The 133597-nt window shown below is 44.1% G+C and overlaps 2 protein-coding genes across 11 annotated transcripts in view; one reads left to right on the forward strand and one right to left on the reverse strand.

Annotated features, from left to right (window-relative positions):
• The window catches only part of HRAS (HRas proto-oncogene, GTPase), a 10622-nt gene extending 4952 nt beyond the window's left edge, over positions 1–5670 (reverse strand). The window contains exons 1-2 of the mRNA XM_017809036.1: positions 5517–5670; positions 704–882 (exon numbers count right to left, since the gene is read on the reverse strand). Of these exons, the coding sequence (XP_017664525.1) occupies positions 704–882; positions 5517–5627 (290 nt within the window). The 5' untranslated portion in view covers positions 5628–5670. The remainder of the gene's footprint in view (positions 1–703; positions 883–5516) is intronic.
• Positions 5671–43820: 38150 nt separating this feature from the next.
• Positions 43821–120549, forward strand: LRRC56 (leucine rich repeat containing 56). Of its 10 annotated transcripts, none has more exons than XM_017809076.1 (17): positions 43821–43895; positions 50180–50292; positions 52032–52091; positions 64092–64240; positions 69209–69377; positions 71227–71391; positions 79304–79391; positions 86165–86225; positions 105013–105109; positions 105503–105700; positions 110419–110596; positions 112703–112903; positions 113939–114003; positions 115172–115302; positions 116046–116239; positions 118988–119354; positions 120096–120549. In XM_017809076.1, exons 6-17 carry the CDS (start codon positions 71236–71238, stop codon positions 120286–120288), a joined length of 1929 nt encoding a protein of 642 aa, XP_017664565.1. In that variant the 5' UTR covers positions 43821–43895; positions 50180–50292; positions 52032–52091; positions 64092–64240; positions 69209–69377; positions 71227–71235; the 3' UTR covers positions 120289–120549. The 10 variants fall into 10 exon arrangements, with proteins under 10 accessions (XP_017664565.1, XP_017664560.1, XP_017664580.1 ...); XM_017809071.1 differs by having other exon boundaries at positions 64095–64240; XM_017809091.1 differs by lacking the exon at positions 52032–52091.
• Positions 120550–133597: the final 13048 nt, after the last annotated feature.

Below are 133597 nucleotides of genomic sequence, written 5' to 3' on the forward strand. Positions count from 1 at the left end.
GCTGTGTTTGTATCACCTCCTTACCTCTCCAGCTCTACAGGGGTGATGTCAGCAAGGAGAAGAAGTGGGATGAGTTACTCAGGTGCTGCCAAAGCAGGACCATGTCGGGATGAGGTCCCTGCTTTGTCGCCGCTTCCCCATACATTGTCTTGGGCAAATTACCTCGTTGGGGTCCTGATTCCCCTCCTGCTCAGTCTTTGCCCTGGTTGAAACCAAGCTCCAAAGGGGCAGGACTGCTTTTCCCTGCATGTGTGCAGCTGGCAGACTACAGCCTCATCACAACGGCAGACAGCAGAGCAAGCAGCCCTCCCTGCCCGTCTCAGCCTCCTCTCCCAGCTCCAGGGCCCAGCAGAAGTCCCTGAGATTGATTGCGCTAACAAAGCAATTCCACTAATTAGGGAGGGAAGGGAGGGGGTCATACAGGATCAGCTCTCTCTTTAGTCACCATAAACACTTAAACATTACATTACCGAGTCCCCAAAGGCCACAAGGAATCCCTTCAGATGGGCTTTATTGGAGTCACTGACATTAGCCGTCTGCTCCGTCTCTTCCCTGGGGAATGGCCACTTGAGCTAATTGTCTTTGCTGGCAGCCAGTGCTTCCACCACTGGGCCTGATCTAAAAGGGTGGGCAGGAGGGTGCAGAGGCAAGGCCTCCCCTTTGCACAGGGCAAGAGGGAAAGGGCCGTTCCCAGGATACTGACCTGTACTGGTGAATATCTTCAAAGGACTTGGTGTTGTTGATGGCAAAGACACACAGGAATCCTTCCCCTGTTCTCATGTACTGGTCTCTCATGGCACTGTACTCCTCTTGCCCTGCGGTGTCCAAGATGTCTAACAAGCAGGTCTCTCCATCAATGACTACTTGCTTTCTGTAGGAATCCTGAAGGCCACAAGAGGGAGAAAAGGGAGGAGGATGCATTAAGAGAGGGCTTGGGTCTGGCTAAACAAAGGGATGCAGCAAGTGCATCCCTGGGAAGATGCCAGGTCACGCTCGGCCTGCGTTTAGTTTCCATTAAAGAGACAACTCAATCTGTTTCAAAAACGAGAGGAAAAGGAAAAATAATAATTAAAAAAAAAAAAAAAAAAAAAAAAAAAAAAAAAAAAAAAAACAACCAAAAAAAACCCACAAAAAAACCCAAACCAAACCAAACCAAAAAAAACACAAAGGAAAAAGGGAGTAGCTAAGCAGGTTTCTCCTGGTCTGTTTGAGCCACAGAGAAGACAGCTCCTGGCTTGCTCTCCACATTCCCAGCCCTGCCTCTGCCAGACCAGGCGCAGCTTCATCTCTACCACACTGCACAACCCTCGGCAACTATTTCCTAAGCATTATTTAGTCCCAGTTCTAATCCCTTCTGCTGCCACCCTGCTTGGGTGCTGGAAGGGGACACTCAGGAGAGGAGGCTCCAGCCAGCCAGGGCTTCCAGTCACCATCTGTAATCTGCAGGACTAGAAGGTGTTTAAAATGACCTGGAAATCCAGTGCCTCCAATGCATCTTAGATCAGGCACTGGAGGCAATATGCCACCAGTAAGGTTGCAGACTGGGTTTGATGGTAAACCTCTTCCTTAAACATGAGAAAAAAAATAAAATAAAATCATGCTGTGAGCCGGGTGTTTCCCACAACCAGTCTGTGCCCAGAGGGCTCCAGGAGAGGCAAGAACTATCCAGGCAGGTCCTTTCAAGTTGGGAGTTTTCCCTGCAGCAGAGGCAATCACAACTTATCACAGATGAGGAGGCCTGGAAATCACCTAGGGCATCCCTCAAAAGGTTTCATTTTGAAGGCAGGCTTCTCAAAGCACTGCTCCTTCCCACCATGCCTCTCCCCGTGCTCAGTCCCATCGGCAGGGATGCTGCTGGGGCAGCCCCTGCATGGAGGACAGCCTCCTCCCTCTCTAACAGCCATCCCCTGTGGACAGTGCAGCATCCTCAACCCCCAGCAAGAGAAAGAAGCCAAAATGAAAGATACGAAAAAGGTGCAAGTCAGCGGTATGACCACAACAGTGCTTTGCAACCACTCGCAGAGGCTACGGCTGCAGTTTAAAATTAATTCAAATGTCGGCTGCTCTTCCAGTGACCACAACAATGTTATCAGATGAGCTTTGCAGGTCTGCAGACAAACAGCCGACACAGCAAAGGTCACAACAGGACCAACAGCAGCACAGGAATGGAATGGGGCCAACACAGCCTCCATCCTTTGGTTCATTACTAAACAACATCATTTGCTGGGACTAATTAAAGTCTTTCCTCACCTTGTAGAGAGGGCTGTGAAATCAGAGATGAGATCTGCTCTGCCACGACCTTCTCAGCTGTGCCTTCCCAAAAAGTGGACTGCTGACCCATCGAGAATAAGCACCAAGTGATGGGCTGGCTTCCAGCCAACCACTCTGAAGGCAACTGGCAGGCTGCCCTGCAGGAATGTGCTCCCGTTTCTAATCAATAATGTATCTGGAGCCTCCTTGGTGCAAGGGGACCCTAGTGCCTGCTCTGCCCAGCAAAGCATCCTCCCACCCCTGCACCTTGGCTTGCATACAGAGGACCAGCCTCTTGGCACATGTGTTCACAATTAATTGCCAAGTCCCCAGTTACAGGAGGTCTCTCAAGCATACAGCATGCAGATGGAGGAGAGATCCCACACTTCAGCTCAGGTCATCAACAGGCTGCCCGTGAGGCCAGCTAGCTTGTTTACAAGGCAAAAGCATTAACTGCCTTGCAGAGGATGCTTTGCTTCCTGCAAAGGAAGGGGACAAGCTCTCCCCATCATTGCTTTGTGTGCAGCTTCATCCAAACCCTGTCTCAGGATGGCAGTTCAGCCACACTGCCAGGTGACCTGGCTGCCACTGCAGGGGTAGCTGCCACCAGCCCACATCAGCACCCTGCCTCAATGCTCCTCTGCAGCCCCTCATATCCTACCCTACCATCATGCAGAGGGGAAAGCAGCCAGATGCAGCTGTGAAGTGCCAGGCAGCAGAAACAACATCTGTCTGGCGTTCAGACTCAGGATCCCAGGCAGATGCTGGGAGCATCCCGGATGTGCTGGGGGTCCAGGCCAAGACGTCCACTTGTCAAACGCTACAGTCAGGATATGATCAGAGGCTTGGGAAGCCCACTACTAGCCAGCTGCTAGAAGCTGGAAGACGAACCAAAGAATTTCTCAACACAGTGAAATTCTTTACTCCATCCCTGCTTATTCACCATGGGACAATGCCAGTAGCATACATTTCCTTGGAGCCCCGGCCCTCCTGTTCCCAAAATCAAGGTCTTAAGGTTTCTCAGCAGTAAAAGAGTAGGCATGAGAGCATGTGCTGTCGTGGGTTGGACAGTGTTGAGTTACAGGGCCAAACGTTTGCAATAGTGAGTCAGGAGGGCAGGAGGGGAGCAGGCATCCAGTCAGGGTCTCTGCCCCAGACAGGGGACAAAACACTCCTGCCCTGGGGAGCATCTTCTCGGTGCACCTTGACCCACTCACAACCGCCCTTTGCAGCACAGCCTGAGCTCAGTCCATTTGGGTGACAGGCAATGCCTTTGCTCCATGCACATATACTCTTTTTTGCCCCCTTTTATCCTGCTCATTTCAGCATTGCTGTGCTGCTTGTTAGCTGGCTGAACAGTCATAGTCAGCTCCTGGGCACGATCCAAAGCAGCTTAGTCACAGGAGGGTGGTTTGTTGGTCACATTTGGATGGCTGGCAGGTAGCTTTCTGTGTGTCCTAAATCCCCATAAAATGAAGCATAATTAAAAGAACTCTCCTAAAATGTATGAGAAGATGGCTAGAGTAGCAGGGGAAGGGAGGTATAACCAAGGGAGCTGCAAAGGCATCAGGGTTGGTGGGACCTGCAGGTGGAAAAGTACCAGGGGCAAGAGGGCTAAAGAGCTTTTGGAAGAGGAGAAGAACAGAATGAGGCTGGAGGGAACAGGGGAGGAGAGAGTAGGCATCTCCCGGGGCACTGCAGGAGTGGGTAGGGTGAGGAGGGTGTGCTGGGAAATGCCATGCAAGGTTTACATTCCCCACTGCCTGTTTACATGGAGAAAATTCCCTGCAGGGTACATACAAGGGGCAGGCAGCTGGAGACAAAAAACACAGGATGCCAAAACCCAACACATCACAGGGTGAAAGCTGCCTCTGCCCACCTAAGGTCCAAGAGAGGACTCATCCATGCACATGTCTCCCCAGGGAGGCTGCTCTCCATCAGCAGCTCTTGCCGAAAACAACCTGGAATGGGTTTCTAAGAAAAGTATACAGTGCTACTGGGGATGAGCACATGAGGAGAAAGGAGCTGGAGAACAAGGCAACTGCATCCATAAGCAAGGAGACTCAGGAGCCCTTAAATTAAATTTGGACTAAATTTGCCATGGACTTTCTAGGTGACCTTGGCCAAATGACATAATAGCATGTGCTTTTCAAGTGCTTTCTCTCCTTCCTGTCTGTAGGATTGTAAGACTATTTCAACCTTTCTACCAAGCCTTGTCTTGCTTGTTTATTTAAGTTGTAAGCTCTTCAGGGTGGGGACTACACATACAACACCTACCAGAATAGATTTCTGGTCCCAGCTGGGGCCTTTAGCCATTATGATAATAATAACTGCAGCAACCACAGAATTCTTTAGGACTGCAGACAGGGAGGTCATTGTCCAAGAGACATGACAGAGCTGCAATTTGCCTTCCCAGGATGGACTTACTCCTCGTGCAGAGCAGCAGCTGCTACCCACATCTCCCCCAGCAAAGGTGCAAGTCACATAGAGGCTAATTAACATGCCACTAGCTGCAGTGATAGCAGACAGAGAATGGAATATGTTTTTAAAAAGTAAAAAAAAAAATAGTGTAATGGATATTGAAGACCAGATCCCCCTCTACCCCCATACAGCCTGTGAAGACCACAGGGTCCCTGCTTGCTTCCTCAGGAAGTTTGCTGAGCTAGACAGGTCAGTGCTACCATCCACATTGACTGCAAAACCCACACATCAACCTCTAACTCCTGGTGATGAAGCAGAGGCAGAACTCTGTGAACCACAACAGTTCAGCTGCTTGGCACATCTTAAACTGCAGGACATACATAATACAACCAAGCTCTGGTAAAATCCATTTCATCAGTAAATCTCAAAATATCCTGCAGAAAAAGTCAATATATTTACTCTGATTTGACAGGAGAAATGGAACCACAGGCACAAAATGGCTCTTCAATCCCAAACCTTTAATCCCTCCCTATGCTGTCATCTCATCAGAAAAGAGGACTTTTTTGCTGCCTCTCAGCACCTGCCCAGCTCTGCCTGCTTCTGCTGCCTCCTGTGTCATCTCTCTTCAGCAGACATCACTGTCCTTCTGCAGGAGACACAAGTCGGTCACTGTGACCTCTCAACACACATGTAGTGACTCAGAATAGCTCTGCAAAGCAGACGAACATTCCTAATCAAGTTCAGACTTGAGACCAAACTGAGTATGCTCTGGGTTGGAGACAAGGTGGAAAACAGCAAGAGGAAAACATGCAGACAAGACAGACCCTGTGCCCAGAGCCACTTACCTCTATCGTGGGGTCATACTCATCAACAAAATGGTTCTGAATGAGCTGTATCGTCAAAGCACTTTTCCCAACACCACCTGCTCCCACCACCACCAGCTTGTATTCAGTCATCTTCCAGCTGACCCCAGCTCAGGACTTCCAGGAGCACCACCACCTGCAAGGAGAAACACAGTCACCATGTTAGGAGAAGTTACTTTAACATGGGCAAAATAATCCACCAAACTGAATAAAAAACTGTGTTTATCTTGTGGCATGTTGCAATCCTTCAGCCTGACAGTCTGAATGCAAACTTCACAGATTCCTTGAGCAAACTTCAAGAGGTGTTCCTGATGAGAAGACAGAGGTACATGCTGTGTAAATCAATTCCTAAAGTAATCAATTTAAGAGGTCTGGTTTTGCAGAAGTGTTCAGTGTTGTCCCTGATTTATCTTACCTCAAGATGACAATCATTTGATAGATTTGAAACCCTTGGACAATGAGGTTGGGATGTCAATTCCCACAGGAGCAGGGAAAAACATCCAGCCCCACCCAAATATGCTGTTACTGCCATGTCTTACACCCTCAAGGCTGCATTAAACCTCAAACCACATGGCAGGTTTGAGACAGTGGCACATCCACACCCTCTGCCCATCCTCCAGCTAACGGTGCCTCCCACTGTGCTGGCCATCAGAGATGGAGGCCGGCAGAAGGGGCACCCCTGCTCCCGAGAGATGAAGTTGGCATGCCCAACAGGGAATAAAGAGCTGCTGCCATGAAAAGCTCTAACTGAGAAATGATGACTAGGGCCATGATGAGCAAACTACACTTCTGCAGTACTGTGTACTGGCCACAGCCCGTCAGCAGGAGAAAATTCACATCCCCCCAGCTCCTCCCTTAAACTTCTGCTCCAAGCCCACTGAGAAAGAGGAACTATTGCAGGAAGATTACAAAACCTCAAAGGTTTAAATAGAAATCCATCCTCATTGGACTGCAGGCCCTGCCCTCTGAAAGTCACTCCAGGGTCCAACACTCATTCTCAGCTGCCATCTGCAAGCTCTGGGGAAAGCACCCAAAATGCAGCAGGTAGCAGAAAGACAAGCTCTCAGTTCCCCATGACAGTCAGCCTTCAATGCTGCCTGCAACGCTACTGCACATGGATTAGAACATGCTCCTTGCCCCCACCCCAGACAGTTAAATCACTCAATCCTCCTCCCAAGGCTTGCCAGCCCTGCTCCCAAAACTCTGGAAGCTGGTACGAACTGTGCCAGCAACGGCCACTCTAGACCCAGACTGAATTTAATGCATTTGCTAACACAGCAGAAATCTAATGGCAAGGAGGCCAGAACCTTTTGCCTTCAATCCCCACCTGACTGCAACTCTAAACGACTCTGACAGCTCCATCACCCACTCGAGCTGGGAGCAGTCGGACACAAACACCTCTTCCCGAAGCCCATTTCTGAGCTGCTGTCTCAGTAGTTGGAAGGCAAACAAAGTTCATGCCCTTCTCAGCACCCAGGATACTAAAGAGAGACAAAGGAGGGGGTGCCAAGGAGCAACCAAATAACAAACATGATGCCACCCTAACCCTAACCAGGACCTCTGGTTGCTGTGCTGCTCTTCACTGCTGGAGAAGCAGTAAAACACCATGGAAAAGTGGTGATGGGAGGGGGAAAATGAAGTGTAAATAATGTCATACTCTAAGTGCCTACCCAAATGTGCCACTTTTTCCTGGAAAAGTCTGATCTGCCTCTGTTCTGGCAGCCAAGGAAGAGATGCAGACTGAAAACAAGACTACAGGAAAGAACCTAAGCGCATACATTGCTCTGCTCCATTAATGCACACCCTCACATCTGTGACCTCACATACTCTGCTTCTCAGGGACAAGAGAGATGCCCACCCCAGGCTTCTTATCTCTCTGGGCAGAGACAATTATCATGAGGGACGGTGACAGGATAAAACGGGGACTGAGGAACAAATGCTGACTGACCATCTCCACCAACACTGCTGGCCAGGAGGGGACAGCTCCTGCAGCAAACAGCTTCACTGCTGAACACAGAGGGGTCTTGAAGGTCTGAAGAAACTCTGCAACCAGCTCCCATCTTTCATTACAGAGCAGGGAGATCTGCAACCCCCAGCAAAACACATGGTGGCTGTAAATAAAGGCCTGCAGTGGTCTGCAATGGACCTTGCTCTGTATCTCTGATGCTGATGATGAAGCAGTTGCCACTATGATGCTCAAGAAGGACTACACAACTGCCCAGGCCTATAGGACTTGCTATAAGGCAGTGAGAAAAGCCTTGACTCAATATAGGGAGGAGAAGACATGAGTTCTCAAGGAGAAGGTCCTCCCTCAAGACCAGCACAGCAGAAGGCATTGCCTATCCCTTCAGAAGACCCCTAGCCCATGCAGCCACACCAGCCTTCTGGTCCACACTGCAGCAGGAGGTGGGGGCCACGTGGTCACCCATGTCAGCTTAAGGGTCTTACTCTGCTCAGGACCACAGGTGAGCTCCACTGCACAGCAGAGGGGCAGCCGCACACCAGCAAGCCCTGCACATCACCACCATAGCCCAGAGCTTTGAGATCTGGCTCCTCCAGAGAAACACAGACCCACATCTTCCTGCTCCACACCCACCCAAGAGGCAGGGGAAATGAGAGGGGCAAAGGATCTATTGCTAATGCATTACTCATGGCCAGCAGACAGACAATTTACATACAAGAACTCTGCAACAGTTGGTGTTTGCTCATGCCATACCTAGAAGGTGCCAGTCTCAGCTAACTCTTCACTGCTCTGCATGCCATCCCTGCCCCAACAATGGCAGAAGAGATTCTGCAGCTTGCAGAGGATAGCAAGTCCAGCCTACCCACCCATTTCCTACCATTGCTGCAAAACATGTCCTAATGCAGAGCGAGAGCGTGGGGAATGATGGACAGCTCTGGGCATGAGAGCTGCCCGAATTAACATGTGTTAAAATCAATGTTCAGATGAGCTTGCTTCCTTTCCCAAAGGATCCACAATGCAAACTCCTCACAAGCAGCACGCACACCCAACTGCACATCAGAACATGTGCAAATGCCACAAAAGAAGCAACCTGACCAAAGGCTGTAAGGAAAGCAGGAATTTCCATATGGCCAAACTCTGCTAAGATTGGGCAGCCAATCTTATCCTTAAGCTGACCTTACCAACACCATCTCACAGCTCCCCATCACACTTTTTATTCCTCAACATGGGAAGAACAAGGCTTCTCATCAATGCACACATGGTTTCAACAAAGGCGTGGTTGTACCTCAATGCCACATGAACATCACCACCCCCACCACAGGGGGGGTGGAACAGCCATCCCAAAGACAATGTTTCTGGCTTCCTAAAAACCAGAAGCAGAGAAGAGAGCATGGGGCTCCTGTCAGAGCAACTGTAACAGACACCCCAAATTCTCATGCTGGGGACACACCAGATGGACATTTACAGACTGTTGGTGGTTGTGAAAGCTTCTCCTCATGTGAGGATTTCTAGTTTCTATTACTCAGCAGCTAAGACAGAGCCCACATAGAGCTGACCACAAAATAACAGAGGGAAACACAAAAGCACAGCCTCCCAGTTCCACACAGAGCAGGAACAGAGCTTCTTCCATCTTCTGCAGCTTCTTCCATTCTTCGGCAGATCTGAAAGGTCTGATCCAGGTCACCACTTAGTGTTTCCCCTGCCTATCCAAATTTATCACCTCTGCAGTCAGTACTCAGCTACTGCACACCCCAAAAGCCACAAAGGGCTGTCAAGCAACAGCTGAGTGAGATGGCAAGGAGGAGAGCCACTCAGGAGCATCATCTGGAAAGAGGAGAGCTGGAATTCACATGCCAAGCCAACAGCCCCAGCATGGAGCCGGAGCTGCTGCTGCTGTATTTCCTGACCTCGTGGATTTTCTCCTGTAGTGAGAGGGCTCCTGGCTCCCATTCAAAGCTGTCTAGGAAAGACTCGCCGAGTGCTTCCGCCTGGCAGCAGCAGCTGCTCCCAGCCCAGTAGCCAGAGCCACACAGCTCCAGCAAACAAGAAACATCTGCCAGCCTTGTGCAGGAAGCGGGGAGAGCAAGCAGCCAGCCCTGGTGGACACCAGCATCCTACCTTTGTCTTGCAGGGAAGGGATGAAGATGTGGGTGAGGGCAGAAGGCACATCATCTCCCCTGCCTGCGCATGCTGGGAAGCAGCATGGAGGCCTTGCCCACAGAAACAAGGACCAAGATTCTCGGCACAAGCTTTCACTGAGCTAAGACCTAAAGCAGGTCTAGGCATCAAGGCTACAGGTGTTACCCAGAGATGCAGCTGTGTCCTGCAGAAAACAATCTGATCTTCATGGTTCCTATGCTCCAGTACAGAGAGGTGGTTTGGGGGACCTGACTGTGAAGCCTTCAGAAACTTACCAGAGGTGAGGAACTCGAGGGGCTTGACCCCATCAGTACATCACATCACACCACCACAGTTTCAACAAAAGCTCAGGCGTCAAGTGAAAGGGATATGCAGTGGTTTTCCAGCACGTTCACCACGAGGGAGGCTCTGACACTCCTTCCACAGAATAACTGAAGGAGCTTTCTCTGTGTCCTCTGCTTCCTCCCATCACCTTGTATCTCTCCCAGGATGGACACCAAGCCAACTAAACAAGTCAACAGACAGATTTCTGTGCAGCACTGCCATACTGAGGCCAGTCATGGCAGAAGTTTTACAGCTGTTCATTATTGAACATTTACCCTCTACCTGTCCACTGGGAGTCTCTGCATTTAAAGGCACTGAAAGTCAGTTTCAATTCTGCAAATCTCTTTGGGCACATCCCAGACCAGGCACCCTCTTACAAATCTGCCTAGCCAATGCTTCGTTTTAATTTACTTGTTGCTTTTTAAGTTAACAAGTGGGCTGTAAATCTAATCCACTGTGCTGCTTGTTGGCTTGCTGGCTGTGTACCCGCAAAATCAGACATTGCACCTCACAGATGAGAAAAGAGCAAGGGATGCCAAAGAGGGAATAAAAGTTGCAAATGCTGGCCCTGCTTTGCAGAAATGACTTGGAGATAATAAATGTCTTCTACTATGGGAAAAAAAGAAAAAAAAAAGCCAGAAAGGAACAGAATGGCTTCTTCTATCCTCTGCTAGCTCTTCAAGATCTGAAGAAGAAGACAGCCTGTCCCAAGAGACTGAGCACAAAAATATTGCTGCAGAGGAAAAAAAAAANTATGCATCTGGCAGAGAATTCTTTAGGACTGCAGACAGGGAGGTCATTGTCCAAGAGACATGACAGAGCTGCAATTTGCCTTCCCAGGATGGACTTACTCCTCGTGCAGAGCAGCAGCTGCTACCCACATCTCCCCCAGCAAAGGTGCAAGTCACATAGAGGCTAATTAACATGCCACTAGCTGCAGTGATAGCAGACAGAGAATGGAATATGTTTTTAAAAAGTAAAAAAAAAAATAGTGTAATGGATATTGAAGACCAGATCCCCCTCTACCCCCATACAGCCTGTGAAGACCACAGGGTCCCTGCTTGCTTCCTCAGGAAGTTTGCTGAGCTAGACAGGTCAGTGCTACCATCCACATTGACTGCAAAACCCACACATCAACCTCTAACTCCTGGTGATGAAGCAGAGGCAGAACTCTGTGAACCACAACAGTTCAGCTGCTTGGCACATCTTAAACTGCAGGACATACATAATACAACCAAGCTCTGGTAAAATCCATTTCATCAGTAAATCTCAAAATATCCTGCAGAAAAAGTCAATATATTTACTCTGATTTGACAGGAGAAATGGAACCACAGGCACAAAATGGCTCTTCAATCCCAAACCTTTAATCCCTCCCTATGCTGTCATCTCATCAGAAAAGAGGACTTTTTTGCTGCCTCTCAGCACCTGCCCAGCTCTGCCTGCTTCTGCTGCCTCCTGTGTCATCTCTCTTCAGCAGACATCACTGTCCTTCTGCAGGAGACACAAGTCGGTCACTGTGACCTCTCAACACACATGTAGTGACTCAGAATAGCTCTGCAAAGCAGACGAACATTCCTAATCAAGTTCAGACTTGAGACCAAACTGAGTATGCTCTGGGTTGGAGACAAGGTGGAAAACAGCAAGAGGAAAACATGCAGACAAGACAGACCCTGTGCCCAGAGCCACTTACCTCTATCGTGGGGTCATACTCATCAACAAAATGGTTCTGAATGAGCTGTATCGTCAAAGCACTTTTCCCAACACCACCTGCTCCCACCACCACCAGCTTGTATTCAGTCATCTTCCAGCTGACCCCAGCTCAGGACTTCCAGGAGCACCACCACCTGCAAGGAGAAACACAGTCACCATGTTAGGAGAAGTTACTTTAACATGGGCAAAATAATCCACCAAACTGAATAAAAAACTGTGTTTATCTTGTGGCATGTTGCAATCCTTCAGCCTGACAGTCTGAATGCAAACTTCACAGATTCCTTGAGCAAACTTCAAGAGGTGTTCCTGATGAGAAGACAGAGGTACATGCTGTGTAAATCAATTCCTAAAGTAATCAATTTAAGAGGTCTGGTTTTGCAGAAGTGTTCAGTGTTGTCCCTGATTTATCTTACCTCAAGATGACAATCATTTGATAGATTTGAAACCCTTGGACAATGAGGTTGGGATGTCAATTCCCACAGGAGCAGGGAAAAACATCCAGCCCCACCCAAATATGCTGTTACTGCCATGTCTTACACCCTCAAGGCTGCATTAAACCTCAAACCACATGGCAGGTTTGAGACAGTGGCACATCCACACCCTCTGCCCATCCTCCAGCTAACGGTGCCTCCCACTGTGCTGGCCATCAGAGATGGAGGCCGGCAGAAGGGGCACCCCTGCTCCCGAGAGATGAAGTTGGCATGCCCAACAGGGAATAAAGAGCTGCTGCCATGAAAAGCTCTAACTGAGAAATGATGACTAGGGCCATGATGAGCAAACTACACTTCTGCAGTACTGTGTACTGGCCACAGCCCGTCAGCAGGAGAAAATTCACATCCCCCCAGCTCCTCCCTTAAACTTCTGCTCCAAGCCCACTGAGAAAGAGGAACTATTGCAGGAAGATTACAAAACCTCAAAGGTTTAAATAGAAATCCATCCTCATTGGACTGCAGGCCCTGCCCTCTGAAAGTCACTCCAGGGTCCAACACTCATTCTCAGCTGCCATCTGCAAGCTCTGGGGAAAGCACCCAAAATGCAGCAGGTAGCAGAAAGACAAGCTCTCAGTTCCCCATGACAGTCAGCCTTCAATGCTGCCTGCAACGCTACTGCACATGGATTAGAACATGCTCCTTGCCCCCACCCCAGACAGTTAAATCACTCAATCCTCCTCCCAAGGCTTGCCAGCCCTGCTCCCAAAACTCTGGAAGCTGGTACGAACTGTGCCAGCAACGGCCACTCTAGACCCAGACTGAATTTAATGCATTTGCTAACACAGCAGAAATCTAATGGCAAGGAGGCCAGAACCTTTTGCCTTCAATCCCCACCTGACTGCAACTCTAAACGACTCTGACAGCTCCATCACCCACTCGAGCTGGGAGCAGTCGGACACAAACACCTCTTCCCGAAGCCCATTTCTGAGCTGCTGTCTCAGTAGTTGGAAGGCAAACAAAGTTCATGCCCTTCTCAGCACCCAGGATACTAAAGAGAGACAAAGGAGGGGGTGCCAAGGAGCAACCAAATAACAAACATGATGCCACCCTAACCCTAACCAGGACCTCTGGTTGCTGTGCTGCTCTTCACTGCTGGAGAAGCAGTAAAACACCATGGAAAAGTGGTGATGGGAGGGGGAAAATGAAGTGTAAATAATGTCATACTCTAAGTGCCTACCCAAATGTGCCACTTTTTCCTGGAAAAGTCTGATCTGCCTCTGTTCTGGCAGCCAAGGAAGAGATGCAGACTGAAAACAAGACTACAGGAAAGAACCTAAGCGCATACATTGCTCTGCTCCATTAATGCACACCCTCACATCTGTGACCTCACATACTCTGCTTCTCAGGGACAAGAGAGATGCCCACCCCAGGCTTCTTATCTCTCTGGGCAGAGACAATTATCATGAGGGACGGTGACAGGATAAAACGGGGACTGAGGAACAAATGCTGACTGACCATCTCCACCAACACTGCTGGCCAGGAGGGGACAGCTCCTGCAGCAAACAGCTTCACTGCTGAACACAGAGGGGTCTTGAAGGTCTGAAGAAACTCTGCAACCAGCTCCCATCTTTCATTACAGAGCAGGGAGATCTGCAACCCCCAGCAAAACACATGGTGGCTGTAAATAAAGGCCTGCAGTGGTCTGCAATGGACCTTGCTCTGTATCTCTGATGCTGATGATGAAGCAGTTGCCACTATGATGCTCAAGAAGGACTACACAACTGCCCAGGCCTATAGGACTTGCTATAAGGCAGTGAGAAAAGCCTTGACTCAATATAGGGAGGAGAAGACATGAGTTCTCAAGGAGAAGGTCCTCCCTCAAGACCAGCACAGCAGAAGGCATTGCCTATCCCTTCAGAAGACCCCTAGCCCATGCAGCCACACCAGCCTTCTGGTCCACACTGCAGCAGGAGGTGGGGGCCACGTGGTCACCCATGTCAGCTTAAGGGTCTTACTCTGCTCAGGACCACAGGTGAGCTCCACTGCACAGCAGAGGGGCAGCCGCACACCAGCAAGCCCTGCACATCACCACCATAGCCCAGAGCTTTGAGATCTGGCTCCTCCAGAGAAACACAGACCCACATCTTCCTGCTCCACACCCACCCAAGAGGCAGGGGAAATGAGAGGGGCAAAGGATCTATTGCTAATGCATTACTCATGGCCAGCAGACAGACAATTTACATACAAGAACTCTGCAACAGTTGGTGTTTGCTCATGCCATACCTAGAAGGTGCCAGTCTCAGCTAACTCTTCACTGCTCTGCATGCCATCCCTGCCCCAACAATGGCAGAAGAGATTCTGCAGCTTGCAGAGGATAGCAAGTCCAGCCTACCCACCCATTTCCTACCATTGCTGCAAAACATGTCCTAATGCAGAGCGAGAGCGTGGGGAATGATGGACAGCTCTGGGCATGAGAGCTGCCCGAATTAACATGTGTTAAAATCAATGTTCAGATGAGCTTGCTTCCTTTCCCAAAGGATCCACAATGCAAACTCCTCACAAGCAGCACGCACACCCAACTGCACATCAGAACATGTGCAAATGCCACAAAAGAAGCAACCTGACCAAAGGCTGTAAGGAAAGCAGGAATTTCCATATGGCCAAACTCTGCTAAGATTGGGCAGCCAATCTTATCCTTAAGCTGACCTTACCAACACCATCTCACAGCTCCCCATCACACTTTTTATTCCTCAACATGGGAAGAACAAGGCTTCTCATCAATGCACACATGGTTTCAACAAAGGCGTGGTTGTACCTCAATGCCACATGAACATCACCACCCCCACCACAGGGGGGGTGGAACAGCCATCCCAAAGACAATGTTTCTGGCTTCCTAAAAACCAGAAGCAGAGAAGAGAGCATGGGGCTCCTGTCAGAGCAACTGTAACAGACACCCCAAATTCTCATGCTGGGGACACACCAGATGGACATTTACAGACTGTTGGTGGTTGTGAAAGCTTCTCCTCATGTGAGGATTTCTAGTTTCTATTACTCAGCAGCTAAGACAGAGCCCACATAGAGCTGACCACAAAATAACAGAGGGAAACACAAAAGCACAGCCTCCCAGTTCCACACAGAGCAGGAACAGAGCTTCTTCCATCTTCTGCAGCTTCTTCCATTCTTCGGCAGATCTGAAAGGTCTGATCCAGGTCACCACTTAGTGTTTCCCCTGCCTATCCAAATTTATCACCTCTGCAGTCAGTACTCAGCTACTGCACACCCCAAAAGCCACAAAGGGCTGTCAAGCAACAGCTGAGTGAGATGGCAAGGAGGAGAGCCACTCAGGAGCATCATCTGGAAAGAGGAGAGCTGGAATTCACATGCCAAGCCAACAGCCCCAGCATGGAGCCGGAGCTGCTGCTGCTGTATTTCCTGACCTCGTGGATTTTCTCCTGTAGTGAGAGGGCTCCTGGCTCCCATTCAAAGCTGTCTAGGAAAGACTCGCCGAGTGCTTCCGCCTGGCAGCAGCAGCTGCTCCCAGCCCAGTAGCCAGAGCCACACAGCTCCAGCAAACAAGAAACATCTGCCAGCCTTGTGCAGGAAGCGGGGAGAGCAAGCAGCCAGCCCTGGTGGACACCAGCATCCTACCTTTGTCTTGCAGGGAAGGGATGAAGATGTGGGTGAGGGCAGAAGGCACATCATCTCCCCTGCCTGCGCATGCTGGGAAGCAGCATGGAGGCCTTGCCCACAGAAACAAGGACCAAGATTCTCGGCACAAGCTTTCACTGAGCTAAGACCTAAAGCAGGTCTAGGCATCAAGGCTACAGGTGTTACCCAGAGATGCAGCTGTGTCCTGCAGAAAACAATCTGATCTTCATGGTTCCTATGCTCCAGTACAGAGAGGTGGTTTGGGGGACCTGACTGTGAAGCCTTCAGAAACTTACCAGAGGTGAGGAACTCGAGGGGCTTGACCCCATCAGTACATCACATCACACCACCACAGTTTCAACAAAAGCTCAGGCGTCAAGTGAAAGGGATATGCAGTGGTTTTCCAGCACGTTCACCACGAGGGAGGCTCTGACACTCCTTCCACAGAATAACTGAAGGAGCTTTCTCTGTGTCCTCTGCTTCCTCCCATCACCTTGTATCTCTCCCAGGATGGACACCAAGCCAACTAAACAAGTCAACAGACAGATTTCTGTGCAGCACTGCCATACTGAGGCCAGTCATGGCAGAAGTTTTACAGCTGTTCATTATTGAACATTTACCCTCTACCTGTCCACTGGGAGTCTCTGCATTTAAAGGCACTGAAAGTCAGTTTCAATTCTGCAAATCTCTTTGGGCACATCCCAGACCAGGCACCCTCTTACAAATCTGCCTAGCCAATGCTTCGTTTTAATTTACTTGTTGCTTTTTAAGTTAACAAGTGGGCTGTAAATCTAATCCACTGTGCTGCTTGTTGGCTTGCTGGCTGTGTACCCGCAAAATCAGACATTGCACCTCACAGATGAGAAAAGAGCAAGGGATGCCAAAGAGGGAATAAAAGTTGCAAATGCTGGCCCTGCTTTGCAGAAATGACTTGGAGATAATAAATGTCTTCTACTATGGGAAAAAAAGAAAAAAAAAAGCCAGAAAGGAACAGAATGGCTTCTTCTATCCTCTGCTAGCTCTTCAAGATCTGAAGAAGAAGACAGCCTGTCCCAAGAGACTGAGCACAAAAATATTGCTGCAGAGGAAAAAAAAAAGAAAAGAGGTAAGGAATGACATAATGTAGGAGGCTCAAAATACAGATGCACATTCAAGGAGAAATCTGTGAGAAAGAACAGCAGAAAGCTGCAGGCAGGTTCAAGGCATAGGCAGGTCTGGAAGAGAGGGATTGCTGCTCTGTAGCAGCCATAAACATGTCCCAGCAGCAAGGTATAAGCCACGGCTTTGCACAAGGTCTTGAACAGGCATAGACTGGTCACTGCACCAGGCCCAGCCCTTGCAGTTTTCAGCTGAAGCACCTGTGGCAACACAACCCCTCTGCCAGAGACTACACAACCGCAAAGAGCTTGTGAAGATACAGGACAAAAGAAAACAAGATAGTACCATCCTCACCAGAGCTGCTACCTCTTCTCTGTTCCCTGGCTCCTGCTTCAGCTGTCAGACAGTTGACTAGAAGACAAAGCTGTGCAGTCACTGCTTGTTGGCAGTTAGTGAGTGCAACTACACTGTTCTTGCTTTCCCTTTCAAACAATAAATATTCTTAATTAAGTTCTGTGTTGCCAGCTTATTCCAAGAAAAACAACCGGTAGAGGTAGCTATACCTAAACTACTCAAACCAGCAAACAACCTAAACAAGTCAGTAATGCAAGAAGTTCATAGAACAAACCAGTTACCCAAGAGCCTCCTTCTGGATAAAGGAATTGCCCGCCCACCCCACTCCCTCCAGCCAATAGAGGCCAGCAAAATCATTACACTCCAAAGAAAGATGAGCAGGCCCCTTATCTCAGGAGCTTATAAATCAGGACTGCTCATGCCCACATCTCCGGCATCATGCATGTGCCATGAGGAGCAGCATGTGAAGTTAGGAAACTCTGGCAAGTACTGGGCTATGCTTGGAAATCATAGTGGAATCTTCACCTCCCACCACCACCTCCCATCTCCCTGATAACAAGTTGCTCATCTCACCATACTCTCTGCAGAAGAACCAATCTTCCAAGCTAACTTCCACAGGGAGAAAGCTGTTAATCACTGCCAGTCCATGAAAAGGGTGAAAGAAACATGATACATCCCACACCACTACTGAATGCAGACCCTTCAAAAAAATCACAAGCAGATGGGAGAGACCACCTGTGCTAGCACCCAAGTCACTTGCCGAAAACACCAGTTATCTGCATCTGGCAGGGCCAGTGATGTGAAAAAAAAACAACAACTAAAATCGAAGATGGTTTCTAAATTATGCCTGTGATTTATGATCTAATACTTAAGTGCTCTTTGAGACTCCAGATGAGCAAGAGTAGCCTGCTTAAGGAAAGAAGAGACTGGAGCTGTGCCTGAAAGTTGGTAAAGATGGACGCACAAAGGTGTGAACATGCCACAATGCAGGCCAGGACAACAGAGGACAATTAAATAAAAAATGAACTCTTATCTTGCAGTCAGGACTTAGGACCTTGTGTTGAATCTACTAACACATGCGGGAAAGCAGTGTTGGTGAGGAAAAGCTCTCACTGTGGAGATGCAGAAGGCTGCAAACTGCCAGGGCTCCTCTGCTTTCATCTCCTCTCCAGCCTCCTCGGGCCAAGCAGGTCGTTCAGAGGCAGACGCTTCCCTGCCTTGGCTGGCAGCCCTCCACCTTGCCCTGGAAAGAAGACTTCTCCCAGGCCTCTCAGCCTTTTTCAGAAAAACAAATGATAAAACAGAGGCCAAGGTGCAGCTTAAGAGAATAGGTAGCTTTTAACTTTCCTTTACATTAAAATCCCACCTATAAACATTAATGGGATAGGTGAAAGGTAGCATGATGTATCTTGAGTATATAAAGAGATGGACAGGAAATTTTTAAACACGACCCACAATATAGATGACAGTAACTGTTAACTGTTAAAACACGTGGTACACAACCACAAACCCAAGCTCTGAGCAATCTCTTGGCTTGCTAGTCTCAGTACCAAATTGTATCGATTTTCCCACAAGATATAAGGTGCAATGACTAGAAACTTGGACCAGATGAACATGCAGTGCCAGTGTAAGTGGATCTATGTAACTACAAGGACAGAGAATATCAGGCTTTGGGGAAACTGCTGCCTGGTAATGGCAGGGAATTGCAAGAGATGCTGTCTTCAGGCTGGTTTCCTAAGGTACCTGGTATCTTCTGCCTGGTCCTCTTGGTGATGAAAGGAGCAGCTGCAGGCAAACTTCCAGGGAAAGGTACAGCCTCTCCCATGACCTACCGGTCCTGTCACCATGCAGGTTGCAGCCGTCTGGCTCTCTGTTGCAACAGCATAAGAAGGGACAAATTCAGATCTCACCACTAAGCAGCAAGAGATGGAGCACCCACTGCTAGAGCTGGGATGGTGGCCATGCATGAACAGAAACACCATCCTCTTTATTTTAGAGACAGGCAAGGGGATGCAAATAAGTCAAGAGACTAGCCCAAAGCTATCAGTGAGTGGTAAAGCTGGGAACTAAATTCAGGCAATGTGACTTCCCATCTGGGGTCTTCACCTGAGACGAAAAGCTCCCAGTAAAGGTTTTGGATGGCAAAGCCATTGGTCTCCTGCTGGGTCTTTGTGTTGGGCTGCCAGCTCAGCTCCAGCCCAGCTTTCCTAGGCAGAGAGAGCTGGGGAAGCAGGGTTCATCAAACAGGAAAGCCCAGAGTGCTGAAAAAGGGGCCCTGCTCTCCAATTATCCTGATGAAATCACAACTGGGTCATGGGCACAGGCAGCCAGTGGAGAGGCAGATGTTCTGAATACACAGATAAGCAATGGAAAATGCAGGTAGGGCTGGGAGCAGAGGGGCAGGCTGGAGCATTGCTCCTGTTTCCCCTCACTCAAAGCCAACTGCAAGAAAGGGGGAAGTCACTGATTTAAGATGGCCTTTACATCACTTAAGGAAAGGGCCAATCCCAACCTGAACATCACTGACGTATATCAGACCAAAAGAAGTACCCCGTAGTCAGGAAAGGCACTCCCAGTAGGAGATTTCTGTTCTCTTCTCCTTTCCCATCCTCCCTTATTTCTCCCAAACAACTGCTGACAAGGAAAAATTAGGAAACTAGTTTCAGGAAATGCATCCAAGCCATTTTTGCTGAGAAGAATTTGCAATGGAAATAGGTATGGCTGTTCAGCTTCCTGCTTGCTTTAAATCCTAACACATGTATCTTCACAGCAAATACGTGGATAAGAAAACAGCATGGTTGCAGCTGGAAAGTTTCAAGAATGATTTTGATAATGTTTTTAGGGGGTTGTTTGTTTGTTTTTTTAATGTAAATATTTAATGGATAAGAGACTTTTTAGAAAGCAAGGTTTTGGAGCAAAATAACATTACAAGAGTAGGGGTGAGCTCCAGTCTCCAGGAATGGAATGGTGCATACAGCACATATCACATTACAGCTGTTGCAGCAGAAGGGTCTGGACAATGAGCCAGCAGCATCAAATTTGGGTGAAAAAAAGGTGGAAGCTGTTGGCCAGCAGCAGAAAAGCAGACAAATGAGTATCTTGGGACAGTAGGTGCCCAGTCTGCTCCTGCCCACACGACACACACGCCCTGGATGGCTAACCAGTTTCCACAGAGAAATAGGATCCTCTGAGAACAGCTCAAGTCTCCCTAGTAGAAACACAGAGTAGGAGTGAGAGGGATCCCTCTCTGAAGGGACAGCCAGCCCTGGCTGTGCTGAACTCAACTGTCTCTTGGGGTATGCTTTGGTTAGTCCTCAAGTTGGCTCCCCCAGTTTCCCTGGACAGCACTTAGGATCTTGGAAGGGGAAAAGCAGAGTCAACACCCATCTGTCCTCTCTCACATGTGGTATATCACAGGCTGTTAAACATATTTTTTTCAAAGTTTTTTCTCTTCCAGGGAAAGAACTTTTCTTCTTCCTCGTTTTTCAAAATAGAGGGTAAAGCAGGACAGGTGCAACAGCATCATCTCCCCAGGCTAGTTGTGGGCGAGGGACAGTCCATCTTGGGATGAGGGACAAAGACTGAGTTTCCTTATTGCACTTCCATTCCCAATGGGACATCAATAAAAAGCTGTTCAAAACAGTTCATTCAAAAACAGAGCTCAAAGGAACAGCCAAGATCAGATAGTTTCAGAATGTCTTTTATTAGTAACCCTTTTAATTTACATGATCAAATATAACGATCATCCTCTCGCACTCATTTAGCCCTTGCAGAGCCTTTGCAGGCACACCCCCTTATTTATTAGCAGAGCAGGGATGAAGAGGAAGAAGGCACCACAGCAAAAATAAAACCTGCAGTGCTCACTTTAGCAAATCCAGAAGCAGCTGGGGAAAACGCATTAGAAAAGCAAGTGAGGGGGCATCTTGGAGCCAAAGACAAGGTGGCAGCAGAAAGAGGAGATAAAATGAAGTGAGCAGGCACCTGCTGCTGGGAGCCTGTCCCTGCTCTCCTTCCCACCACGATACATTATTTGCAGGGTGACACAATGCTGTAACAAACATGAATATGCATCGGTAATTATGCAGCAGATATTCAGGGGCATGTTGCTGATTTATGGACCTGGCAGCTGCAACCTAGAGCAATGGGGCAGCAAGTGCAGCTGGCACAGAGGTTCACAGAAGACCTTCAAACCAGCCCTTCAACAAGCATGGCAAATGAATTCATCATGACCAAGTCTGTAGCCATGCAGAGCCAACCAACACGTTGTGTGTGCAATACTGAGCAACACTGAGAGAAACAGAGAGGTCCAAAAGTAAAGGTGCAAGAATTAAGTTTGGATCAGCAGATTTTATTTAAAGTTAGGGTCCTGGATTACCCGAGCCTCACTTTGCTGCTTGTGGTAAATCTCAGCCACAATACCCTTAATAATGTGATTCTCATATCCTTGCCCTCTGCAGCAGTCTGGATTTAAAAAAAAAAAAATCCAAGCAATGCTGCTGTAGGTGAGTTATTTAAACACATCACTGTCACAGCACAGGCCTGCTACAAAAAAAGACTGAAGATGTACAGATTGCTCTCCATGCTGAAAAGGAAAGGTTCACATATCCCACCCCCCAGCAACACACAGAGCTGCAGATCAAGGAAATAGTAACTCCATCCTGCAATGAAGAATCCACAACAATTAAGTGACTTGCTGACAGTCACACAGGAAACCTATGATAAAGCTGGGGATTTCTGCTGCCCCACATTCAAGCTTCTGTCCCAAGACTGTCCTTATCAATGGCTGCAGTTGAGTGTGCAGGGGACAGGAACACAACACCTATGCCACCACCTCTGTCACAGCCTCCAGCATCTGCTGGCAGACCTGCACAATCAGCAGAAGCTGGGTGGGTTTCCTTCCAGAGCTTCCTTGGAAGTCCACAGTGACGACAACATGCAGGATTTGAGTGGGCTCACAGCCAGCATCCGCAGAGTAACTAAGGCTGAAAAGAAACCACAGAAATGCAAGACACCAAGCCTGTGTGAGATGCGGCCCTACCTCAACACTGAAGCCCAACAAGCTGATTAACAAATAAGCAAAGCCTCTGAAAGCAGAAGAGTGATTGAGCTCCCTTTGATAATGCCTAAAGGTTAGGTATAACCACATCATCTTAAAATCCCCTCAGTTGAATCCCAGTCCCTCAGACATCCTGGTAGAGGCAATGAGTAGATCCAGATATGGCTTTGGCACTGCACTTGAGATGACCATAAAGCTTCAGAGACCCTGCCCTACCTCTTTGACTCAATTTAGGTGTTTCTCTACACAGATCAACAATTGACAGAGAAAAGAGCTACACAGGGCTCTGATCCTCACTCGGACCAGCACAACAGCATGGGCAAACGCTCCCTCCAGCCACATGAACCAGAGTCGCTTGTTTGAAAGAAGTACAGACAGGAAGCACACCATGTCCTGAGCTTGAGATGACATCTAGCTGTGAAAAACAGTCAGAAAGTCCATGAAGTGAATGGACAAAGAGATGCAAGGGAGCTTCGACACAACATCCTAGCTGCAAACGGGAAGAAAACCTTGAAATCTTTAGAGAGAGAATGTCTTTAGTAGGAAAAGTCAAGAGATCAGCACTTGCCCACAGTTGGTACTAGCATGGCAAGCACCTGGTGACCAGACACAGCTAGCACACACAACACCCTGTTCTTAGCACCTGGTTTCTCCTGAGAGCACAGAAAGTAAGAGATCACGCAAAGTACAACCCAAAACATCCACAGCATGAGCTGGAAGAGTCACTGCTTGGGAAAAGTAAAACAGGGCAACACAATCCTGCAGGTGTCCTTCTAGCTGAAGCATCCTTTTGTCAGGCATGACAATGGACCTTCATCACAGATCAACTTCTGCTCAGCAAAGTCCCCAGGTAAATACCACACAGCAGCAAGAAAAGGTCATGGGAAGGAAGGAGAGAAGAAGAGCAGGAGATGCCCAAACTACAAACATCACTTCTTTTTATATCTGTATATATGGCTTCCCTTTTTCTTTCCTGGTGTCTAGACATCTCCCAACTAGCCTCTCAGACCTTCTGATCCTGCTGCCCAAGCACAACCCTGCATTGCTGGGGAAGCACATGTTGCAGAGACATTTAAAAAAGAAACACAGCGGCATTCATTGGATTTATTCTTGGACTTTATGAGGCTCATGCAAACAGTTCTGTATTTGACCTGAAAAAAATAACCACAAAAGGCAAACCTAGAACTTCAAAGGTGACTTTTCCTGACAGCCCTAAGACATTATCTGTGTGTAATATGGATAAGGTGCAAGCTTTTATAGCTTACCAAAGGAAGCAAGAGGACAGAACAAGACAAGGAGTAAGAACCAAACACGAGTCCCAAAACTGAGATCTCACCTTGAAGGTTCACCTTCAGGAAAAGGTAAAAAGTAATGTCCTTGCATTGAATCCACTAAAGACAAGACAGTCAACACTGGCTAAGGACCTCACTTGGTCTATTTTAATTTTCAACCTTAGCCAATCTGGAACATTTACCCCTGCCTGCATCTTGAGACAGTAGCAAGGTAGACTGACATTACCTGTGAAAGCTACAAATATACCTTCATTAAGCCAGGGAGGCAAAGAGAGTGCCTACGGAGCAGCTATAAAACTGAGCCATCATAAAGCAGAACAAGGAAGAAGGTGGTAGTTTTCTCCTCCTTGGAGGTCTGGCTGCCATGAGGAATTGCATATGGTGCTGGTGAGTGCTGGCACAGAGAACTTGCTCCTGGGATCACCAGCTGAGTGTCTTCCCAGAACCCTCTACTAAGATACACAGAACCTTCCTAAGGAGTTTCTGCAACAGGAGTGACAAAAATAAGCCTCCAGTCTCTGGTTCATCCAGCCTTGTGGAGGTACAGGCATCTGTTAGACAATGCATTGGGACCACAGTGGAGGAACTGCAGCAGCAAAGATCAAGCTGACTCAGTTCTTTGGCTTTGGTTTAAAATATAATAAATAAAGAAAACAAAACCTGAACCTCCCTTCAGCCCACTGAAAAATCCAAGCATCTGCCTTCAATTCCGCAGTGTATAGTAACACAACTTTATTATTATAAGTAAAATTATTATATTTTCTGTATGCTACTACAGTGTGTGTGTAGGAACACTTCCTACATGTAGTAGGAAGATCTGTTATATGACCTACATCACTTTGCAAATCACTGATTGCGGGGCGTATTTCATGCTATCACCCTTTGCCATCAGCCCCCAGCAAATGAATCCTGACCTTTTTTTCTATTAGTCACCCCTGTGTTCAGCATCTGCCCTCATAAGTACCAGCAAAGACACAAGAACTGAAGCTCTGACACTTAAGCCATGATGTTTGGAAAGGGGGTTGAAAGCTGGACCTCAGGACACCAAAAAGCTCACACAACTACCTCTTGGGCTACAGCAAATACCACGAAAAGCAGCTCCAGGCAGGGCTGGTGGGACATAGAGATGGACTGTGCACCAAAAGACCACAGCTTGCTCATACTGGTGGCTGCATCTCTTTTCACACCTTGAGGTTTTTTTTGGTATGCTACTATAAATACAAATTATAACAGCTATGAAGTCACTGTTCAAGTGGTAGGAGCCTGGTCCTACACATGGTCTGAGGTTCCTCTCCAATTCTGCTCACCCACACGCCATAGAATTTGCCCACGGTGCCTTTGCTGACCATTCAAGACAGCAAGAATGAGTAATGCTGAATGTCACAAGGTTGTTAGGGGTTTTATTTCTTCCCCCAGTAGTCTGGAAAAAGCAAGCAAGAAAATGGACAGGTGATGTGAACCAGCACTGTTAAAGATGATCCAGTCTAATAAGATGATGCAAACTTCCTGGCTCTTGTCACAACCCCATCTGTCTTGTGGGCTTTAACTTGGATTAAAAAATTGCGCATAAGTTATGGAAATTATCCCTCTGAGGAAACAGTCACTAGGAATAACTACAGAAAATCGTCACTTTTGGACAGGAACCTCTTTCAGAGTTATGGTACTTTGGTGGTTTTTTTTCCTTCAGGGAGCAGAGAACCACCACAGTATCTGCAGTCAGAGGCTCTACTTCATGAGTCCATAGCTCCTCAAATCCTCAGAACAATAAAATTCTCTCTCCTTAGAATACATTCAGAGATTAAGCTTAAACTCTGAATTTTTACAGTCTTGCCAATATTGTGAGATCTCAAACATGATCATGTGCTCTCACAGGAGCCTGGCAGAGCAACAAGCCACCAGTGACATTTTGGGAAGGGGTGACGTGCTGATAAAGCCTCCCTCTTTGTCTGAGGGCAGTAGAGCTCACCAGTGCTGTTTCTCAGGGCTCCTAAGGCACATACAACAGTTTCTCACTCTCTCATTCGCACCTACCTAGAAATAAAATGCTTTTTGATCTCCCCCTTAAAATCCTCTTATTTTCAGAAAGCAGCTCCCTGAGGACCATGTGTGTCTCTACAATGAACCTTCAAGGCCACAGCACGGTGTAGTGGGTATGATTCCTACATAGCTCTCATTGTTCCCACACAGAAACTTCAACTAAAAAGGTAAAATTAAATTAAAAAAATGAATCAAGTGTTTGCAAAAAGCTGTTTTTAAAAAGAGAAAAATCCCACAGAAAACCACCATCTCACATGCCAAACCAGCCAACTTTAACCTGAAACACTACTTAAGCAAAACGATGCTGCAGTGTTCTGTAGCAAGAGTGTGAGTGTATTAACACAAGAGGAAAATTTATATTTTAACAGCAATGAAAGCAAAGAGCTCTGAGAGATGGAATTTGTCAACAAGCTGGAATTTGTCAACTTACCCTCATAATCCATTCTTAAAAACTTGTGGTGAAGGTTGCCCCATTCTAAATTAATTCCTTCCATCCAAGGTTGATTATAGTCTAGGATCTACTAATCACAAATATTTTATCACCCCACATAAAAATTATTGCCTTTCACCTGTACATCTAAGACAGGACAGAGAGGCTGCAAGACCTGCACTGATGAAAAGTATATTTAAGGTTAGTATTTCTTACTCAAATGGAGATCTTCCACAAAGAAGCTGTTCCAAGTGGTGGCTGCCATTCCACAGGTTTCATTTCCCCTTACTTCCATATAGTTTTGATTAAACTCAGGACATATTATGTCAACTCAGATAGGAAATCTGACTTAATTTAGCAGTCAAAAACCCTGATCAGATACAAAAATTCATGTATTTGGCCTTTTTCCCCCCAAAAGACTTCAAAGTGGCTGCAAGGTCTGAAAACTCCACCAGTATGACTGGCCAACAGCATGACTGTGAAACACAGCTGATGGCCAGTCTGAGTTTTATAGGCCAACAACTCTTCCATGCCACTTTAAGCAAGTGCTTCCTTTATTCTACAGCACTAAAGGAATTGTTGCTTTTGAAGAGCACAAAACATAAAAATGCAAGTTCAGAGAGTATTCTGGAAAACACAATGAACACAGACTTCATGAGGTTTATTCCAGGTTTTGCCACTGTACCTAAAGATGATGTGTGCTCTCTAGGTCTCAACTAGATCCCTTTTTTTGAACGTGTACTAATATGGAGGTAATTTACCCTCTGAAGTAGCCAATTTTCATCTAGTAGCTCAGGAGAGAACGTGCAAGATATTTCCATGAGCTGTGTAGGTGCCTTGTCGGTGGCAAGCACACTTCATACAGCCCTCTTAAGATAACGCTGCTGTAGCTAAATAAGGTGGAGAAAAGATATTTACTTGCAACACACCAGGTTCTGGTTCCTTTGACAACATCCCATGGTGTGAACTGGGCTGCTCTTGCACACCCCGGAGGAAGGCAGGACTAGCATGTCCCAGCCACCGCCAAGCGAGTGTGGGAATTCAGCGGGAAAGAAGGATCATGCCACTCAGCTGGGCTGGCATCCACTTCAGCCAGACCCAGCTTGCAGGCTGGGCAGCCGCAGGACTACGTATTGTCTGTGCCTTGCCCGCAGCAGCTGCAATGCCAGCGGACAAAACCTCCCACAACCTCTCCAAAGCTGAATTTGCAGCGACACGTTGTTGCTTAAGGAAAAAAAAAAAAAAAAAAACCACAACAGGCTCATTTCAAAGTAGCCAGCTGGTGAGGAACAACAAGGAGAGGGGAAAAAAAAACCCAAACAAACAAAACCACCTAGCAAGACTTCCCTTTCTTTCTCTCATATGAAGTTGAGAAGCTTAAATTAATTGCAAACTCATATTAATTGCAAAGCATGAGAATCTGAGCAAACACCCTCCTTGGGCAACCAGGGCCAACCTCAGGAAAATATTTACATCTATGGGATGTGCAAATTGTGTAACCAACAAAATATCAAGACACATAAGGCAAGGACCTTTCCCTAGGCTCTACAGAAACACACTCGCAACTCTGCAGTGCTGACTCAGGCTAAGACAAGCTGCTTCAGTTTTCTCTCCCTCGCTTTAGCTTTCACAGGGGAAATAATACCAGCTGACTTCATACCCAGTCTGAAGCCACTAGACAGTATTTGCAGAGCTGAATTAGAAACCAAAGCAGCCTTTGGTGGACTACTGGAGAACTGGGCTCCCTGCGATGGGAGTTGTCTTCCCACTCTAAAGGTAAAATGTTAAGGAAGTTGTTGGTACAATACGGTTGGCTCTGCCCTGGACACAATATGCAACCTGATCGTATTACACAACTTCCCATGCCTAAGGCTCAATATAGCCCTGGCTTCCTAGATTTAGTTACATACACGTGTTATTAGGGAGTTAGGAAAATTAGTTAGGAAGGTTATATTGTTACAAAACCTTTGTGAAAGGGATCCACGGATGGATCCTGGTTTCTCCCACCAGCTTTGAAAGACCCGTATGTGTGCCTGTTCAACTAGGACAGCAAACAGCCAAGTGACACTGCTGTAAATCTTCCAGAGACCTACAAACCACCTCTTGTTGACAAGACAACCAGCGTACTGTTGGTGGCAAAAATTAACAAGTAAAAAGCACTGTTTTGCCAGGGTGCATCCAACCAGCAGCAGGTTGATTGCAGCAAAAAGCCGGTCCTAGGCACAATACCCCTGTTGCAGATGGGGCTCAGAGTTTTGCACCTGAATAACAGAGAACAGCAAGGCACTTTGCAACCTGTTTTGCCACACAGAAGGAGTAGCAGAAGGAATTACCTTGGGTGAGCAGGCAAAAGGGACAGGCACACGTTCGCCATTCGGTGCCACTGACGATGCACTTTTGACCAGGCAAGAGGCCACGTGCAGCAGAAATGCAGAGAAGCTGCCAGGACCAGATGCTGTGCCAGGTGCCTCTCTGTTGGGACGCTCTTCAAACATAGACACCGTTTATTGTACCAAAGTTCAGAGGGAAAGGACAACAAGTAAAGAAAGTATCAGAGCAAAACATACGTTGTGGGTCCTAACTACAAGGCCCTGATATACCTTCCTTACTGAATCAAAAGACTCCTGATGGTTTTCATACTTGCCCTCTCTGTTTCCTAGAAGCACAAGATGAAAAGTACAAAAGCTTGTCATGGACACGTGTAGCCAGAAAAGATAGCAGGGAGAGATTAAGATGCATTGTGAAGTGAGGAAAATACACTATCTAATGGAATATAAGGTACTTTTTTGTCTTTTTCTGTAGCACAGTATGTGGGTTTCCCAGCTAGAAATTTCCCCCTGATAAACTCTCTGCTATTTTAAGTTTGAAATGTCTATAGTGCACACAGAAGACTTCCAGGGACTCTTCAGAGCTAACCATCATTTAATGGGTGTTTGAACTGATGGGAATTATAGCATGAGTATCAATAACAAACAACATCAACTGACTCTTTTTTTCTTCAGGGTTCTAGCATTAAATCATGCTGACGACAAAGGCATAAGAATGAGGGTAAAGACGCTGGCACAGCACCATCCCATACTGAGCAGTCTTGCAATCAGCTGCCAGCACAGGGACTCAAAGGCTGAGTTCAAGATCTGTGGTCTCTTGCTGTGGACAGATTTTTGCTCCCAAAACGCCCAATGTATTGCATTTCTGCCATCAGGTTAATTCTTCCCCAGCAAAAGGCATGATGGAACAAGTGCTCCAAATCAAAGGAGAAACTCAGCCAGTCAAGAAAATCCTCCCCAGGCTACCAGGCTTTATTCCTTCCAGTTGGCTCAGCTTTGTTTTTTCAGTTCTTTCAAGAACAGCTCTGGGGCTCCTCCAACCTGCTCCCTGCAGACAATGACAGGGTCTTCAGAGCAATCATGAAGGTTCCGGCCAAGTGGGATAGAAATCCAGAGAAACCAGCTCAATCATCCCCAAAGCCCAACTACGACATTTAACAGTGCTTTGGTGTTAGGAAAAAAGCTCTTTTTCCCCTAACAGAAAGGGGTTTTACCCACCAAGCCTGGAATACCCAGGTGTGCAGCCCTTGTTGAGGCACTGCAGGGCTCCTGCTGATATCATCTGTTACTCTGCAATCTGAAGTCCCATGCCATTGTCTCAGCTCCAGATTTAGAGGTCTCATGTCTTTCCCCACAGCAATACAATACCTGTTTGGGCACATTCAGGAGGTCAGGAGCTCCTGAGAAGTAGCCGAATAACCCCTGACCTATGCTAGCAGCTGCTTGGCCTCAGTAAGAAAGGATGAAACAGGGATAAAAAAACCGTCCCATTCCTACCTACACTTTCTGCCTTCACTTGGCGAAAATGCTGCTTGGTCCAGAGCTGGGACAGGCTTGCAGCTCTGTCCTAGGAGCACCTCTGAGAGCACCTAGGAACAACTCTGTCTTCCAGTTGCTGTCTAGATGACATCCCTCCAGCTCTTGGCCAGCAAGGAATGAAAATGAAGGAAGACACACATGTTTACCAAATGAGACAGCACACAGCTAAGACAAGGACTGACTACATTCAACACTGTCTTGCCACTTCTGTGTGCTACCCCAACCTGCTCAGTGCAGCTAATCAAGGTGGGATTCACTTTACCTACAACATGAGAGCCCATTGTCCAGAGCTGCTTTATCATCAATGAACAGAGACAGGCACAATCTGTCTGACCTGTTTCAGATCTCTACCTGCACTACGATGAGATGAAAGTGCTCATTTCCTCCACTGCCTATACAGCGGGACTGACAGTATGCAGCTGGGATGTTAGATGTCAGTATCTGGACAGCTGAATTGCACTCTGATGTTCCCCATCTTGCACTTCACTTGTAAGCTTTCAGAGAGGGACTATCTCACTCTGCACCTAACATGAAAGCACTTCCAGTCCCTAAGGCCCAAAGGTAATGCTACACTTCAAGTGGTAGATGAGAGGCTCATGCCCTGAAGTATCTACCTGAAGCAAGAAAGCTTCACAATATTTTCCCTGTAAAGATACTCCAAGTGGATCCAAATAATTTAGGGGGATGGGTGAAGAGAAGGCACAGCTGCAGGTTTCAACCTGCCTCTGTGTTAGCAGGTGAAGAAAGGAAAACATCCCAGGCACCAAACAGTTTGTGCCATAAAAACAGCATTGCCCAGAGAGCCTGCAAGGCTCACCTCATGCCCATGAAAACATGCACCATATCAGGCAGGGAGGGATACACTTATGCAGCAGAGCTGGGGCAAGGACAAGGGAAAGAAAAGGACAGAGCAGCAAGACTGCAATTTCTTCTAGCAGAGAGACTTGGGATTTACAGAGCAACCTTAAGGACTCCTCTCTTTTTCATGACTTCTGATATACAATCCTTTGGGGCAGGCAACACTGGAGTTCGATGCAGACAACTGCAAAATAATGAGTCTAGGGGCACACAGCCAAAGCAGACAGCACACATTAAATGGAGCTGTCATGCTGCTAGGCTGGCCAGGGGAGAGATGGAGGAGTTATTCTAAGATTTGTGAAGCCATCAGCCCTGGTGCTACAGAAAATAAGAAAATTAAGCTCAGACAAGGATTGCAGGCAGAATAACTTCCCTGACAACAGGATGCATGAGGAATAAGTTGTTAAGAAGGGCCCTCAAATCAAATAGGGGCAAAAAAGCAAGCACGGAAGAGACTGCACAACATTCACCCACAGTGGGACTGAACTGAAGAGTTCAGAAGAAAACAAGTACAACTTAGCTCCCTGAAAGGGTGACTTACTGGTGGCAGAGCTTTTTCTTCCACCCCAGCATTCAGCTGTCACTGAGTCTGCAGGCTTGTACCTCAGATTTTAAACACCATCTCTTTGCATCCTAATCCCAACAGGTACTTGCTCCTATTGCCCCAGCAGAGGAAGCCATGCTGAGAAAGTGTGACTGGTGGTTGTCCACCTCCACACAGCGCCTGCCAGTCACATCTCAGTTCCACAGCACCACCCATTTGATTATTTTGATTTCTTATGCTGGTAGTGTTCTTTTCCTTTTTCTCTTCCTCTGAGATTTATTCTTAAATTGCTCTAAGCTGCAAATTGAATAAACTCATTCCAGGTGCAGACTTTGAAATAAAGGAGATACAAACCTGAACTGACCTGAGAGATGCTGTACTGCCCACCATCCCATGATCACTGCAGTCAACGTAGTTCAACCAACTTCAGCAGAATTTGAACAAGACCTCATAACCCTGTTGCAATGCAATTGTAGGGCTTGCCAAAAAAGCATGTGCTTAGCAGCATGCTCTGAAAAAGCCCAGCCCTCTCCTAGGCACTCAGCTTCCCACTCTTCACAAGGAGCACACTTCAGATAAGCAACTCCATACATCTTTCTTTATAAATTGTACATCTTCCGCTAAAACTCAGGAAGGCTTTCCTTTGCCTTCTCAAGAGCACCCCGCAATTGCCTTCTTCTCTCTTTAAAAGAGTAAAATTTCAGGCCAGCTTTACAATAACACAGCTCAATTTGCATCTGTGGATTGGTGACTACAATATCCAGCTAGATGCCCTGGGCTTTTACAAGTTCCCAGTCAGGGACCTGTACCTTATGTGCTGTAATCATCCACCTTTCTTTCTGTATCCATTTCATCCCTAAAGCTGGCTAATACCAGAGGCTCTTCCCTACCACCTTCCTGGGGAAATCACCACAAAAACCTCCCTTGCTGTCACATTAAGGACTCAGCAACAACTGCCCTGTTCAGAATATGCGAACAGGCTACAGCTCTGTTAGTCAAAGGAGGAAGACAAACCTAAATTCCAGGAATTATACCTCTGCATGGGCACTCTCCATTGGTGGTTTCATCTCAGCTACCTCTACTCATCTCCCATCCTGAACAGTTTTATCATCCACTCTGTGGTTGCTCTGAATTATCCCAGAGGTGACCATATTTCAGCAACAAATTAAACTGTCACTATACATTTCTTTCTACACCATTTTTTAAAATATGTGAGCCCTGGCAGTCAGAGAATTGTTTTGGAAAGATTAGATTAGGTGCTTCAGAAACTGCTTTGAAAAAAAGTAAAGGGTTTTTGCTTCCTGAAGAAATCTACTTTTTTTTTCCCCCCGGGAAGTTTGTTTTATTTTTTAACCTCAAAGATCTCGTCAATTAACTGTATCTTGTTTTTTTAAATCTTTCCACAAAAAGTGTCTTGATGCAGGTGACCAATAGGGAGATGGCTCATTTTGCAATCATCTGCCACCAACAGAAATTAAGATCCTAAAGCCCTCTGATTTTAAATCAATCCCCATACAGAGGGCTCCAACATCTCTTTTCAACTACCCAAATCTTCTTACCATTTTTCCAACCCACAATGCAACACTCAGCTTTACCATGGGGTATCTATCAATTTCTACAGACACAAGCCCCACTTACAGCCTGGGAGAGGGACATGCAAATTACTGCTATCCCAGTCCTCCACTCACATCACTTCTGAGACCAGACACCTAAAATATTAAAGTAACAGTCAAGACAGCCTTGCTTGAAATGGTAAAAAGAAACAACCCCTCACCTTCTCAGGGTTCATTGTGATAAGTAAACACTGCTGTCATCAGAAAATCAGATTAGCAACACATCAATAGTTGGGTGCTGAATCTTTTGACACTCATCAGTTACCCAAGGAAGCGGGAAACTGACCTTGCAGTCGAAGTGCTAGACTAGGACAACAATTTCTGTTGTCAGCCCTGTTCTAGGCTCCTCCTGTTAAAGTGAATTTCCATTCCTCAGTTCCCCAGCTGTAAAACAAGAGGTTATAAGAATGTGTCTCTTCTCCCTGCCCAGTGTATGCCCTGGCTTTAGGCACTGGTAGATACTCGGCAGTTTTTCACTTTCTAGCAGATATGAGGGGCAGGCAGGCCTGGACACTTCATAGATTGGAAAAGGCTGGGTGCCTGGGATATACACCGCAGAAGAAGAGGAACAGCAGAGGTGTAAGCTGATGTTTACTGAATACAGATCAATGTGTTCAGCACAGAAGGAATATGAAGCAGAGGACATCTTGCAGTAGTTGTGGGGATCAGATGACTATTAGTTGAGAGCAAATGGGGTCTGAAAGTCCTAGCTTTCCTCCTTGCAGGACAACTGCCCAAACTCTTGCCAGGGATGGCAAATAGGAAGTGATCTCAGGAACAAAACCTTGAAAGTCACTGCTGCAATCAGTCAAGGAAGGCCATTTTCCTCCTATTTGTATCCTTGTGCCTGCCACAAGGAGAGGAGTGCTCTCACGCCACCAAGGTTCCGCCTTGTTAGACCCGCGCTGAAGGGATTGGGATGAGGTGGGCATATGACAACAACTCCACACAGGATCAGCCCTAAGATCCTGTGGTTTGTGATGGAGTGGTAGTAAACCAATCTCTTGGAAGTCAAAGTCAAGCTGCAGTGGTAGGCCCACAAAAAACACTTTGTTGCAGCTCTAAATAACCACTGCCAGTGGTTTAAAAACCTTGTGTGTTCCAAAGCACCCTCCATCCTCAGTCACCTATTGCTTCTGGTGGACCTCCCAGTCTGATGCCAATGGATTCTGTCTATCCTTGCATTCGCTCAACAACCCCATGCAGATCATGATCTGCACACTGAATCCAGGTTGTGCTCCTCACAGCCCCACCTCTGTGCTCCATCTTCTTGTTCTCCTCAAGTCTTGGTCAATGTTACCACAGTTTGTGGAAACACTGGTCTCTGAATGACCAACAATGATACATAAAAGGATAGTATTTTCAGAAAACTATGCTTCTCACACTTGAAAACCTCTCTAAAGCCACTGATTCTTCAGTATCAGGTGTATTACAGGAATGGGAACACAGAACTGATCTGCACTGGACAACACATCTGTGTCGACTTTGCCGGCCACTCTCAGAAATAGTTCTGATGTTGCCTCTGTGGTGACTTTCTGGGATGAATATTGTGGCTTTCGTTCCTTCTGCACAAGGAACCATGATACAATTCTACTGGATGCATCCTGCTTGTGAATCAACTACAAGATTCCACCCTCATCCATCTACCTCTCTACTCTGCCACAGACCTGGTGAGACCCTGCACATGCCTCTGTGACTATGAGCCCACCAGCACACAGCCTTCTTGTTTCTGTGGAAAAGCAGGAGTAGAAGCACTTTTCCAGGTCTAGGTCTGACTGTATCACACCTCTGTTTCCCATCTTCACCACGGTAATGGTGGTCATTTCTTTCCAGTGCATATGTTTTGAGAATCAACATGTTGATATTTGGTAATCCATGGGCGACACCACAATAGCTACAGAGCCATCAGCTGCAACTAAGTACAGCACAATGGAGGACATGCAGTTGTACTCAGAGGAGTAGAGAGAGCAGCTCTGACCTTCACAGACTTCAGTACAGCTCTCAGTCTCCACACCCCTCAGGAGAACGATGAGGCAGAAAGCAAAGCAGGGATTTCTGTGTATCTCCTCATCCATCAGCAGCTAAGCTGACTGCCAGATGGGAGGTGACACCAACAGGCACAGCAATGTCCTCCCCCTGCCTAGCCCCCCAGCACTTGTACTCCCTCCCACACCAGCGGAGCAAGAAGCCAGCACACGCCTGTCAAAGAAGGTCAGGGAGCAGACCACTTACCCAAGGCTGCCTTGTGTAGAAAGTGGGACAAACCCTCCAGAAAAAGCTGGCTGGCCTCATACAGTATCATGCAAATCAGGAAAAGGCTGAGAGAAACAAGACTGGGAGAAACCTTGCATGATCAAGGTTATATTGTAAAGTTATATACTCAGCCTTTTCACCCTCGAGGAGAAAAGGCAACACAGAAAGAACCATGTATTGCAGAATACACCATCTAAGGAGTCTTTCTGCTGTGCCTTTTGCAATCGGATATGTCTGTCTCGTATTGGCCTCATAAGCCACCAGCGTGCCTGTAACAAATGTGGATAGAGCCTTCCCAAATCTTCATTTGTGAAGCCTAGCCATGACTGCACACAAGGGGAGAGGCAAGGAGTGTGCATAAACACACACAGGGAGGAGGTACCTCCTGCTTTCACCAGCATTTGCTGGGTCTGTATTCTACAACAGAGAGAGTTGTGCTGTTCACAGCAGGAGCCTAGCACGGTGGGACTCAAAAGGAGCCATTGCATCTACAGACATAGATCCAAGGGGAGACAGCGAAAAAAGTTAATCACAAGATTAGCACACATACAAGTCGGGGGCTGGTCCCATATTTACCTCCAAGAAGTGGTGATGCTTTATTTACTTAACATAGTCAACAACTGTTTTATCTATTTATCATACCAACCAAAGCCTGGTTTCTCAAGCCCAGCCTTCTCCTTTTCCTGAAGGACGAATTCCAGCCCCCCACATAAGATTAAGCTCCTTGGTAACTCATGCAAAGCCAGCAGCAGGGAACGAGCACAGATGCTAGAATCACTACAGAAACAGACAACCTAGTACCACACCAGGAATACTGCTCTGGCTGCTGCAGTGGTTAGCTGGGTTAGGACAAAATCCATCATTTGCAGGCTCCAATTGCATACATTCAAGCTTATTCTATACACACATTTTGGAGCAGGCTGAATAGGGCTGGATGTAAGCCACAGAACTGCTGAAGATAGCACAGAGCATCAGAGCACTCAACACAACACTGGAGCAGGCCTACACGATGGCTGCCTATTACACCAACAAGCCACTGATGAACAGAACTCGCTTCTCAGCAAGCCACTGAACAAGATCCCAACTTGCCTCAGGCACAAGCACTTGCTAGCCAGACTCTCCTTTGGAGAGTGGTCTGCCTTTCTCAGGGAAGACGACCTTGTGCACTTCCACTGCCAGCCATCCATGCCTCTGTTCAGCCTAGATCAGCAGGATAGCTGACACACCACCCTGCACAACAGCAGCCTCCACAATGCCTTTTTCCACTCATCTCCTCCTTGCTTCTCCTCCCACAGAGCCTTACCCAGTGAGAACAGGGCAGCCCAGAGCACCCCCGGCTGTGCACACCTGCATCCCTCATTTCACTCCTACTCCCTGGCTTTTTAGATCTTTTCTCCCAGTAAGAGCGAGACATCCTCTTCGTTTCACAGGCCACAGCTTCTCCCTCACGTCTGCTGTTCTCTCAAGGATGCTAAACAAGCAGAAGACATACAGGCATCTTCCCGGAGACATTGCAGCAACGTCTCTTTTTTGTATTCGTCACATTATTGCTCCCACACACACACATTTAAACTCGGCTCCACCAGCTCTTGAATTTAACTTACATACAAGCAGTCTGATCTGTAATGCATTTAGCCATGCAAAAGGAAAAATCCACTTAAAGTTTGGCCCCTGGCACATTAGTATGCAAGTACCCGGACTGCCACTACCTCTACATTATCAGAGGGCCTCTCACCCAGGGTATCCTACCCTTTTAGCAGATAGGCTGGATATGTGCTGGGTCAGTATCACTCCTAAAGAAGAGAGTCCAGTAAGATAAGGCAAATAGCTTATCCAAGACCAGATGGGGGGGTCAGGACTCCCCAGTTCACAATCCTGCACTTTAACCACAAAGTCATCTTTCAGTTATAGAGATCAACTGTTCCAAGAGCCCACATTGCTGGCAGACGGGCACCACAGGCAGGTCATGCATTAAGACAGTGAGCATGGAAAGACTATTCCCTCTGTAAGCATTCAGATCATTTTGCATTACACAAAGGAAGCTGTAAAACCATATTCCATCAATGAGAAGTTGATAATGAAGTTTCGCTTTTACTAAGCCAATCATTAAATCGTGCTGGTCCCATGTTATAGAGAAATAGGCAGCAACACATAGAATAAAACAGATTGTCTTGAAGTATTTTCCTCTGGATATCTGTAATTATAAACCAAACATCATCAGCTTCCCTCTCTCCCTGCAGTAAATAATTACCTGCAAAAGAATATTCCTCTTGGCTCCATCCTCCCCTGTCAATTCTGCTTTGCAACAATGTACCACCTGGATTGCTCACTCTGTCAGTGCACTCGTTATCCCAAACCCCTCAGAAGACATAGAAGAGAGGTGTAACTGTTAACTTCGGAGCAGCAGAGACCTTTCCTTAGGGGTACAAGAGGGCATCATCACGTAACTCAGAGTACTTAAAGCAGACAGCTATGACATACACAGCTTAGGTCATCTGCTGCTGCAACATCACTGCAACCATCAGTGGAGGCGAATCACGCACTCTGAGCACTCCCATCACGCTCCTCTGGACTGTCTGTGCTTTATCGCCAAAGAATAGCAAAATTCCTCCCCTGAAATACAAGGTTTTCTATTCCTTCCGTTGTTTTTGAAAAATATCCTCCCCATCTCTAGATTTCATCCACGGAAAAAAAAACCAAACAACAAAACCCTAAAACAATTCAAGTCTTCTCCATAAAGCAACTTCATTTTTAAGAGATTTTAATCTTTGAATGCTAGATCAAATTGAATATTGTGACGCTTGGTCATGCACAGTAACCTGTTCACCTCTTGCCACTTACCCTCATCAACCTGACAGTCATACAGACTCTGCAACTAACAGATAAGTCAGAAAACGTTCAGAGCACTCGTTCCTTTTGCCCTATTGAAAGCCACCTCCTGGCTGTAAACCCAGCAGGGAGGAAGGATGATGCCAGGGGGAAAGCAGAACTGCCTGGCAGGAAAGCTGGGTTTGGTCAGACAGCAGATGGAAGCAGGTTGCATACAGACACACAATCAATGAACAACACAAGGTCTGCCATTTGATCCCAGTTTCTTTCTTAAGATACAAAATCAAATTCATGTTTGAAAAAGGCATAAGGAGAGCATAAGCAAAAACCAGAGCTGGGAAAAACCTCCAGAATTGCAGGAACACACCCTGCAACAGCCAAAAAACTTGGGGAGAGGCAGAGAAGCATTACCACTGAGCAAACATCTTCACACTCACACACAGTCTGGGCTTAGTTTTACATTTTTATGGGTTTAAACACATACCAATTTAGTTGAGCTGACTATGAACTGTTCAATAAAAATCTCCACCAGGAAGGTAGAGAAAAAGAGGGAAAATGGCTAATTTAGACTCAAAAAGCATGGAAAGAGAGGTTCAATAGAGAGGCAAAAGAAAGAATTAACAGAAAACCATGACACAAAAGAGGTAAGTGAAACAGACACCGAGGACAGTTCAGAACAAGATAAACCATGAAAAAGTGGAGTGAAAACTGGAAGGGAAAGATAAGAGAACAAGGAACATTCCATGGCAGATCAGTTGAACGGCAGCTGGCAAATAGATAATTTGTTTAATCTCATCCACATTTGTCAAATAATTTATTTGATTAATACGCTTTGGTCGTCAACCAGCTATAGAGGTGATCAAATATCATGTCATAAATACGTTATTAGATCAATACACGTAAAATTCAAATACGTTCAACATTTTTATCTGTTGCTTAATAAGCACTTGTTTTAAGTTTACAGGTCAAAAATGTTAAAATAGAAAGCTGGTAATAAATTACTAATAAATAAAAATCCTTGGAGCACAACCATTTTGTTTTTCCTAGACTGACAAAAAGTACAGTATATTGTATAACACATCTTGAAAGACAGGAGAGGAGATATTCCTACTTTTTCCCTTTAACACATTCCCACAACTAACACCTCTCTACAGGTAGCACTTTTTGTCTTGGATTTTATTTTGTTGAACATTTTCCCAGCATTCAACTTTTCTTACTCCATAAAGGTTTTCACCCCAAGAAAACCTGGTATTTTCTCCAAGCCTAGCAGGACGGTAAATTTGGGGTGCACCAGTAGCAGGAGGGGAGGCAGCAGGTGCCATATGCAGCCTGGAAGCAAATGTTTACATCTGTGAGCTTAGCTCTGCTCCTCTTAAAGCAAAGGGAAGTCAGGTGAAAGATGGCTACATGGACAAGGATGCCTCAGGACCTCTACTCTCACAGGGAATTTTCTCACATTATCAGCAGACTTTTCCAAATCTCCCTAGGAGAACTAGGAAAAAAAAGGTCAACTGGCAATTTTTCAGCCTTTTTTTTTCCCTTGCCCCAAGACAATAGCAAGGTCCCCTTGAGAATCCTCAGACCCGGAGTGAAAGCCATCAAGGCAGACCATCTCCATGCATGTGGTGGCTGGTCTGCCAGGGAGCCCTGTGCAGCAGCACCAGATCCGATAAGGAAATCATGGCCATCGCTTTCTAGGCAGACATCAGAGAAGCATGAGGGTACTCCCACTGCTGTTCTACCTTCACCACTGACAGCAGCCAAGAATCAAACTCATCACAGGAAAGAACCATACCAAGGGCAACTCCCTGGGGCCAGAAAAGTGCCCCTCAGGTCATATGTCCTATTTAAATATCACAGCAATATCCCAAACTGAGATAATTATTGCTAATTACAAGATCATTTTTATGTAAACATGAAGGATATTACCATGTATACTTCATCTCTTTTTAATTAAAAGAAATAAGAGGTTCACTGAGATAAAAAAAAGACATGCTGACAGCTCCCACCCAAAAGCAGACTTTTCTGCAGTGATAACACCCAACAGCCTCCAGACCCACCAAGGAGACTGAACAAGGAAATCAATCAGCATCAGCCTCCCCAGTGCTGAAATGAAGCAGTTGGCACAATATTAATCACATAGGGAAAACATTTGACAAGGAAAGGGCCAGACACACAGAGAGGGGACACACATGGATTAAAAGTCACGGCTGTCTTACAAGCACTTGCAGAAATCACACAAATCACCAGCTGCAAAATCAAAATACTCTGACGAATAAACACATTACCAATTCTGACTCCAGCAACTCTTTAGTTGAGCTCACACCAAACCTCATGTGCTTTCCTCCATTCAAAACCAGTTCCTGCTCCAAGCTGCACAGCCTACCCACGCCAACCAGATTGGAGTACATCGTGACACAGCCTCACCAGGAGTCTGTACCCCTTCTGCATATCAAAGACTAGAGTAAAAAGAGACATGTCACAGGCTAAAAGAGACATGACCATCCAGCCTAGGACACTGAAACAGTCAATGGCTTGACTTGCCATGCAATGGCTTAACAAGCCATTCCTGATGCACGGTCCTCCTGTTTCCAGCTGTCCTAAGCATTTCTCCAGCCGCTCCAGAGTTCACCAGTCCACTCTGATTTCTCATTGTCTCTTTTGTCTCCAGACACGCTCCACTGCTTAAGGCAATTTAAAACACAGCCCCAACCAGGATCCATACGGGCCAAGCAATCTCTCAGACGCCCCTTCACTTGGGTTGAAGGCGTTGCACCCCCGGACCCCGCGACACCCTGGCACGGCAGGCAGGCAGGCAAGCAACCTCGGAACGCCGCAGAGCCCCGGCAGAGAGCGTCTCTAGGAGGAAGGGAGTGTCACCAGCTCCGCAGAGCCGCATGCTCACAGAACGGGGACCTCGCTCACTTCATCACAGATGCACATATATATACCTGCGCCTCCGCCACCTGCGCGCCCCCTCCGCGCCTCGCCCCCGGCCTGCCGACGCCTGGCACTGCCGTGAACCTGGTCTCTCCCGGGGGGTACCGCAGCCCAGCAGGCACCTACTTGGGCAAAGAGTGGGGAGTCACATGACAGGAGCGGCGTGGAGGATTCAAGGGGGTGAGGAAAGGTGGGTGAAGGAGGCTGCAAACTGGGGGTGCGAGAAAGAGCAGGTGGAGAGGGCTGCAGCTAAGGGATGTGGAGGGGAGCCGGAGGGCAAGGGGGGAAAAGGGAAAGGGGTTGCAGCTTGGGAGGGGGAGGGCAGGAGGAGTGTAAAGGGGATGAAGAGGCTGTGGATTGGTAGTACCCCATCACCCTCCTACCTCGGCGGCCTGCCGGGACTGGGGTCGGCAGGCAGCGCCCAGGCAGCAGAGTCATGGCGCGGCCAGGAGAACAGGTGGGTCCCCGCCACCGCCCACCGGGCTAAGGGTCACTCCTTCCTCACAGCCGCCGCCGGGGCACGGCGGAGGGCACCCCCAGCACGATGGGGGTACAAACTTCCCGGGGTGGGGGAGAACAGCCCCGCTAACAGGTGGCGGCGGCGGCGCTGCCGCCCCGTCCCCGCCGCGCCGGTGGGCGCTGCCCCTCCGCGACGGCGCGTCCCACCCACCCCGAGCCAGCCCCAGACCCAGCCCGGCGGTCACTCACCGGCTCGTCCACCCCGCCGGGCGGGATGCGCGTCCTGGAGAGCGGGGCGCGGAAGTTTAAAGCCGGGTAACAGTATTATTTGCTTTTTTTCCCTTCCAATGGAGGAAAAACCAAACTAGACGAGGCGCTCCCCCCCACCCCAGGCGGGCGAATCCCCGCTCCGCTCCTCCCCGCCGGGGGCTTTCAGCCGCGCGTCGGCCCGGCGGCGAGGGGAAGTTTCCACCGCGGTGGTGGAGGCGCCCCCGGCGTGCCGCGCCCGCCCCGCATTGGCACGGGGCGCCGGGGCGCTGTGCCGCCGCCGCCGCCGCCCGGACAATGTGCGTGCGGGGGGAGCGGGAGGGGAGCGGAGCGGGAGCGCGCCCCGCCGGCGGCCGCGGCACACGCCCAGCCCGCGCCCCGCCCGCCCGCCGCTCGGCGCCCGCCCGCCGCCCCGGATTGGCGGCCCCCGCCGCCTCCGCCCTCCGGGTGGGCCGCGCTGCCTGTCAATCACCCGCCGCCACCGCCCGCCGCGGCCCGGCCGCGGGGCGGTCCCTGGGGCGGTGGCGGCGGCGAAGGGGGGCGGTGCCGCCGCGCCCTGGCGGGTGACCCCCGGCCGGTGACCCCCCGCAGCCCCCGGGCCCCGGGAGCCGCCAGGAGCGCGGCCTCAGCCCGGCGGGGACGCGTCTGCGCCTCCCGCCCCCGGTGGCCCCTCCGTGGGAGCTCCCCGCAGCCGAGGTCAGGGGAAGGCCTGGCGGCCGCCCGCGCCCCGCGGGGCTACCCGGGGCTGCGCTGCCTTTGTCGGCGCCCCACGGGGGCGTTCTGGAGAGGAAGACCGGAGACCCTTGAAAGGTAGCGTTGATTGCCGGTCACGGCCCCCGGCTGAATACCCGCTGGGCTAAACTCGGCTCACAGGGTGCTCCTATCTGGCCCCTGGAAATGCCTAGAAAAATAGGTGGCTCCAAATTATTCCAGAGCAAGTTGGAGAGGCCGCAAAAGAAAATACACCTGAATTGGCTCTGTGTAAGACAGCTGGGGTCCAATTAGGCTTAGCAGCAGAGATAGGCACTGCCTGAGCAGAATTACTGGAGTTACAGACGAAGGTCCGAGCGTGGCAGAAGGCTCATGTCTGATCCTGTTTGGGTCCCTCAAGGAGGACTGCTGAATCAGAGCTAGTAAATCTTGGTGGACTCAAGCTTCATGCCATGAATTTAGGTCTGTCAATGCAGTGCTTCCTGTCACGGTACACCAGACATTTTCTACTATAAGGCAGCATGATTCCCCTATTACTTTGGAAACTGGACAGCAGATTGCACAGTCACCTTGTTATCCAGCAGCATGCAGAAGTGATCAAGCTTAAATGCAGAATATGATGCCAAACAAAGTATGCGGTACTGGAAAAGCACTGTTCTCTCTGACATAATGTTTCAAGCACACTTAAACAATTTATTGTTTCCATTACAAAAGTATCTAGTAATCTGAAAATGGATCTAAAACCTATTGTTCTAGATATTACGTTTGACACATAATAAAAGGAAAGCACATGCCCTGCAAAGCTTGTAGAGAGAGCAGATGAAACATGTTGTAGGGATACCCGTTGAGAGGGTTGTGCAGGTTTTCTCAGGTCTCATAAATGTGTTGCACCAGCACAAACAAACCTGCCGGAGCACTTTCTGAAAGCCAGCAGACAAACAGACAGGTCCAAACAAAAACGCTGAAGCTTTAACCTACCTTAAACTCTTTCCCTGCTTCTAACAAGCCCTCCTGGTTCTGGATGACCTCTCGGTTCTCCACAGAGGCAAGGACCACAGCTCACAGAAACACAGCATCTCTCCTGACCAAGCCAAGGGCAGAAGCAGCAGCACACACAAAGGTGATGGGTTTCCTCACAGGCAGACACATGCACGCACGGTGCACCGCCTCTCCGTGCTACCTGTCTCGTCTTGTTTTAGCCGTTTCTAGCGAGCAGGCAGGGTACTGGAGCATGCACAAATCTTGCTTTTTGAAGCACCCTGAAAGCAGGCTCATATTTTTCAGTACCTGGGTGGCCCAGAAGAACTTTTCAGGGAGCAAGAACCAAACAGATAGTAAAATAAGCACATTTGTGGGTGAACCTCAGTTTCATGCTTCTTGGGCTTCTCTGTGACCTACAAGAACCAAGAAACACCAGAAGATGGAACTGAAACTGCCTCTTACTTGCTCATTCTTCACTGCCAGATCACATCAGGATATAAGATACCTGAGGACTACTTGTTTGCAGACTGCTGGAAGCAGAGACATAATCACCTATTGGTGAGTCATAACCACACAATCGCATAGGGGTGATGATGCAAACCTGCAAAGGCACAGAGGGTGATATTAACTTAAAGGTGTCTTCTTCCTCTTTGTATTTTTTGATAAAAAAGCAAAATATTGGGACAAGATCCTCAGTTTTGGCAAAGCAATGTAACTCCATTGCTTTTGTCAGAGCACAGATTTACATTTGCTGAGGTTGTAGCCCATTCTGTATGTAAAATATGGTTCTGCCTGAGCAGATTCTTCCTTCCTTTCTCTAAACTTGAGTTTAATTCTTGAAAAGTGTCCGGCTTGTCTGAAGCCTCTGGAAGACAGAACCCTCTTTTTTAAACGTGAGATGTGCAGTGCCACAGCAACAGCAGTGCAAATGCCACCGCAAGAAGTTAGTTCAGCCTACTAACACTACTCTGCTAACTCAACCCATGTTGTGACTTCAGCTGGATTGGCAACAAACTCCTCCAGCTGCCCCACCACACAGCAGTGTTCTATGGTGAACCTCAAGGCAGGCAAAGAGAAATGTGCAGCTCTCTAGAAATCTTGCAGTGCTCTTAACTGCTGTAAGTCTTGCTTGACAGGAGAGGAAGGCTAATCAAATACTGGGTCTACTGGCATGTGAAGCGATAAAAAGGAAAGGGAGAGTATCTTAGAAGGTCCTTACTGCCACAGTGAAACTGTGAAAACCAGATCTGCAGTGGGGTTGAAAAGCAGTTCCATCATTCCCATGCCTTCAATTTTTCCTGATTGTCTTCCCCAAACTGCATGTAAATTGCAGGTGGGAGGCCAGAACTCATAGACATGCTTATCCCATCGTGACTTTTTGTACCAACACTAAATTCAGTCTGTGAAGTATGTCACTGATTTTTGTAGGTGCTGTGACCCAAAAAATAACTTCTTGATATTGCACCCCCTCTCTAACTTCTGCAAGAGGGAAATCACAGACAAGACATAAGGTTGGGAGTCCACTCTGTGACATACAGACTTATGCCAAAAGCTTAGTAAGCAACTGAACTTGCTCATCAGCTACAGATCAAGGCTATCACTGACATATTTGAAATTATAGTCTTTTTTGGAGTGATTTCTAGTAGAAACACTCAGACAATGGGCAACTTGAACTGTTCTTTCTTTTTCCCTAAAAAAAAAATCTAAAAAGAACATGAAAAGTTCTTGTGATCATCAAAATCATTAGCAAAGTAAGTAACAGTAATCTTCTAGCTTCACAAGGATACATACTTGAATACCTACAGATATGCATCATATATATTTTTATATACTGAAGGGTATATCAGTTCTCAGCAGACACAGAGGGTAGATTAGTGATGTCAGTTGCTTTTGTTGGTCTTAATCTCCTGTTGCTTCACCATATTTACCAGTTCCCCTGACTTTTAATCATGCAGATTCTTTCTGGTTTGTTTTTTTTTTTAACTCTCCCTAGTCCATTTTCCTGAATGCACAACTTTTTCTGTGTAACTGAAACTTTCTTGAAAAGTGTTTGCAAGGAAGACTCTATCATTGTGATCTCTTTAACAGTATCTCTGAGAGCGTACTGAGGAAAGCAGAGACCCCTGGGAGTTTTGCTTTCCCCTTGTGCCATATTCTTCATGAGTTTTTAGTTTAGTCCTTCTGCAGATACATTAGACCCAAGAAACCTTCAAGTCCTTTTCTCAAACTGGGTTGTTTTCCTTGCATATCTCTCCCTGAGCTTAGAGGATGAGTAGTGTCATGGCAAGAAGCAAACCAATATGCAATCAACTTTTAAAATTTGTATTTTTCTAGGGAACGCAAATTGTTTCCTTCTGGGGTCTGACAGAGTAACCCAAGCAATTTGTCATGGCAAGCAGCTTATGAAACAGAAAAAAAAATTATCATCACAAGGTGCTCTGTTGCTATAACAAGGAAAGAAGCTGACCTTATCCATTTTGTTCACTGCATCATCTAGGTAGCAGAATCTGTCAGTAGAAGTTTGTGTTAGATTCAGTGCAAGTGAGCTGTCTCGTGGGCCTATCTGATACTTGGATCAAAACTGAAGTGCAGTCAGAAAGAAAGAACTGTTCAGAAGAATTGAAACAAGTCTGGATTCTCAGAAACACAAAGCCAAATCCATTTCCGCAGCAAGCTGATGCAACTCTGAAGATGCTGGGAAGGGATGAACCAATTCTGAAATTAATTTGGCTTGCATTCTCTGACAATCTCCATTCTTCCCTCCTCCTCCTTTCTTTATTTTTTTTTAAGGTGGAACAAATCTCTGCAGATCTATGAGTATTTTGGAGTTACCTGGGACAGAGGATGGAATAGGCTTGCAAAGTCTGTGTTCAAACCCATGCTCTTTACAGGGCTGCTCCTGGGAGGGGCAGTCTCATTGGTACACATTTTACTTGGGTTAGTGAGTGAATTTAGAAATGGCAAAGGGAATCAGCTAAGGGCAGAGAGGGGAAACACTCATATTACCACTGTGGGAGAAAATCAAGCCTGAGTTTTGTTGGCTCAGAGGAGGACAATTTTGAAAATTCTTCTATGCACAAATAGTCACAGAATCCAGTGGAACTAGTGCTGGATTCCTGGGCTGAAGATTGACTCATTTGTAGATCCGAAGTGGGTCTCAGGTATACAGAAAATATTTGCCTTGCTCCTGAGCTAGAAAAGATGTCTTCTGTGGGATAGTCTTGAAAAGTGAAGGAAAAACTGAAAGTTTCTTAATCCCTAGACTACTGATATGAACCACAAGTAACACAGCTCCGACTGTGTGATGGAATGAAGTGTATGCTCCCTGTTCTATTTTAAAAACACTCTCTCCCAGTTGAAGTTTATGCTGTTGATGTAGTATAGGGCTTGAGAAACAGTGGCCAGCCTTCTGAGCTGCCTGGGGGCTTAGCTGAATTCACACGTAAAATTATTCTGAGTCATGGACAATCCTCTTGTAGCTTCCTGGTGAGGTTGTAGAGAAAATACTGCTAGATTACAAGCCCCAACAATAGCATGACTTGGAAAGAAGCCTTTGAGAGAAACTCTTAATGTGTCAGATAAATCTATGTGGACATGCAAAGCTAGAGCTCACTCCTGACAATGAATTCTTATACTGTGAGTGACTGACTATAAAAAGACTATGGGGAAAATCTGAGTCTTCTGCAGCACAAAGAAACCATGAGACTATCAAATGAAAGTCATCTCAAAGAAACCATGCTAAACTGTTCAACACTATGATTTAACAGTCTCCTAGAGACTGGAGAGTTTGCGGGCTAATCCTTACTGCAGGTTGTACCATAAGAGACATAGCCAGAAGACAGATCACAAGCATGAAATTCTGCAAGTGTGTACCATCATCCCAAGGGCCTCGGACCCTTGGAGATACCTAAGACTTGGAAGCAGCAGTATAGCTGAGAGACCGCATAGAGGAAAAAAAAGACCAGTCAGTCCTCGCGTCAAAGGATTTTTTAAGACAGACACTGAACTGGAGAAATCTGCTGGAGTAATCAATTAACAAAACAAAACACTGAATTAATTAATCAACCCTCAATTAATCAACAAAATCTTCCTCTATATCATCTCCAAAAACACCCCATTGCTTCAGATGACCCAAACAGTGAGCGGGACCACTTTGGTTTAATCGCCAAAATAATGGCATAAATATTGGATTAAATTCTACTAAGTAAGAATGCTCAGGCTTCTTTCAACAAAACCATTTGAAATGTTGCAATAGATTCTAGGTGGATAGAGCAAAATCATCAATTCTGGAGGTCTATCTGATCCAGGACAGGATCTTTCTTATGGATTCCTTTTTGAAATAAGCGAGGCAGGAACTTACCAGGTGCCTGGCCTAAGCACCACCAAAGCTAGAGAGAGGAAAGATTCCTGTTGGCTGAAATGAGTTCTACTAACAGTTAGATTTGATCAATTGTAAACTGAGAATAGAAACTTGCAGAGAGGAGATGCTCTGTAATCACAGAAGTGAAAGGCTTTGTAATCAGAGTTTGGAAGTGGAGGAGGTCTGTGTTCCGTAGTTTAAAAATACAGACAGCTGCTGATTCCTTTTTTTCTATAAAACCCCACAACCCAAATACACACACGAAAAAAGACATAGTTCGAGGCTGGCCATTTCCCAGTCAGCCTCCTTGTAGAGAGACCATAGGAATGACAACAATGGCTTTTCCCTACCCATGATATGCAATAGTTAGTGACATGAGGCCCTCACCTGAGTGGGATGTTTGGACTTCAGATTCTGCTGGAGGAGGTTTGATCTCTGGGACTGTATTTACAAGCAATGTCTCTTTCTACAACTGCCTGTTGATTTCAGTCTGACCTGAAGCACACTGCCCTCTGCAGTGTCTCATTTGTTCCTGTGGGTGTTTGCTTAAGCTCCCAACAAATGTTCTTTTTGACATTTTGTGCCTTTTCCAGGGAGTTATAGCTGATCACATGGTGAGTCTGGAGCCTGAGATACTTAGAAATGGCACTGATTCTTTCATGAAATACCCTCACCTGACCAAGAGTTGCCAGGGTTGGTGAGGTCCCGTATCTCCTTCCACTCTCTGCTGAGCCTGCCATTGTAAATCAGCAAGGGTCATATAGGGTAGGAGGCCTGGTAATGCAGGAATATGTATGTTGGGAACCAAACTGATTTTCCTGGCAATGGTTTGCTGGCATATGTAAAGGAGCTTTTGTTAGCTGTCTGCTTGAATGGAATGTCAATCATTCCCTTGGTGTGATCTTCAGATCACTGCACTCTGAGAGAGGGGTTTTGCCTTTGTCTTCAGACAGCAGTAATTCAGATCTTTGGAATTTGAAAGCCTTATTTGTTGTTGAGAATCCCTTGCGATATTTAATCTCCATGTGATTTCTTTTTCAAACTCTACAGAAAGTTTGAACACTTTGCAACTTACATGCTATCAATTTTTTTATGGGACAGTTGGGATCACTTATCATGTTCTGGGTCATCTGTCACTTTTGCTGGCAGGAGTCAGATTTCCAGAGTGGAAATGGGATGAGTTGCTAAGGGATGTCTTGCGCCCTGTGTCATTTCTGCGTTCACTGATGCACAACAGATTTATCTTGTAGTTCAAGGCCTCTCTGTACCAGATGAGTTTTTACTGAAATCTCAGACTATCCCACATGTTCTCCTGGAGAAGACACTAAGATTATTCATAGTCTTTTTTTAAATAGTCTTCTTACTTCTTCATGAGCTAATGCTGATTTTCTTCCCCTCAGCATCAAAGAACAATTGCTAACTACATCTGTTTCTTGCAGAAATTTCAAAGCAGTGTTACGCAGCATGATTCAGGCATGCACACATGGTAGAAGCAGATAGAATTAAAGACATTTGTCTTTATCCAGTTAAACTACTGGTTCCTTTTCCTTTGATTGCTTTTTAATGTACTGGCTGCACACTGTCTCTGCCATGCAGCCCTCCGTCTCATCATCAAACTCATGCTGCTGAGCTTTTTCTTCTCTTCTATCAAGTCCTTCCCTAAATTCTGATTTTAATTCTGTGAGGAGCTGCCCTGCACCTTGGTTCCTACCTATGTGACCAAGTAAAGCTGATGCAAAGCAGTACTCACATAGAATGCAGCTACCTAGTTGACTGGAGAGGAGGATGGAATGCAGCATTCCCAGCATCTCTCTGCTTCTTGGTGCTCTTGACACTCCAGCGTACACTCTACTCCTGTATACCTTAGTAAAGCCAGTTTATCTGTTCCCTTTCCATTACAGACATCTGTTTTCCTCTGTGGCAGCCTCTTCCTGATCCTCCTGGGGAGTGTTTTCAGCTCCTCCTTCGTCCCTTTCTGTGACTACCTCAAATATGCACTGCTGCAGTAACAAAGTCCATTGGTGACCTCAGCCTTCATGTTATTTATAGCAAAGGTAGACTCTCCTTCAGTACAGCTGCTTCAGTGCAGCTCAGACAGTCATCAGAGCTAGAGATCCTGAGTTACACAGCTTCCTGTGAGCTTATGATGGTAGTGGTATTGCCACATCAAGTGAGATTCATGTGAGATATTGGAAGGTCTCCTTAGCAGTAAGGCTATGCTCTTGTGTCACTATCCGGTCTGGAATAGTGAGAGACCCCTAGTAAAAGTGAAAGCATAGTCCTCCCACACAAATGCCTTCAAGAGCAACATAGGGTTAGAAATTGTCCCTTCAGTCAGTGAGGTGACATAGTTGATCTCTCTAGAGTATTTCTACACCTATTTCACACAGATTCTCTTTTTGCTGGCAGCTACCCCTTTCCTTATTAAAGCACTTTCCCGCAATGAAGCCACAGCGTCTTTTTTTTTTTTTTTTGTCGGCAGTTTGGTCATCCCCTTTCTTCTGGTGCTTCTCCATCAGGGAAGGTGAAAGGCAGAAGAGGACCTGCAGTCACTTGCATTGTGAAGGGCTGGTGTGGGCCACTGCATGTTTCGAGGTAACTTGTCATGTGTTCGCGAGCTGAGCAGTGATGTGTCTATGTGTGTGTGTGTGTGTGTGTGTGTGTGTGTGTGTTCAAATCACTCAAATACTCTCTGAGGGCTTTCAGAAGTCAGACATCCTGCAAGATTCCTAAGCTGAGATGCCCAAAGCAACATGTTGCAAATTTCTTCCCTGGCTTCAGACTCATGGCTTTGCCTTTTCCACTTACAGTCAGCGGACTTCAGTTGGGGAAATACTGAGGCTAACATACCAAAACACTGATCCTAAATGCTACATGAATCCAAGTGATTGATGGAATTTCAGCCATTAACTGTAAAAACATGAGTAAGCTTATGTTAATCTACAGATGTTGTATTAGCACTGAGCGATTTCCCAGTCCTCATTAGCAATACGCTTTGATAGGGATAGAAGGTGTTAGCTATAGTTTCCCTTCAGTGAGCTGTTTAATCATTGGAGCTTACTGGCAGTGGGATTTGGGGGACTTACGTGATCACAAAGTGAATTAGGAGTAAAACAGTACCCTCTCTCTATGTTCTCTGGAATAGTGCACTGGGGAGGGAATGGGTTCAGAGCTGCTCTGTTCCCCCATTTAAGCAGCACTGGTGTGCTCCAGTGAGGACTAAGCAAGAAGCTACTGCCTCCTTAGTCAAGATCTTCCTGGTTTTCAGGAGCATGCTTAGACCAGCACTCCTGCAGAGATCAGCACATGCTGGTGAACTTGCTATAGCATGTTTAGCCACATATTCTTGTTGGCTTACTAAGATCTGATCCAAAGCTTACTGCAGATACAGAAGATTCATGTACTTCTTCAGTGGTCTTTGGGCTACTCTGGGAGGCAAAAATACAACTGTGATAGATACATGGGTGAGTGAACTCTACATTACCATCACATTTCACTCTGAAGAGATGGCAAAAGAGGTTCTGCAGCCCAACCTTGTGCATCCCAGAGCAGTAAAAGCAACATGAATCCTACTTAATAAGTAATTTGAAAGCACTTTCTGGTTTGTGAATCATCTGCATCCCAGCCTTTCTGAGACTCTTGGGTAATGAGACGAGAACAGTGCAGCTTCTATAGTCATTTCTACCTGCTCACAGGGCTGCCAACCTGCTCTGGACCTAATTTTGAGCTGTTATTTTAAAAAGCTCTCTGCCACTAAGCAGTTCTCATCTAGAGATCTCAGACATGAAGTAATCCTCCCAGCTTTTCTAGAAAAAAGCCAACTACCATTAAACCTGTTTTACAGGTGGGTAAGCTGTGCTTCAGTCTGCCTGAGATCACAAAACGTTATTTAGGGCCAAACTGCCTGGGCTGACACATTCCTGCAGCAAGGATGACCGCCTAGGAGGAATACTAACCTCCTTCATTAGAGGAAAAGAGTGCCCAGGCAGAGGGAGGGCTGGCTGCACAGCCTCTGTTTATGTACATGCTTTGCACATGACTATGAAGCAAATAAACCTCACTGGCTGTGTGGCTTGAGTCCAGGTGTCCCCTGGATAGAGACGCAAGCAGAGTAAACTGAAACGCCATGCTTGGCTCTTTGTGCTGAGCCATCCAGCAGGTGGGAATGTAAAGCTCCACCTGATTGCTTATGCCTGAGTCACCTCCTTTAGCATTTGTTATTTCCTAGTATGTTAGCATGCTGCCTGCTGGATAATAAATTACTTCGTTCGCTGCAGTAGTGAGGACACGATTAAAAATTAACCCTGGGAAATGATCCTGCATATCTTTTTCAGTCAGAGCCAGACAAGGGAGAATAGGAGAGGAATGCTGTTGAAATCTGATTTGCAGAAAAGGTGAGTGGTGAGCTTTCGGTAATGGGGATGGCTCAGGCTTTAGTTTAATCACTGCAGTTGTAGGCAATCGATGATCAAAATTCAGAGGGCTTAAGGCACTTGGTAAAGGTAAAAGCAGTGCAAGTAGTAAAGGCTCAGGCATATTGCAGAGGAGGTCAAAGAATGGGATTAATGGAGATTACTATTTTCTGTTTGCAGAAAAAAATTAATTTATCACATGGATGTTATTACCACATGTAATGCATGGAACAGGATCTGTAGATGAAAAACTCTTCAGTTTTGGTTTATGTATTGCGCCCTTTTCTCAGTATCACACTTAAAATCCACACCCTATCTATAGCAGCATGCAGAGTTTATTTCCAGAAGTGAAGGGTTTGCATTAAATTTCTGAGGAAATAGAACAACTGACAGACAGATATTTCATTTTCTTGGCTTCTCTTGCCTCCAGCACCCACACAGTATCCATCAAATTGTCTCGAGTCAAACCCTCACAGGCTGCATTTGAAGCTTGGGCAAGGAGCCAGGCAGGCTTAGAGAGCAAAGACCTTTCTGTCCGCACGCACTTACCCCTGTCTGTTTACTGCAGTCCAGAGCACGGGAGCTCAGCTTTAGGCTCAACAAAAAATACCTCCTTGCTCCCTTTGCATTGTTCTAAGAAAGGGATTTGATCTGAAGCCTGCAGACGCTCATATTAATGATCCCATTGTTGACACAAAAATTGCACCTTGTTCTGAGACGTCATTCAGCTGGCTTTGGTACAGCAGCAAGCAGCACGTCCCATCCTGAGCCCACAGTTCCTCAGGGATGTTCCAGGCCCCTGGGCTGCTCCATTCGTAGATGGTTGGTACCTATAGATAGTGTGGATGGTAACATAAGCTGTAATGCCAGGTGCAGTGACTATGCAGGCAGATTTGCCCTCTGGCTGGCATGCTTTTTTCCAGAAGCATATAATAGCTGTTGATTTCAGAAGCCATACTGTGATATGACAGCACCTATGAAAGAGCCAAGCTGAGGTCTGCATGTTTGTACTGAGTCACCTGCCCATCTCCATGTGGCAGAGGTATTTTAAAATGTCAGGCTTAAGCAGATATTATGCTGCAGCAGAGAAGATATAAAGTTCCTTCATAAACAGTTTTACGAAATTGCTAGATGAAAGGTACTCAGGTATTGCTGTGTTCAAGATGGAGACATTTCCTACTCTAAGATCTTTCCTTACCTGTGGCATTTCAGGGATCATAGTTGAAATATTCCTCAGCCTAATTCCTGCTTTTAATTTATGTTCTCTCCTTTCTCTCTCCATCCAGACAGAGCTTTGTCATTAGCCCTAGTACCTGGCTATCTTGATCAGCTATCAGAGCCCCCAAGTCTTCTGTCCGTTCTGCTCCCTGGTCCTGTCCATTACATTGATGAGGAGTGTGCCTTCAGAAGAAGCAGCCCTGGTTCCCATGTATCTGGGAGTTGGCCATGCAACATACCACACAGCAGGAAGGCTTTCCAGACTTAGCAGCAGGGTAGGGTGGTCACAGGGACCTGTGTTCCTCAGCAGTTGTTTGTCTAACATCTTGGTTAAAAGTTGGGCATATCAGAAAGTTGTGCTTAGAGTGCTAGGATACTCCTTGAACATACTTCCTAGATAGCTGTTGTATAAACAGTGAGGAAGCAATTCAAGCGCGCGATCACAAACAAGAAGGTACGTGGTATGGTAGTGATGTGGGAACTGCCCTTGCTGGGATGTTGACTGTGGAATGAACAGGGTTTGTTTCGTGTTTCAAGATCTTGTACTCATCGCTTGCAGCAGTCAACAGTTTCACTGAACTCTTGCTGCAGCCAAGCATGCTGCTGTAACAAGGACTGTATTTTAATGGTCACTGACCAGGCGTTATCACAACAGTTGTTGTCAACACAACGCTGTTTTATAAGCATGGTCTTTGCAGAGGTTTTGGAAAGCCCAATAGCTTAGAGTTAGTTTGGCACCTCTTTGTAGGCTACCTAGCGGATATGGTTTGAAATCCCTTCCTTGAACTTCAATAGGTTTGAGATCACACCCATGGTTTGGTTATTTATTTATTTATTTCCCCACCCGCCCACCTGCACCCAGATCTCTGTATTTCACTCTCCAGGTTGCCAAGGGCTGTGTGTCTTGCTCCTGTGTTGTGAGGCAAGTATGTCAAGGAAGAAAGAAGTGACCTATGCAAACAGCTGTGGGCAGCTGCTTGCTGTTCAGTTCTCTAGAAAAGGAAGTTGTGAACTACACCTGGAAAATCTGCCTTCCACAAAACAGGAGTTAACCAGTAAACAGTGAATATATAGTTGAGTGCTAGACACTTATGTTTCCACTGACTTCTAAGGAGGATGAGAAGGAAATGTATTTTTAACACCAGCTTAATTTGTAACCTGATTTGTTACTGCAGGGAGTAATCAACTGATAACTTAGCTGCCTGTGTTTGGTACCCAAGATTACTGGGAATGGTCTTTAATGAATGTCCCTGTGTTAGCACATCCCCAGCAAGGTATAGGGAATGATCTGTGCAGGGCAGGACAGGGGAGGCTTGTGTGTATCCAAGGAAGACAGGTTCCGACAGTGGTGATGTGTCAGGAGTGGTTGTGGGGGAAACACATTTTGTCACACTGCTTGGTAGTATTTTAGATATAAGCATATACATTGGCCTCTGCTACAAAATAGCAGGAGCCAAACACTGTGCAGAGTTGAGTCATTTTAATAAGAGTGCAATGGATGAACTTCTGCTCATCCCACCAAAGCAATATTTTTGAATTGATCAAGCCTCTGCAACCCATCATATTAGAAAAGCCCAGGTGCAAATCCAGCACTGGTTTTGCCACCTTTATGTTTTCCAAAAGTTCAGATCCAAATTGAAAGAGAGATTGTCAAAGATCCATTTCCATTGCTAACAATGGTAGGCGAGTCTGGGAATGAAAGGTCTGCTCAGACTATAGGAAGTGGACAAAGGTGAGTCACAGTACTACAGGAGCATCATGACTCCTACAGATAACAGTAGTTTGTGGTCATAGGAGGATTCCTATTCTGAATTTCTGTCTTCTGCTGAAGGGATTTGCTCAGCCAAATGCACACCATGCAGCTCTGGCACTAGGAGTTTCTATTAAGCCACTATAAGGGTTTACCCCAAGGTCTCTTCTAAGATGTTACAAGAAAAGAGGATACTAGGATGGAGTGCTGAGCCAAAGGTGCAAGCATACAGTGATATAGTGTGGGTTTTCATGGCCAAAGCATTGGCCTACAAGCACAGCTGGAGTCCCTGGTAGAAAACAACATGCCATGTTTGCTGCCATGTGCCATCACCAGCCAGTGGGGCTGCTGACAGATCCAGCCTTGAAAACAAACTGTCAAGCAAGGCATTTGAGGTAGGTGTAAGATTCGTGTGCCCTGGGATGTGTTTTATAGTTTTTAATACTTGTAAACACTACCTGAGCATCTGTCTGGGTCTCAGCCAGCATGCTGAGTTAGGTAATAGAGCTGAATTTTACTGAAACTTCTAGACAGTGCATAAAATGTACAGAAGTGTACCAATAATCCATCTCTTCTTATCACTAACCTAACTTAGCTGCTGGAATGTAAGTACATAGTCCTTTTTCTAAGCATGCATTATGCAAATTCAGAGCCAGGACTGTAAAGAGAGTATTAGGAAATCAGGTCTCTCCTGTCATTTGAGCGAAACTTACTTCCCTCTCTGTGACGATAGGATTCCTTCCAGTAGTCTAGAGGAAGTTACACACGACAATGACCCAAATACAGATGAATCCCAAGGCTTTCTGAAGAGGCTATTCATGGAATAGCCCCTTACACGAGCCCCTTACATTTTAAGGAAAATCCAGTACAGTACAGTGGTGTGTTGCATCACTTTTCATTCCTGTATAGTATTTGCGGAACTCAACTCCACACTGCCTGCAGCAGAAGCAGAAGTGTAGGGTCAAGGGTTCCTTTGACAGAGCAGATAGGACCATTTTTGCCTTTTCTTAGTTCGTTCACTGATGCTGAGCCAGAAGCAAGCACAAATCACCTAGTACACCATGGAGCTGAAATACCCCTGGGAGCGTTGGGAGTGCATAAGGCACTGAAGGCATAAGGAGCACTTTGGCTCTTAGCATGTTAAGACAGAGAGCCATGTCTTCTAAGCTATTAATACTGGCCCTAGGATTACATGGCTGTGCACAGGGATGCAGTGGGTTTGCAGTGTTTGTTCCAGTCTTCAGAACTGCCTGACCTCTTATCTACCTGCTGATCTCCTCCCTCCACCACTGCAGACTGCACTCCAGCCACCTTATTCCTCTCCTGTTGGACAGGGATTTGTGAAGGACTTTTGCCAGAGCTGTTGTCTGTAGCGTGGCTCACAGCAGTGCTGTTGCTGTGATGGCTGAAAGCCTTGCTGTACATGAGTTGCATTCAGAGTAAGCTTTGAACTGTGCAAAGTATATGCAAACTAGTGGTGTAATAGCATGCAAACTGGTGCTTTGACCTGATTAATTTTTTTAAAGCCCCAGTTTCTCCACTGCTTCACACCATATCTTGCCACTTACACTGATGGGAAGTGAAAATAAATAGATCCCTTTCTGATTTGGAAACATTTTGTCGTGGCTTTGCATTGGCACAAAAGCAAGTACACATTGAAAAGCTGTTGGTTCCCCTGTCTGAAGACAACTAGATGAATTTAACAGCTGGATGAATTTAAAAGCTTGGTTGGAAAAACAGACCTAAAAAGCATAGTGGGGCCACAGGTTCCTTTACACTGCAACAAGTGATGTAAAGAACGAGTGATGCTCCTGAAAAACTGTGGACAAGGTCATTGAACCTTAATTCCTTTCTAACATCAATTTATTTTCCTCTTAGTTTATTGTCGAAAACAAACTTGTAACTCAATCACTGACTGTGGAATTCATCCCAGAAGAAATACAAGGACCACCAACAATGTGGACCAGGTGTGGATTATAAATAGCATCATCAAGAGATCTTCTGTGTCCCAGGGGCACTAGTCCCATAGCCAATGCTCTTCCTTTTATATTTTTCTTTTAATCCTGCCATTTTTAAGACCTCTCAGCAAGACCTTCTCCTACAGAGGATTTCTACCACACCAAGCACTGTAATGCCCCTAGACTGAATGAAACCCCTGTAGTAGTATGATGGTTGTAACAATGTCAGGTTTTGTACCTACCAATTCTTTAGTAAAAATTACCGTCTGGCAGCTGTAGAGCAACTTTGGACTTGTCCCATACAGTAGGACAGGATACCATACCCTGGAAAAGCAGATGTGTGCAGATAGCATCCTTGAGCTTTCCAAAACCAGGAAATAGTTTGACCCAAAAGAAACTGAGAAAGATAGAGGGCCTTGAACAGAGACACAAAACAGTAATAATTTATACACGGGCATTTCAAGTTACCATTGATTCATCTTGAGTCAGGAATGATAAAAAAAAGGGAGTGCAAACATATTTTTCTGGCTCTCAATATTTTTTTTCAGGCAAGAAAGCTTTTGTTTCCTTTTTCCTGTAAAAATGGGAAGGGAGAAAAGTCTTACATTTCTTTATTTATTCATTTATTTACAACTTTTCATTAAAATTAAGACAGAATTAGGAAATAAACCCTTATGGACTTAGGAAATTCTGATTCAGTGGCTCAAATATTAATATAGTGCCCTATCTCACCTTTACTACCTCATGTCTTTCATCCCAATCAATCGTCTTGACTGCACAGTAATGCAGCTACTTCTGAGTAGAATCACTTGGTCATGAACCAAAGCCTGCTTTTCTAAAGCAATAGTACAAAGGAAGGAAAAAACTCTCTGGTGTGTCATCTGTACCTGCTATTGCTTGAAAGTAAGTGGAATTCCATCAGAGTTCTTCTCTCCCAGCAGAGCTGAATTAGGGCTTAAGCTAATGAGATATCCCAACACAACTGAAGCCTGTCTTAAGCTTACCTTTTCTCTAAGAGACTCTTCACCATGAGAAGGTGCCATTTGCTGGTTTTATTGCCTTTTAGTACCCCAAAAATCTACCGAGCCAAGAAAAGTGTTCATTTTCCTTGAGCGAGCATACAACAGTGAGAGGAGACAGGTTCTGTCACTCAGCACCTAGCTCAGGACCCCTGAAGTGCATGGTCACACCCCCAGATGTCACGCATGGTTTCTGTGCGACTTTGGTGACTTCAGCAGTTAGGTTTACTTGTTCATAGAAGCAAGGGCAAAGTAAAACTATGATCACCCATCTTTCAGTGTGAGTTAAAATACTCTATAAAAACTGCTAGCAAAAGTTTTTACAGGTCTAGTTCAGCTTGAAAAGATACAGCTTTGTACAAAATGCCATATGTTGCCTGATGAAGATTTCCTTTCTGATTGCAGTTTATGAATGCACATAAGCCTGTGAAAAGGAGCAAAAACAAATGGCCAGATTCATTGAGTCAGAGAAGACTTTTTTTTAACTGGATTCTCTCATTGCCCTTTCTTTCCATGCCAGGTGCAGTGACAGCAAAATAAATTCAATTCGCAGACTCCTGTCATCCTCCAGATCTTTGGATCAGTTGTTATTCCCTCCCAGCCTCATTCATCGATGCTAAGGATGAAGTTCTAAACACTTGCTGTGGTTGAAACTGTTCTTACATCATCTCCTGAACAGAGTGACTTCACTCACATGAAATCATGAAGTTAATGCCACAGTCAAGACTTCAAAGCTCTTTCTGCTGACCTGAGCTGATTTTTTTTTTTTTTAAATACTATGGTAGTTGCTGGTTCTTAACTGAGAGAAGAATTGCCAAAGTAGTCAGTGTTCTCCTTATTGTGCAATACAAGAAGATGGGAGAATTTTCCAGCAGAGCTGCAGTCTGGATGGGGGTGGCAGTGCCATAGTATGAATTCTCCACTTAATCTCAAATTAGTTTTGATTTTTGTCTTGTTGTATAAAATGGGGATGAATATCCTCGATCTGTATTATCTACTCGAACTAGATAACCTTTAAAAGGTCCCTTCCAACTCAAACTATTCTATGATTCTATGAATTTGGTAGTTGCGCTGGAAAAGGGATTCTCACAAGACAAAAAGTGATTACAGAGCTGGCTAATGGGGTTGAGAGATCATGCTGCAAGGACAACTGTCAGGCAAAAAGATAGTTTGTAGTGGAGGTTCTTATGGACAATACTAATTTTAATTTCTGTTAGCGCCATTTGGAAAAGACAGAAGCGTGCTAGTAACATTTGCTAATTACTAAGGGATGTCATCAAAGCAAGATAGGAAGAAGGGGATGGGGTAATAGGAATTGAATAAAATTAAGTGGTACACAGTGCAGGGTCACATACTTACAAAACCTTTTACTACAGTGGGAACTTCCATTCCATTTGCCTTTACAATCAGGGAGGACAAAGAAAGAGAGGAACCCCATCTTAATAGTCAGTGATTATGAGCAACCAGTTTGATATGAACTTGATAACGTGACCCCAGGACATACCAAAAAAAATTGAGCCTTCTTTAATGACAAGAAATTTTGAGCTTGGTTTGTATGACTCAACAAAAGAAGAGTTGAAAGGAGATGACAGTGGGCCCTATAAATATATCAGGAGTGCAAACGTCGGAGAGGAAGAGTTATTTTAACGTGAAAAATAATATGGCAGGAGAATGAGTAGGTATAGTTTGGCAATAAATAACTTTAGCCTATAAATTAGAAGGTCTGTAGTCTTCAGAGAGAGGCTTTGGACCAGTCTTTCAGAATAGGGAGGAAGACACTGACAGGTATCTAAATGACTCTGATGTGGTTACCTGCAATAGCAGAAAACTATTTCCTCTGACCAGAAAGTTCTTTCTGCTTCTGTGTTTCTGGGTTGTAGTACAGTGGGATTCCTAAATGTTAATAATGCAAGTAGCAACAGCGATTAGCTATTAATCAATAATATTAATTAGGGACTGGGTTGACTGGATGTTGCCAGTGACTGGATAAAACCAGGACAGACAAATCTCTTCTTTGTAAGATAAGACACCCAAAGGAAAGAGTGCTCATCCAGGCTCGGTTTCAGAGAAGGCTTTACCCAATTCTTGTTCATTTGGGTAGCACCGATATAATTAATCCAGACTAACCTATTTTATGGAGTTCCTATGATGATGAGACTAGAATTGAGTCCAACATCTCCAAATAGGTTCAGTGTGCGCTAATTGTCAATATTAAGATTTTAAAATTTTAAACATTTCTTGGCAAAAACGAAACATAACTTTTCTTTCCTGTAAAGCTTCATGAATGTACAGTGTGATTCCTGGATAGAGATCACATCGGCTCCACAGTAATTAATTTACAGGTTTCTCACTGACCTTAGCTCAGCTCTGGGAATCATGCCAGCACAATTACAGTAACTCTGAACAGGACAGACATAAAGCTTCTGTATCTACCCTGAAATTGTGCCACGTTTTTCTCTTGCTCAGTGATGGAAAGATGCATTTCTTCTTTGATTGGTTTCAAGTAGTTCAGGCAGCATTGGCTATAACAAGATTATCTCCAGCAAAGCAGGGAAAAGAAGAAAACCACCATGCAGATGTGTGCATACACAATACATGTACTCTGTAGATAATCTTTGGGAAGCGTATCCCAAGAAGCAGTGTGTTGAGAAAGCAAGTCAAGGTGACTTGAGCTAGTTACCTAGAAAATAAATGTCATAGCTGGGAATAAAATTCAAGGGGCAGATGCGTGAATCAGTATTGTTTTCAATGAATCACACTACCTTCCTGGAGCACGTCAAGGCCCATTGCCTTCCTTCCTGTGAAGATGGGCAGCTGGATTGCAATGACACCAGGTGGAGCTGAGTGCATTCATCACCTTGGAAAATCAGGCCCCTCGTGGTTTTCTCTGATGTTAATTGACCGTCGGACCCCGCAAGAGGGGAGTCAACACATTTCCTGGCCTATGGTCTAAGTGTTTTCCAAATGCTAGAGTAAATTTAATGTTGTTGCAGAGGAAATGCTGACGCAATCCACCAGCAGCTGCTACTCTCCAACATCCTCACAAAGGTACAGTATATACCAGAGGTGTGAGGGGTTGAGTGCATTCAACTAGGGTATGCAAAACCCCAACCTCTTCTAAATGGCAGGCAGGACTCTGTGTTCCCTCCAGAGCTCCTGCCTTCCTGCCCTCAAGAGAAACTCTGCTAAGGGCTGCTTCCTAGAAAATGCTGGGTGCCATCCCAAATGTATGCCCCTGAAAAAGCAGGCTTTTGATGTGGGACCACTGAGGGTATAATCTCATTTTCCTAGGTCCCTGATTTATGAATCCTATATCTAAATGTGGAAATGTGGATTTCTTCTAAGTGCAAGTGAGAATGGTAAGAGCAATGTTCTGAATAAATATATTGTGATGAGTCTAAAAGATCAGGTGATGCCTGTGTTCAAACAGGCAAATTTAATTTATGGACAGATGAGTCTCAATGATTAAATTAACCTGGTTTAATGAATTACTGCCTCTCAGTGGAGCTGTGAAAACTGACTGCATTGTGCTTTAGTCCCTTGATTTTTAAAATAAATTATATTAAGGGAAAGCAAACATGTTTGGTTTAGAGTGGAAAGGCTATTAACGTGGTCAGTTCAGATGGCTTTGCATGTGCATGGTAACTCATTAAACCACAGGAAGGTAATCCTGAACTCTGAATTTCTGATGTCCCAGAAAATTTCCCCCAGAAATTAGTAAGTACTTTTTTCAAAGCCAGATTTGATGGGGCATTGAGCATCTTTATCTAGAAGGAGGTGTCCCTCCCCATGGCAAGAGTGTTGGAACTAGAAGATTTTTAAGGTTTCTTCCAACCCAGGCCATTCTATGATTCAATTCATGTTGGGGTTGAATAGTGAAAAAGGAATATGATGATGCTGTGGCAGTCTCCAAGCAGGAGATGGTGAATGGTGAAAGAATAGCACATTGCTGCTCACGGAGCTGCGCTGGGGTTGCACTCCTCCACTGACAGAGATGTTTGATCATGTCACCAATAAAAGTTGAACCACGTCTGTTGGATCCAGATATGATAAACTTAATTCTTAAGTGTCTAATCTGGTGTCAACTCTGGTCTGGAAATGTAATCTTTTAATCTGTTTGTTTCTTAGGTTTTTTTAAATGCAAAATAATTTGGTGAAACCAGCCTTGTTACACACCACAAGCTGTATTTTTCGGTCCTCAACACACTGCAGGCATGTGAAATCACATTTGTGCATAGTGGTGTCAGTAGTTATTCATCGGACAGCAAAGGTTTCGGATGTTGTTGGGAACAGAGATGTCCCCAACCCCTCCTACCGTCACACTGACTCCTGCAGCCGTGTGATCACCTGCCACCCAAATCCCACACAAGGTCCTGCTGCATTTCCCGTCCCGTGAAAATGGGATGCCGTGCCCAGCCCTTCTCTGCCCACTTTGCTCCCGCTGTTTGCATGTCCACTCTTCCCCTTGCACCCTGCTCTGCTAGTCCCAGCCGGGAAGCGTTCGTGCCTCGGAAGGATGCCCTTGCTCCATTCCGGCTTCTCTCCCGGGAGCGGGCGGGGCCGGCGGCGATGGGGAGGATGGATGGGCGGAGCCGGGGCCGGTCCAAGTGCCGGGGCCGCGGGCGTTGCCGGGCGACGGGCGGGCGCTCCCGTTGTCTCCCTCCTGCCCTCTCCCGTTCTCCCCGCGGCCCAGCCGACAGGTAGGAGCCGGCCCGGCCCCGCCACCAGGAGGCAGGCCCGTGTGGAGGGGTCGTGCTTCTAGCCCGTGGGACGGAGGGAGCAGTGGGAGCCCGGAGGTGTCTGGAGTCGTGTGGTGGGCGTGGGGGCTGGAGTAACGTGGAGTCCGGCTTACCCTCCTTTACCCAGGGCTTGTGCAACTGGGTTTTAGGGACGTTAGCAAAGGCCGTTGTGGTGACCACGGTGATCGCTGCGGGACATACTGGCTAGTGTGCGACGAGCTGGCTGGAGCAGGACAGGCTGCCTGGTGTGGGACACTCCAGTGCATCCCAGGGCTTGAAGACCCCACCAAAGCATGTGCATCACTGTAGTAATCCAGCCTATGCACGGGTGGAAAGCATCTGAGAGCTGAGACCGAAAGTCTCTGTTTATGTCAGTGTTGGCAATAAATCTGGTTTAACAGCATGTTTAAATTTTATGTTTTGGTGGAGCTCTGAGGAGAAAAAAGTTGATGAATAAATAGTCCTCGGCAGCAGGTGCAAGTTTTAGAGGGCATCCCCAGGTATTTTGTGCTGAGAGAATGTGGCTCCTCCGTGTTGCCTCCTCAGCTTCTCTTGAAGGGCTGAAGAGACTTTACAGTGCCGAGCTTACAGGCTTTAAGTTTTGTTTAACTTCTTGCAGAAAGGGCTAGGTGTGGTCCTTGACCAGCCCTCTGTGGTATCGAGGATGGTTTGGGGATGTACCTGCTGTCAGCAAGACTCATATTGTCTACTCATAGTTTTTAGCAGATAGTAATTAGTTAATTGGATATCTTCATCTCTCCCTGTGGCCTGTATGTGAGGCCTGTGCTATCCTTGCTCTGCACCTGTCTTCTCTAGTTGTTGATTCCTGATAATGATTTTCATGCTTGCCTGCTATTTTCCTTTCGGACTGCTTTTACAAGGCAATGTTTTCTGACAGTGAGATATATTAAATATATTAAATGTCGACTTTAACCTTTTATCCCATGCTACCCCAATGGCAATGTTTTCTCTAACACACATTCTACCACCTAGGAAATGACTGTTCTTTTTGTTCAGTAAATAACTTTTTTTTTTTCTTCAAATGTGTAGATTCTGCCATATCAAATCCCTCACCTTTTCATGATCTGCTTGGGAACTGTATTCAGTTATACTTTCATTAAGCTCTTCTAGGCTCTACTACTTCATGTCCTGTTATACTTTTAAGCCCTTTTGAGTGTGGACTTCTGCTGCTACAGTGGACAAAATACTTTTTGTTCTTAATTGTGAAATACTCAGAATCTCTTGGGTTTGTTTTAGTTTTATTCTCTTGAAGATTGTATTCTTAACTGTTGTTTTAGCAGGACATGGAGCAGTTAAATAACAAATTGCACTATGAGCACCTGTAATTCAAGATAAATGGAGATGAACGGCTGGGACAACTAAATTAAAATGTCTGTAGAAGGGGGATGGGAAATGATGCAGAACACCAGTGGCATTGGAAGAAAAGGTAAAATAATTTCAAATGTGCAAATTACTGAAAATGTTTCAGAACTTTTTTTAAAATACTCTCCCATTTAATTTTATTACTTTGCATCATGTTATTTTGTCTGGTTTTGAGTTTGCCTGAAAGAACTTGGATTAAAAATGCAGTGTTCAGGCATGTCAAATCTCAGAGTTGCTGTCATGGTCTGACCTCTCAAGGCATTGATATATGGATGCATCCACCTATGGGCAGCTCAATTTGTTGGTCATACGCTACTGTCAGTAAAAGAGAGAACAGGCTCTGCCCATGGCCTGACCTGCTTCCTGATAAAATTTCTGTGTTGTCTTTAGTCATTGGATGAATATTTGTCATGTCTCAACACATGATAAATAATTGCCTCCCTGTATACCTCCCCAGCTGTTGAACACACCACCTTTGGAATTGCGAAGATACTGAGCAGTTGATTGCCAGAAATTACAGCCATATGCCGGGGGAAAGACCACTTTGGCCTACCCCTACTTCTGATATTGTTTTTAAAGGATCTATTTCTGACTACAGTAGTTAGTTGGAGATCCGTCTTGACCCAGCAGGACAGTTATAATGCATCTTCATCAGTAACCTAAATTGATTATGCAAGGTCCTTTTCACAGTGAGTTTTCTGCTCTTGCTAAAATTTTGGGAATGTCTGTTACTAAATAAGCTCCTGCACTGTTTAGTATTTTTCTACAAGTTCAGCTAAAATCTGAACAATTTGTCCAAATTTATACAATTTGTCCCATGTGAGCAACACATTGGAAATCAGAAACATTGCAGCTGCTCTTCAAATGGCTTTGCAGGGCTTGTAATCTCTTGCTTCAATTAGCTTAATTACCAAACAAAATGGACTGAAAATTGTTTGAGGACAACCAGAGCACGTTGAAACTCAGAAATGCCATATATGATGCATTTCATCCTGCACAGAAGTTTGTATTTCAAAAGGCTCGTAAATGCAATGCAACAGTACCTGGAAAAAAAAGTCCATTTTTACTGTCCTTTTCTTAGCTGGAATCTGGAAATGCTTCTAAATAGTGGATACTTCAAAATCACCACTGGACCAAGAGGCGTGTGTAAGGGACGTGATGAGCGTGTGAGGAACAGGTTGGATGCACAGACTGTGAGGGTACAAAATGCCAGGGATTCCTTTGTTGGGGGTCCCTCCCTGGAGGCACCAGCTTGAGCTGGTTTTGCATTGAGTAATTAAATTACTCAAAGTAACCAGACATCTGAGATTCTGCAGTGGGAAACCCAAGGTCGAGGTGGTAAGGAAAACTTGTCTAACTGTGAGTGTGGGGTGTGCAGGGAGTCAAGTGTGGCACCCATCGGGTCACTGGAGCCACCCCTGTGAAGGAGCTTCGGTCCCAGCAGTGAAAGTCTGGGGTGGTGGGAGTGTGACTGACAGAGTGGCTCCTGGATGATCAGACAGAAAGGTTTCCTTAACAGTTTGACAAGCTAGCTCCAGAATGATTTGATATAGAGGCATTTCCAGCACATATGATAAAACATTTCTCATTACTATACAACCTTCTCAGCAGGATCTGGGAAAGTATTATACGTGCAATTGTAATTATGCAATTTAATACATGCAATTTGTAGATATATAAAGAAGAAACACGTGACATTGAAGTGCATTGCCTTTTTATTTATTACTGCAATGTTTTTAAAGAATATTAGGAATCTTTTATCTCAGCAGGGTTGGCTTAAACCTAGTCTGGGTTTGTAGCACGCATTTTTTCTCTGGGATCACTGCTGCTTTGGGTGACAGCACAGTTTGAATTCAACTCTGTGCATGGGGGTAATACAAAGTCCACGAAGCTCCCAAGAACTTACCCTGAAGACTCTGTGCAACATAAGTCCTGAAAATTACCTACCATGGTCATGGTAATTGTAGAGCAGGATTTACATGCAGTAGCAGAGGACTGTCATGGGCTCTTACAGCTTGTAAAACCACAAATAAGGAAGGTAAACAAATGAGACAAATCAATGCACTTGCTTTATCTGTAAATTTGGGTGCTCGACCCAAGGCTTTAAATTGACTGAACACTTACACAAAACTATCCTTGTGAGCATTCAAGTCATTCGGTGTCTTTAATGTCAGTGAATTTTTATTTATATTAAATTGGATATTGATATCTTGATATTTCAGCATTCTCTTAAAAGCTTTTTTTCTTAATGGGGCACACAAGTGGAATATTTATGAATGTTCTTTATAGTGTTTACATGATCCCATGATATTAAAGTAGTATTACTGAAGTAGTTGTTACCTCCTTCTGCTTAACAAAACCAGAAGATTAGAATCATACTGTCCAGTCATACACTGAAAAAACTTCATGTTAATAACAGGTCAGATGTTTTATTTTTCAGCTTTTTGGAAGTCGCACCTGCTAAAATAGACTGATGTGTTGCGAGATGCTTTATATTACATAAATGTTGCAGGAACTGTTTTTGCCATTATGGGTGGATTATTGTAACAGTAGTTTCCTGATGACATCATAGTAAATTCCAGCTGCCCAAACAGTTATTTTCCAGAAGAGGTTATCTGCAGTGCACTTGCGCAAAATTACACTTAAAAGGGCCCTCATAGTTCCCTCAGGACTTATAAACCAAACCTTTTGTCAAATCCTCAGTAAACAGAGAATTCTTTGTTTTCATTCTGTGTCTGTGGTAACAGTATGGGCACTACTGTAATTTGTGGTTCTGAATTAAACAAATAAAAACTATATTGTGCAAGACAAGAGAAATGGAAGTCTGCAGTGCAAGCTTCCTGTCATGAAGGGATACATAGCACAGTGCTTCTCAAATGTTTTTTTCCTAGAGAACTTTTAGGCTGGTGACATACAGATAAGGGTCCAAAGATTGCGGAACCCCCACTGAAATGGTACCCTCCCTGTCCAGTGAAGGCCTGAGTAGCCACAGAGCAGGAGAGGATGCTGGCTGAGAAGCTGGCCTGAGGGAGCAGAGATTCCTTTTTGTATGGGATGTTAATATGTAGAGGTATATGCCTTTCCTAGACTAAATCTGGATTGATTACTATTGTTTGATATTTTGTTTGTTTGTTTTTAAACATGCCTTGTCACACAATTCAGAGGATCTTACCCACTCTTAAGAAGCCATAATTAATGTTGAGTCAGACATTCGTGGCGATTGCTGAATTTGAAATGTGTATTAATGTATATTTAATGAAGAGTACACAATCCTACCATTGACCCTTCAATAAATCTTGTAGCAGGAAAGTAAAATCTTGGAGTTTTACCAGTGTCAGACCCTAAGAACATCAAGTAACTCTTCTCTGCCAATTTCTTTCTGGCAAATTACAGTATTCTGCAGGGATTTCAAATAACATGTGGTTGCAAGGATAATTAAATTTTAATAATGATCTTTATTAGTGGTATTTATATATGTTTAAAATGTCCTGCAGTTTTTAATGGACTTTCACAACATGTCTGAGATTTGAATAGCTTGCCATGATCAAGCACACTCACTTTGGTAAGGAGAGTGGCAGCAGTGGAGAAAGTTGTCAGCTTAACAGTTCATGGAATTCAAGATCTTCCATGTTACTGCTCTGGTCATTAATTTCTCCTGCATTCAGTTATTATCTGCTTCCAGTTATCCAGATATGTAAGAGCCTGTTAACTTAATGCCTTTGATGCAAATCATGCAAAAACAAATTCTTTTCTTTCTTTCATGATTTTACTCTTCTCAGTGTTCACATGCAGGACAAAACTCCATTATTTTTTGTCCATTTTCTCTTTCCCTGAAGCTCATCTACTTACTGGTATTGCTTTGCTGTCCCACTGAATGCGTTGAAGGTTTGTACTAGGTGCAGTTAGCTTCCATCCTTGTTGGTCTCACAAAGTCTTGCAGGAATGGTCATTCCATTCAGCTCATACATCCGATACATATCCAATGCAGCCATCTTCCCCATGGAGGAAATCTTCAGGTTTGTGACTTCTCAGCCCTCTTTAATGACAAAAAGATCTTTCCAGTCCCTGTAAATTGTCCCACTGAGGCTAACACTAGTTAGAGTCAATGATTGCTTCTCCCGTGCATTTGACAGAGTCACAGGTCTCTCATTTGGTTTTTAGCATTATAAGTGAGTGGATGAGGTGGCTTTACTGGAATGGTTTTACCTGTCTCAGAAAGTCAGGTGGACCTGATGAAAATGAGCAGTATATCCTCTGTATCTGTAGGAAGACAAGTGTTGTGCCAGGCTCGCTTCTCGCTTCTGCACAGTGCTGGAGATTTCAGAGGCTTTTGGATTTTATGTAAGATTGGCACCTCACCGCTACGATTCCTGCACTCTTTACTTTTCTGTATTCCTCATTTTGAGGATGATATTTTGATCCATGTTCAGGAGAAGATTATTTCTTCTCTGGAGAAAGTTTTGAAGTGATGGAAGCATTTAAAAAATGGCTGACAATAATTCAACTTGATCCCTGGCAATTTGTAATGAAAATACTTTTCTCCTCACTAATCTACTGTTACAATAATTACAAGAACAGATCAATAGCAGGAAGTATAAAACAAAGTGTTACTTTGGATATTAAGCCATAAATTGATCTCCCTGTCAACCTAAAGTAAGTGCTGTATCAACACGTTTCAAAGATTTGAGGACATTCTGAAACATAATAGCGAGGGACCAATAGAGGGAGAACAATCATTTGTTTTATGCAAGTGTGTTAACTCTTTGTGGCCCAAATCTGCATAATCCTGTGATTATCTCGTTATGTTTTACACTCACATGTTACATCAGTGTTCTCTAACTATTGCTCCACTTGGCTCTGGTAACATACAGGATTATCTCTGGATAATAACAATCCTCACTTGAATTAGGAAGAACCACCAGTACTTGCACTGATCCAACACAAATCTTGTGCAATTGGCAAAGTATTCCAGAATTTATATGACAGATATTCTACTCCAAGTCAGTTATTGACCAAAATAATTCCTTCTTAGGAAAATAAGGACAACACCAGAAGATCTTGCTGTCACAGAAGATTCTTTAGTTTCCTTGGACAACTGATGACTATTGCAACTCTTACTGACTAAATCATACTGACGTGCTCTAAAGAAAGCAGAGGAGAAAAATCTGAGAAATTCTAGAATTCTTTGGAAAAAGAAACAGGTAATAGAAATTTATGGGTTGTAACTTTTCTTTCAAAATATAAGACACATAGTGTTTTTGAGGTCCCTCCTAATGGGCAAAAGTATGAAAATATGGAAGTTGTCCTTATACTACTATAGGTATGCTGAGTAGAAGCTGCAAATATCACTGCTCAATTCGCTTATGGTGGTTGTTTTATAATCCAGTAAGAAAGATTGAAAGGAGGTATGTGTCTCTGAAGAATTTGTTCTTGAATATGATTTTTAAGCATTGAATATTGCTGTGGCTTAGATGTAGCACATTTGAGAAGTCAGCTTCTGTAGGAGTGCTTGCCAGGTACGTGCAGTGATCTGAAAATATAATTTTTGCTTTCTGTGGGCTTCCTCTCCCCTGATGAATGTATGAAAGGAGCACTTAGGAGTCTGAGGGTTTGGTTCCTCCCTTTCTAATCCTAGGAGATTCTGCAGAGAGATTTGGTGGATCGTTAATGTTTCGTTGCTGTTTTTCTTTTAATAAGTGCTGCTGTTTTTGCTGACAGTACTGAGTCCTTTGAATTTCTTTTTCTTGTGCAAGTGAAGATTTTTGACTGGACATGAGTAGTCAGAGCAAGAAGTCTCTTCGATCTAAACCTCTCTCACCTACTAACAAGACAGTTCTCTCAAGCAGAGGTGACTAGCTGAGCAGTGAGAACTTCTATTCATCCTAACAGAAATTACTCCTGTGTTTAACTGTTTATTAGTATGAGGGGGAAGGAAGGTGGTAATTCTCAGGTCTTGGCCACCACTGAAGCTTTGTCAGCCAGTTATGATTAGCTTGATCATTTAATTACTTTTCCAGCGCTAAGGCTAAGTATTGCTTCACAGTGGAGAACAGAACAAAACTGCAGGTGTCCCTTTAGCAGAGCAAGACAGCTTTTCTCTAGTCTAGCCTTTTGTTGTTACAGCAGTGTTTCCAGCTGTGATACTTCCTTGCTGCCAAGTAATAGTAAATAGCTTTATAAATCATAGTAGTGCTTGTACCATTCGGGAACAGCCAATTGCTTTTTGCCTCTAACAAGTGTACATATGCTTACTCTCATATTTCAAAGTTAATTGCTAATATTTCTGTGAAAGTAATAGCTTTGGGAATTGAAGAATGAACACATTTGAAGTGCTTCTTCTTCCAACTTTGGATTTCACTCCTCACTTGAAGCATACACAGTTTTGTTTAAATTGTATTTTACATTGATTTTCTCCAAGACTGTCTTAAAAATGAGAAATCAGCAGCCATAGCCTGCCTGACCTAGAGCCAGTGACAGTGCAGGTATATTTAATTTAGGACAGCAATACAGACAGCTTCTGTCCATGCTGCCTTCAGGCAGAGATCAAAATGCTGGAGAGAAGTGGTGGCGTGTCTTGGTACTGGCACTTGCTGGAGTCCAGCAGAGTTTTGCTGAGTGCTGTTCATGTTTCTCAGGAGTGAATGGGTAGGTAGGAGGCCCATGTGGATGGGAAATTCATTGCCACTGGAAAAGGGTGAGTGGAATAGTGAGAAGACTGAAAAGGGCTAGTGTCCTGAGTTGTTTGTTCTCATCTAACATCCTTTTACAGAGCTATGGGTATGCCTAGCTTTTTGTATAACTGCAAACAATAGTTTGCTGTAAAAGCCTACACTGAAGGCTGAGTGAGGTGTGGGACTCTGATAGCTCTTAAGGGTGAAGAAAAGGAAGAATATATGTTACATGACACATTGCTTTGGGTTCTGATTAAAGAAACCTGGATCTCCATAGGCATTTGCTGTCTTGTAATGGGAGTCAAAATAGATTTTACTAAAGGGAAAATAATAAATATGGGTAAAAAAATCAGACTGCTTGTTATCCTTTTGTTCAAAGCGTGTTGAGATGGACCTGAAGTGGAATCCTGACAGAGTTTCTCATCCGGGCTCATCTGGAGTTCAGATGACTGATTTGAATTGGCGAGGCAACCAAAATCCCAGTCCGCTGATTAAAGATGATGGAGAGCTGCTTATGGAGGAACATCTTTCCCCCAGGAAACTGGTGAGTAGGCATCCAACTTTTTAATGAAGTGGAAGAGGCAAACTGGCATATACAGAGCTGCATTAACCTTCCAACTGCTATTGTGCTGATTATGGATTGTTTGTCTGACATTTAGACTCCTGCATGAAGTAGATTCTATCTTATGAAAGTGTATCAAGTGCTTGTCCTCCTTTCACCTTGTTTCGTATCAAAAATACTCCCAGCATGAATGTGGCTGTTTCTATTGCTAGGTTTCTTGAAGCAGCGTGCAGAAAAGTACAGGTAGCGTAATTATAATGTACACAGATCTTGTTAATGCCATCCGGAGTACCTTGAATCTTAGCATTAGGGAAAAAAAATTGCATTAGCCTTGTTCTAGAGATTGGAAGTGTAACTTTAAAAGCACAACTTTTTTTTCTAAATTAGTGAAATCATCTGTCGTGCTACGAAGCCAATTAAAATATTCTGCAAATGCTAGAAGTACTTTGTATGTATATCAAAGTGTGTGGAATTTCAAAGCATATTTGAAAGCCACGTTCCTTTTTGACTGGGGGAAATTATTTTAGTGTGCAGCCTGTTGAAAGAAAGTAACATGCTGAAATCTTCATGAAGGAATTCGCTTTGTGAAATAGTTGTGAAAGAATACTTGGTTGCATATTGTGTTTATTTGCTCAGGACTAATTAAAGGTGAAATCCTGTGGGAGGTGCAGGAGCTGAGAAAATAACCTCATTTTTCCCTGCTAAAGGAAGGGAGAGCTGAGAGCAGAAATTAAGGGGAGAAGCTTTTTGTGTTGCAGAGCTACAGAAGAGTAGCTCTTCTGCTGAGTAGAATTTATGAAAGACAGGTGGGGCTGCCAAGACTGTGGTTCAGATGCTGGCAGGCATTCATATGCCAGGCCGGGTGGTGATCGCAGTATCCATAATCCTCTGTGTATCCACTGCACCAGTGGAGGGACATGAGCTTCCGCAGGCAGCATATTCCAGCTGCAGGTTTACACCACTCCCTAACCACATACCAGTCACCATTTTGACCATGTGCTGTAGATTAAACAGCAAATTGTTCTCGGAACTGTTGTTCCCTTAGTAGCTAAGTCTTTTAGTGTTTGTAAAATGGTTGAAGATGCAAAAATAATTTTCTGCAGAGTGTATACTTTAAGCACTCTGGAGGAAAATTGCTACATGATTATATGATTTATGCCATTCCCTTTCCTCAGGCTCATGAGAACCTCTGACAACTTTTTTTTTTTTTAAACCTGGCATAGAGTTTGACCAGTCTAATGTGTTTATGGCCTTCAACACTCTGTATAAATCCAATGGGAATCTCTCAGATTAGTTTGTATTGTTAGGGTGTGAACCAAAGCCCATTGAAGTAACCAAAACAGCTGCCCTCTGATTCAATAAACTTTGAATTAAACCCTTAGAAAGTTCTTTCATTGGCATGAAGTTCTCTTTCTGAAGCTCTGCTACTTTAGTTCACAGTAAATTGTAAGCAGAAAAGTGTATGTAAGGCAATGTTACCCACATCCCAGACCTTACTGTTCATTACTTTGGTTTTTTTTTTTTTAAATGCAGATAAGTTAAATAATTGAGCCTTTCCTCTTCAAGATTGTGTGTTTTAACATTTGTAAGGAATCCTATTTCAAAAATTCTTTTAAATGGATGCATACTCTCCTGCTAATTTTTCTGGATAGTTATTTCCTGTCCTGGAACCTCACATTTGTGTTGGCATAGCTGGGATACTTCCTGCTCAGAGGAAAAATTACATGACATTGTCAAGGAAACATTTATAGTGTTTATAGCTTGTTTTAATAACATATCCAGTCTATCTATTCTTTGACCTTTATGTTGATCAAATGGAAACCACTGCTTCCATAAATTTACTTCCTCAGGATTTGCAAACATTCAGAATGTTCAAACATTTAATGAAACAAGTTTTCACATGCATATTTCTTTAAGAAACCACATGCCATTGACAATGAAATGGTTTGAAAGGTTGTTTTGCTGAAATCAATACAATTGCAATATCTTCTTGGTTGTCTCATTGTTGTGAATATTTTAGGAGTTATTGATTGTACTCGCTGAAGTGCTCTGAGAAGGAAACTAAGACACTTTTAAAATACATGCTCATTAAAGTAAAATTATTTTACATTCAAATAAGGACATGGGCCCCAGTTCTGCAGTGTTGTGTAGGCAGATATTTGGACACTTGATGGAGGTTCCCGAGGAAGGTTTTTGTACTGAGATACATACTCAGCTTTACTCCTTGCTCTTGCAGTGTTCTCTCTTGCACCAGCTCAGTTGGAGCTTGGGGAGGCTGGAAGGTCTAGCTGTGCAGAATTGTGAAGATTGGGCACCTTGAATTGCAGCCTGCAGCCTTGTTTCCACCTGCACATTTGACTCATTTTGTCCTTTTTTCCAGGAGATTGGCCATCTATTTTGTAGTGAAAACATTATCAGTCTCCATTAGCAGTCCTTATCCTTAAGAACTCTTTGTAAAAGCTGTGATACTTGTATCCCTTCACTTTTTTATCCTGTTGCTGGATTGTTTTCCTCCAAAGAAAGTGAAGTTTGGCTTGGACCAATTTTTTTTTTCCTTTCCTTGTCTTCTTGGACCCTGTAGAACTTATACAGAACCACTGGACCTTTGCCCATTCTCCTCTACTCCATAGCAGACCCCTTCACTTAGACCTTATGCTCGTTCACTGCAGAGTTTGGTCTTCTGTGGCCTTGTTTCAGCATAATGTTCACTTCAAACCCTGTATGATTCCATATCCCTGTTATGTTAATCACATCATCTAGTTTCTGCTTGCTGCCAGCTCTCTTGCTGCGCTATCAGGTAACATCCTTTTATATTTGAATGTTCTTCATCCAAGCTACAGGTCAAAAGCTTTTGATGCAAGAGTTGGTATCATTAGATGTCCTTTTTATTCTTTCTGCTAGTGTCAATGTTAATTTTCTCTTGTACTTTTTAATCTTCCTCTATATGAATAGTTATTCTTGCTTTTTCATTTGTATCTGTCTTAATAATATTTCCGGCTCCCTGCTCTGCTTGTCCTTGTGCTTATGTGTTGTTGTCAGATATTGTAGAATATCAGAGTGAGCAAATTCTCACTTTGTTCTGCAAATTGGCTATTAATAGGCAATCAGTTTTTAACTCTCTTAGGGCTGTGGCACAGATTTTTCATTAAATGTGGAAAAACTGAAATTAAGGGTGCCACCTGTCTTGAATCACATTTTTGTTTTGCTTTATTAACCCCCATCCTCTCCCCACTGTTTGCTAAGGATCTTTTCCTGAATTCCACAAAATGCATTCCACTTCTCACAAGAAACTCATTTTACAAGGTCAAATGATCTTCCAGATTTTGTCACATTATAAAAAAAATCACGTTTGTGTGTGATCTTTAGAGAAGAAAGGAAGTGTTCTCTGATTTCGCTATTTATTGATCCTGCTCCAACTAATCATGTTTTCTAAACTTAGGAACACATGTTCGGAAGTGGTGTTTAGTTTTGTTGCTCAGGAGGTTAGGGTGTATTTCATATGGTATGCAGTCATCCTCGTGGGGGAAAAAATGCTGGAGGGTCCTGGAATAACAGATTGGATTCTTGCTGAAATGACTCGATCATTTCTTTTTTCCTTTTGCAGAAATTTTTTTTGCAGAGAGATTATACTTGAGTTGAGAATTTGAAAAAAAAAAAAAGAAGCAATGAACACATGAATGGACATATTTGCATACAGGTGTAATATTAAAAGAAAACAAACTCACCACTCAGGAATTCCTGTCTTAGCCAAATTAACCAGGATCAGCAAAATAAATGCACAGCTGGAAATATTTCTCTGACAGCTGCATGCAACATGCTCCTCAGAAACATACCTACTTTTCTTGGAGTGTGTGAAAAATCTGGGGAAGAGAGAAGGCATCAATTGTATATGTCAATTTTAATTGAACAAGTATTATTTGCCAATTAAGGAAGTTACAGATAGTTGCAAGTGGGACTTCCCAGCATGCCGGGGTGACTGTTCTGCCACTTGGGAAGCTCTGCAAGCACAGAAGTGTTTCTCATTTGAAATTTTTACAGAATACTTACTGGCTTGACTCGTCAGTCAGAGGAAAAGCTTTCCAAATGAGCGGATGCTCTCCAGTTAGATATTGGCCAAACATTTTGCATGGTGGGAATGGTTTGTGAGCCATCATGCAGTTGCTTCTTAAAATACTGGCTAAATCATTAACCAATAACTTCTGCATAATATCATGAAAAATAGTTTTACTCCTATTTTGAAGAAGGTGAAAAAATGTAAAGTGAACTTTATTCATCTTTGTTTTACTTACTGTGTATTCATCTTCAAAGAATTGTGCAGTGCTTTACCGTGGAAATGTATCCTTTCAAATAGATGAATTTACAGTGGAGTGTAACGCTGCTCAGAATCAAGCTGTCAGGTCACATTCTTGAACATCATGTTCCAGAAGATTTTAATATTTGATTCTTCAGGAAACATCCTCCTTCTCTGTATAACTGGTACCTCTATTGCTGGGTTGCAGGTGGGTGTCAAGCAGAATCCTCTCTGAACACCAACAATCAACCTGGAACTATACTTAGGCTTTTCAAGGTATATTTTTGACTTAAAATAACTCTGAGTATATCTCACTCTTTGCCTATAACAGATCCTTGGTTCCTTTTTGTTTGCTCTACGTGGAGGCTGAACAGCTGTAAACAGCCAAAGAAATACCTCGATGGTACAACACCTTCATGTCTGTAAGCACTCCTGGGGCACAGGCAGGGACGTTCAGAACAGTCCATTGAGCTGTGGGCAGGCAGTCATTACCTGAAGCCACAGTGGGACATCTCTGTCTAGGCAGCAGCCCTAGACCTAGGATGGCCCTAGAAATGAAGAGACCCAGAGCACCGTAGCATCACTTCTGTCCATGTGGTGCCAGACATTTATCTGTCCAAGTTGATGACCCTTCGGTGTGTTTGGTCATGATTTTTTTGTTTTGCTACTCAATAACATCAAAATTCTTCCTATACATGCATCCTTTCAAATTTTGGTGAAGGTTCCTGTGCTTGGACATTAAACAACAGCATAAAAAGATCTTGCTAAATATGTATCATCTTTCTTTAAATGTTTCTGCATCCTTCCCTCAATCTCCCCCATTCCTGGTGTCAGAATTTTAGCTGTCAGAATTTACACGAGATGTATCACACTTGCAGCTGCATCAGTATGCCAAGAATGGTGTCTGGGGAGTAGTAATATCCTAACTATCTTCCACAGGAACCATTCACCACATAACCTTCTCTTGAACTGCTGCCCTGGCCTTTTGCTTGCTGACTAGCTTGCAGTCAACACCTGGGGTCTCTGTGCTTCTAGTGCCTTTAAATGAGCTCATATCCTCCACCCAGGAGCATTTCTTGTTTCCTTTATGTACTGCACTAACTTTTGCATCCCACAGCAAGTTGGTTTCAAGCTCTCCAAGCATCTCCTTGGCATCAGCAGATGGAAGGACAGTGATTTTCACAGGAACTCTTGGAAATGCAGAACATGGAGGTGGGCACCAGGAATACATCTGATTAGCACATGCTTCAAGACAGCTATCTGTAGTTCAAAGAGCTGGTGATGATGGCCAATAACCCTTTCAGCACTGGAGCCACAGTTCTGCCTGCTGCAGTACAAAAATATGGATGCATTAAGCAGCTCAACTCTCAGACAGTGAAAAAAGTACAAATGGTGGATCTGGAATAGGAAAAGAAGGGCAAAGAATCACACTGGTAATCCCTGGTATTATAAAAAGGAATAGGGAACCCTAAAAAATGAGAGAATATAACTTTAGGCAGCTTTTATGCTTGGATTTTTAAAGAGAAAAACGGGGAGCAGAACTGTGAGGGGAAGCTGTCTGGAATACAGCAGGGGAAGGACAGCATGCAGGGAAGTTGCTGACAGCAAGGAGAAAAGGACAAAAAAGGAGCAAAAGTTCCTTGTGGTGTCAGGACCTTTTCCTACTCTACTGACAAAGTGTATGACCCTAAGCTTATTACTTGTTCTGAGACTTCCTCTTGTTCTGATGTAGGCTCTTAAGACTGTTTTGATGGGGAGCAGGGAGGTATTTTTCGGAGGCGGTTTCCTTTAATGACAATAAGCTTACATCCAAATCCAGTGATCCAAGTGCATGGTTGTGTGCCAGGACACCAGCCAGCTCTTGTTTCCACACATAATCTCGTGACAGACAGTGTCATCTGCTGAAAAGGGTTACTGCAAGATGTGCCTTGCAGTGAGAGATCTTGTGTTTACTTGGAGGGAGAAAGCAGTCTGTAGTTGGTAAGCTTGCTACCTTTGCAGGAGCAAAACACGTTTTGTGGTGGCTGCATCTGGGAATAGGAAGAAAATTTCTGGGTGCCACGGGGAACTCCCACATTTTCACCTTAGACCGTTGTTTCTCATACTCTAGTGGGGAGGCAAGACAGTCTGGAAGCTTATATTTTTTCAGCCTACCTAAAATTACAGTTTAAAAAATAAGATTAAAAGTAATTTTAAACATAATGTTTTAAAGATAGTTCAAAAGCAGTTGAAGATATTGGATAATTCTGTTTCTTAGGAGTACAAGTCAACACCTTATAAAGGGAGACAGTTTTTCAAGAAGGTATGCTCAACTTTTTCTGGAAACTGTGTTCTTTTAAACTCAGTTACAGACAGACTGTATTCGGTCCTTTGTAAGAGGATGTGGAACCTTCAGAGTGAATGAAGTTGCAGCCACTTCGCTGCACAATAAAAATGTTACTTAATGAGCAGGAGGACTGCGACCACCATATTTTCCCCTGCAAAATGAATGGAATGTTCTTGTGGTTATTTTTTCTTCCCAAAATTCATAAGCATAAGGTGGTCCTGCACATTCTAGTGAATCATTTCTCCCTTATTAAAAAAAATAAATAATGTTGTAACTTTTTAATATTAAGAAAACTTGTCTCTTGTATGTGGAGGTTGTTGAATGACTTCCTACCTTCAACTTAAGTAAAGGCCCAAAAACTGAGGAGAGAGAAGCTGGATCATAGCAGGAAGAAATAGGAGATGAGAACAGTGGGAATGTGAGATTACTTCAGCTGCTTGTGGAATTGCAGCCTGGCATCTTTGGATTTCGCAGCCTTTCTGTAGTTTTCACTGGAAGTCCTAGGGCTTCCCTCTCTCCCCTGTGTGTGGCTTCTGCTTGTTTTGTTCCTTCTGCTTACCCTGCCAAGGCAAAAAGTACATGTATCAATCAACACAGACTTTAGGGTATTAGGAAAGATCCTGTGATAAGATAGGAAAGAGTCTGCATTCACACACACATCCTTGCTTAATGCAGTGGTTGATCCAACTACAAAGACTTTGTAAAATAATGAGAAATTTTGGAGGCATCTATTTGCATTGCCTAGATATTTTCGAAGGAATTCATAATTCTTGTAACTAGTGTTGTCTTCTTTCAGAAAAGTTGGCTGCTTGAGCTAAAATTATGTTTCCTTTTCACTGGTTCAGGTTAAAAGGCTAACCAGTGTGTTTTATTGAGTTTTACTACCTCTTGCCTTTTTGATTACAGGTGGTACTTAGGGGTAACACTCTCTATCTGCTGAGGATTAGTGCAAGACGTGCAAATTGTAAAGTATGGACATGCTGTTTAAATGAAGCTAATGGCATGTAGGTCTATTGTTGATTTGCAGCTTGAATGTAACCCTTGACCTTGACTCTTTAAACAATGTATAAGTTATGGGAGACTAGAATATTTTGGAGCTACAAGAAAGAAAGGTCTTTGAATACTAAATTTATTTCAATGTGATTGCATGTGTAGCCATTTTGTCCTGAAATATATGTTGACAAAACACTGGTTGAAAGCCTTTTTACAGCTTTTTGCTGCTGTGACATCTGGTTTATTGCATGAGAGTACACATATATTTCTGCTTGTCTTTACAGAAAGCTTTGGCAGGGGTAGATGATCTTCAGCAAGTGAAGGCCCTAGAGATGCGAGTAGATACAAGAGAGACCAGCTTGGGAAACTTTGGTAAGAAAACACTATTTTCTGCTCACCATCTCAAATTTTCCTTTATCGTGTCTTGGACTGGGGACTCAATGACCACCAGCCAATATAAAGTACTGTCCTGCTCAAAGCTCTTGAAACATGATCTCCCTGGTACCTCACACTCCTTGATCTGTTTTCTTGTGTGAGGCTCTAAATAGGACTGAAAATATGACAGTGGGATGAGTGACACCACTTCTGTCTAAAGCCAACTAAATGAGCATTTACTGATTACCTTGTCCTCTAGAATACTTGTCTCTAGCAAAAGAGTAGCCAAAGGTCAGTTTTCCTCCCCTGTAAGATTTCCCTGTGACTGAGATTTTGCCAGTGATATCAGGTGGCTCATGCTGCCAGCAGCCTGTCTTTGCCCCCTGTACTGCCTCATTGAGCTGTGCTGGAGGAAGGTCCTGTAGATACGTCATTTTGATGAGCCACAAACAGCCCTAATGCTTGTAATTCATTTCTATGTCATCATCACTGCACCAGGGAAGTGAGAAGTACCACAGGAATTCCCTCTGTAGTAGAGTTAACACTGAGAATATAAAACCTTCCTTTTTTTCCCCCATACTGGCAATCGTTTTCTGTCATTTGGCTTCCTACCACAACCAAGTCTATCTTCTGTTACACTGAAGCTGAGTAACTACTGCAGGGTAATGTTTTCTGTGCTGAAAGGAGCCATGTCCCCAGAAGTATGTGTTGGTATTTTCAGCCAAGCGGTTAATTTTTCATATGCACATGACTATAATGTAACAGTTGATTAGCTTTAGTGGGTCTTTTGATGTCCATTTGTCAAGAACAGTTAAGCAAGTACAGTGAAGGGGGCTTTTGTCTGAAATTATATAGCCCCCTTGTATTGGTTATTCTGCTTGTTTCACAAATAGGTCTCTTTCTGATAGGCACTTGATAACTTAAAGTAAATTACATCTGTTTCTTTCAGAGATCATAATCTATTCAGTCATGTTTCCTCCAATTGATAAGGAAATCTCATTATGCCATTTCTACAATGCTCAGAAGTGATGCTCCCTTTTCTATGCCATTTTACATTAGCTGTGATGAGCTAGCAAAATGTTTCACCTTTTTCACTCTCTCTTCCCTTTCCTTTCTTTTACTGAAATAAATCCCTTTCTCCTCCCCATGATTAGGCTTTTGCAGCTTCTACAGAATACAGAGCACTATTCTCATGTTGCAAACAATTTCCATTTTGTTTATATCCCACTGTTTGCACCAAGAGTTGGCCCTTGAGGGCCATAAAAACCAGCAGCTGCAGGTCCCCACTGCTTTTGAGAATAACAGAACATCAAGACCGTCCTGAATTTCCTTCTGTCTTTTTTTTGAGTGCATTTCTGAATTTCTTTCCTGAGAAAATCTCTTTGCAAATGTCAACAGGTGGCTAGGGCAGTAAGTTTGCCACTTAGTGCTTCCAGTGATCTTCAGTTTCTTGCTGTTTTTTCCACATGGCAGATGATTTTTATGTGTATTGAGTAAGGCCTAAATTTTTAGGGGTGTTGCAGAGCAGTTGACGTCTTCAATGTGAATGGTGTAAGGAAGACTGCTGTTGAAAGTGTTAGACTCATTGCCTGCTCCCTGTTGGCTGCCTGCCCCTGGAACTGTGCTGCCGACCTGGTCCCTGGTCACAGCAGTCTGGAGAAATAGCCTGAGGGAAAGAGTAGGGTAAGAACCAGACCAGCTGGAATGACAGAAGTTCCAGTTTTTCCCCTACTAGGACAGTCAAACAATAGAAGTATCCAGAGAGGTTTGGAGACTTCATCCTTGTAGGTTTTCAAGACCTGGCTGGTTGAAGACATGAGCACCCTGGTCTGATGTCACAGACAACCTGGCTCTGAGCTTGAGACCTCCAACTGTCCCCTCCAGCCTGGACTGCTCTGTAATTTGGGTTTTTTTGCATTTGAAACCTGGCTAATTGGCTTGCTTTGCAGCCATATTAAAGCACCTAACCTTGTTCTCACTGTATTCATTGGCTGTGGAAGGAGCATCTTTGTCATCGAGAAATTATTTGTTGGATGATTAGTCCAAACTCTGTATATTGTTTTAACTGGTTTTATGTGTAAAGATAAAAGAGGCTGTGCAAGCACTTAAATGGCCAGGTAGAAGTGTTAAAAGTTACTGGACTGCACATAACTGGGTCACCTGGAACCTTGCACCGCTGGAATCCCAAATTTACAACACGGTTTCCACTTGAGAAACATTTCAAGATTCACAGCCGGTGTTACAGACTGTAACACAAACATGCAGGGCCTAAAGATTTCCAGAGTGATTTAAAACTTGTTGCTTGATGTTTTTCTTGAGACCATTCCACTTTGGGATGTGCTAAACTTTAAAGCACCATCCCGCTAACCTTTCCCAGTTTGTCAGATCTGCTTCTACACAATGGCGTGACGTGGTGGGAACAGTTACTTTTCTTAGGGATAGGGTGTGGGCTAAAACACAGAAAGACTGTTATCAAGATATTTTCATGTGATCAGTTTTAAAATTAAGGAAAGGCTTCATGCCAGAGCTTGAATCTGAGTATTTGCAGGGCTTGGGGTAATTGCTGAAATCTCTAGCTGTTTTCAGTGTGCCTTACTGAGTGGCAGGGAAAACACTGAAAACCCTGGCAGGTCTTGTATCCAGCTTTGCAGATCTTGGAGCTGATTTCTGTGCTTTTCAGCTGCATGTAGACTTCAGTTCATACTCAAACAGAGGGACTATTTGCTTTTCATTAGCTTATCCCTTCAGTTTTGATTGCTGACAGATATGGGATTGCATTTGTGACCTGCTCACAGAAATTCATGTTGAAAATAATGGTGTGATAGAGTCATTTAAGACACTACATAGTCCTCTTATTTCTAAGTAATTTCAATACCTACAAATCAAGTTACCCACAGTGCTCTTCGCTGCTACTTATTAAATTGCTGCCTGCTGGTGCCAGGCTCAGTTGATTACGTGTCTGGAGATTGCCACTTCCATTGCACGCATTTTATCAAGGAAAAGCTCTGTTAAAGGTTCAGAAGTAGGCATGCGCTGTTTTTCACCCAGGGTCGTCATCTCTCTTTCCTCTTGCCCTATTTGTTGGCATTCCTGGTGCGGAGCCAGGAGATGTTTGCCGGTAGCCGGTGTCACAGCAGCAGGTGCTGGCACTGTCAGGGAGCCAGTACAGGGGCTGGAGGTGTGAGTCTGGCCCATCCTGGTCTTGGTTTAGCTCGAACTGACAAATCTTGCTGAGTAGGGCTTGGACAAAACCCGCTGCAGCAGGGCTTGAGCGGGGTCTCCATGAGTCACAAGTATGTACTGGGGCAGCATGCTTATGTTAAAGCCTGCACTGATGTGTTTTTTGGGAGATTCACATCTCAGGTAGCTCGACTGCAGCTAGCTTGGGTTTGCCTGCAGGTGCTGCTTTCTTATCTCCAGTTATATTGCCCAGTTCACCTCAGAAATGTGGGGAAAAAAATGCAAGTTAAGAAAATGCGTAGAAATAAGATCGAAGTGATGTATCTTACTTGATCAAATACATCTTAAGTGAATTAAGTAGACTGTTTAATTTACATATCAGGTTGCTCTTGCTGGAAGAGTACAGCCTGTTTTCACATGCCTGTTTTGTATTATAGGATCAACAAAGCATGAAGGTTGCCTAATGGCAGTGCAAGTACTTATCAGTAATTTCTTTTGTGTGCTTTTCACTAGTCCATATTGCAAAAGACATAAGAAGTGAAGACGTGACGTTTTTTGTTAACAATAGGATAACAAGATATATGATGCTACCTAAAGAATACTTCCTAGTGTAAACAGCAAGTGTTATAAATATAAGTGTTATAGATTGCAGAATATAACAAAACCAGCATTTTGGCTGTTTTCTCCTTACTCCTAGTCAGTTTTCTAAATGTCACCTGCTTTGCCAAGGCAGCTCAGAAAGACATCTGCATTGCTACCCTGCTTGTGAAATGCAGCACTTCAGGCGATGTTGTTGAATGTGCTTCTATTGCTTTTATTCACCTACCTTACACTTTGATTTCCTTCTACTCTTCATTTAGTTTTGTTCCACTGGGACAGTACAGTAGAATAGTTTAACACCAGTACATTGTTGGTGGTTAGTAATTTCAGAGCCATGTAACAAAAACGGTATTTAGCAAAAGGGAATCGTAGACAGATGAGATAACGTTGCTTGTCAGTCTGAATTCTTAGCCTTGTCCTGCAATTGTCAGCATTTTCCTGGACCATTCTCATTTTTGAAATTTGAAATAATGCACCATGAAGGCAGTTTCAGAATAAGGAATATATGGTCTGTACTTTTAAAATCAATATTTGAAGTTAATATTGTTGATATTTTAGAGTATTTTTATTTTAATATAAGAATAATTTGTGTCCTTGCTCTCAGGAAAGATGCCATGAAGGTTAAAATTAGGAAAATTAGAAATATATTGTTACATTTGGGTAGATCTCTTATTTTGACACCTTCATTTTACAATTTTCTCTTCTTAATTTAATCCTCCAGGCTCTGATGTATATATAAGCACTTGGGACTGTAAAAACCATGTACAATGAATTTTTAACACCAAAGAACAATTACATATCGATAAAAAACTTAGAGGAGGGAATAACTTGCAGACTTGCAGAAATACATTGCAAAATCTTGTTTGCAGAATTTTGCACTACTACGCATAAAATACTTGTATTTCAGTCCAGCAAACCGCACATTAGAGTGTAGCACTCTAGAAGATCCTAGAGATAGATCATGCCAAAATATCTGAGATGGAGGATCATGTTACAGTAATGAAATAACCAGATGTGAAAATTATATCATCAGCCTGTCACTCTGTTAATAGTTGGTTTTTTCCCGAACCAACCCTAAATGCACTCAGTGGAAAGCTTTTTCTCGGGCAAGTCTCTCCCTTTCTCTTGCACTACTCTTCTTGACTCCTCATTCAAATCTTCTGCTTAATACTAGTTCTTAAAGCACATTTGCTTTGTAATGCTTTGCAATAGCCTTTGCTTGGTAACCCTTTTACCTCTCTGGTTGAATCCATGGCAAGGCTATTACCCACTGCTGAGCTGGTACTGGAAAGGCTACTGCATCCTTCTCACTCTTTCCTTTAACACTTTGGGGGACATCACTGAATCTCTCTGTCCTTATCAGAAACAGGATAGCAATTTTTTTTTAGTCTAGATTTTGATTTTTTTCTGTAGGGAGTTTCTTAGGGCATGGTTTGTATCTGAGGAAGTATTTGCTCAATAGCTAGTATGACTGCTGTGAATAATTACAGAGATCCTAATATCTCCTTTGCCAGGACTCCAGATTGTTTTGTTATAAATGAATAAAACTTGTTTGACATGAGAAGGTATGCCCTGCAGAATAAGGACTATGTGTTATAATTTGTATTCCAATTTTTATGGATTATGGAAAATGATTAAAAAACAAGGCTAAAAAATTTGCACAAGGTGTTTTGAATTTTTTTGGTTTTTTTCAAATGAGCTTTGCAAAGACATGAAGTTAAATATTTGCAGTATAGCATAAAGATCACTCATTATAATCACTCCCAAATAACATTAGATGTAGATTATGCTTCTACTAAACCACGATTCATTAAGATGTTTTTGCCATAACTGCTCTTGTTCTGTTTGGGGAATGAACAACAGAACCTCCTTTGTTTGCTTTGGAGATCCTACTCCTTTTTTCTTTTTTTTTTACCTCTTTTTGTTGTTTGTTTCCATTTTTTTTTTTTTAATTTTTATCCTTTGCAAAGTGTTGGAATGATGCCCTTCTGGACATTGATAAGTCACCCTTGCCAGAGAGTGATTACTCAGAGGACTCATAAAAATATTTGCTGAGAACACAATTTAATGTTTCACCAATGATCCAGTTTGTCTAAAATTGGTATTACTTCAACATGATTGCATGTTATACTGGAGGATGCTCACCAGCCTTGGGTAGGCTCTGCTAGTGGGAAAGGGTAAAAGTTTGTTATTGTCAATAACAAATGTTTCCTGAGACTTATGTCCAAATTATTCTGTACCTTGGAGGGATTTGGTGTATGATTTTGGTTCAGAGACATCTTTAGAAGCAACCAAAAAGGCAAATGTCTCTCAGGGATAGAAAAAAAAAAGCATTAATTAAAGTAATAACAACAGAGTACTGAGGTTTTCATAGATATGAAACTTGTACAATTCAATAGTAAACAATTGATCAGATCCAGAAAATTAAAAAGGGGAAAGCAATGCTTAGCAAAATAGAAGTAGTGTTTTGGGGACCTCTGAGCTATAAAAGATGATGTGACATGGAACACTGTGTTTTTGTTGTTTGACTCAGTTACATTTTGAAGAACTGTCACTTAGCTGTGTATCCAGTTAAGTCCATCACTACTTTCCATAAATAAGTCATGGAATGCTATACTCTAAAGCATCCCTTACCTCTTCAGAGTATCACTCAGTTAATGGTCAGTAAGGATGCGGAATCAGACCAAAGAAAACAGACACCCTTGAAGCCAGTTTCTGTTGTTGTCTGTCTGGAAAGGTGCCCTGTCAGAGAGGGGTTCCAAAAATTATAATTGAGTAGTCATGCAGACAATACGTATATGTTTCAAAAATGCAAAGGATGAAATATTTTTTGAGTGAAATAATCTCATGGATTTTCTTAGAAGAATTCCAGTGCAGATCTGGCAGAAACAACTAAACAGTAAAATTAGATGCTTCAACTTTTAATTGTCCTAAGTTTCCTTTACTCTCATCCCAGGACTGCAAAGTGATTCTTTATTCTGTTCCTATAGGTGTGCATCTACCTAATCTGAGAGAACTGAAGCTGAACAATAGCTTACTTGTGTCTGTGAGGTAAGAAATGAATGATTCTATGAAATAAGTATAAAGAATAACAGTCCACGATTTTATTCAAGTGGTAAAATCTTCGTTTGTGCTGCTTTCATTTCTTCCATTTCTCCATGCTATGATAAGGGATTAGGTCATGTATATATGCTCTGCTACTACATAAGTTTAAGGACGGGACCTGAGCTGGAATAAATCAGTGTAGCTGCAATGGTGCCAATGAATTAGCCCTAGTATGCCACCAGGGAAGTTCCTGCCATCCTGACATCCATGGAAATTTGTTACCAGTTTGAAAGGAGCTAAAACCTCACCTCTTATCTGTGTCTAGGTGCTTGGATTTCAGAATGTTTCAGCCTTTGGGCTCTTATTGTGCACAGTAGCCCATTCTATACAGGTCAGACCAGTTCCTCAGCTGATGAAAATCGCTCTTGGCTCTATTGAAGTTAATGAAGTTGGGTTTATAAAAGCTGCTATGAAGACTGCATGTCCCTGGCTCACTGAGCTTCATGAAATCATCACCTATCTTCTCCCAGACAACGGGGGAGTTGGTTGGTTGGAAAGGTAGAAGTGAAAACCATCACAATGAGGAAGCAGAGCTGTCTTTTCTGTGCTGATAGCTGTATTACCCTTGGTAACTAATGCATGGTGGAAAACTACAGTTCATATCAGGAAAGGGCTGTGCAAAAGGCCATCTTTATTTTAAACAGGACTGCTCTCTGGCTTTTTGTGGCTATCTGCTAAATTTGGGGGGGGGGAAATGTAGTGGTTTTGCCAATTCTTGTTAAAGAGAACATGTTTCCTGATAAGAAATGGGGATAAATTCTTTTTGGTCTCGCTAAAGTTGCTAATGAACTTCAGTTGTCACACTTTGATCTTATTTTCCCTTGTTCTGGTGATGAGATGAAGTATCTGCAGTCTAAATTTTGCTTTTCCCACCTTCTAGTCCATAACATCTAAAAGTGGTAATTCTACATTGCTGCAATTATTTTAATAGCAACTAACCATTGTCATAAGCATGAAATTGCTCCATTATTGCAATGGAGCAATTGCAATATTGCAGTATTGTAAGTAGAGGGTAAAAAAAATTACAATTTTGACAATATCAGAAAATATTATACTAAAAAGTTAAAAAGTGTTTCTTAGTTTGGTCAAAAATCCATGTTCACTTTAGAATGTTTCAATGGAAAATGTTTTGACCAGTTCTATTGGTATTGAATATAGAATGCAGTTCAGGAAAGCTAAACTGTTTGACTGCTATTAGCAGGATTGTGCAGCTCTGTAGTCTGAGACTGTAATTTCTGTCATGAGATATTCTGGCAAACCATTTTCTTTGACCTGATATTTTTGTGGTCTTTTGACGCAGGTAATGTTTGGTCTCAAGTTGAGGTTTTATTTGACCCACTATAATGTAAATATGTTTGGGCTTGGATATCAAGTCTAATATTGTGACGATTCCCAGGCACACAAATCCCAGGAGAAGCTCTCTCCCTGCTTCTCTTTTAAATAAGTGTCCTTTCTGTGTGGCAGTTAAATGCAATTTTCAGGGAATAGGTAAAGGAAGAAAAAGACGACTTTGTTAGCTCTCCCAGACTTGAACTCATTCGGTATAGTTACAGCAGTAGCTTTCCTTTATTAATTCCCATCTTTGACAATCTGTCATTGATAAACACATATCATTTAAGGGCACATCCATGCAGGCACAGCCTGGCTACTTGAACTTTATTTTTGGATGTCTGCATCATGTCAATTTAATGCCCATTAAAGTAATGTTGCTGCTACAGCAGTGGTGATGCCTCCTATAGCTAATGTAACATAGCTGCTTCCATTCAGCAAGCTGTTGCCATTTATTCCAAAATTTAGAAATCTTATTTCTGAATCAATCTTGTTGATATTTGAATTCTGTCCAAAAAGTGATTGTTTTGTTGTATTCAAACAAACCCTTGCAACTGAGGCTTTTGAGGATGATAGAAAAAATTGTTCTTCCTTCTCAGAGTAATTCCCTCAGCCATAAGGTCAGAATCATTGTGGTTGTAATTTGAAAATGGGCAGCAGATAACAGGAAACAGCTCATAGGATCAGACTGTAAGATTGGATTGTTTACTAAGAAGAAGGTAAGGACAAAAAAAGCAGGCAAAAGATAGAGGGTGTTTTGTACATACTTGGAATGTTAAAAGCAGACATTCTTTTCATGCTATTTTATGTGAAAAAACATATTATTCTGAATTATTATGAACAAAAGACTGTACATACACAAGTGGGTAATAAGATGGGAAACTTTGTTTTTTGACACTATTTTTGGCTGGTTTTGTCTTGCAGAGTAGAATTACCTAATTACTTTAGGATGAAATGGAATTAAAACATATATTTTCATTTTGAAAATGTGGAAAGAATTGACTTGATAGTAAATAGGATAGAGGGAAATGTCAAAATGAAGATTTATGATCCTGACTTTAGTTTTTGAGGTGTTTACTCCTGTCAACCTCACATAGGAACTTAACTTGTGAGGATGCTGAGGTGTGCGTTGCCATTCGCTGTTCAGTAGAAATCAAAGGAGGGATGTTCTGACAGTGAGGAATCAAGGTATTCATGTATTACAGTTTTCTATGGGAGAGCAAGGCTTGCTAGGCCAGTGAATTTGGATATTGGCTTCTCCTGGTAGTTTCTGAAGAAGTTCTGATTCCTTTCATGGGGAATGTGGTTGAGCTACTTTAGTTGTCAATTCATAGTCCCTCCCCAGTCTTCCTAAAGCTTGCATTACTTTTGAATACTTGAAACTTCAAAAGACTGTATGTAAGCGTAGGATATCATTATCAACTATTTAATTTAATCCATAAGGAAAATATATCCAAGTTTATTTGCGGATTATCATCCTTGGCGGTTGAAAGGGAATTTCTTTTTTGGCTGTTTCTGGGTTTTGGTTTTCTACTGGCCCTTCGCTAAAGGCAAACAGCTCTGGAAAATCCAATGTACTGTGAAAAGAAATTAGTTCGTATTGTTGTTAATTTTCTAAATCACAATAATTTTATTATGTCCTTGTTTGGTGACCTTCACCCATCTGCTAGCAGCTGAGAAATTCTAGATTTATGAACTGATAATCGAGGATGAAAAGTCAAACTTATTCTGAAGAGTGCCTGTTAAAATCTGCCTTCCTTTTTTTTTTTTCTTTTTGTGTGTGTGTGATGACCATGGTCCTCATCTTTGTAGTGTTTCCAGGAAAAGAACTATACTTCAAGGCCAATGAATTACTACTTCTGCTTTGGCACATAGCCTATATATTTTTTTATCAGATTGCTTTTATTCTCAATTCAGGAATGAATGAAAAGATCTGTTTAAAAATGTTTAGATAGATATCTTTACGAAAGGGCTTTTAAATCAGATAAGGGGAGCTTAGGAACTGGTTCCCATAAGTTTACAGCAGAAGCTGTTTCACCAGCTGAAGTTCATTTCCTCCCATTCAGCTCCACGCATTGTAGCCAGCAGAAGACTGATCTGCTCTCAGGGCTACTTTAGCAACTGCTTGTAGCAGGGAGAGGTCATAGTTCAAGTGAGATGAAGTGCAAAAACTTCAAAATGTGGGGACAAAAGTGAGTATGAAAGATATAAGTAAAGGAAAGCAGATATTCTTTATCCAGGTAGAGTTAACATTTCATTGCTGCAGTTCTCATATTGGTCTGGCACTATTGCAGAAGCATCTCCCAGAACAAGAGGGCAGTAATTTTGGTCCATTTCAGTCAGTAAAATCATCAGAAAGTTCAGATGAACAAGGTGCAGATTGCATTCAAAATTAACAATTCTCATGCTTTTATGAGCCTTAGGGTATTTGTTTTGGTTTGGTTTTTAGCACCAGCTCCTGGAGACAAGGCTACCTACACAGGAATCTCTATATTCACTTTTTGGAATGTTTTGAGTCCTCTTGGCTGTGAAAAAAATAACTGAAAATGTGAGCCAAGTGATTTAAGTAAGGGGTTTGCTAATCATTTCATGACTTTAAGAAACCAGAGGCAAATAAATTCTTTCTTAATTAAGGGCAAGGGCTTTAAAGTAGTGTTTAAAAATATTTTTAGACATGAATCAAGATCTTTAGGTATTTGAACTTAGCAATATAACTCCTTGGTACTTATCCAATGAAGAGTTTAAGGAAATGTGCACCTCTTAAAATCACACAAAGTTTGCCTTCCGTGGCATTGCTCACGAGATGAAAATGAAAAATTGATCCAAGTGCTTTGCTGGATCTGGGTCAAGTTACACCATCTTGTATAAGACTGAGCTGTGATACTTATCACCCCAAGACTTGATATATTGCTGATACTCTGTGTCTAAGGCACCGACTATTTGCTGGATGATTTTCACTCAAACAGGAGAAATGTGGGGGCATCATTCCCCTAAATTTGCTTTTTTCCTTGTCATTTTTACTTATTCCTTTCCTTCCTGTCTCTTTTTTTTCCCCTTCAGTTTGCTTTTACTTCTACCCGTCCTTTCTAATCTTTTGCAATTACTATGTTTGATGCATGTAACCCAGGTACCACACATAAATGCAATGAGTTTTATGCAACAAGGATCAGCATTGTTCTTATAATAGATAAAATCCACAAATATTTTCTCAAATCAATTCAGTTCCTTAGTTTGCATTAAAGGTGCAAATTTTTGTCAACAGATGATTCATTTGTATTACAGAAGTTTCTTACAGTGTTTAGTGAACCCTCTTGCTTTGGGTTGTACTTACACATGCTGTCAGAGAACCACTGCTCTGATTTGGTCTGGGTGAATAACTTCATGCCTTTATTTCAGTGCCCAGAGCATCACTGTTTATTTTCACATTCGCATTCCAGGGTGGGGAAAGCATTTAATTTCAAATGCAAGCTAGTTTCTGTAAGAAGTGTTTCTGTTACTTCTTTTGTGTAGCAAGCCTGAAAGTCCTTCAGTGGTTAAGGTTGCTGTGAAGTCTCTCTTAAGAACATGTTCTTTGAGGAATTTGGGTGCTTTCCAGGAACTAAGAAAGCATTTAAATTGAATCTTAATCTCTGTATTAATGAGTCTTCTCTGTATTAATGCCTTGAGATCCCTGGGAGCATTATAAACCTTGGCAAAATTGCTGCGGCCTCAAGTTTTATTTAGCTCTGATGGTTTTAGGGATATTCATATTATTGATAAAAAGTAATGATTTGGGGGCAGAAATACAGCTACTTTTAGTTGAGCGGACTATACTGAGTAAAGTACCATCAGCCTGTCTGTATTAGGCCCTAGGGAAATCTGATTGCTTTAACCATTTGTCTGTCCTAGGTAGACCTCTCTGAGATACCTAGCTCTGGCTTAATATCACCAGGTCAGGTCCCCAAACTAGGCAGTGTAAATGTCTTTATGACCTTAAACATCAGGGATTCTGCCAGGCTGATTAACCAACAAGGGAAGCTGAACTAATTTTTCTGTACAAAGGCACCACTGCAGTTCTGGAGCTTGGGCTCCATTCTGCAGCAGGCACAGAGGACATCAAAAGAAATTTATGGCCTTGCAGTGCCTTTACATGGTTCTTGCCTTCAGCACTCTGTTTTCTGAAGTCTTCCCTAGCTGGAGCTCCCGTCATCTATTTCAGACTGTCAAGTACAGAGCATACTTGTAAGGAACAGGATTGTGAGGCAGAGCCTACCATTGCAGCTCCAAGTTTAAAAATCTCCTTGTCGTGACAGGATCAGTGGGGAGGATCTAGTGCATCTGTCTCATCACAGACCAAGCAGAGAGGATCTGCTCTCATTGTCATCTGAGCAGTTCCACAGTGGTAGCTTCTTCCCCCAGGTGCACCACTATCATATGTCTATTTTGTGATCCATACAATAGAGAGCATGAAAACTGTAAGAGGATCATCATAGACCACAACACTTTTTGCAGCTTTAGCATTGCTAGTGAAATAGCAAAATAAATTAATAATAGATAATGTGTGCAGCAAGTCTGCCAGTAAACTCCTGCAGGGGAAGGTAAGCCCGTTAAATAATTGTGCCACCATCTGAATAGACATTACACTTTGAGTATATTTGGTAAAAAGTGGCCTTTTCTTTCAGGATGTTCTCTCATGTCATGCACCCATCCAAGGTTAGAGTTCAGCTTCTCTTTTCTGCTTCCTCAGCCACTAACTTGCTAATATTTGAGTAGTAAATACCTCTGCTGGAGCCTGGGCTTGTTGGTGTGAAGGCCTCAAACCTTTTCCATGTGTGACTTTCTCTGGGGTTCAGCTTCACTTGGTGTTGTCCAGGAGATGCAGCTCATCTTGAAGCAAGCATTCCCTCAGCTACAGATGTGCTGACAGCACAGTGTGTTCCAGGGGGTCAGAGGACTGTCATGGGGGACATTTCTCAGCTTTTCCCTTCTTATGAGAAGACCTGAGAACCTTCCTTCTGCCTTCCTTCTGACATTTGAGGGTAAACTCTTTGGTCCCATGCAAAGAATCCAGCCCTTACTCTTTTAAAGTCAGTGAGCAGCAAAATGTGCATGTATCCCCACCTGCAAAAGCCTCATTGCTGGCTTTCACCTTCTATACACCATTTTACTTTTCCTTCCCTTTATCAAGAAAATGCATGGATAAAAGCTTTTGTTGTTTCTGAAGGGAACCTCTGAAATTCTCTAGTAAGTGGCGTTTTGGTCTTAAAAATATTGTTTGTTTACACGTAGTACTTACTTAGGATGCACTAATTGCTTTCAATAAATGAGGAACCTTTCAGCAGTCCTCAAGCCCACCTGATTCCAGTGTCTGGAATTACAGGGGAAGCTTTACCTTTGAATCACCCAGAGGTAGCAAAAAAGGCTTTGTGGCTGACTAGGCTTTGGCTAGAATAGGCTGTCGCAAGACTGGACTTTAAGGCTGAGCCACACTGAACCAGGTCTTCAAAAATACAACTCAGTTCCTGAGTTAGCTGTTGTTTCTACAGCATCCTGGGTTAGCTGTAGAAATATGCCATATTTTCTGTCTCAGTTGTTTATTTTATTTATTACTCCTGGGCAGACACAGTCTTTTGAATGAGTTATGTATAATGCTTTGCCTGATGGGATCATGATCTTGCTTACATGCTTTGGATGGATATGATAAATAAAAATGGTGGTAATAACTAGCTAATTTCTGCCAACAAATAAGTACTTAGGTGGCTGGCTATTAGGCATTTTGCAGCTGCTCTGTTTCAGCTGTCAGTGTCAGGGCTCACTTATGAAAACTTACACCTAAATATTAATTATAGTCAGTGATGAGAAAGCATGGTTATAATCCTCATATGAGAAAACCCAAAGAACAGGATTGGGAAGCAACAGTAATTAGCTCATTGCCAGTGGAACTCACTGTTAAGGAAGCTTCCCTGTCTGACCACCCCAGAGCCACTGTCAGTCACACTCCTACACCACCCCAGACTTTCACTGCTCGGACTGAAGCCCCTTCACATCGGACAGCTCCAGTGACCCCATGGGTGCCCCACTTGACTCACTGCACACCCCACACTCACAGTCAGACAAGTTTTCCTCACTGGCTCAGCCCTGGGTTTCCCATAGCAGAGCCTCAGATGTCTAGATCCTTTAAGCAATTTAATCGTGACACAGTAACACAAAAACAGCTTGAGCTGGGTGCCTCCTTCCTTAGTGCTATCCAGCTGTGGAAGGATTGTCTTCATGGAAATAGGTAGTAAAATCATCAGCATTAGTTTAATGGGTTTGTAGTTGTTTTGATTTTCTCCTACGAGAGAGTTGCTTCTCTGCAGCTTGTTTGGTTTTTTTTATTGAAAATAATTATGTTCAGTGGGAAATTACATTCTTGGAATGCAAGGTAAGTTCTGATTTTAAAATAGGTAGCGAATCAGGTTGGAGGAGAAATTAAGCTACATGGTTTTATTCATCAGTTGGTAACTGCCAAGCAGTATGAATAAAAAATGAACAAATAGAATTTCAGTGTACAATCAATTTTATGATCTAATTTCTATAGAATATTCTCCACACAGGAGCTGATTTAGTTGTTCTTATTTTCTGTGGATGCATTACTGCACACAAAGGGCCTGTTGCTATTTTTACCCTAAAATACGTGCACACTTTTTCCTTACATCTTAAAACAATGCGTCAGATCTCTCAGATGCATTGGTAGCTGGATCAATAGCTGCAAGAAAGAAATACAGAAATGCCTTTGTGGTTTAGGAGGTGAAGTTTGTGATTTCATCAGCATGTATAATGCATGCATATTCTTCACCCTTTGCCTTAAGCTGCACTGCATGTTCTTGTTGTGGAAGTGAGAACCTGAACACAAAGGTCTGATAATGAAACCTATCACCTCCACTTCTGGCAGTAGAAGTTTTATGAAGGATTATGTATTCAAAAAGACCGTTTGTGGCATCTCCTGGTTTGAGCTTCGTCAGCCTCACAGTCCTGCCGCTCTGCTTCCTACTGCTTCATCCCACTATAGGCAAGAACTTGTAGTGTTTTGGTTTACTCTACTTATTTTTGTTTAGTTTCTCTTGTCCTTATTTGTAATTATAGTAATTGTCCCTATTAAGGTCCCACAGACCTTTTTTTTTTTTTTCAAGTTCTTTTTCTTAGCATCCCAGGATAAACCCAGTTTTAAGATGTAATGTTTGTTCCATAAGAACTTCTTAAAGAAAAAAGCTTTATCACTACATTACATTTTGACCCTAGAAATAGGAAGAATCAGTAGCATATAAAAGAAGCACATTAAAATATGATTGCTAAATCATGCTGGAGGATTTTAAAAATATTTGAAAATGTGCTTATTTGTTTAATGAGTCTTATTTTGTCACTGCAGTTACAAGTGTGCATGGTGTGCATTTCTCTTGCACAAAAACTGTGTACCGTTTTGATGAGATGGTTGGTAGCCTACAAACCCAAAGGAAACATTGCAATTAGTTATTCCTGCAAAGGAATCATTGCAAATTAGTCTACAAAGGAACTGTTTGTAGGTGGTCAAAAGGAGGGTCGAGATGTGTCGGAGAATTTTTTGTGAAATTGTTCGTGCAGACCTTTTGGGACTTTTGTTGGCAGGAGGTCGCTGAGAACAGTTAGTCTGCTCACACGTGATGAAGCCTCTCCGTTGGTCAATGGAGCTGATCAGTGGCACCACTGGCAGCTGAGAGCCCTTGTGAGGTTTTGCATTTCTGCCATAAGGCCCATCTCCATGACTGAGGAGAGATTACAACATCTACTGCTTGATACTCCTGGAGTGGGAATTTGTTTGAAAGAAGTCAAGAATGAGGTGTGGAATTTGCTATATGTCCACTAGATTTGAGATGTCTATTGGTCTACTGTACAGTAAGTGCTGAGGTTCTGCCTTGTAGTAACACCGGTAGTATGGAAATCTGTAAGGTCTCGTCTGCCTCAGTAGTCGGGTTGATGGGCTCTGAGGTCCCCCAAGCTTCTCTTCTGCATCTTGTTTGCTTGTTGTAAAAGAACATCTGGCAGCCAGTACAAGCAGGGAAAATCTCCCTAGAAGCTATTTTTTAAGGAAAAAGTCTTGACTTGGGATATATGGAGACAAGTCTGTCATGCCAAATCGGGAATGAACATTAGAGGCTGAGAGATAAAAGAAATTTGGAGTAAATCACCTGACATTCACAGGCCCAAGTTGTACCTGTATCTGTTGCTTGTGAGCTCCTGTATTTTTTGTTTTTCTTATTATATATATACAGATATAAAAGGAAAAAAAAGGAAAAGTTACAAAGAAATTATCCTCAGCCACAGGAGAAAATCATTAATGTCATACAAATGTGCCTGATCAGCTACTCCAAGCTGATCCAATTCTGTAGTTGTGTGTGGTCAACTAATCTAGAATTTCAGTTTTTCTGGAACACAGAAAAAGAGGTTTCAGGGACTTTTTAGTGGTGTGTGTGTTAACACCACTGAACCTGTCAGATGATTTGGATCTTTTATAGAATATTCCTTCTGCTTACCCTGCAGCGTTAAAAGTTTCACGTGTTGATTTTGAAGGATGAGATCTGTATTAAATCAAAGTTGGAATATATCTGTCTTACTCTGCCAGAACTCAGACCTGGAACATACTGTGAAACAGGCACACAACATGTGGGAGACTGAAAAGTTATTCATGCAGGAAATTTCAAAGCACTGTGGGATTCAATTCTTCAATGTAACTCACTCATTCTGTAACCACAGTTTCACTATCCTTTGGGGTTTTTTACATGTAAGCTTTCAGCAATGAGAATGAACAACTGCCAAAGCTATAGGAACTGTCAGTAGCTCTGGGGCTAAACTGAGGGACAATGTAGGTGTGAGAGTTTTATTTACTGTGTGTCTCAACTTTTTCCTATTTGAAAATTCACTTGATCTTGTGGAAGACATAATGTATCCGATGAGATGCAGCCATGGTGTGTTGGATTTCTCCAGCATCTCTAGGATGCAGCTTTATGCCAAGGGTGGGATCTGGAGTAGGGCGGAAAAAAATATAATCAAGGACAGGTCTTGTTCCACAGGTACACACTTTGGCAACTCCTACTCCTTTCAGACTGTGGGAGCTGAGTTAAAGCAACCGATCTTCCACTGGTAAAATGCTAGCAGTAATTAAGTTGACAAGCAGTTTTAATGATCAAAAGGAAATTAACACAAAATTACGTTATCCTTTCCACACATGTATATTCGTGTGTTAGGGAATTGCTGTTCCTGACTCCATCAACATTGATCAAGCCCATTATTCTGCTCTAGGTTTTTTTGACAGCAACTAAAACTGAGAGCACTTGAAATTAAAGCTACATTTCATCTCTATTAACTCTAACAGAAGTAACATCTGGGTTACCGTAGACACAATTATCACTAGTTACAGAAGCATGTGTATCAGCACTCCATTTCACTTACAAATACCTCTCTCCTGTTGGTCTCATAAAGCACTTTTTGTTTAAATGAAATGTAATCTGACATGGCAAATAAAGTGCTTGCAAGTAGCATACCACCTGGTATATTATTGCAGTTGCTACAGTGAGTTCAATGAGGCAATGAGATGCAACAATGACAAGTGAAAAAGTCAGGAATGGCCCAGAGATGTGTCTCATTGGGTTTGGGTTCTTCCACTGTTGTTATCTCCTCTATCCAGAGCCCATCCTCACCTGCCAGCACTGGAGGGGGAGATCCCCGTCCTACTGAAGGCACAGGGAGGTGGGCACTGGTGTTAGTGCAACCAGGACTTTTATGCAGTGTCTGTGGTTGAAGCACTGGTCACAGATGCGTCCATGGCAGAGCTCAAGTACTCTTATCAGGACCACCAGTGTGGTCTCTGACTCCAGTCCTGGAAAACAGACAAACTGCCTTGAAGTTTGTGATTTTGACTGCCATAGCCAGTAGTCTCCTGTCCTTGTTTTCAGGCTTTTGCTTTAGAGAAAGTGCTGGCCAAAAGCACACGACTCCTTGATAATCGCCATTTGCGTTGGTAGGCCCACAAAAGCTGCAGCAGCTGTTTCTCCCCTTGGCATAGCAAAGCTGAGAAGGCAGAGTCAAGGGCTGGACAAAGTGTGAAGCCTTGAATGTTCTCCCTGATTTATTGACCCTTTGCGCAGCACCAGGCAGTTGCATTTCCTCACCGCCACCCATTTTTCTGTCAGGAAAGTGTGCAGCAGAGTTTCACAGGTTAAAAAAAGCAATATACCAGACCTTTACCCCTTTCCAAACTTGAAACTTAAAACACAAGCAACCAACCAACAAAATAAATACCACAACCCTGGAATAAAATAGTGAAATCTGTTTGTTGGGAGAAATATTGCCAGGGGCATCAGCACTGCAGCCCATTTTGAAAACAGCTGCTTATTCATAGTTAGGTTACCTAAAAAATATGGGACAACAGAGACATGCTACTGCAAAGACCTTTGGCAACAATAACTTTTTGTTCATACAGAAATTCTTCATTTGCATGTAAAAGGGGGATATGAAAACAGAATTTCATAAACACAACTTTTATTTAAGAAGACCTTTGGTAAATGCATGCTTTCTGTTCAGCCTAAAACACACTAGCCTTCCTCTGATGTGTTGGAGCATATGAGTTAAAAATTGCCTAGCAAACTATCTTTTTGCTTAGTTTTTGAAGTCTCTAACATGTCTCTATGCTTAAGAACCCTTACTGTTGAAAAGCTGCACAGTTACGTGGCACAGAATCACAGAATATTCTGAGTTGGAAGGGACCCATAAGTATCACTGAGTCTAACTCCTAAGTGCGTGGCCCATACGGGGATCAAACCCACAACCATGATGTTATTAGCACCATGCTCTGACCAACTGAGCTAGTCTTCAGAAGACAGAATGTGGCCAGATTATTAGGTGCTACGTTTCTGTGGTATTTCAGCCTAAAAGTGAGCTTCTGGCAGCAAAAGATGGGACAATGATGCTTGTTATCTTGCGCCTTGGGCCGTGGTTCACACTGGCACAAGGGAGCATAAGAAGCTGAAGGCAACCTGTGTGTCATGGCGAGGTAAGGTGCAAGACAGAGGAGATGCAAGCCAACAGTTTTTGGCATATTGCTACTTGAATTTGAAAGGGCAGATACAAAACCAACAAAGACTGCAATACTGCAAAGGAAGTTGGGTCTTCACATTCGTATGACATTTGTTCAACTGTGAAAGGGCACTGCAGGGACAACAAGAACGTAGTGTCAGTGTTGCTTGCAGAGTTGGGGGCTGTGTCATAGATTTGATCAAGTACAAGCAACACGTGCATACAATCAGTTTTACAATTTGAAATACAGCTATTTGAGAACACAATGAAACTATTATGTAAGCTTCCTATTAGAACATATGTTACTGATTTAAAAACCATTCAGACTTTAAAAGTTTTTGTTTCAGATGTCAGAATTATCTGTACAACCAAACCATTGTGTGCTGACATTGACCATATTGTCGTTATCACAGTGCGGCTTGATATATTCCACTTGATTTCTGTAGATCAGAGACTGGATTCTTGTTTTCCTTTATTTTGTAAGGTTGTAGTTTGGATACTCTTTTACAGTCTAAATCTCTCTGATTACCAGTGTGTTCCTTTTCAGACCAACCTTTAAAAAACTAAAATCCGCATCAATGGCTATTTTAGATGTATTGCTTCTGAAGATTTATTCAACAGATGCACACATGCTTTGAGACACTGTTTGCAAGTTCAGTGGATTTAGTGCTTTATTTCTAGGTGAATGATTCAAAACCAATTTCCAGAAGAAACTGTGGTTTTCAAGGTGATGAATGTGTTCAGGGTTGTGCTGTTGTGTTTACTGGGTAGCTTGGGCTCAGTGGAGCTATTCAAGATTTATTGTGGTGAAACCAAGAGCAGGATTTGGCTCTTCAGGTCTGGTCTTCATCCAGTAAAATTTTGGCTGGAGAAAATCAATCCCTGAAGAACAGAGATGTTGGATTAATGGAAGAACACATTATTTCTCAAACTTGTTATTAGGTGTTGTAAGCCAAACTGTTCATTGCCCCTCTGCTCTCTCCCTAGTCTGAGGGAGTGATGACAAGAGGAGAGCATCAGATTTTGTGGGAAAAATCCTAAATGGTTGTGCACAAATGGGGAGGGTGTTGCCAAGACCCATACAGAAATGCAGAGCTGTCTGATGAGTTCCCATCCCTGCAGCAGTATCTGGAGATAGTTGGAACCCAAGTTTCAAATCCTTCAGTTTATTAATATTATTTTCTCAAAATCAATTATAAATGCAAATTTGTGGGTTAAAGGTTAAAGTCTGTGTTGATTCCTTGGCACTTTTGGATATTAAAAACATGATCTAGTATTCAGTGCATTTTCTGCAGGCAATCACGTAGGAGTGTGTGTGGAGTAGCGTGTGTATGTGGAGTGTGCTCTGGTTTGGCAGCTTCAGGAGCTGTAATTCTCTGTTTATCACAACCACACATATGACATACACATTCCCACCCCATGCTCCATCTTTCTGCCTCAAACCTGACTTGAATAAACCATAGCAGAGGTGAGCAGGATATATAATGGCTTTGCTTATTAATTCTTTGCCCTTCTTGTAAAGTTCCCAGCTTCCATGTCACTTGGTACAGGACATTTGTTCATTGGAATTGGATTACCTAATGTGTATATTAATGGGAGCTATGTTTCCTCTACAGCATCCTCTAGTTCCTTCTGTATGTTCTTTGTTGTTTGCACGTCACTGGAGCACTCCTGTGCTGTGTCATATGACCCATTACCACCAGCTTTGTACAATATTTCATATTTTTTCTCTCAGCTATCAAACTTTCCAATCATGCTCTTTACCCTGTTTCTGGAATAGATGCTGTAATTTTCTATACATTTATATCATGCCTAATACAGGAGAGCCCTGGTCTCTGATGTGTCTCATTAATTTCAGTCTCAGCCAATGATTATTTGGGGGGGGGCTGTTTTGTTACACGACGTGTATAATTATAGAGGATTTTCTCTCTTTATTACATTGATAAATTGTTATTAAGAGTTTATTATTATATTCATATAGTTTACCCTAGTAGGTCATTATTAGAGTGCAGATTCCCATTCATTCAATTTCTTGTTAAAAGGTCATGAGATGCATCTCCCCAGTTTGGGTTGATCTCACCCTCTGCACTTAAAATAAATGAAAACATGCCTGTGTGTACACTTGCACTCCCATGGTGGTCACGCGTGCTCACACAACTCTTCACTTTGCTCTTACTGCCTCCAAGGTGGATGTGCCAGCAGTAGAGTTGGTCCCAGAGGAGACACTCCCATCTCTTGGAAGCTCTTAAGTTATCTTCTCACCAGCCAAAATATTTCAGAAGAATTTTCAGAAATGCAGGTGCACGCGGTTGTCAGGAGCAGCTTGCTTTATGTGGCCATTTCACCTTACAGCAGCCGTGCTCTCGAGGGCAATTATCTCTGCAGTAATTAACAAGGGAATTTTCTCTGATGCTGCAGTGTGAGTCATGCAGCTTCCAAAAGATTAGTTTGTTAGTTACTGAATAAAATATTTGCAGATGTACTTATATGTGATAACATCTCTGACTGGGGATGACTCATTACGGATGCAGGAATAAAGATCTGCAGGGCCAAAATATGACTGCACGATCCAGAATTTTAGGCTCCTTTAGCAGCTCCATGACCCCAGTGTCAGTGAGAGGAATTTAGTTCTGCAGTCAGGCCTGGACAAAGGAAGAAGTCCTTTTGCCTCTTCTCACAATGTTAGCAAGGAAGGAGAGAAAGCAGTCATTTGCTCTTCATAAGAGCTGGAATGCTGTTCTTGAGGGGCAGGAGAGAAGACACCTTGGCTTGCTAACTCCATTTCCTTAAATAGAGAGCAAAATTAGACCAAATGATACCAAACATTGCAACAAAATTCATGCTTTCTTAGTATTTTGTTTCATGAGTTAAAGATGAGCTTTGAGACGGCCAACTTCAGCCTCACAAGAAACCACTTCACATCAGCTTCCATGTTTTTTTCTTTTCTGCGGTATCTGTTTATGCATTTTTATAATAACAAAGACCCTGCTATCAAACACTGGGTTGCATTGCAAATATGCAGTAGTTCTTCCTTTCGCAAGTACCCAGAATATGGGATATACAACCTAATTCCTTTGTCTGGAATACAGATACTAATCCTTGATACTAAACTTTGATTAGTATCAGCCTTAAATGTGCTACTCCTGGCTTGCACCAGTTAGCTGTAGGAGAGTCAGGCTGCAACTCATGAATGAAACTGGAATGGGTTTGAGACTAAACACTTGGCAGCATAAATTGTTAAGAGTAAGGTAAGTAGGTTTTCGAAGTCATTTCAGTTAGTGTCTTCTTCTGGTGGTGTCCACAGCAGGAAAACATTTAAAGACTTGTTAGCTTATAATTCATAGTTTATTTGTGCTCTGTGTGATGTAGCAGAGAGTGGGAGTAGGGACTGGCCCCATTTGTGACCACTGGGTTTAGCCATAGTTGGCACTGGAACTGAAACTGTGACACACAGAGGCAAATATGATTTAACTCTGGAAGTCTGAGTTCTGAGTCAAAGCAGGGGACTCCTACAAATGCATGAAGGTTTTAGGACTAGAAGGGGATAACTGTTTGTTCTTTGGGGCCTTGTGTAAAAATTGAGTGGGAATTAATTCTTTACTCTGCCTTGGCATTCTTTTTATTGACAGAGAAACATTAGGAACAAACATATTACTGCAATCTCCTTCTGTGGCAAAAAACCTTCAGTTAGAAAATTCAAGGCAAATAAAATATGAAAATAAAATCCACTAACCATGTCTTACCATACCATGTCAAGTAATCAGGTTAGGATTGTCTTCAGTTTTGCTGGCCTAATAAACAAAGCATCTATCAAAAGCATTGTTTCAATGACACAAAAATGAGAGTGACAGCCTCCTTTTATGTATGTTCAGTGGTTTACAGAAAAGAAAATTCTGCACCAAAATTAGCCTGAAATTTGAAAATCTCCTCAGTGCTTGAAGTGGGTCATGAAATGAGCAATGTAATCCCTTCATATTATTCTTAATGCCATATTTGTGTTTATGGATGTGTTGTCCTTGCTTGATGGTAGGTTCTGTTTGTGTAATTTAATTTCTTTCTTATTATAGGCATGCAGCTTGCAAATCTAATAATAAATTTTCTGTAAATATTACTTTGGGAGGCATCTGTTCCTTAAGGAAGCCTTAGAATCCCTTTTTGTTTTATTTATAAAATATACACAATGTAAACAGTCCCTGGAAGATCTTATGCGAGGCCAGGGATGTGATGAGATACAGGGACATTACGATCCTTCGGGTCAGGCAAATATGAATTAGGACTTGGAAAGAAATCTTTTTAGGGGTTTATCTGGTCACAGAAACAGTGACACCGTGGCAAGTGTTCCCTGTTGCCATATAGCTAAGGGATAAGTTAAAGTTTGCAGAAGGAATCATATAATTTATGCACGAAAGGAGTTTCTGTGCATGGGGGGCTTTCTTCATCCTTGTGTCAGTATAGGCAAGCTGCCTGGATGCACAGAATTCAGTGGAGAAATTGTGGTTTATGTCAGTTGGGAATTTTTTCCTGTAAGGAGGAGTAACCTCAGACAGAAAGAGATGTGTTGTATGACTGAGATTTTTCTTTTTTGCCTTGTTCTGGCCATTAATTAAGCTGCACTGTTTGCACTTAAAAAATTATAAAATATTGCATAAACACATTGTATGGTGTATCCATTGTGAGCTTACTTAAATTGGCAGTGTTCAAGGAAGGGATAATTAGAGGCACCCAATGCCTCTGGCCCCTGCAGTGATAGAGGATGAATGAAGTGAGATAGATCTGAATGATGTCCATGGACATACCAGTCCCTAGAAGGCAGAGGGATGAAAATCCCCAGTTTTGGTACTTCACAGGAGAGAGGCATCTGGGGATATTTTTCCATGCATCCATCCTCCATTCAGCCTTATGCAGTCTCCTTTCTCCTGACATGGCCCTTCCCAAGTATTCAGGTAGTGGAGAAACAACAAAAGCCACAGACAAGTATACATCTATCTCCACTGGTTAAAGCACTCCTTCCTGACCTCTTGAACTGGCTGAGTGCACAGTATCCCTGAAGCAGGCAGTTTACCTACAAGTTTTCTGCTGCAGAACTGTATCAAAGCTGTGTGATGTTCTCAGAGAGCAATGCAAAGCTACTCTTGTTCTCTGTCATCTATAAAGAGAAGACATGAGTATATGAACTATTACCTTTATTCCAAGATCAGAAGGGACTCCATGACATATATCTTATTAAATTTTCCCTAGAAAATTTTCCCTAGAAAATTTAATGGATATTATAGGAATGGATATTATAAAATATAGTTAACCCACAATTCTGAAGTCCAAGAATCTGCATCTAAGAACTATTTAACTGTTTGGATGTGGACCTAAGCAACTAGTCCTCTCTTGAGCATGGATGTTGGAGAAGATGACCTCTCGGAGTCCCTTCCAACCTCAGCCATTGCTGTGGTTCTCTGAACTCCATGCTAGTTTCTACTTCCTCTGATAAACTGTCCTCATATTTTGTTCTCTGCTGTTTAGTTCAGATAGCCTGATATCATGACTACAGTAGAGAATTCTGGGCTTTTAGTTGGTTTGGGATTTGATAAAGTGTTATATTTTGTTTATGTTAGAGTAGGGGCTTTATGCAGCTTAATGTTACTAAACATGGAAGCTGATTAAGGCCCCAGTTTGATTTGCCATTTTTTGCATTATCTTTGTATTGTGCACCATTGCAATGTAGTGGGGTATTACATATACATGGAATTAAGCATGTGGTTTTCTGGGTTAGGGCCAGAAAGTTTAGATTTCATGTAAATGATCCCTTATTTATATTTTGCTACATCTACGGAGTGGGAAAATAGGATGGAAAGGATTATAATTTTCTGCTAATTCAAAATGTTATTTGGCAAGAATGCTATTCCTTTCAATTGCAAAATCAGAAGAAAGGTAACTCCATAAAAGGATAAAGTGAGATGACTCTGTAGTCAGCTCAGATATGTTCATATGTGGTCTGTGTGTAGATCAAATGATGCCAGCGTAAGAAAACCTCACTTAATCTTTAGCAACTGCCAGTGATTCATGGCAGAATTACCACAACATAGTGCTTGGAATAATCTTAATCAAACTGAACTAGGGTGGCATGTTGTCATGTCTTAGACAAAGATGTCTAAGAGAGAGAGGAGTAGAGGGGTATAATTTTATTCCCTACTTTTGAAGGTGAACATTTTTAATGACATTTCTTGTAAACAATGTGAGATTTGAAGTATGTAGCAGTGGTCTAGTCTTAGTAAAAAGAAAGGAAGTCTTGACTTTCTTCATCCATTCAAATAGAGCTTGATTTTATTTTTATTTTTTTTATCAGGGATCTTGGAACTTCATTGTCCCACCTCTGTGTCCTGTGGATGGCTTGCTGTGGGCTCTCAGATTTAGATGGGATCTCTTCCTGCAGCTCTCTAAAAGTAAGTATACACGTGTCCTGCCAAATGACAATCTCAGAACTATCTTCAGTTGATACTCTTTGCTTGTAGTGTTTGTTCTCACCCTTTGTTTTCGTAAATGGCTTTGGTCTGATGCTTTGAATTGCATGTTTAAAAGATGCTACAATATAGCTTTTTTTAAATGAGGTGTAACAATCTGGTTTGATCCTGAATACGCATAAAACATAGTGTTTGTTGCCGTATTAGCCCCAGTTGTTTAGGGCGACAACAGCCACGCTTGAAAAATGTTCACTTCCTTGCTAATTTCATCCTGTAAAATCTCGTATTTCAAGTATTAGAAAACAGTTTGCAAAGCTTGATTGTTACTTGTGCAAGCCTGTGGTTTACATATTTATTCTCTTTACTTCTGCTGAGGAACTCTACATAGCCTATAACAATATCTCTGAGCTGAGCCAGCTGACCTGGCTAGATCACCTCGAGGTTTTGGACCTGGAAGGGAACAATATTGAGGACATCGACCAGATGCAGTACTTGAGACTTTGTTGCAAGCTAAGCCACCTGACAGTGGAGGGCAACCTTATTTGCCTGAAGCCAAATGCAGAATCTGCAGAGGTGAGGACTTGGTTTGCACATATTGTGTTAATTTTTTTGTCAGTGCTTTTTAACTTTGAGTTGGAAATGAAAAACATTTCTGCATCTTTTTATTGTATCATTCTAAGTAATGGTATGGGATGTATTTCTCACCTTTCATTTCTGATTTTGTGGTCTCATGGGTGTGGTGTCCAAGATGACCACAAATTAAATACGAGAGTGCTAGTAAAGACTCGGGCCTGTTTCCTAGCAATGTGTTCCTTCTTACCTGTGAGAACAGGACTAAACTAGGAATAAGCTGTTCACATCTGTCTTCTCACTGCTTGCAGTGCAAACAGGCATCTGAAAGGATGAGCTTGGACCCCAGCTGTGTGGATCCTTCTGAACTGTAGGGATCTTGCAGCAGGTTAGAAAGTAGTCAATATTTTTCTGACAAGATGTGCCCAATCACAAGGTTTCAATTCACCCTGATCTCTGCTGGAAAGACAGCACAGTTGAGCACACACAGTCCAGGAGGTTCCTGCAGAACTCTACTCTGCCCTGGTGAGGCCTCACCTGGGGTGCTGTGTACAGTTCTGGGCTTCCCAGCTCCAAAAGAGACACGACACTGCTGGAGAGGGTCCAGCGGAGGGCCAGGGAGATGATTGGGGACTGGAGCCCTTTGCTTATGAGGAAAGACTGAGAGAGCTGGGCCTGTTTAGCCTGGAGGAGACTAAGAGGGGATCTTATCAATGCATACAAATATCTCAAGGGCAAGTGTTAAGAGGAAGGGGCCAGACTCTTTTCACTTGTGCCCAGCAACAGGACAAGGGGCAACAGACACAAACTGAAACACAGGGAGTTCCATCTGAATATGAGGAAAAACTTATTTACTTGGAATGTGACAGAGCTCTGGAACAGGCTGCCCAGAGGGGCTGTAGAGTCTCCTTCCCTGGAAATACTCAAAACCCACCTGGACATGATCCTGTAAAACCTGCTCTACGTGAACCTGCTGTAGCAGAGGGGTTGAACTAGAAGATCTCCAAAAGTCTCTTCCAACCCCCATTCTGTGATTCTGTGATTCTATGATTCTGTAATTACATATCCATTTTTTGAGGCTTTTGCATTTCCTTTGGAGATTCTCCAGTCCAAAAGCAAGTGATTCAACACCACCATGCTCAAAAGTTGAACCCTCAGAAAATGATGCTTGAGGTAACTATGTTGTAGGAACTGCTTGTTACCCTTTCCCCTGAAATGTTAAAATCAAATGATTAAAAAGATCTTCATAAAAAAGCTGAGGATACAAAATACAGCGGTTCACCTCTTACGTACTGAAATGATAAAATAATTTCTGCTGAGGTATTTTGTTGAGGGCATGAGATCCTCTGTGTCACAAAGATGAGAACACAGTAATACATTATCTGATTTGGGTTTCAGGGCAGTCAACAAACAAAGCACAGCAAGGGAGATCTAATTCTACATGAACAGTCTCAGAGCTGTATTATTCTCTTTCACTTTCTCCTGCTTCATAAAAAAGTATTGCTGGGTTATTAAAAAAAAGCATCTTGGCATGTACTGAGCAGGGAACTGCAGGAAAATAAGAGTTTAAAACACTTGGCCACAAAAGACCGTTCCTCATTTTGGTCACATAATTTCTAATGCATTGACTGTTTATGGCCAGTGCACCAACATACTGGCATCCAGGTCTTTTGGAAGGTCAGAGGCCTATGCACACACAGACAGAGCCATGGAATACACAGCACTCACTAAGGATGGTGCAATTCCCTATGGCACCATAAAGAGCTGGTAATGCAGGGTTCAAAAATCAGAGCAGGAGTTGACACTGTGATCCCACTGTGCCATTTTCCATAGCTTCACTATGCATTTCAAAGTAATCATGCCCGTGCTGTTTATTTGCCTAAAAGGTAAGGTTTGATATTTGTCCTGTACTTAGACTTGAAAACAGGTGCTAACAGTAAAACTCAATCATGTAGTAGATGTGTATTTTTTAAATCTTGGCACTTTTTAGATGCATGAGTTAATAGCATTTTTCAGATGTAGTTGTTGGCTTGATCATACCACTCAGTAAAAGGGGCCATGGAAGGCAGCTCTTTAGCTGTCATAATTTTCCTCTCTGGAATTCAAGAGAAAATGTTATATACTTGCCTTTCTCTTTTGAAATGGTGAAAGTATACTTAAGAGACCACACTTGTAACTACTTGTAATCAGAATAATTTCTCCATCAACATTCCTTCGTTATGGAAGATGCAATCATGAGAGGAAAAAAAACATGTTCCCACAGTAAGAAAGCACTGCCTGCTAGTGATGGACAAAGCATGTCTATTTATTCTTTTTACTCCCGTGAAGTTAAATACAACTTCTGACACTTCCTTATTATAGCTTCCTACCATGGAAATAGTGCAGTGTGTCCTAATGGTGCAGAAAGTCTGATTCTACTCTGTTGTCATTCCTGCTCAATGCAAATGATGATTTTGGAGGATGTAGTTTTCATTTGGTATATTCAGTCCTTAAATATACTTGTAATGGAGAAATGTCAGATTTCCTGTGGCTTGTTCAGAGGAGGAAATCAGTCCTTGGGATGCTGCGGCATGTTGTCACATAACAGGAATGCAAAGAGGAGTGGTATGTGGTGGTGTGCTCTACTGCTCTTCTTCACACAGAATGGCTGTTTCTACTTCTGTGCAAACAGTAGCGTTCAAATGCCAGGCAGAATTTGTTGAGGGAGTCTGCACAATTGTGTGTTTTACACTGAGTCGTAGCAGAGACAGACTGTGAGTTCACTCTAGTCTCCCACCCAGTGTCTGTATTGGGAAGCTGCTTTGCCCTCAGGTGGTTACAAAGTAGATCCAGCCCTTGGCTGCCGAGAGTTTCTCCATGGACTTTGTTGCTTTTGTGGTTTCAACTGATGTTTGCATTTCTTCAGGGTATAGAAAAGCCACTCGAAATATAGAAAAGAATAAATGTGGGCTTACTTTGGTGTGCCCTAGATGGCTAGCTCTAATTTCTCAAGCTCCTTCTACAAGTCTTCCACTACAAGTCTGGCCCTTGCTACAGCTCTGTATAAGCTCTCCTACTTATTTACTTGTAATCTACAGAATGGTCCAACAAAATTTACTGTTCTTTCTTCCGATGGCCTGTTTGCTCCCTGTGATTTGATTTTCAGATGAGCTCATCTTCCCCTGTTATCTAAACCAAGAGCAACCCTGATGATAAATTCTGCAGCCTCTGTTACAGTAATGTAACATGAACGTAACATGATTCTTCTCTCCAACAGGACATGGCTGGAAAGTGGCTTTAGCCGTGAATGGTTGAATCATTTTCTAATCTAGGAAATTTCTAATAATTTTCTAATTAAAGGCTTAGTTAGAGAAAATTAGTGTCTGCCTCTTAACAACAACAAACACGTTTTGTTTGGTGAGTTCCCTCTGCCAGCGTCAGTGCTGCACCGTACAAAGGGAGAGAGCATCCAGCCTGTCAAGTCCCACAGAAACACTTGTTTGTGGCAACTCTGTATTGAATGAGGACTTTGTGGGGTTTTCTAATATGACATGAAATGTCCCGAAAAGTGTAACATTTACCTGGGTTAAGCAGTTGATCTGTAGGTAGCTGTCAATTTTTATTCTGCTACTAGTAGTCCACTCTGCCTTTATAGTTTTTTTAGTAGAAGAGATTGTAAGACCGTTGGCTGCCTTTTGTAATCCAAGACTGCTTTAACCAAACATATTCCCACTGCAAACCAGTACAGCCCAGTTAGCCCTGAGGTATTTTTAAGTTTTCCCAAAGGTGAAGGTACGACAAGAAGATTTCTTTCTACTGCTGGAATCCACCAAAACAGCCAATTTGCACTGTGCTCTGAGCACAGATGTAATTGTTCTGGATTGGCCTTGCTGCTCAGAGGTCCCCCAGCTCTGAGCTCATGAATCATTTTATAACCTGTCAGCTCCACCTATGCATGCAGAGAGGGGCTACACCAGTGCTTTCCCCATGGCTGTCACACTGAGGCCTTGTGCATCAGGAACAATCATATTGTTTTTCCAGCACACAGAAAAGAAACCCAACTGCAGCCCATTTTAGTCTTCTGTGCACCTGCTGTTGGCATGCTACCTCTTGCAGAAAAAAAGATGAAGTAAGCCTTCGCTTCTAGCAGTGTGTAAAATCAGACACCAAACCCCTGAAGACTGCCCCAGAAAATCAGTGCAGTTCATTGACTGTAGATGATTTATGGTTGTGCCTAAAAACACGATCCATGAAAATGCTCTTTCTTTTCCCATCAGCTGGTGTGGCAACACTCATAATATGTTTTCAAGTCTTCCTATCACCTGAGTATTGATGCAACAACCAGAGAATCACAAAAGCAGGGAGACAGACTGGCTGAATGCCGAGGGTGCCCAGGCTTTCCATGGGCATCACTGGCCTTCTATACTTTCGCAAATTATACATAATATAACAAAGACAAATGCCAAAGTCACCAGTAGGTAAACAGCAAATGAGCCTTTGGTGAAGGCCAGGTCTTTGCACTGCTCAGGACATGTTCATGATCAACTCAAGTAGAAATTATGTGAGGAGAAAGCACAGTGAAATTAAACTCCTGACTGTATTTGTATCTGTCAAATGAGATGAATAGGTTTGCTTCTTAGAAAACCTTTCAAGTTATATGGCAGTCATACAAACTGAAGAGTGCTGTGCTCCTGGTGGAAGTCCACAGGCTGTTAAACTGACCACTTTCTCAATTTCTTCAGGAACCAGGTTATAATTACAGAGCAGAAGTAAAAAAACTTATTCCCCACTTGAAGTATTTGGACAAAATACCAGCAAGCCAGACTGTTCCCCTTCCTTCCAAGAAGATGTATGAAGATCATCTAATCATCAAGGACTCCATCAAGGAAGGTGGTTTAGCTGGAGACATTTCGTGGTTAGGTATGACAGGTTTCCTACTGGGGTTCATTTTTCAGGTTATGTGATATGAAGAAAGAAAGATGAAGAGCAAGCTGGCCTCTTGAAAACCAACATTTAATTATAGTGAAGGGACAAAGGATGTTGTCTTCTTCACCTGGGAAGTAAGAAAGTTTTAATTCAGCAGACAACAGTGCAGATTTAAATGAAAGTTGTGCTAAGATGGGTATCAAGATCAGGAAAATGCAGAAAACTTATAGAGCATCGAGCAAATCCAGCAGTAGCTGGGAGCCTGTACTTAGGGTTCATTCTGCATGATAGGAAGAAGCAAAGCTTGGAAAGGAATGTTTCGATAACAGCTGTTCACATCCCTTTCCATGGGAACAGTTAATCCCATGTAGCATGTATGTAGTAGTATTTCCTATTCCAATTTAATAATTGGAAAGGGAATTCGGTCATCACCCCTCAGTGGTAGCAACATCCCATCAGGATTGAATGGTCTCATAAGAGATCTGTTCTATTTTCTCTTCCACTGTGATTGAGTCCATTACATTCATTAGTAGAGAGTAAATGGTTTGAAAGTAAATCTGTTGTCTCCTTACCTACAGCCTTGGTAGTAGTTCAGATGTCCATGCTTTAAGTGTCATGCTACATGCACTTTACCACATACCATTAAATATTGCAAAGTATTTCCTATAACTGCTCCTGTTGCTTCCCATTAGTGTGGGCAATGCAGTTGGCTTCCTAGCCCCCCACCCCTCAATTGTGGTTTGCCTGCCAATTGTACTCCATTAAAAATTTAATCTGTTTTGGAATAAGTACATACATTTGTCATTTATTTAATCCCTATGGGTCCAAATCATTAGTTGTAATAGTAGTTATGGTAGAGAAAAAATCCATTAAAATCTGATCCCTCAGTGATCCTACTTTGGTAACATCACCTGTGGTTCAGAAAACTAGTTAACAAAGTTTGCTGACAGAAACAGTAGGGACAGAGCACAAAAATGTGATTTCATGTCATTTCCTCATGTAACCAGACTTATCTTCTTGCTGTCAGCTCTAAATGATGAGCTCATATTGTCAGGTTCAGACATTGCCATATTTTTTCTTTCCTGTACCAATATTGACTTGGATACTTTTCACGTGCTGTGTATTTCATGAGTTTGTGTTAACAACTATGGCTGAGATACATTAAAGACACTCAGCTCTTAAGGAAATGGCCCTATTATTACAGAGCTGATGGCTCACTGTGGAGCTGGTAGATGCTCAACCCTTTACAAAGGCGTTATTCATCTAGGCACTGAAATGAAATTCACTCTTCTGTGGGTTATTGGCTGCATATGCTGTTCTTACATCTGTGCTGTGCTCCCAGGACAGCCAGCGTTTGGGCAGGTAAGAGGACAAGGCTCTGAGTGCCTTTGCTAGCTTTTGTAATTCACACTGTCCTGTAGCATTACAAAAATGCAGTTTTCACCTTTCTTTCTGTGGTAGATGTCTCTGAGGCAGTACTGGAAAAACCTATCACTGCCATTCCCAGATTTCTGTAACTCCTGGTACACAGTTTGCCCTGATTGTCTAGTTGCTCTGGTAAGGTGACCATAACCATCTGTGTTGTGCCTTGGCATTTAAGCAACGTATTTTAAGACTGGGAGCTTAGGCTGTGCCTGTGGCAAGTCTGCAATGGTTCCCCCATGGGCAAGTGAGCAGCAAATGAGAGGCAGCTTACACTTATCCTGGGCATGCGGGCAGGGGAAGTAGCAGAGCCCTGGATGCATCCAGATTCACCTGTGGGACAACCAGAGGTGGATGGTGAGTACAGAGCAGTTCCTGACCCCAGTAGTCTGTCCCTGGTTACCCAGAGCAGAAGAAGAGTGGGAAAGGGATATTACTTTGATTGGGCATCCCACATTCTGCCATCTGCAAATAACAGAATGGCTTGTGTGCAGCACAGAAAACCCTCTTTCTCTAGGCTTGACCCATTCCAGCATGTTTCTTGTAGCTGCAATTACATATTTTTCTGTGCCCTATAGCTTCAAATGTGCAGCAGCCAGTTATATTGGCTACGTAAATTAATGGTGTGGTTTGAAGCCTTACACAACTGTGCTTTCACTAGTGAAATCTTTCTTTTAGATCCGTATCTTGAGGCAGTAGCAAGGCAGTCTGGATGTGGCCCAAGACCCCCAACAGCTTCCAGACCTGGAAATGCACAGTGGTCTGCTAATGTAGGGAGATTTAGCAATGCCCACCTCTTATATGGTAGCCGTCCTCTTCCAGATCCTGCTGTTTCTGATATGCTGTTCTCAGAAGATGACTCCAGTGATTTGACACATGGTAATGTGTTTTTAATCCTGTTCTTTCCCACACCTCCACCTCCTTCAGAATGTTATTAGTACTGATGAAAGCCTGCTTTGAATACCATCCACCCATGTCACTGCTAGATCAGGTTCAGCATATGTTTTCTTCCAAGAAAGACTCACCTGCTCTATTGTAAGCTTTCCTTTATTTCCTCCTGCAGCAGAAGGTGAAAGTTGCCCACTCTTCAGCCCCTCACCCCCATGCATCATATGCTGCTGTCCCTCCTGACAGCCCCATACTGCAGTGGTGCTCCCTTGCTGACATTTGCCTTTCATACCTCATCGAAGCTGTCCTGCTCAGCCCTTTAATATGTCAGCCTAGCTGGGGCTCACTGGACTAAGAACTGCTACAGACTAACACCTAGTCACATCCTGTTCAGTCACAGGAATGTGGTCCAAGGTAGTCCTGTATAAAGGTGCGGTGATGCTCCTTCACTCCCCATTGGATCATGTGCTCAGGCTATGTGTTCTGCAGTCTCATACTGCAGCAGCATCGCTGCGGTCAATGAGCACTTTCTTTTGTGTTTACTGTGGTTGATCGCTTAGCAAAAGGAGTCAGTTCCTTAACTTCACATACCTGATCTACAGACTAGCCCAAAACACAGGTGTTCCACTGCTCGTCTTGCCTTGGTCACCTGGAAGTACTACAAAGTCGGTAGCCCCTGGGGACAGCTGGATAGAGAGGAAGTTCACTTACGGTACAATATTTGGCACTTCCCAAGACATCCTTCCCCGGCTTCTGGAAGCAACTTGATGGTGCAACCGCACCACCCCACAGAGTGCAGATTAGATAGGAAGATGTTATTTGTTTCCAGGCATTGTGGTCTGCTTCTCTCAGATGCCAGTCCCTCCTCAGTTCTTGCTATAGGTGGGACTCAGGATGATGAATGAGATGAAGCAATGCAGAGTCAATCAGCTGAGGGCACATTTGGAAAAGGTTGACTGATTTCAAAGACTGCATCATTTGTTAATCACTGGAGTAAAATATTTTCTTTTTTCCTCTCTTTCCTAGGACTCAGTCAAGTTATATGTGGGAACCCCACCAAGGCCCTTCGTGAAAGGAGGCAAAAACTAGGTGTATGTTTCTCTTGTAGACTTTGTATTCCTGCCTGGTGACCCCCACAAATCCTGGGATAAACTGAACTCCCAATGTGGCTTGTGTCAGCTCACTCTCTTCTGTTGCCCAAAAGCCCCACAACATACTATTGCCCTTGAGGAGGACAGAGGGTCTCTTGCCATGATGTTGGACGTGCCCATGTGCTAGCAGCAGTTAACCATCACCTGTAAAGGACACGTGAAAATCACATACCAGCTGCTGGTGGCAGATTTCTTTATCATCCTGCAGTGAGCAAAGTGCAAGACAGGATTACAAAATTTGATGGTATTTCTACAACAGTTATTAAGCAAAAGACTTCATTGGTTCTCTGATGTTGGCATAAATAGTCAGATTGCTAATTCTGCAAGGTCGTTCCCATCGACTAAACAAACACAAAGCCAAAGTTTGTGCCTCTTGGCAGTGGGGTGGTAGCCCAGCCCTGCGGGTCAGCCTGCTCATTTCAGCAGTAGCTTAGTGAGAGGACACCCATGTATGTAACAGGGTGCAGCCCATCTCGTCACACTTTGTGGGCCCTGAGGTTCAACACAGCACAGACATGAGTGCAGGTTTAAACAGGCTGTGCTAAATCAGGGAGACAGCATGCACAGGACACCTGCATCACTGCACTGTCAGCAGCCTGACAACAGATGTTAAAGAACTGCGTGAAAAAATATATCCCACTCTTGTCTTTCTCCTGCCACTGCCTGAGCACTGGAAGCTTTTCTGAAAAAAATTTGAACATTTGAGTGAATTACTGTGTTATAAACTGGGATGTGGAATGGGACTTCAGTATATGTGGTCATATACTGGGAATTCCCATATATGGGAATTCAGTATATGTGGTCATATACTGAATGATGCAGTTTCTGTGGTACCAGTCTTAATATGTTTATTGGTATAGATGCTACAGGCTTATATGCCAGTGAAATGTAAATCAACAGTTTTGTCACTGCTGCCCTGGGTTCCTCAGGCTGTAACAGCATGTGACTGTGGTGTGGGACTTGTTAAAACTGAAGGGTAAGAAAATGGTGAGGGATTATCTAAAAGCTCAGAGGTAACTGAACTTTAATACCTTCTAAAATCCACATCTAGAAACAGAGCTGGGGAGAGTTCCCAAAGTTATCAAGATAACTTCTGTCATTTTCACAGCCACCTGCAGTGAGCCCTTTGAAACTGAGCAGTCTGAGGACAGAAAACATTTATGGCTCTGGAGGAGGAAAAGATGTGCACCAGGAAAATGTGTCCTCTGAACTGAGAGTATGGAGAGAGCAGCAGAAGAGGTGAGACCGCGGGAGAGTTCCTGTCGTGCAATGAAGTCGGCATTCATTTTCTCCTGCAAAAATAAAATAAGCGCTTTGGCCACCTGGTGGTGGTTTCGAGGGATAGTCTTGGCCTCCTGCCTTCCTGTCCCTGCTTTGGAACAGGCTGGCAATCCTTCCATCGGTCCTCCTGCCTCGAGCATCTGATCGAGGAAGAAAAACCCTCTGACCTCTCTCTAGAGCAAACTGAAGTCCAGCATAGGCAGGGTGGGCTCACTTCCTTAGCCAGAGCAGGGAAATGACTTTTTATAACTGGTAAGCCATTCTTGGCCCTGACGGTGTCTACCTTCAGACAGTAGAAGAGCTGAAAGTTGTTGAGGTTTTCTTCAAGCAGCACATTGGCCTAACCAAATGAAAGGCTGAAAGACAACATCATGCTGAGATTCCCCCATCTCACAGGCAGGTAATGGTTATTTTGGAAAATGGGTTTATTTCTCTGAGCTTACTTTACTAGGAAGTATTTTAAATCTGCCCCACTTCTCCTGATTAACTTTAGGACACTTTCAGATAATCAGGCACAGGCATCTTAGATGGCTGATCCAATTAGAATTATTTTTCATATCACCCGAAAAGTGTGAAATAAGAGTGGATAACTAAATCTACTGCCTAGGTGTTTGCCTGAGTGGCCATGCCAACTGCACTTGACTGGCTGCATAAACCCACTCAAAGGGCTAACTAAAGATGGGATACTTGATGTTGTCCAGGTGCCTGCAAACAGGTCAGCAAGAACAAGCCAGCCAAGCATCAAAGGTAATTCTTAATCATGAGGAAGAGGGTGAAAACTGCAGCCTGACTGACAGCTCTGAAGATGAGTTGAGGAAGGCCTATGATGAGGACCTCGTTGAAAGGATTTCACTTGATTCTTCTTGCCACTCCAGTCTCTCCAAGTCTTCCTCAGGTACTGGACCAAAACCTCTGGGGAAGGGTTAGCATCAGGCTAGTAACACAGGCTACTGTTTGTAGATATGTGTATTGGTAACTGCAGTGTTTTATGAGATGTGGCTTCTGTGCTCTAGAGGAGTAATTTGGAAATACCATTGCAGAGCCAGAGCCTAAATAATCCATTCCAGTTTTTAAGCAGGACATGGTGGCCAGCTGTGTTGACCATCAGCTGATATATTTTAGCACGAATCTGCAGAATTAAGAGGATCAAAGGTGATCTTACACTAATTTAGCATCAAGTATAGAGGAAGGACATGCCTCTGTCTTTTACTTTGTGTCATTAATTTATGACAGTGCTGGGTGAGTCTGAAATACTGTCATTCCAAGTGAGCTATATTTGAACTCAGTAGGCATTGATGTAAATAATGACTGAGCTAATGATTAAGGTGCAACTGGGCAACTGGGAATTCTGGAAAGATATGCAACTAAAGGTATCACAGAATCACAGAATATGCTGAGTTGGAAGGGACCAAAAGGATCATTGAATCCAACTCCTGGCCCTGCACAGGGCCATTCCCGAGAGTCACACCAGGTGCCTGAGAGTATTGTCCAAACACTTCTTGAACTCTGTCAGGCTTGGTGCTGTGACCACTTCCCTGGGGAGCCTGTTCCAGTGCCCAACCACCCTTTGGACGAAGAACCTTTTTCTAATATCCAACCTAAACCTCTCCTGACACAACTTCAGGCCATTCCCTCAGGTCTTGTCCCTGGTCACCACAGAGAAGAGATCAGTGCCTGCCCCTCCTCTTCCCCTCTCAAGGAAGTTGTAGACCTGTAATGAGATCTTCCCTTGGTCTCAAGAGTTTAAAACCAAAACATGCTCTTCTACTCAGGAACAAAGCCAAAGGCTTCTCTGAAATTGCCTTTATATGAATGAACATTTGTTGAATATTGTCTTTAAGAATATCAGAAATGTTAATAACTGTTATTCCAAATACATATCAAATAGAGGACCTCACAAAATTACAACTTAAATCTTTTTCTATTGTTAATAATAACTTTTTTTTCTCAATAAATAAAAGCACATGAGTTTTTATTTTACATTTCTTTCAAGGGCAAAAATGGATCTATTAAAATTTGGAAAAATACAATATATTTGGGAAAAAAACCCAGAAATATCATTAAACTATTCAAAGCCTCTGTGTGTATTAACAGTGATGTAAACAATATCTCCTTACAACAACAGAAGCTGTTTGGAAAAATCTAAAGGAATGGCCTATTGTCCAGTGACCACAGAAGACTTAAGATTATGATCTCATAGTCTCTTTAGATTTAATGTTATCCTTTTACATTTTATGTTATTTCTTTAGATTGAATATTTTGGTCTCATCATCTTTGTAAATTGAGAAGGCAATGTCACAAACATTTCACAATGTACCAGTGTCATGCCATATAGTACTAAGAAAGTGAATGGTTGGGCATAGGTCTGACCATTTTGTAACCAAATCTGCTGGGAGATGATGGAGTGGTTTGAAATCTGTTATTATCTAAGGTGGCAGGGATGAATGACCCAGATCCCAAATCAAAAGCAGAAGTGTGTCCTACCCAATGTGAGTTTGTCATGGAAGAACTTGTTGCTGGAAGCAATCCTTCTGACCAGAAAAGGACAAGTCATCTGAGTAAAGCCACTCTTACTCAGTGTGTTTGCAGCATCAGATCCATATAAACTGCACTCTTTGGAAGGCACTGAATGTTATTTCAGGCTCTTGAGTCAGGCATACCAGTCTCTCAGTGTGTCTATACTTAAAAACAAATTTAAAAACCCTATGAAGTTTAGACATTTTAAAAGCGTAATATGATGCAAACTGTTCAGTGAAAATTTTATACCAGCTTTATGTGGTTACCTAGCTAGTAAAATACATCCCCATCAACTGGGAGCTACCAAGCTGAACTTTCTGGGCCTGGGTTTTTTATGGCACATTCTTTAGATTATGTTCCTGCCCTGGACCCTGCACATTAGGCACTTAGGTACAGTTGGTTCTTTTAATAGACAAGAGCAATTGGATCCCTGCTATATATAGAATGGTTGGTTCTTTCAATAGACAAGAGCAATCAGATCCCTGCTATGTATAGAATGGTTTTAAGCATATATGCATGCTTGTTATATAAGTTAGCAACAAGTTTTTTCTTCTCTGTATGCTGCACCTGAAGATTACATGGGCTGAAATATGAACAGCCAAGTAGTAGCCCTGCATGTAGTGCGGTATGTTCCCTGGCAGTCAGGCACTTTCTGTAATTTTAAAGCTAATCTCAAAATTATGAGATTCTATGATCTCTGTGCCAAATAGAAAAAAGTAGATCCACTCATGTGTGATTATTCCTGTGCCTTGCACTTCAGATCGCTGGAAGGAGCCCTCAGGTATTTGAAACAAGTCAGTGCAAACACTGGCCAGGAATGATGCAGGTGTGATCCTGCCTGAGAACAGCAGGGCGGGTGAGCTGCTCTGTCTTTCTTGAGCTCTGCATGGCTTGTGAGCGATTGTGGTGCTTGGCACATCACCAGCAGAACTGGCAGGGAGGCTGCCAAGGAACCCAAACCCTGACTATCAGAGGAATCAGTTCAACAAGGCCAGCATCACTATGTGCCCCAGGACACATCTGCCCACCCATCTCCATCACACAGCATCTCCAAAACGACTCACTGGATTAGTCGTGTAGGAGTAAGATGAACTGGTAAGTCACTGTGCTTTTCACTCTGTTTCAGGTTCATCACAGACTCAGGAGGGTGCAGTGTTCTCCAACCCAAGCCCTTGTTTAATTCCATCCCCTCCAAAAAGCCCTTCACCTGCATCTTTAATGAGTGTTGCAGCAAGATCCTGGAAAACAAGAAACCACAGGGTAAGATGCCTAAAAATACCCAGCCAAGAGGAGGACAGGCAGTGTACACAGCGATGCCAGTCAAGGGCTCATAAAGAAAATTCAGCCCAGCCTTTGGACGAAGAACTTGCTTTCCTGAGCCTGCACAAGATGCTGTCTGCCTCCGGATCCCAAAGGCAGCACCAGCCTGCTGGCTGCACCAGCCAGCAAAGGCCTATTCCAGGACCAACAGCTGTTGGATCAACAAGGATCAGGTATGTGCACTGCTGACAGCAGTGCCTGCAATGTGTCTGGGGAAAACAGAAGGGACTTCACGGCAGGAAAAAGCAGACTTCTGTGTTGTCTATGGGGTCTACTCCCTGTTCTGTAAAGAGAATTCCTTTTATTTGTGCTGACATTTACCTTTGTCTGTCTAATGCTAAATGAAACATTTTCTCATGTTCCTTATAGCTTGAGTGTTAGAAATTTTGTATTTTCTTGAATAATAGCCCAGAATTTTGCTGTGTTCTTATTGATCCATTCTCATGTTCCTTGCACAGAGCCAATGCTGTGTTTGTTGCACAGCTCTTGTGTCGTTTGTTCAAGACTCTCCTCGAGTAAACTCCAGGACAAGTTCCTGACATCCCACTTAGGTTTTTTTCCGTGACATGAATTCACATTAGAATGAGCTCTGGAAAATAAAATAGGCATTAGAGAAGTGTCACATGCACCAAAACATTGTTATTTCTGAACCCACTTACTGTAAGATTAGCATCGTGTTGCTTTTTGAAGAAATACAGCTGAGGACTTGTGACATGACAGCTTGATTTTCAGTTAACATAGTCATTATGGAGTCAGTACAGGCAGAGAACACATGCCTTATGTGGGAAGCTGGTGTTCCTTGTGCTTATCCCAGGCCTGGCAGCTTTTGGATCAGTTTTCAGAGCTAGTGAGGAACATGCAGATACCCAGATCCAGAGTGCAATCTTGCCACAGTATTTCTTTCTTTTCCTCAGGCCCATCATGGATGAGAGCCCTTCTGGAGAGATCAACCACCAGCATCCAGCTGTCTGCTCATCCACGAAAGCCTCAGAGAGGTTTAGGCCAACACATGCTTCTTGGCCCCTGACTGCCAGGGCTGTGCTGGAGCCACTGCCAGACAGTACCACTGCCACAACAACATCTCAGAACAGAAGTCCTCAGTCCTAGAAAATACTCAGTTTTCAGCATGTGTTGGAGCCATATACACAGAACAGTCATGAAGGATCAATGCTATCTTTCAGCTTCTTCTGCAAGCTAAACACAGAGCTGTGCAAGTAGAGCAATTCAAACAAATGACATGATTTGCCTCAATTCAGGATACAGATGGTCCAGAAATACTTTAAAGAGCAACCGCTGATCAACCAAGGAGCTAATGAACCTCTTATTACAGAAAAACATGGTTATTTTTGCAACTTTTGTGCACTAAAACAGAACAAATTCTATCGTATTTCCTCTCCACCACACCATGCCCTGCTCTGGGAGTCAAGCAGGGACACTGAACAAAGCAGAGCATGGAGCCTGCTGTTTGGGAGTGGGCTGGAGGTGGTGATGAGGCAGCAGCCATGCCACCTACCTTTTGCAGTCATGGATGTTTAACATGTGAGGGCCAAAACCGAGGTCTTGAGAAGGAGTGTTGACTGGAGCAGGTTCTAAGGGGTGCACTGCCTGAAGAGCCCAGGAGGGCTGGATGTTTCAGAGCTTATGCCCCCACAGGATCTCACCCCATTCACAGGCATCAGAGGTCCTTATTAGATGCATTGCTATGGGAGCAAATGCTGAACAAGTGGCTTATCCCAATATTAGCATGTTTGTTTGCTCCATAGCTACCTGGAAGGACTTCTCTTACTTTAGACATTGCATTCCAAAATTTCTTTAGCAGAGTTGATCTCTGGCACTAGGTGTCAGAGCATCCCCTGCACGTGCCTTTCACCTCCATCCTACCTCTAGCTTTTTTAGACCAAATAGACTTTCCAATTTAGCATAAGTGAATGATTTTAAGTGATGATGCAGCAAAGACAAGGCAGGGAAATAAGGGAATAATCTCTTGTTTTTTCAATAGGGCATTTGCTTTATATTTGGATGAGATTTAAAACATTTGTTTTAGTGGGACAGCAGACTGAGTTGCTGTTCCAAATGACTGTGCCTTACAACTTTATTGATGTTGCAGTCTGAAACCAAGCATCATCACATTTTTTTCCAGTTTAAATTACTATGGTTAGATTATATTTTTAAATCAGTTTATAAAACAGTAATTACATAATGAGTTGATGAATTGGTTTGTCTCCTTTCTGCTGGCCATCTTAACATAGAGAAGCAGAGTAATAGACAAAGCCCTAAAACTTCCTTTTGTCATGGTGCTCCTTGTACCGCTTTCTCCTACAGAATGTCTGGAGTTTGAAGCTAGCTTGCCCAGTTTTGATGAGCCCTAGTGGAAATCATTCATCAAAGATCATTAAAAATTATGTGATGTGATTCTGTGCAATATTGTGGATGCAAGCAGGATTTCCTGTCAAATGTCGCCCAGCAACAGTGCCTGTGTCCTTATATGGGCCTCCTAAATTTAACTTTTTGCCAGTGTCACTGACCATACCATCACAAAAAGAAAAATCTGACCTTATAAACAAAAGAAGACAGTGACAGCACAGTTTTCAGAAATTGTCTGTGCCCTCCCTGCCTTCTTGAAGTCTGCGGGCCTCGCTGTCAGTCAGCACTGGTGACAGTCAGGCCCTTCTCTATATCCAGGGCTGTATTAGTGGGCAGTGGGTAGGACTGTCTTCTCCAAGTATTCAGAGCCTCCTTCTCAACTGGCATCTTTGATTTCAAAGGGGTGAAGGGGAAAAGAAAGGGTCACTGGGGTTTGTGCATGTAAACTGTGGCATATGGATAGGTCTGAACATGTGCATCTGCAAATGCAAAACTCTGGGTACAGATCTGGAGTCACTCAAAAGCACCTATGAACTTCTCTCACCACAAACTCAGCTTGGCTCTTTGTGTGCATGGAGCAAGAAGCTTCTCTGAGGTGGCGGAAAGGACATGGAGAAATGGTCAGAAAAAACAGCTGAACCCTCAGGTATGGGAAATACAAGTTACTGAGGGCTTTATCCAGACCACTTAACTCAGGGTTGCCTGTTTTGCCTTCCCTTCAGGTACCCCAGTGGTAAATCTCAGGGGTGCAGGCAGTGTGTGACTCTCAGAAGAGCCACCCCACCCCTTACTAACCAGCTCTGCCCCACTGGTGGCCTAACCGAGGCAATCACATGCTGCATCATGGTGTGGCTTGTGTTCACAGAGACGGGAAGAGATGTCTACTCCACTTGATAATCACTGCATCACCTCCTCAGGTGCATATTGCTGGGGATGGATATGTAAGACAGGCTTAATGCCATGTGCTCTTGTGTCCTGGTGGTGCCACTGTGGGGATTTAGTGTACAGACTTAAAGGCCTGAGGAGTGAAGTAGTTGAGATGAGCGCTGTGGCTTTAGTGACACTGTGCTGCAGCAGAAATCAGTGATGCCAGGAGCTGGGGGCCCTGGGGCTCTTGCAGGGCAGCATCTTAGTGCCACTCTCCTCATTTGAACCTCTGGTTTAAGTGCAGGAAAGCAAAAGCTCAGATGGACCTTGTGGACACAACACCCCATGCTTATCTGGGAGATGTGGTTGGTCTCGAGCTGCACTGCTGACCACGTACCCAGAGCACAGGGCAACAGGCCAGAGAAGGATGCTCTCAGGCTCAGTGAAGCAACAGTGCTTAGCTTTTGGGCATTGCCTTCCCAAAGTGGATCTCCAGCTGTGTTACCCAGCAGGGCAGAGCCTAGTTTTGGGCATACAGAGAGGATGGTGAAGCATGTTGGCACCAGACTTGCCTCTGTTAATATGGTTTTGGCACAGGGAGTGGAGTAAGACTGGTTAGTTCCCAGCACATGAAAGCTTAGTAGGTAGCAGAGCCAGGCAGAGGTGGACAGCTGTGTTGGAGGCGTCAGATTTTTGTGTGCCACCTTCATTGTGTCCCTTCTGGGCAATCTGACCTGATGAGTGGTTACGTGCAAGAGTATGTGCTCTGAAGCTGAATGGGTAATGGGACCCAACACCAGGCTGTCATGCATGGAGCAGGAGGGAGGCTCAGTAGGGCAAGTTTGTGATCACAGCCTGACCTGATGGGGAAGAAGGACTGGTAGTCTTCCATCTGCCATTAGTGGCTGTGCTTCCAGGTTTCCCAGAGCTACCATGCTGTTGTCTTGCATTTTCCAGGACAAGCAAAATAAACAAGGCCATTGCTGTCTGCATAGCCACAACAGATCCACAGAGAAAATGATTGCTCTGGTTTAGCCTCTGCTTGTCCATATTCCACCCTTTTCATCTAGAAAATGCAAAAGTCAGCCAGGGCTTTAATAGGCTTTAATACCTGACATTAGGAAATGTCAGGTATGATAGGTTACTCATTAATTCAGTTCTCTTGGCCGAAAACGAAAATATATGGAGAGTTTAATTTTGTGGTTTTTTGTTGCTTTTCCCCTGCATTGGTTCCTTGAATATGGAGAAAGTCCTTTAATGAACAAGCTTATTCCCATCCCTTGCCTTTTCAGACTCCTAATATTTGTCTCAGTAGGATCCTTGCTTCCAGTTGGATGTGACGAGTTTCAGATATGCATTACCAGAGTCCATCTCCTTGTTCTTGTAATGGGCCAGGAGCTGCTGATGCCTTTAAGTGTCTCACTGCCTTAATAGCATTTGCTGCTGGCTGCCAAATTGATATCTAGTGTGTAAGCTGGAGAGAGGGGTGAGAGCTGTTCCCCTCACCTATTAATAAATCAGCGCTGCAGGGAAGAGTTTTCTACTGGGAGCCAAGTCTCATCACTGTGTGCTGCTAAGGGAAGGGGGGCAATGGTTAGCTGGGAACAGTTGCCCTGCAGGGAGCAGGGATAGAAGCAAAAGGATTTGGCCCAAAGTGACAATGCTGTGGCATTAGCAGAAGCATGATCTACCCATGAGGCCTCTGAACATCACTGGTGTCCTGTGAGCAGCTCTGCAGGAGTGGCTGGTGCTGTCCTGCATGCTGAAAGGCTCCACTCAGATGGAGCTTTAACAAAAAAAAAAAAATAAAAATGGAGAAATAAGTAGGGAGCTGTGTGCCAGCCAGACTGTTATTTCACTGTTTAAAAATTGTCCCTCTTCCTGAAGCAAAGCATGTCTGGGACAGTATCCCACTCAGACAAATGGGCCCTGACAAGCAAAGGTGGCTCCTGCTCAGACTTGGACTGTGTTCTACACCTCCTAGCTCTGCAGAGCCCCACCCACAGCAGAGACCTTAGCATTCCATTTGGGGACAGGGTCCCCATGGCAGCTGTGTGCACAGCACACCACCACAGGGCTCGTGGCTGTCTGTCCTGCTTGTTACCAAGGCCATTATTCTCATTGAAGGCTTGGGATTGCTTTGCACTTGGAACAAATTCATCTTCATTAAAGGATGAAGAGGAGATACTTTCTTTGGCTGTCAAGGAGGAGACTTTTGGCCCAGGAGATGTTCAGGAGGGAAAGTCTTGTACATGCCTTCTCTTCGAATACATGCAAATGACAGGTCAGCTCAGGATTATTTCCTACATGGTTCCTTGGCTTGTTCAGAGCCTGACATGTTTAGGCTCATTGCCATGGGCAGGTCTGCACCCATGGTAGAACGCAGATGCTCCTGGAGTATGATTAGTCAGATGGCTTGTGCTCCAACAGTGCCAGTCTCTCCATTGATAAAACAGGGTTTGTGATGGCTTAGATGGTACCATCCAAGCCAGGTGAGATGAATCCTGCCCTGCAATAGTGTCTCAGTATGCCAGAGTATCCTGGCCATGTTTTTATTGTGTCCTGCTCCTCTAAAGTTACCCTGGGAGATAGTGGAAATGTCCTGGCTGAGATAAAGGATCAGCCATGGAGAGTGGAGACAGCATGGGAGCCTGTGACTGCTGGGGCAGCACACCTCATGTCGGTGCACATGGCTCTTTGAGCAGGCCTGTGAAGCTTTTGGACCTTCCAGGGAGGCACAGGCAGTGGGGCAGGTAGATCAGGATGGCTGCAGGACAGCAAGGAGGACTTGTCCTGGACTGAATTCAAGGTGTTCTGCAGACCGTGAGTGCAGGCAGAGAGCTGGCCTGTTGCAGATGCATCTGGGAGTGCAGGTCTGCTGCCCAGTCCCCAGAAGAGGGGGATGTCTGCCATCTCTGTCCTCAAAGAGGAGGAGGCTGGCTGGACTTAGAGAAACCGGTCCAGCTATCTGGGAGGGGACCCAGGTAATGGAGATCCTGCCTGAGAGGTCTCTTGCTGTCGCCAGAAATAAAACAACCTTTCAGTGACAGCCTTGATCCAGCCTTAGGGGCAGTTGAGTAATTTTTCAGCTCTGCATTGGTTTCCTACAGCTCGAGGACAAATCCTGATCTGAGAGATATAGCACAGTCTTACAAAGGCAACAAGAGCAGGGGCTTGCTCTGACCCATCCCTTGAACAATACATTTACCACTGTCACGTCCTCTCCTCACTGCCATCAGAAACCTCATTGTGGCTGCGCATCCCCAGCTGTAGCTCAGCACCATCATGCTAAAATTAAGGGAGTAATTGAGATCATTTTTCAACTGTGCCAGGGGATGACAGCCTTGCAGGATCCTCCTGCATGGCACAGCGTAAACCGAAAAATAAAACGTTGGATTCCTGGGTGGAGAGTTGCAGTATCATTTATAAATATTAAACCTGTGCCTCAGGAAGGGAATGACTGCACATGCAACGAGGCAAGCGCCGCTTTAGCTAAAGAGTAAGAGGAACGCCTTGGAATGGACGCTAGAGGGAAGAAGAGAGTGTCACAAGTGTAATAGAGTCGGAAACCAAACCCAAGCAGCTCCAGAGCGCTTGGTAGGAGTTTGACAGTAAGAGACTCAACGTTTTCTTCTTTACTTTATCCAGCACCCAGTGTGCTTGCCTCGTGTGATGCCCCCAAATGCGCTATGCTGATAGTGGCTTGCTGTATCACACACGACTTTGGTTTATTTCGAAATTTAGGAAGCCTGCAATGCCCTCAAAGTGCAATGGAGAACATCCCAGACCTGCCTCAGCACTGGAAAGCTGTGGTGCTTTCAGGCATTAGTGGTGTTATAGGGCACGTGATTATGCTATGTGCAATCCCAACATGTTTTAAAGGTATGATCTTTGTCACAGACTACAGCTGCAAACAGGCTCAAAACAACGCATGGCTTGAGTTCCAGCTTCTCTTCCCATGCTGTCCAGGGCCCTCTCATCTCCAGAGCCCAGCAGAGCAGGCAGAACTTCCTTGGTGACTGTGCTCCCCAGTGCTGCTGGGCAAGTCTCTGCTGCTAGGTCTTCCAGTCTGAAACCAGTCCTCTCCCAGCCCAGCTGTGTGAAAGCTCTCTGCCACTTCACTTTATCCCCACCTTCACCTCTTCTATCCTTCCCCTGCCCTGCTCTTGGTTCTAACCCAGCTCGGCCCCCCACCTGGCATCCTGGTACCTCCCTGGCAGGGCCTCGCTGGAAGAGTTGTGAAAGCTAGGCATGGTTTGCATTTATTGTAGCTCTTCTCTCTTCTATGACTTTCCACCTGCAGGGATCTTGGCCCTCCTGATGTCAGGACAGCACTGGGAGACCCTGGCAGGTCCCAAGGGCTCCATATCTGCCACCACCTAGCCTATGTCATTTCTGTCCTAGCCCTTTCCCCATGTGGAGCCTGGCAAAAATCAACACCCACGTTCTTACTGCTGCTTTGTGGGCAGGATCAGACCCTTCTTCCCCAACAGCTTGCAACAGTCCCTTCTTCATGTCTGGGCCATTGCTGCTGCAGGCTGCTGTCGCCAGCATCATCCATACCCAGGGGACATCTAGAGCCATGACAGGGGCCTGAAGGTGAGTACCACAGTACCTGCTCTCTCCTCACCAGCCAAAACACATTGCCCTGGCCATGCTGCCTGTAGAGACACTGCTGAGCACATGTGGTCTCCTGGTTGTGCCAGGGCTGTGCCAGGGCACATGCACTAACCAAGGGTACAGGCACTTGTGGCTGCACCATCTGCTATGGAAAGGAGATGTCATGTTCAAGGAGAGAAAGAAAAGGTGAAACTGCCGTGGGAGGAAGCATTGAAAACTTTTGGGAGATCTGCCCCAGGAGGAAGGCACTTGGCGAGCAGAAGAAGAAGCACAGGCTGCAGTGGTCAGCACAGGGAAGATGGGTGTGCCAGCAGCAGGAGTCAGGTTGGGAGCACTGTGCAATCCTGTAACAGGAGGAAAACCATGTTCTGCTGGATCAGATGTGGAACTAGTAACAAGGCAGGCGTGATGGACCCCCTCCAAAGCAACACCCTCCTCAAGAGAGGAGGGGTTAGAGCAGATCGTGTTTTCCAGACCACCTGAATGACTGCTAATGTCTTGCCAAGGCAAGCATCTTCCAGGGTCTGGGTATGAATCTGTCAGTCCTTACCAGAAAAATGCTGCACACCAGGAACAGCAGCCAGGATCAGGATGTGGATGTCTTGTCCAGGAGAAGGGGATTTCCTGGATTAGTCACCAAACCTTCCCCTGTTGAGAAGCTCAGTTCCAAAAGCTGCTAGGATCCTCTAAGGAATGTTTCCTGCTGCTTCCCTAGGTGGGGTTTCACAGCCATAGCAAGGAATTAAAAATATTCAGGGGTCTTGTAGGGTCAAAGCAACAAATAAGTTGTTTTAAATGAAGAAAAAAAAAAGTTCAAAACTTCTACTTTCCCTGATTTCTCCTGTCCCTTTTATTTTATCTAGTGTAAATTTTGATAGAAAAGGGGAGATATTACTTTCCTCTTTCAATTGCTATTGCCCAATCCTCATTTTCTTTTATTACAAACAATCCAGGGGAAGCAGGAATCCAAACACAAACCTTCGGATTAGATTAATGGCATGTAAAAACAAATGAGAGGCCCTCGCTGCTGTGGAAAAAGTGATTACCTTAAGATCAAGTAACTTTGCGAGTGATTTACAGAAGAAGGGACAGAGATGGAAAGGGACTGCTATGTCATGGTGGCATTTGGGAAGGTGGCCAAAAATGCAAGAGGGGGACTCTGTGTATGCAGCTGTGTGTGACTGTGTGCGTGTGTGTGTCTGTTCCCTGCTAAGCTCTGGGGTGGTTCTGGCATTCCTGCCACCTTGCCCTGAGTCAGGAATGGAGGGCATGGGAGGTCAAACAAAGGCTGCAGGGGGAGTTGGGATGCAGGATTGTCATGGGCAAAGGTGGAAGTTTCAGACAAGGTCTGTCATGGAAACCCTCCTGTTGAGTCATGAGGGTCAGAAAGGACCCCTTTCTTTCTAAACTCCTCCTCAGAGAGGAGTCTTAAGTGCAGCTGGATCCAATCCTGGTCCCAGACTTGATCAACAGTTTATGTCTAAAGGATTATATAGATGAAATTGTGCCTTTATACAACTTTGTCCTACAGAACTAAGGATGACAAACCAAATATATTTATATTAATAGAATTATTATTTAAGTGATGATGATAATGATGATTAGACTAAAAAACTTAAGTCAGAATTGTTTACTACAGAATATAGAGAGTTGTAACTACTGATATAGTACACTATTTCTTGAAACCATATTGAAGTAACAATATTTAAGCTAGCAAAATAATTATTAAGTAGAGATTGATGTTACTCACCCATACCAACAACCATGGGCATATCTCTTTCATTCAGCCTTGAGGAGTAACCTTGAGGGAAGTTGTCACTCAAGAGAGGAATCTCCACAGACTCCATGATGGTGTGTGTTAGAAGGCCCTAGCATTAAAAAGTGGGACTGGGCTTTTATAATATAAAGTGATTTCCTGTCAGTCATATGTTTCTAGGCCAGCTATGTAAGCTCAGCAGCCTCTAGCTCAGCACCATTAGATAAGTTATCAGTACTATAACTTGTTGGTTCCTTTATCAGGAACTTTGTCTGCCACCTCCTCGCTGGTACCAGTTTCTGTCAAGAACATTGTTTTTCATGTTCTCAGAATGTTTAACTTTGGGATTGATGAGTCAGGCTGGTTTCAGCATTCTTTGACACCAAAAGCAGAGTGACCCCCCCTTGTCCATCTATCACTGATAACTCCTTGCAAATAGGGCAAAGTCTGAGCTGTTTTACCTCCACCTAGGCAGAGCATCCTGCTACAAGGAGGGCTTAGCCATCAAAACCCTGATGGCTCTAACTCAGACACTGCAAATCCAGGGCCAAAATGGAGATAAGAAAGAACTACAAATGCAGTTCTCCTCCATTTGCTGCTCTTGGCAGGCTTCCTGTCTCCCCCTGGTTGCTTGACACAGCACAGTCCCCCAGGGAGGCTCTGGCAGAAATGCTGAGAATACTTTCATTCTAGATCATAGAATGGTTTGCATTGGAAGAACCTTAAAGATCAACCAGTTCCAAACCCACTGCTATGGGCAGGGATGCCCCAAGTTGTGTCCTATGCCAGGGCACAGCCCCCATCTGCCCTCCTGCAGCCCTTCCCTACCCCTCAGTCACTGCAGATGGAGGAGGAAAGGACCAAGCAGCTCTGCAAATCTCAGCATTGCTGCTTCCCTCTGTTCTGAGGTGTCAGTGCAGCGGGGAACACCTCCAGGTTTAGCTGGGTTGTCGGGTCACCCCCACACATCAGCAGTCAAGCCTGGGTGCATGAGGTGGGGATCAGCTCTTCTGGCAGGGCCAGCAGTTTAGAAAGCATCAGGCCAGATTCCCATCTGGTGCAAACTGTTGTTGCCTCCCTGATCTTCACCCAGGCTGTGCTAGCAGCAGAGCCGGTCCTTCAATCTCTAAGCACAGTGCCTGTCTTGGCAAGGATCCTGGGATGCTGGCAGGGTTTGGTTGGTTTATTTAATGGGTGCTGGGGCTGTTGTCTGCCACATGTGATTTATTCCTGTTCTGGATCACAGAGTTTGAACCATCTCCTATTTCCAATGCTTCTGTCACAGCTTTGTTTGCAGCGTCATCGCTGTTCAGCAGCTGCCTGTGCTGCATGTCCAAGTGGAGTACCAGAGCTGAAGGGCACTTCCCAGGCTCCCATGGGACCAGCAGATGCTCAGCACTCATCTACATCAGTGTCCTGCTGGCAATGCCTGTCCAAGGCATTGCTCCAAGAGCTTGGCTTCAGTCCAGGAGTGGTGTGCTTTGGTCCTGGCACATTAGCCCAGTGTGTCCAGGGTTCTCCATCTCCTGCTCCAGCAGATATCGGTGTTTTTCACCAGAGCCAGTGGCTTTTTGCAATGGGATCAGGTTGGCTTGGGATGAGAGACCCAGGGACACACTGGTGTTGATCTAGGTAAGCAGGCGGGTGCCAATTCACCTGCTCCAAGGATAATCATTACACTGTCAGGGAGAAGGCAGCAGTAGACAGGAAATAAATACAGCTGAAAAGCAGGAGACAGGTGAATATGAGAGCATAAAAGCATCTCTTCAGAATAGATTTTAACCCCTTAACCCCTTGCCCCTGCTCCTGCATCATCTCCAATTGTAGCCAGTAGCAGCTGCCCAGGGAAAAGCATGGGAACAGGACAAGTAACATCTCTTTCTTGTCTTGACTCATCTCTGTGGCTATGTGCCTGTTGCGCAGGACAAGCAAATATCAAAATGGGCCCCAAAAGCTCTCCCACTCTCAGGAAAATCTGTAGCTCAGGGGCTGTGAATTTCATCAGTGAATTTAAATATCTGCATATCATACATAGCAGATATACTTAGATTTTTCTTCATTAAGTCTCTCAGACTTTTTCCAGATGGGGAGAAGGGTAGCATCCCCTGACACTCCTTGTCCCCACACTGCAGTCCAAAGGTGGGATGAAGCTGATGCAGCTGCCAATAGCTTCACGTTTCCAAGGACTTATTGCCATTTTTTTTTCTGATATTGAAAACCCAGAATAATAACTGCCATAAGAGGCCACTTATTCCAAGTGGCACAGGACTTAAGAGAGACTGTGATTGCTCCTTATTCACAGACTGTAATCCTAATTTCTCTTCCTAATGCTGCTGCTCTCCCCTGCTCCATGCCTTCCTGCAAGCAGACTGTCCTATGCAGGGCTCATCCCTGAGACTTTCCCCTTTGGTTTACTAGGGCTAACTGGTGCATCCTGAAGCCGAGGCCAGGTGTTTGCTCTGGCTCTGCAGTTCCAGCCTTGTCTTGCAGTGGCCGGTGTGAGCAGCAGTGCTCCATGCCACCCGTCCTGTGTCCCTGTATAGCACTGGACATGGGCTGGCAGCATCCATAGGTGAGAAATTTGAGTGCTCTCCCTCCAAACCATGGCATGCAGGCACTTGGTGCTCTAGTGGTGTCACCTGCTGCCCATGGCCGTGCTGCCTCACTCACACGCAGTAGCGATGGCTCCTGCCAAATTGCAGAGCGAGCAGTCATATCCTGCATGGGAGAAGGGACCGGGGAGCATGCCAGGCTCTATCCCTTTGCAACACCCCAGCCAGTGTCATCCTCTCCCCAGCATATCCATGGCCCTGAGTGGGCAGTGGGCACCCTCTGAGATGGGTGAGCACCTAGTCCTGCGGGTACAATTATTTGCACCCAAATTCCTACCAGAGCTGTGGACAGGAAGAGCTGTCCCCCGATGCCCTTGCCACCTGGTGGGGACCCGCCACAGTGCTGAGTGTCACTCCTCCTGCAGCTCAGCCCTGCGGCAGCCCGACTTTTCCTTATTTGTTTTTCTCCCTTTGAGAGCTATTCTTTCCCTCCCATATGCTGTAATAATTACAAGTGATAACTTAACAGCTGCTCTGCTATTCCAGGCTCAGCAGAGCCACGCGCCTCCGTTTTCCCTCCCTCCCACGGCTCTGGGTCAGCGTCTTGGCTTCGGCAATCAGGGATTCCTGCAATTTCTGCCACTCAGTAGGATCTGGACTCTTTTCCCCTCCATCGCCATCTGTCTCCCACCCGCCCATCCCCGCATCATGAAGGGGGATGGGACTCCGACATCCATCTGTTACCATGGAGAAAGCTGAGCCAGCAAAGGGATGCACCCTGCATCCTGGGTGAAGGCCAGTGGAGAGATGGTGGAAGGGGTTTTCTTGTATATTTGTTTTATTATCATGTGTCACTCATGAGGTCTGCTGCAGGTGGCAACCATCACCCTTGATCACAACAGACCTTAGGTACCTCCTAAGCCCCCTTGCTGGAGGAAGTGGTGGCCTTAGGCCTGGTGTGGCAAGTGCCACATCACAGCTGGTGGACCAAGTCCACGTCCCTCAGACGAGCACTTTGCCATCCCTCCTCCCATTCAACAATGGCAGCACAAAAGTGATTATATTGAAAAACACTTCTTGGGTTCAGCTGCTTTGATGGCAGCCCAGCCCAGCACTGCAAACCCCAGCCAAGTGAGCTAAAAACACAGAGCAGCACCAAGAGGGCTGAACGTGGCTCCACGGCAGAGAGAAATGGTAGCTGTAAAACCAGACTCATGTAATTAAGGTTGTATCTGGTGTTGGCTTGGCCTGACCCCAGAGAGGCCTTTGCTAAAGAGATAAGGGAAGAGCCAGGAGGCTGCCTGTGACTTGGAGGTCCTCATCACTGTCCTGTGTTGCATGCTGCTCCAGCTGTGTTGACAATGCACACACAGCCCACATGGCCCTGGCCATGCCATGCCACCTTTGGCGGTCTACCACTCCACGTGCCCTGACAGGCTCCCCGGGTAATGATAAACCCTCAACAGCAGCCCTGGGGTCCCACTTTAGGTGTGAAAGGGTTTTTTCTCCTTTTACAAGATATTTTTGCATCCAGTTTATCTGATTGCTGAAAGCCCAGCATGAAAATACAGCCAGATGAGCTGTTTTTGCCTGCTCCCCCCGGAAGAAACACTGCATCTCTGAACACTCCAATCTCTTCCCAGCCATCAAGACTGCAGAGGCAAGAAGTGCTTCTCCAGCACAGATGAAGATTCCTGGAAATGTGTCAAGACAGCCCGATCCCTGGCAATGGCAGCGAGACGTGCGAGTCTGTGTCAAGCCAGCTCACCCAGCCCACAAAAGGCTGCGTTCTGCTTCCCAAGCACTGGAAATCTGACACCTGCCTGCTTGCTCCCGTGCAGACCCATACTGGTCACTTCCCATATTCCAAAGGCAGCATTCCCAGCACCTATGGTTGCAGCAGGCTTGAAACTGTGACGAAGTCCTGTGGCAACCTGAAGCAAGTGTCCACAGTGTGGCCAACACCTGAATTCATTTTTGGCAAGCTGCAGTGCAGGCAGGGTGCCTGTTTTTCCTCCCTTATGTGTTCTGGGCTTTACTGAGATAGTAAAATGCTGGGAATTAAAGAGAGGATTTTACCTAAGGGTTTGCCAGAGCCACCAGGCTGCAGTGGTCTTGGCTTTTCTCACCCTGCACCAACACCTCATCTCCACATGGAGATGTGTGTCACAGCAGGTGACATCTTCCCCTTCCACCCACCAGCCTGTCCTTATAGGCAGCACATCCCACAGGATGCCTGAGGCAGGTCTCTCTAAGG

This window comes from Lepidothrix coronata, unplaced genomic scaffold (genome assembly GCF_001604755.1).
Source record: "Lepidothrix coronata isolate B3197 unplaced genomic scaffold, Lepidothrix_coronata-1.0 Scaffold1, whole genome shotgun sequence".
Taxonomy (NCBI): Eukaryota; Metazoa; Chordata; class Aves; order Passeriformes; family Pipridae; genus Lepidothrix; species Lepidothrix coronata.

Coding starts and splice junctions, on each gene's coding strand:
- LRRC56 (XM_017809076.1), top strand. CDS start 71,236: ATGGACCTGAAGTGGAATCCTGACAGAGTTTCTCATCCGGGCTCATCT. Junction 105,701..110,418: donor CAAATGCAGAATCTGCAGAG/GTGAGGACTTGG, acceptor CAATTTCTTCAG/GAACCAGGTTATAATTACAG. Junction 112,904..113,938: donor CTCCAGTGATTTGACACATG/GTAATGTGTTTT, acceptor TCTCTTTCCTAG/GACTCAGTCAAGTTATATGT.